Source organism: Heterocephalus glaber, unplaced genomic scaffold, assembly GCF_053883595.1.
Source record: "Heterocephalus glaber isolate CG9 unplaced genomic scaffold, H.glaber_assembly_v1.0 deba00001452, whole genome shotgun sequence".
In the NCBI taxonomy this organism is placed as follows: Eukaryota; Metazoa; Chordata; class Mammalia; order Rodentia; family Bathyergidae; genus Heterocephalus; species Heterocephalus glaber.
This window is the reverse complement of record NW_028258302.1, coordinates 19,533,512-19,665,121: the sequence shown is the minus strand read 5'-3', so window position 1 is coordinate 19,665,121 and position 131,610 is coordinate 19,533,512. Positions and strand designations below refer to the sequence as shown.

Genomic DNA, 131,610 nt, shown 5'->3' with positions numbered 1-131,610 from the left:
AAAAAAAAAAGGAAGAAAATGGCATTTTAGTTTAGTTTTGCTTCAGTGGAACTTTAGCATAGTAACTCCATTTTTATCTTTAGTCTGAGCTGTTGGGACCTAGTACAGAAAATTAGTTCCAAACAAGGGCCTCTTGTAATATTTTTAATGTTCTGCTATAATTTTAACACCACTCATATGAAGGTTGGCAGTGACCTCCACACTATCAGCAGCATCTGACCCAGTTATTCATTGTTACTTACTGTTCATTCCCTGCTCCTAGACACTTTTCCCCTCATGCTGGAGGTTGAACCCAGGTCCTTCAAACTGCTACATCCCCAGCCTTTTTAATTTTGTTTTTATTCTAAAACAGAATGTTGCTAAAGTGCTTCAGCTGGGCTGGAAATGATGATCCTCCTACCAGTCTCCTAGGAGGCTGGGATTGTAGGTGTGCACCACCGTGCTTGGCTACGGGGACATCGTGTCTCTGGAGACAGCGGCTCATCTGGCTCCCCCATTACTTGTTGGCATTCCTTCCCAGTGTCCTTGCTGTTTCTCCTCTGCTTGGCCTGCAAACATGAGTGATCTTTGGATTTCTCAGGGTGATCTCATCTCTTCTTATGGCTTTACATACCCACTGCACGAGGACTCCTAAATGTCTATCGCCTGATCCTGCTTTCCTCCTAAAATGCCACTCTCGTATGTCCTACTTCTTACTTGACATCTCTGATATGCAGCAGATAGCTCACACTCTTCTACTTCCAACTGTCCCCTTAAATATCCTTCTGCAATCTTTCCTATGTCAGTAGGTGGGAACTCTATCCTTCCAGAAATCTTAAAGGCACCCTTAGCACTGTTTCTCTTACATCTCCACCCAGTATTTCTACAAAACCTGTTGACTGTGTGTTCAAAATAAATATGGAATCCAGATGTGATGGCACAAACCTATGGTCCCATCTACTTCAAGGGCTGAGGCAAGAGGATCTCTTGAGTCCATGAGTTTGAGGCTAGCCTGGGCAACATAAGGACCTTGTCTCAAAAAAAAAAAGTATATTGAGGGCCGGGATTTAGCTCAGTGGTTTCGCCGCCTGCTGTGCAAGCGCGAGGACCGGAGTTCACTCCCCAGTACCAAAAAAAAAAAAAAAAAAAGGGGTGTGTGTGTATATTATTGTTGTTGTTGTTGGCAATTTTTCTTTTTTGGTATCAGGGATCAAACTTGGGACCTTGTGCTTGTAAGGCAGGTGGTGGTACCACTGAGCTAAATCTTTGGCCCTATTTTTTTTTCTATTATTATTGTATGTATACACACACACAGGACTGCAGATGTAGCTCCGTGGTACAGCACTTGCCTAGAACATGTGAGATCCTGGGTTTAATTCCCAGAACTGGAAAAAAAAATTAAACTCGGAATGGTGGCATACACTCAGGAGGCTTGAGGCTGTAAAATTGTGAGTTTGAGGCCAGACTAGGCTACATAACTTGACAGCCAACCTGGACTACATATTAAGGCACCATCTCAAAAACAAAGGACCTGGGGCTGGGGATTTAGCTCAGTGGCTCTGCTGCCTGTCTTGCAAGCACAAGGACCCGAGTTCGATCTCCAGTACCAAAAAACAAACAGAAAAACAAAGGACCAAAAAATATGTATGTATACATAAACACACACACAGAATCCAATTATAGTGCTGTACCGCTACTGTTACTACCTGTGTCTTTGCAGGAATTTCCCAACTGATGCCCCTGTTTTGGCTGTTGCCTTTTTATGTTGTGTCATTGAGAACCTCCAGAGATTTCCCACCCCATTCAGAAAAAATGGTGAAGGCCCTTCCCATTCACCATTCTGCTCAGACACCATTTCCTACTCCTCTTCCTCCACCTTGGCTCCAATAACACTGCCTTCCACCCCTTTCCACAACTAACCAAGTAGCCTCCTCCCTCAGGGCTTTTGCATGTGCTGTTTGCTTTGCCTGGAATGTGGTTAACCCTCTCCAAAACTTGCTCTTTCACCTAATAAGTGGCAGGCACAGGAGGAAGACCCTAGGAAGAAGCTCCAGAAGGAAATTTAATTAGCTGAAAGAAGAAATAGAATAATTGGATGCCTTGGAATCTTAGAGAGGAAAGCAGATGGCTGGGGATTTTAGCTCAGTGGTGCTGCACCTGCCTGGCAAGTGCAAGGTCCTGATGATTCCCAGTACCTGCCCCGCAAAAAAGAAAGAGAGGAAAGCATAAAGAAGGTGGGAATAGTCAGTTGTGGTGGTGTGTGCCTGTAATCCCAGCACTTGGAAGGCTGAGATAGGAGGATTGTTGCAAATTCCAAGCTAGCCTGGGCTACATAGTGAGTTCAAGGCCAACCTGAAGTTACACAGCAAGACTGTCTCAAAAAAGAAAAGGGTGGAAATAACCAACAAAGTAAAATCCTTCTATGTGGTCTTTCCTTGTTTATCCTAGAAAGAAAAAAAAAAGCTGGGTGTGGTGGTGCAGGCCTATAATCTCAGCACTTGGGAGGCTGAGGTAGGAGGATTGCTTGAGGCCAGCCTGGGCTGCACAGTGAGTTCAAGGCCAGCCTGAACTAGGTAGCAAGACTCTGTCTCAAAATACAAAGACAAAGACAAAAATATCCTAGCCAGAAGTGATGGCACACCTCTGTAATACCAACACTTTGGGAGACTGAGGCAGGAAGATCTTAGCAAATTGGAGGACAGCCTGAGGTACATAGTGAGTTCAAGGCCAGCCTGGAACAGTGTGGCCCTATCTCAAAACAAATCTTTATCTACCTTCCTTGACTCCCTTTATGGTAAATTTACTGAAAGAATTATTTGCCTTAATACTATTTGCCATAACTGGGAAAGGGAAAGGGATAGGGATTTAGCTCAGTGGTTTCGCTGCCTGCTGCACAAGCGTTTGATCCCCGGTACCAAAAACAAAAAACAAAACAAACAAACAAAAAAACTATTTGCCATGGCCCCTGTGGCTTAAGGGTCAACGGAGTGAGAAATGACAGTGGGAGATTAAGAAAAGACAAAGAAAGGGCTGGGAATTTAGCTCAGTGGTGCAGCTGCCTGCCTAGCAAGCACAAGGTGCTGAGTTCGATCCCAGTACCAAAAAAAACCCATGAAAAGACAAAATAAGGTGGGGCTCTATCTCCTGATGGGAGAAAAGACCACCAGGCAAATGTAGCACATTTATAGTGGTAGAGATAAGAGAAGTCCAGGGGGAGGTAAAAGGGGCTGGTCTGTAACCAGAGCCAGGAGAGTAGCTAAAGTCTAGGTCTGCAGGACATGCTTGATGGTTTTCTGGTGAGTGGGCGGGGAGGAAAACAGTCCTCAGGCCTTGTTCCACCAAGCCCTCTCTCCCCTGTTCTCCCTTGGGGCCCTGCCTGGTCCTTGGGAGGAAGCAAATAAGATGTGTGTTCCTCATTCCACTGGAGGGAGGAAGCGAGTTAGGCCTGGCCATGGTGATCTACAGTGCAGTGCTCCCAGCAACTATTCAATAGAAATAATGAGCTGCATATGGGTTTGTTTGATTTTTGTTTTGTTTTGCTTGACAGGGTCTCACTGTGTAGCCCAGGCTGGCCTCCAACTTGCTGAGATCCTCCTGCCTCAGCCTCCCTAGTGCTGGGATTATAGGCATTTGCCACCATGCTGAACCATACATGTAATTTTAAATTTTCTAGTAGCTACTTTTAAACTGGGTGTGGTGACACACCTGTAATCCCAGCACTCAACTGGAATACACAGTGAAACTCTGTCTCAAAAAAAAAAAAAAAAGCAAGGAGCAGAGGCAAGGAGTTAATAAAACTGGGAAAAGATCACTGCACATGATCAGGTATTCTGTTGATAACCAAGGAACCCAATAAAGCTATCAGAGCCGTGCGCTGGGTTTTGGCTTAGTGAACCCCATTGCAAACCTCAGACCTCCAGAATTGTGTTTTCTGGTAGTGCTATTGTTTTGTTTTGGTTTTTTTGGGGGGGGGTTGGTACCAGAGATTGAACTCAGGACCTTTTGCTTGCAAGGCAGGCATGGTGCCACTGAGCTAAATCCCCGGCCCCTGGTAGTGCTGTTGTTTGAACCCAGGGTCTTGTGCACACTAGACAACCGCTGCACCACTGAGATATTTCCCTAACCCCCACACTGCCCTATTTTTCTTGATTTTTTTTGTCCCCCCCCACCAATATCAGGAATTGAACCCAAGGCCTTTGCAGTGAGCTACATCCCCAGCCATTTTTTCAATTTCAAGACAGGATCATATCATGAAGTTCTGTAAAGTGCCCAGGCTGGGTTTGAACTTGTAATCCTCCTGTCTCAGCTTCCCAGAGTGCTGAGTCACCATACCCAGCTGTTTTCTTGTTTAATTGGTACAATAATTGTACATACTTATGAGATACAGTGTGATATTTCAATATAGTAATTAGCATTTCTTATCACCACAGACATCTTTCAGTTCTTTGTACTGGGACCATTCAAAATCCTCTCTGCTAGGTATTTTGAAATATGCAGTAAATCATTGGGGTTTTTTATGCTGATTTTTGTTTGGTTTTGGTTTTGGTTTTTTTGAGACAAGTTCTTACTATGTAGTTTAGGCTGGCCTTGAACTCACTGTGAAGTTTAGGCTGGCCTCAAACTCATAGCAATCCTCCTGCCTCAGCCTGAGTGCTGGGATTATAGGGATGTGTCACCACTTCCAGCTAAGCCCTTATTTATTGTTTTTTTGTTCATTTTGTTTTTTGGTTTTTTGAAACAAGGTTTCACTGTGTAGTCAAGCTGGCCTTGAAATCACTATGTAGCTCAGGCTGGCCTCAAACTCACAGCAATCCTCCTGCCTCAGCCTCCCAAGTGCTGAAATCACATGTGTGTGCCACCACAACCGGCTTCATTGTTTATTTTGAGATAGGGTCTTGCTAAATTGCCAAAGCTAAGTGTGAACTTGCCATCCTCCTGCCTCATCCACCCAGAATGCTCCAACTACAGGCATGCTGCACCACAGCAGGCTAGTAGCCAGTTTTTAAAAATTAATTAGTGTATTTATTTTGAGGTTAAGAGTAGGAATTTTTTTTAAAAAAAAAGAGTAGGAATTTTATTGAGGGAGAGACAGCTCCTGAGAGACGTAAGAGGGGACCAGAAAAGTGAGTTGCCTTAGTAGCCAGTTTTAATGTCCTTAACTAAACTATTCTGCCTATGGGATACCCTGCTGTACTTCTTTTCTGTATTAAGCTTTTATTTTTACCTTAGAACCAGTCTGATTTCTGTCTTACATGAGGCAACTACCTACTGTAGCCAGTGACACTTCTATGAAGTCAACCACAGTGAAATATCTCAGTTAGATATGAGATATTAGAACGGCTGTTCTCAAAAAGACAGTAACAAAGACTATCAAAGATACAGAGAATGGGGAAGTCTGCAGGGTTAGTGGGCATGTAAATTTACTATAGCCATTATTGGAAATAGTATGAAGGTTCCTCAGAAAACAAAAAATAGAAATATCATGTGCTCTAGCACTCCTACTAATGCAAATATATCCAATATATACTAATGTGGAAAGGAAAACGGTATAGTGAAGAGATAGCAGTACTTACTGTTTGTTGTAGGACTGTTTTACAATAGCCAAGATAAGAGAATCAACCTAGGTCCCCATTAGTAGATGAATGGATAAAGAAAGTATGGCCTACATACCCAGTGGTGAGTCCTTCAGCTACAAAGAGGAATGAGGGCCGGGGATATAACTCAGCAGCACAGTGCCCGCCTGGCAAGCTTGAGGCCCTGAGTTCGATTCTTGGTACCAAAAAAAGGAATGAAATCCTGTCACTTGCAGCAACATGGATAAACCTAGAGGACATTATGTAAAGTAAAATAAACCAAACACAGACAAATACCACATGTTCTCAGTCGTGCATCCAAGCTAAAATGGGTTATTCTGAGCCACTAGATATGTAGCAATTTGTTAGAGCCTCCAATAGGAGGGGCCTGCATAAGCTGGCCCCACCTAACATTTCATCACACTAATATAACTATGGTTCCCTTTCTCACTGCATTTTAGCCACAGTCGCCAAGTAGTTTTCCTGCCCTAGACCCTTTGTAACTGTTATTCTTTCTACTAGGAATACTCTTCCCCAGCACCTAACAGTGTACTCTTTCAAATCTCAGCTCAAATGTCACCTCCACAGAAAAGCCCTCCCTAACCAGCTTGGCAATTGCAGATACCTTCCTAGTACTAGTAGTCTATGACACCCTTGCTTAGTTCTCTACTAAGGTGTATCACTGTATGAGAGAGAGAGAGGGAGACCATTCTGGGAAGGCATTGGGTGAGCAACGAAGCTTGTTTATTTAATGCTTGGGCACCCAACAAGTGAGCTCAGTCCAAAGGGGAATCGAGGTAGAGCAGGCAGAGAACAAAGAATTTAAATAGAAGGGCTGGGGATTTAGCTCAGTGACATCATGCCTGCCTGGCAAGTGCAAGGTCCTGAGTTTGATTCCTGATACCAAAAAAATAATCAGAAAATAAAGGGAAGGGGAGGGGTTATTACTTTGAGAAATTTGGGGGGCAGACAGAGTGAGGTCACTCTTGGGATATGGGGTGCCTTCTCTTTGCTCTTCAGACTTCCTGCATGTGTGCTGCTGAGGCTTGATGGTGCCCAGGCTGTGCACAGCACTGCACAGTTGCCTTGGAGATGGCCCACGCTCCGGTCTATGCAGTTGCCTCACCCGCTGGGGGTGACAATCCCATATGAAATGACTGTGTCCGTTTTGGTCTTACTGCTTGCTTATTGCTTATTGTTCATAGTATATTTTCCCTCTCTAAATTGTTACCTCCTCAACAGTGTGACCCTCACAGCTGTTTGTTGCTGTGTCCCTGGCATGTAAAAGGTGCTTTGGAAATGTTTGCTAGATGAATGACTAGCTGGGCATGGTGGCACATGTCTGTAATCCCAGGATTTGGGGACTGAGGCAGGAGGATTGCCATGAGTTTAAGGCCAGCCTGGGCTACATAGTGAGCCTGAATTATGTGGTGAGACCCTATCTCAAAAAAACAAAAACAACAAAAAAAGAGTTTTTAAATATCATTAGTTGTTCTTCCAAGACCCACTGGTGAAGGACAGGAAGGTCCCAAACCAAAATCCAAGTAAGAGGGCCGGGGATTTAGCTCAGTGGTTCTGGTGCCTGCCTTGCAAGCGCAAGGTCCCGAGTTCGATCCCCGGTTCCAAAAAAACAAAAAACAAAATCCAAGTAAGAGGTTGAACCTGGGTATGGTGTTGCATGCCTGTAATCACAGCACTTGGGATGGCAAAACCACTGAGCTAAATCCCCGGCCCAGAGGCAGGGAGATTTCAAAGCCAGCCTGAGCAACATAGTGAATTCAAGACAAGCCTAAACTACATAGCAAGACCTTGTCTCAAATGCACACACATACAGCCGAGAAGTTGAAATGTCAGCACCTGTGTTACTGAGTTCTGAGGTCTCCTCTCCTAGAGGTGTCTTCTGAATTCTTTCTGTTGTGAATAAAGAATTGGTCAAAATGAGTACAAAAGGAAGTGAGGGGGCCGGGGATTTAGCTCAGTGATTTTGCAGCCTGCTGTGCAAGCGGAAGGACCGGAGTTCAATCCCCGGTACCAAAAACCAAAAACCAAAAAAAAAAAAGGAAGTGAGGTTTTACATTTATTAAAGGTAGGAAAAGAAACATGCTCTGCAGAGCAAATGTAGGTCAATTAAAAGCAGGAAAAGAAGTATACTCCACAGGATCAGAAGTATACTTCACAGTGGATCTCTGTGAAAGAGAGAGTTCAGTGGCCAAGAGCATAATGGTGGCTATCTTTTGTATCCTCCACTCCTCAGGCTGTATCAAATCTAGGCAATCCTATCATAAACCTGCTTGAGTTCTTTCAAGAAGAATTGAAGATCTTGAAGATCGCATTATCTGGATGGTCCCAAGTACAGGGCTTGGGTGTGTGTCCTGGATCTCTGTGATTGAAAGGTCACACCCACTTGCACAGTCATTTTACTATGCCCTAAGAAGGACTTTATATATGATATAGCATTCATTCAGACACTCTCAATGGAATTGTGACACTTCTGTGACCATTGTGAATCAGGATGTATATGATCACATTCTGGAGTTTCCCTCTGAAATCACAATGTGAATCGGTACACTTGGGGGTTATTCATTGACAACAGTAGTGTTAGAAGGGGCCAGGACTTGTATACAAACATTTTTGTTTTGTTTTGTTGAGACAGGGTCTCACTGTGTAGTTCAGGCTGGTGTTAAACTCATTACATAGCCCAGGCCAGGTTTGAACTTGCAGTGATCCTCCTGTCTCAGCCTCCAAGTGCTGGGATTACAGGCAGGTGCCACCACACTCACCTGCTCCCCCTCTTAGGTGCTTTTTTATTCTAAAAGAGGTAATAAAAGCCAGGTGTGGTGGAGCAGGCTTGTTGTAATACAGCACTTTAGGAAAATGAGGCAGGAGGATCACAAGGTCAAGCCCAGTCTGGGCAGTTTAGTGATTTAGTGAGACCCTGTCTCAAAATAAAAAAGTAAAATAAAAGAAAAAACAAAGTAAAAAATTTAAAAGGGGGCTGGGGTATAGCTCATTGTAAGGCACAATACTACAAAAGAGAAAGGAGGGAATATAGTGCCATGAGGAGGAGAAAAAAGGTAAGTGCATCGCTGGGCTCCAGGAAAGATCTGAAGTGAGAACTGAAGCCCACAGGGAGAGCAAAGAGAGAGACTTCAACAAAGAGGGATGGGCAGGCAATGATTTCTCCCTGTGCCTGAACTCAGAGCGTGGGAAGGGTAGTTTAAACCTGCAGATGCACAGTGACTACTGGCGACTCCAAAGGCCTCCACAGAGAAATGCACCAGTGGAATGGAGCAGTGGACACAATGGACTGCAGTGGCTGGTGAGTTATTCCAGTTCAGATGTCCCCCAGGAGAGGGTGATTGGCCAGTAGTCATCTTGGAGAGGGGCCAACTGAGTTCAGAACTCAGAACAGCTGTGGGCTGGCTCCGTCTAGTGGGTCCTGGTGTCATGGTGAAGATGCCAAGTTCCAGTCAGAGTTCACAGCAGCAGAAGGCACATAGACTGTTACAGGCTTAACAAGTCCAGTTCCAGCCTCACAGGCAGAAACCAGCTTGAACTTCAGTGGAACTAGAAGTGCAGGCTTGCTGAGATTATCCACCACCCCATTGTAAAGCTATGGCTGGCTTGTTAGGATTAATCAACTCAGATCTGGACTCTGTCTCCCCATGTTGTCTACTAGTGACAACAAAGACGTGCCTTGAACTAGACATCTTTTTTCTTTTTCCTCTTTTTTTCTTTCCTCTTCTTTTCTGGTTTTCGTTTTTGTTTTGATTTGTCATTTCTTGGTTATTTTTTTTTCCTTGTTTTTGGTACTGGGGATTGAACTCAGGACCTTGTGCTTCTGAGGCAGGCATGGTGCCACTAAGTTAAATCCCAAGCCCTGTTCTTGTTTTTATATGAGTATGAACATGGTGTCTAGTTTTTTGTTGTTGTTCTATTCTGTTCTTGTTTTTATTTCTTCCTTCTCCTTTTCCCTCCTGTCCTCTTCACCAGTTTCCCAAAGTTTTTGTGATCTTCCTTTGTCCTCCAGCCATGTTTCTAATCTCTTCCTCTTCTTCTATTTCCCTTTTTTTCTTCTTCTATTTTTTATTTCTTCAATTTTTCCCCCCAACCCTTTTTTAAATCCTCTCATGTAAGGGTACAGTCACCATATGGAGGGCTTATTTAAGGCATACAATTTTCTGGGTGGTTTTAGATTTTGTTATATAACCACAAATCTAGTTCAGATGGTTAAAAGTGGCAAATCAACAGTTACTACATTGTCAATTTTTTAGCCTGTTTGATTTTTTTTTAAGTTTGATTCTATTGTTATTACTTACTGTACTACTTTAGCCAAGGTGACATAATTGTGCTGTGCAGTTGTTCTTCCTGGTATACCAAGACTGAGATTACCTAAGGGTCTTAAAAAATAGTATGGGCCAGGGCCGGGGATTTAGCTCAGTGGTTTCGCCGCCTGCTGCGCAAGCGCAAGGACCTGAGCTCGGTCTCCGGTACCCAAAAAAAAAAAAAAAAAAAAAAAAAAAATAGTATGGGCCAGTGCCAAAGAACCTGGAGCTGGGTCAAGTAGGCAGAAATATCTCATCCTCAATAAACTGAAGAGGTAGAATCTTGCAACAAACTCAAATCTCAAAAGCCAGCTACACCTGGGAGACACCTCTGAGAAGTAATCATTTCCTAAGGGTTCTAAATATAAGCAATAAAACTACTCACCATGAGCAATTTACAAGCATCAACCCAAGAATTCAACTTTAAAAAAAAAAGAAGATATTTAAACAAGATCCAACCCCAACCCCCCGCCCCCAAGACTTTCAGCTCATCAAAGGCAAAACCAAGGGGCAATGAGGTGGAACAATTCAAAAGCCACCCACCTGGACTCTCTGAAGTGGTAACAGCAGAAGTAACAAAGCAGATGAACAAAGCTCTAGAACAAAATCAAAGCAGAATTAATTTCTCAGATAACAACAAAGATGGTGACCATAATGAAAGACATGCTTAGTGACTCTAGAGCAGATACAGATAAAAAAAATAGAGGAGCTCAGGAAAATGAAGAACACCATGAACACCCAGCCCAGGAAAGAAATGGAATCCATGAAACAGATTGAAACAGATATCCAGGAGATTAAAAATTCCATTGAAGCTGGGCGTGGTAGCCCAACCCTATAGTCCCAGCATTCAGTAGGCTGAAGCAGGAGAATTACTGTGAGTTTGAGGCTAGCCTGGGCTCCATAGTGGGTTCAAGTCCGGCCTGAACTGCATAGTGAGACCCTGTCTCACAAACAAACACACAGACACACAAATCCATTGAAGGTATATGTGGCAGAATGAGCCAATATGAGGACAGAATATCAGATATAGAATATAAGATTGTGGTTAGTGATCATGAAAAGATATATATATTTTTTTCTTTTCTTTTTTCAGGTACTAGGGATTGAACTCAGGACCTTGTGCTTGCGAGGCAGGTGGTGGCACCACTGAGCTAAATCCCTGACCCAATATTTTTTAAAAATAGCAAAGGACCATGAGAAATCAATTCAGCAGCTGCTAGATATTGCAAAGAATTGCATAAGATTGATCGGAATCAATGAAAAAGCAGGATAGTGCAAATGACATGAAAATCCTCTCCACAGAAGTAATGGCAGAAAACTTCCCAAACAGGGAAAAAGAATGGAACATAAATAAGTGAGGCAGATAGAACTCCAATTAGCCATGATCAAAAGAGGAGTGGGAGGGGCTGGGGATTTAGCTCAGTGCTTCGTTTCCTGCCTTGCAAGCACAAGGTCCCAGGTTCAATCCCTGGTAGCAAACAAAAAAAAAGAGGAGTGGGAGAGAGAAAGAAGAGAGAAAAAGACTAACAACACTCTTGTATTTGTATTTTTTTATATTACTTATAAAATTTTATTTTTATTAGTGTATTTTTTAAGCAAAACATTTATTGATACATTTTATTATTTATTTATTTTTTGTTTTTTTGAGGCAGTGTCTCTCTTTGTAGTTTAGGTTGGCCCTGAACTCACTATGGAGCCCACTTTGTAGGTTGGCCTCAAACTCGAAGTGATCCTCCTGCCTCAGCCTCCTGAGTGCTGAGATCACAGGCCTGTGCCACCACACCTGGCTGTGGTACATTTTCGATATGCTTAATGATAACATTCATCATAGGGAATTTGTATCTGTACATGATATATCGTCTTTTTTCCCCCATTTTCCCTCTCCCTTTAACCCCTCTTCCTCTCTTTATATACAAAAGCTTTGTTTCCATTTTTCCTACTTTTTTTTTTTTTTTGGTACTGGGGATCAAACTCAGGAACTTGTACTTGCTAGGCAAATGTGGCGTTGCTGACCTACATCCCCAGCCTCCATTTTTCCTTTTGTCTTCTCTTTTTTTTTCTTGTCTCTTCTTTTCTACCCTCCTCCCTTGTTCCCCTTCTCATTTTGTATTTGTATTTTCATTCTTCATAATCTTTAGGTTTAAAATATTTAAACTTAATTATTCATTTTTCCATCAGCTGTAATCATGCCTCAGATAAATCTCATCGGCTATGATACTGCAACTGTGCAAAGTTGATTATCCACTTTTATTTGGGCTGTGAGCATAGTTCTAAAATGATTTTTTTATATAATTTAGACAATTTATTCTGTTAGAATACTATTCCATTTCCCATTTATTTTGACACTAGCTTGGCCCATTGTACCTTTTTGCCATCTCTGCAGCTGTGGAATTATGAAACAGAGAAATTCTGTTATTTCTTCCTCAATAGCCTAAGCCTATTTTCTTATTGCATATTGTATTTCTTCACTTGATTGGGGGGGCAGTTATCATAGCAATATAGGAGAAATATAATTCCCAACCTGCTAGATGTCAGATATACTGAGTTTGTTTGGGTTTTTTTGAGACAGGGTCTTGCTTTGTAATTCAGGCCAGCCTCAAACTCACTATGTAGCCAGGCTGGCCTTCAATTCAAGGTGATCCTACTGCCTCAGCCTCCCAAGTGATGGGATTACAGGAGTCCACTACTCTACCTGGCAAATGTGCAGAGTTTGTGATAACTTAAAATGGAAGAATGAATTCCAAAGGACAAAGGTTAAGAGTAGGAAAGGTTTACTATAGAACAGGAATAGGTCCTGAAAGACAGGAGATCCCAGAAGTAGGTTGCCTCCGAGGTTATTTTTCCAAGAATGTTTTATAGGGCAAAATCACAAGGTGGTTCAAGGTGGATCAAACTATAATCAACCAATATGATTACGAGGTTAGCTGCTTAGCTAATATTGATCCAATAGGGAAGTGACCCTAGTAGCAAGGGTACAGGGTTTACATCATTAACCTTGGTTTATAACATCTAAAGCAGGAATGTTTTGGGGAAGGGATGGGCTCAGATGCCCTGGTCACCCATCAGGGTGTCTGATGTGTATCTGGACTTAATGGACTGGGTGGTACCAATTACAGTATAATCTCAAGTTTCAGTTCATCCTTTAAGGAAGTATGTAAATCTGGCCATTGTGTCTTTATTTTGAGGCCTTGCCTTATTCAAATGCACCTCCAGCCACAATTCTGAGGTCTCCACCTGTCACTGACCTCCTTTCAAGGGATTGGGGTGGGGTGGGGTGGTGGTACAGGGGATTGAACTCAGGTCCTTTTGCCTCTCAAGGGATTTTTATCTAACTCAGCTGCCTGTAATAATAGCACTAAGTGTCTGGGGTCCTGTCCCACACTGTGGGATGGAGGAGGTAGGGTGCAAGCAAATTTTTTTAAAGGATATAAAGTCAAGGGGGCTGGGGATTTAGCTCAGTGGTTCCACTGCCTGCCTTGAAAGTGCAAGGTTCCGAGTTCGATCCGTGGTACAAAAAAAAAAAGAAAAGAAAGTCAAGGAAATAAAACACTCACTAGCTTCGAGGGGGCTGAGTAGGTTATCCTTTAGGGCTCTTTGTCTAGATTTTGTTGTTGTTTTTGATTTTTTGAGACAGGGTCTCCCTGTGTAGTTCAGGCTTGACTTGAACTCACTATGTAACCCAGGCTGGCCTCAAACTTGCAGCAATCCTCCTGCCTCAGCCTCCTGAGTCCTAGGATTACAGGACTGCGCCACCATGCCCAGCCCCAGCCTTTTCTTTAAACTTTGAGATGGAGTCTTGCTAAGTTTTCCATGTTGGACTTGTGGGAACTTACTTCTGCCTAATTACATCTTATTTTTCTAGTTTTTAATGACATCTCATTTCAATCTTCAATATTTTATAGTCAAGTATTAACAACTCTGCTAATATATGGATAACAGAAAGGGAAGGAGCTGACTCCCCACATAGCTTGATATGGAGAAAACTTGCTTATCACTGTTGTGGAGAGAACATGAGTTCAGACTACAGACCCACTCATGGTGATACTCCTGCCACACCCAGCCCGTACCTCCTTTAAAAAAAAATGTTGGGCTGGGGATTTGGCTTAGTGCCACAACACTTGCCTGGCAAGCAAGAGGTCCTGAGTTTCATCCCAAATAAAAAAAAAAATGTTTATGAGACAGGATCTCACTAAGTCCCTGAAGTACCCAGGCTTGGCTTGGATTTATGATTATCTTGCCTCAGCCTCCCAGAGTGCTGGGATTACAGGTGTGTGGTACATACCTGGCTAATGGAACTGCCACTCTCCTGGGCTTCTAAACCACTATCTCTGGGATGCACACCTCATTCTTTACCCCTTAAGGGACATTTTTCCCTCCAGAATCACGTGATGCCAGTCAAATTCAGCAGAGAAGTGTTAAAATTAGCAGAGAGGAGCAAGTCCCTTCTCTCCCTATATTCAGTCCTATGCCAGCGTACCCAGTGTCAGTATTTTGCCTGCCATCCATATGTGAAACACTCACAAAACTATATCCCTAGCCTATTTTACCACTTGGAGTGTGAAGGCCCTCTTTTCAATCTCTAGTACCACAGGGTGGGGCAGAGGGGTCTGTAGAGTACTGAGATGACAAATACAGGGAGATGTGATTGAGTGACAGGATTGAAGGATGGTCAGGAGATGGTCATATGTGAGCTGTGACCCAGTGGCCTGAAACAACCAGCCATGGACAGCCATGGGATAAGCTCACTCCAGGCAAAGGGCACTGTAAGTTCAAAGGCCCTGCAGCAGAAGCTCTGTGTTAGTAATGGAGCAGACTCTTGGTCTGATGCTTCTTCAGCAACAACTGTTTCTCCAAGAAATGGAGAAACTACTCTGACACTGAGGTCTCCTCAAGCTCACCCTCTAAGGTGCCAGCTTATCTAGGAAGGTAGGAGGTTTCCAGGCTTCCAGTCCCCCTGCAAGAAGCCCCAGGGCTAAGCGAGAACTGAGTGTCCTGGTTCCTGTCTGGCAGGTGAGCAGACATCCTCCCCGCCTTCTCTCCCCAGGCTCAGGGTCTGGCTCCAAATCTCCATGGCAACCCCTAGACACAATCCTGGCCCAAAGAGGGAGCACAAAGATCATAGTGAAGACACCAGAGGAGCTGGCAGACTTGCCTCCCTTGCTCCTTGTGTCCTGCCAGTGTCCCAGCTAGCTGCCCAGACCCCAAACTGAAGATTCCACAGGTCTGCCCCCCCCCACCCCTGCACAGAACCTCCATGGAGCTGCATCTCCTGTGGCTGCCCCAAAGGCTGCTGCTGGGGACAGCTGCCCTGACCTTGTCTCACCTGGAGACAGGTGAGTACCTAGCAGGGCACCAGGAGACTCTGGCCCCCACCCTTGGTGACCCACATGGCCTAGGTCCCCTTAGTGGGGAGGCTGGAACCCCTGTGCCTGGTCTTGCTTGGTGCCCCAAGTCCACCCCGAACCCTTGTAGGAGGCTGGAGCTCCAAGGTACACAGAAGTAGGGCCTGAGGGTGGGTTGGCCCTCAGATCTGGAGACAAAACTTGTGGGCTCCAGAAGTATTATTCTGTATTATTTCCAGAATACATTTCCACCCTCACTCTGCCACTTGCTACATCCTTGCCCTTGAGATCACAGCCTCATTCACCTAAGCCTCATTTTTTCTGTAGTAAAATAATAATAATAATAATAATAGAAACTTGCCCCTCTGCCTTTTTTATTTGTTTTGTTTTTTTGAGACAGGGTCTCCCTATGTAGCCCAGACTGGCCTCAGACTCCAAGCAATCCTCCTACCTAGGCCTCCTGAGTGCTGGGATCACAGGTGTGCACCACCATGCTCAGCAATTTGGGGGGGGGGGGAGGTTCATGGACTGAACCTACGACCTTTGCATTGAGCTACAACCCAACCTTTTTTATTTTGAGATAAGGTCTCACACTATGTGGCTAAATTGCCCAGGCTAGGCTGGAACTTTCAATACTTCTGCCTCAGCCTCTGGAGTGCCAGGATTCTAGGTATGAGCCAGCATGCCGGGCTAGGACCTTTCCCTTTAAGGTATTATTATTGTATGTAATAAGGTGAGATAAATTATACAAGATATTTTGAGAGGGGCCCAATTTGATTTACTCTAAACTGCTACCCTGCTAGGTGTCTGTAATCCCAGCACTTTAGGAAGAGGAGGATTGAAAGTCTGAGGCCAGCCTGGGCAATTTAGCAAGACCCTGTCTCAAAAGAGGAGAGGGTGCTAGGGATGTAGCTAAGTGGTAGAGCATCCCTGAATTCAGGTCCTAATAACTTATGTACATGCACACACCGGAAAAAAAAAACCAAACCCACAGATCTCCTCCCCTGTGGGCCTCTGGTGGGCACAAATACAGGAATGTGTCTACATCCTCAGCCCCAAGGCAAGATTTCTCCCCTGAAGACCGGAACTCTGGCAGATCCTAAATCATACACTTGTGCCTCTTCCCAAACCAGGAAATCTCCCTTCTCTGCCCTTAAAAAATCAGAGCTAGTTTGGGCGCTTACACAAGTGTACTAGTGAAGATGTTTTGGGTTGTAAGAAACAGATACCAAATTAATAAGAAAGTATAATGATAAGTGTTGTTTCAGTATTCATTATATCATGTAAGAAAGCTGTCAATAGGTGATTCCAGAGATGGCTGATCCAGCAGCTCAATGATCTCAGCATTGGTAATCTCATGACCTCCTAATTGTAAGATGGTTGCTGCAGCTCCAGACCTCACATTCTAACAGCTTTCAGAAGCAGGAAGAAAAGCTGACTCCTCATCACACAGCACACTGTTTTTTTTCAAGGAGGAAAACTTCTCCTCTGGAACTAGCAGCAGACATATCCTTAAGACTCATTGGCCAAAACAGATCACATACCAATTCTTAAACCTGGCAAATAAGGATTGCAAAACTCGGTTCTTTTATTTTATTTTATTTTTTTTTGGTACCGGGGATCGAACTCTGGACCTTGCGCTTGTGAGGCAGGCGCCAGAACCACTGAGCTAAATCCCCGGCCCAACTCGGTTCTTTTAGCAAGAGGAAACAGAATAGCTGTTGGGTGGCCAGACACCCAAAAGTGTTTCCTCACCCTTCAATAAGGTAGCTGACATTTCTGTAACACTCATTAAAGGCCAGGTGCTGTCTTAGTCCTGCACCGATCATGCCCACCACCATTTGGTAGAAATTCTAACAACCAGAGTGCTTTGAAAAGCATTTGGTTTATTGGCAACAGGACCCAGAGTCACAGAAGATTACCTGTTATTTCTTTCTGCCCCCTTTGGCTAAAGGCTCATACAGTTTTGCTAGAGAGCCCATTTGGGGCTGCAACTTAATACAATGTATATACATCATATTTACAAAATCTGGAAAATATGAAACGTATGCCCTCTGCCCAAGATTGAACCCAGAAACCTCACACTGAACTCTTGCTAACTGCTAAATTGCTCAGGTGGATCTTGAATTTGAGATTTTCCTGCCTGACTTCCAGAGTGCTCAGATTACAGACCAGCGCCACCACCTGGGACAGGGAGGGCTTTGGAGTAAGGGATCGTGGTCTGAATTAAATCATTTAATCCTCACAAAAATTCTGAAATTGCTCAACTACCCCCATTTATCCATGACTAAATGGAGCGGTCACACAGGGAGCAGGGGGCAGAGGTCGTCGGGAACCGGCTGGTGACCCAAGGCCTGCTTTTCCCGCGGCCGACCTGCTGGAGCTGTGCGGGCAGATGTGGCAGGGCAACGGGCTGCTGCTGCGCTCGTACTCCGCCTCGCGCAGGTTCTACTTCGTGGCTCTCTACATCGACTGCGGGCTCTGGGTGAGGGCGGCGGCCGCTGGCGACAAGATCCGCTTCCAGTTCCGCTTCTTGTCTATAGCCTGACCCAGGCGGCACCGGACCCCCCGCCCAACGTCTCGGCCTCGGACCCCACAGACCCGTGTGCCCCCCGGCTCCTACTTGCAGCTCTATGAGGGGCCGCTGGGGACGTCACGGGCCCTAGGGGCCCCTCTCTGCGGCCTGATCACCCCCGCCCCGGTGGCCTCCTTCGGACGCTTCCTGGGCCTGTGCCTGGTCACCAGAGGCCGCCAGCCCCGCGTGGACTTCGTGGGAGAAGAGACTTCTTTCCGCTTGGGTGGGTGGGAATGGGGGAGGCCGGGATGGGCCACAGCGGGGCCCGAGAGGGTGGAGGAGGAGGTGGTGGCAGGCACAGGGTTGGGGTTCAGGGTGAAGGGCGTTCAGACCCAAAGAGCCAACCCCATAAATCCTGCCTCCACGGATGTGTGTACCAGACTGCAGCGCCCCAGCCAGGCACACACACTCATCCACACTCCCACATTGTTAATGCAACTTTCCATGCCTTATCACACTAGTTTGTATTCTGCCCATCGCATTCACTCGTACTCTTGCATGCTTTCTATATATTGTTCACTTTCATCTGCAAATGAGAAAAATGAGCCCAAGTTGGCATAGCCAAAGGAGAATTCTGGGGGACTCTGATAACGGGGCTATTACAGTGCTGATTCAGGTATAGATGGAGCTCAAGCAATGTAACCTGGGCTCTGTTGCTTTGTTCTTTGTTCTCTGTCTTTGAGCTGCATAGGTCTGCTTGGCTTCCATCTCAGCCAGCGATTCTTTTTACTTTGCAGTAAGGGTCTTGCTAAGTTGCCTATGTTGGACTCAAACTTAGGGTTTTCCTGCCTCAGCCTCACAGAGTGCTGGAACTACAGGCATATACCCCCAGGCCTGATTCAGGCATCTTTTGGGGTGGGGTAGGGGGGTGGGGACCAAGGATCGAACTCAGGACCTTGCACTTGCTAGGCAGGCTTTGGAACCACTGAGCTAAATCCCCAGCCCTAGGCATTTCTCTTATGGCTCTAGCAAAAGTCTGGGAGCTGAATCTGTCTTACTTTTCTCTCATTGCTGAGACAAAATATCTGACACCCAAAGTTAAAATAGGAAAGGTTTATTTAGCTCACAGTTTGCAGAGGTTTTAGTCCATAATTGGCTGGCTCTAAGGCAGGGTGGCATGGCAGACAGATTTCGCAGAGGAGAAACAGTTCATGGCAGGCAGATGGTAGCAAAGCAAGGGACGACCTCAGCTCTTTCTATCCCTAATATCCAGGCTACTTAGGGCAGGTAGCACTCACACCCTTAATCCTAGTGCCTTTGATCCTAGCACTGCATCATGAATAGATCCCAGCATATCACACACTCTAGATCCAGCCACCACTGAAAAACCCCACCATGACTGCATGAGGCTTTGTGGGGACATCTAGACACAGCCATAACAGAATCTAATTAGGTACTAATGTGGGTCAGGTGTCCATTCCTGTGGCCAGGAATTGGAATGGTGTGATTGGCCTGACCTGAGCCATGGCATTGGTCAGTCCCACTTGAACTAGATTTTGCCCACAGCATGGGACTCTGGGTAAGCCAAGCTGTCTGCCAGCCCCTAGGCGTTGGATTGTGTGATGCTTTCACTTTGCTAACAAGTGTTAGTTGAGCACCTGCACTGGGTGAGGTGCTGTTCTAGGTTGTAGGGACACAGCTATGAATGGGAGGGAATCCCTTTTGGGGGAGAAAGGCCATGAGCAAACACTCAAGCCATTGCTGTTCTGCCGGTGGCCATCAGCACTGAGAGGGCCGGGGAGATGGAGGGCTGGGGCTACACTGCACTGAGGACTCTAGGAAGTTGGAGGAGTGTTCTCCAGCAGTGCTGAAGGGAGCAGTGGGCCCTGGGCAGGAGCATTCCAGGCTCGCTCGAACTCTTTCATTGCTCCACCACTGAGCTTCAACCCTAGCCCAGAACTTGTACTGTCATCATCCATATCACCCTAATGAGCCACCCTCGAAAGCCCTCAGCTACTCTTCTGTCCCCATAGTCCCTGGCCGGCAGCCCTCTCCTGCTCACACCTTCCCATGCCCTCTTCCCATGGGCCCACACATCCAGTTGTGTCATGGGCTCCTGGCACAGGCTCAGCCAGGAGCCTTACCCCAGGCTTCCCTTTTCTACCCCAGGACCTTGTGGTGCCTACTTCCGCTGCCAGAACGGTCCGCTGGGGCTTGGACAACTGTGGAGGAGATGGCAGCAACCAGGGCTCCTGGCTACCAGCCAGCTGCAGAGGTCAGTGATGGCTGTGGCCTGGGCCCTACTGAACAGCCAAGGGGAGTCATCCCTGCCTGCCCTTCCCTGAGACAGGAGGCAGGGGCCCAGCTCAGGGAGTGAGGGAACGCACAGGGCAGGTGGTTTAGACTGAGAGCCAGGGGTCAGAGTGCTCAGGGCTGGAACAATGCATGTGGGTCTAGTCAGCTGGGGCAGAAACTTGCCTTAAACCAAACCTGGCACAGGAGCCAAGGATGTGGAAAGCAGAGGTGCTCTGCTGAACTGGGTGTGGACCTCGGCCCTCTCCCTGCCTGCCTGATGTTGGTCTCAGGGGCCTGAGTCTCACCCTGAATACCTGCTTTGAAAGCTGTTAATCCAGTCTGGAGACACTGAGGTCTAGAAAGAGCAATGACTTGCTCAGGGTCAAAAAGCCAATGAAGAACATGAGTAGGAATAGACTATAAAATCAGAAGAGATCACATGGGAATAACCTTCTGGGGATCTGGAGATCTCCCACCTTCCTCAGTCCCCAATGAGGAGTGGAATGGAAGTGAGCATGATGAGGCACACCTGTAATGCCAGTACTTGATGGCTGAGGCAGGAGGATCACTTCAAGTACAAGGCCAGCTTGGGCTACAAAATGAGTTCAAGGCCATCCTGGAATACATTGTGAGACCCTGTCTCAAAAAACAAAAACAAACAAACCCCCCCAAAACCCTAGAAAAAAAACAAAATTAACCCCCCAAAAAGGAGTGAGGTGGAGGCAGGGATGCTAGGTATGGTTGTACAGTGTTCACTGCAGAAAAGCAGCAAGCTGTGGTAAAACCCACCTTCCCAGAATGCCAGTTGCCTCCCCAAGGCACTTTTCCTATTCTCTTTTAGTTTTCTGGTTATTTCCCTCAAATTCTGTCCTTTGTGCCCCCAGGCTCAGTTCCTGCTTATTCTCTTAGAGGTCTCATTTCCTTTGTCTGGCTAGCTGGACAGCTCTGGTCCCATCTGCATGTGGCTGTTGGTGGCTTCTCAGACTTCACTTGCCCCAAATTGATCTCTCCACCCCACCCCTCAGCCATCTTCCTGTCTGGATAAGCAGCCTTGGCCCCGCCTGTTGAGTCACCCCCTATTCCTCTGACCCCATTTGACATATTAAGGTTTTGTGTTTCCCGACGCTAAACTTTGAGTTACACAGGCATTTTCGTATACTTTGCTCCTGGCTGATCCCCAGCCCTTCGAGTTGTCTGATGTATGCCAGATGCCAGAGAAATACTATCAAATGAGTGGCACAATGAACTTCTCTATGCCAGTTTCCTCACCTGTGAAATTCAACGACACACACCTCAACTTTCAGTGTGGTAAACTGTACGTGAAATACTGTAGGCAGAGGGCTTAGTGCACAGAAAGCACTCAATATGTGTATATATGTCCCCCTTCTTGAAAAATAGCTGCATTAAAGACCCCAGGACCTGAATCTGGACTGGGTGGGTGTTGTAGTCAGAAGGATTCGGCAAGGGAATACATTAAATACAGGACGTATAACTTATGAGGTTATTATTGTTGTTTTTTTGGTTCCGGATATCGAACTCGGGCCCTTTCGCTTGTGAGGCAGGCAATAGAACCACTGAGCTAAATCCCTGGCCCTTTATGAGGTTATTTTATGATAATTACCCAAAGAGTCAAATGCAAAGGAGTGCAAGAGATCAACTGCACACTTGAAGCTCAAAGGATTCAGCTGAGGGCCTAGATCCCAGCAGTTTCCCACACAAGTCCAGCTGAAGGCTTGGAGTCCAGCCAGTGGCAATGTCGCATGCTTGTCCGTATGGAGGATCTGCACCTGGAAGGCCCAAAGGCCAGTGGTAGAAGCCAGAAAATCTATGCTGGTGAGATGAAGGATTTGTGCCACCAAGGTGAGGGATCCACACTGGAGCCAGGAAGTGATGCTCATGGTGAAGATCAGAGCTCCCCTGATGAAAACAACAGCCATTCCCAGCAACAGCGAGTTCCCAAGCTCCTCCTCTGATGAGAACATCCTAGTTTGCATAGGAAAAACCATCCGCAGCAAACTTCTCCTAGCAAATCAACAGGCCAAGACCTTCCCCTTCAGTTCTCTTTTTACAGCTATTGGTAACAATCTTCAGGTGGATCCTCCACACCCAGACCGTGCTGATTCAGTTCAGCTGGGCGTTACAAGTTGACCATTAGTCAATCCACCACAGTGGGTTCAAATCCTCTTGTCACTTCCAGCTGTGTGACCTTGGCAAGAGACTTAACCTCTGTGTTGCACTTCCCTTATGTGTAAAATGGAAATACTGACAGAGAGGTCTTGAGGGATAAATCACAGAAGTGGTGGGCCAGGGATTTAGCTCAGTGGTTCCACTACCTGCCTCACAAGCAAAAGGTCACGAGTTCAATCCCTAGTACAAAAAAAAAAGAAAATAGTGCCTAGGAGTGGGAGTTCCCAGTGTGCTGGTCCTATTACTGCCCACTGCAAGTCCCTCTCTGCCACCGAGCCAGCCAGGGAGCACGGATGATGACTCCTCTGAGCCGACTCTCTCCGTGGCTCTGGGTTCTGCAGGCCCCCGTGGGAGTGCACCAGAGAGAAGTCCCCCAGAAGACCGGAACCCTGCCCAACAGGATGCAGCTCTGGAAGGTAGATGGCTCTCGGTGACTACCCACTGAAACCACACCTATCCCTGCTGGGTGACAGGAGCAGGAGGCTTGGCCAGGCTGAAGCTGAGTGGACTCTTGATTCTTCCACAGGCCCCCTGCTGCACAGTGTGGCGCTGGCCTCCTCGACCCACTGCTGGCTGCCTGGCCACTTCCTCTGGGAAACTGGCTAGTTTCGCCTGCATGTTGTGGTGAGGGTTGCAGGAGGCAGAGTGCGCACAGTGGCCAGTCCTGTGGCTGGTGGGGGCATCACTTGGTTGGATCAGGGGAGAGTGTGGCCTCCATGGCCAGGGCGGGGCATGGGAGGGTCGATTCCCACCCAGACCCCAGCAGCCAGCTGTGTCCCATGCCAGCCTGCTCTCCATATGCCACTGAGTCGAGACCCAAAGACACAGCAGACTACTGGCGGGGATAGCACCGTTTATTAAGAAAAATCAAGACAAAGACCCTTCTAGGACCTGAGGTCAGGTGTCCCAAAGCCACAATATGGGGACTGCTGACCACCAGGTCGGTCGTTGGGTTCCCAGGGGTGGGGCTGTCATCTCCCTTCCACTCCCCCCAGTCAGGGGTCTTGGCCTCCCCACTCTAAGGCACTGGCTCTTCCTGACCACCAGTTCCCCCAAGTCCCTGGGCCTTCACCTCCAGAAGAGTGGGGGATGTGGTCTGGTGTGGTGAGACCTCAGTGCTGGGTGTTCCAGGGAGGAGCTGGGGGGGTTTCCCTTGCAGCCCTGAGGGGGGACCCTGGACTGTGTGTGGGTGGTGGGAATGCAGAGGGAGGGAGTGGAGGTGGGAGGAGGCTGTGCCGCTGGGCAGAGGTGGGGGATTGGGATGGAGCTGGTGGGGGGAAGAGCAAGCTGCCTTCTGCTCCACAGGGGGCGCTATGGAGTTTTCCAGCCCAGGGTTGGGGGGGTAAGGGCAGGTGATACCTCCTGTTCACTTAGCTGGTGGGCACCAGGTGGTGAGCTGAGATGGTCCTCAGGAAGGAGGGCTGCCCAAGGGCTCCCAAAGTGGGTGGCCCAGTTCTTTGGGGGGTTCCGTCAGGGCATGAGGGGTTGGGATAGATCTGGGTCTACCCAGCCACCATGCCTAACCTCAGTTCTTGGTGGCTTTCTGAGGCAACAGACCCTCCCACCTGCCCTGCCCACAGGCCTTGGTGCTTTTCCCATGTGTGTGGGAAGCTGGTGTGCCCACCCTCCAGTCCAGCCCAGGGCAGTAGCAGCAAAGCATGGCATCGCTTCAGTTTCTTACAAAAAACTCATAATAATAATATTAATAATAATATACTCGACATTGTCAGGCTGGGCGTGGCCTGGGAGTCCATGGGAAGCTGGCAAGTGCCTATGAGGGGCAGGGGCGTGTGTTGGCTCCAGCCTGGGCACGGTGCTGCAGGTCTAGGGGTTGGGGCGGTGGTGCGCCAGGCCCAGCCGAGTGCAGCACTAGGTTCTTGATACAGCCTGTGATGCCTGAGGAGAACCTGCCTCTGGTCAGTGTGGCCACATCTGGGGCGCCACCTGTGGGCAGGGGAGTGAGAGCGCTGGAGGGTTCCAGAAGCCCAGGAGGCCAGCATTGCAGGACCACCGTGCCCTCCTTGCCCTTGGTGGGCTCCTCCCACCCCAGGCCAGCCCAAGACTTACCAATGTACACCCTGCCTTTGGTGTTGACTGCCACATTGGGGCCCGGGGACTGTCCGCTCACCAGCTCCTCGCCGTCAACCTGGATGGAGCCTCTCCGGCCCTCTCTGCAGTGTGGCTGGGTCAGGCCCCCTGCCTGGCCTGGATTCCCATCCTTCCAGCCCACCCATAAAACCCATCCCCTTGGCATGGAGACTCTGGACAGATGAGCCAGGCCCAGCCCCTTGCACACCCCCCAATCATGGGCCTCACCCTGCAAACCCAGCTCTGGTTTGACCAGGGAGCTCCCCAACTCCAGTTTCCTGTTCTCTCACAGAGCTCAGTGGCCACTTCCCTGCCTGTGATGGGGGCATCCTATCCCTCTGCAGGACTCTAGTCCTTTTTCCTAACGCCTGGCTGGGCTTGCTTACCGCAGCACTGCCACCCGGTGCCACTCGCCGTCATTGATAGGGTCCTCAGAGACAAGGTGGGCCTCCCCACTGCCCAACTGGTAGCTGGAGTAACAGAGGCCCATGAGTGCGAGCTGGTGCAGGACTGGTGGTATGGAGCGGCGAGGGGGCGAGGTGATATGTGACTGGGGGACTGGCAGGGGCAGCTTCCCATGGGAGGAGCCAGGGAGGGGGGAGGAGGGGCAGGGTGCCAGGACCCACCTGAAGACAAGGAGGCCATCCTGCAGTCCTAGGCTGATGAAGTCCTTTCCTCGGTTGGCCTCTCCCACCTCCTGCCAAGGAAGCACAGGGTCTTAGAGTCCCCAGCCTGCAGAGCTGAGGTCCCTGATGCTGTAGTACTGAGAGACCTTCCTCCCGCCCCATGGCCCTGGCCACCAGTGGGCCAGCCTCCTGCTGCAGGATCCCAAGACTCCACACCTGGTGCCCACTCACCACGCCCTGCCAGAGCAGCAAGCCGTTGGCCGTGCTGGTCCGAACCTCCAGCTCGATAGTCTCGGGCACTTCAGGCAGGCTGTGGGGGGTGGGGAGGGGGTGAGTGAGTGGACAGAGCTCTTGGACTCCTGTCCTCCCCCACCTGGACCTGTCTTACCTCCTGGAGAAGACTCGGCTGGGAAGGGCTAGGAAGCCATCATTGTGGAAATAGGCTCCGTACTGCCCGGGGGCATCTGTGGGCGGGGGTGGGTGAGGGTGAGACATTGTCTCGGCAGGTAGGTGCGGTCCCCAATGGGTTCCCTGGCCCCCACCTCCACTCCATTACAGGGGCCCTCAACCTGTGGTCCCTCAGTACTATCCCAAAGGGGCCACCAACAAACTCAAGGGGCCTTGAACTTGATGGGAAAACGTCACATCTATTTTCATTCACTCACTTCTCACTGACATTTAGCAGCTCCCTCACTTATGGCTGTTGGCAACCAGCCACAGCAGTAGCATCAGAGCCTGGAACTTTTCCCCTAATATTTGCCTAGCACACTGGAGTAGTTGCAAATATTTCAAAACACTGCTCATGCTTAATGACTTATTTACTGTGCTGATAAAGAAGCACATATATTAGGAGTCTACAAATACTTTGGTAACTTGTTATTCAGTCTAACTGGTTTCCTTTGAAATCCTCTGTATCTTATTTTATGGAGTTGCTTGGATCCATGTCCCTGTCTGCCATGTTTCGTTAGCTTTAGCTCTGAGAATCCCCAGCAAACTGGGCCAGCTGGTCACCTTGGTCCTTGGCAATCAGGTTCAGAGCTTCATGTGTTCCCTCTGCTTCATGGGACAGGAGGGGGAGACAGGCTCAACATAAGTTGCCCAAAACTGGGAAGCTGGGATCTCAACCTGGGCCTTTCAGCTCCAGTGTCCACACTGTGGCTGTACCATCCCCACTACCACCTGCTCACGACCCAGCCCACAGGCCAGCATGGCCACAGGAGGACTGGCAGCTGCAAGGGACACTCAACAACTTCCCACCAAACAATTCGAGTAACTGCTGACATTTACCCATTTACCATGTACCTGCTATGTGCCTATGCAGGGAGCTTCCAATTTAAGCTACATAACCCTATGAGTTAATTTTATTCAAAGTCTTAGGGATTAAAAAACGTTATACTTGGGCCGGGGATTTAGCTCAGTGGTTCCGCTGCCTGTCTTGCAAGCACAAGGTCCCGAGTTCAATCCCCGGCACCAAAAAAAAAAAAAAAAAGTTATACTTTTCTCCATTTAATGCATTGGAAAACTGAAGCACAGAGAGGTTAAGTGACTCACCCAGAGTCACAGTTAGTAGCAAGGCCCAGATTTGAATCCAGGCAGACTGGCTTCAGAGTCTATGCTCTTAACCACTATATCACAGCCTCTCCTATTAGTGACGAGAAGGATGATCTATAAAGGACTTTACACAGTAACTGTAAATGTTCAACAAACACTATTTTATTTACTTATTTTTTTGTGGTACTGGGGACTGAATCCCCAAGCCCTCACACATGCTAGACACTCTACAACTGGGCCCATCCTCAGTCCTTTTTGTGTATGTGTATGGTACTGGGAAGTGAACACAGAGCCTTTGCACTAAGCTACATCCCCAAGCTCTTAAAATAAATTTTTTTGGGGAGGGTTATGTGTCTGTATTTTTTTTTTTTTTTTTTTTGGTACCAGGGATCAAACTTGGGACCTTGCGAGGCAGGTAGCGGAACCACTGAGCTAAATCCCTGGCTCAACTTTCTCGTTTTATCTTTTTAATTTTTCCATTACTGGGGATTGAACCCAGAGCCATCACATTGAGGTAGATTTCCCAGTCATTAAATTTTTTTTTTTTTTAATTTTGAGACAGGGTCTAGCTAAGTTGGCCACATGGGGCTTGAACTTGTGAGCCTCCTGGTTCAGCCTTCCAGAGTGCTGGGATTATAGGACTATACCACCAAGCCCCATTTCACTTTTTGTTTTGTTTTGTTTTGAGACAAGGTCTCACTATGTAGTCCAGGCTGGCCTCAAACTTGTGGTGATACTCCTGCCTCAGCCTTCCGAGAGCTGGGATTACAAGGATATGCCGCCATACCAGCTTCACTTTATTTATTTATTTTTTGGTACCAGGAATTGAACTTGGGTTCTTGTGCTTGGGAGGCAGGCAGCAGCACCACTGAGCTAAATCCCCAGTCCTGTGTGTGTTTTTGTTTGGTACCGGGGGATCAAACTCGGGTCCTTGCACTTGCGCAGAAGGTGGTGAAACCACTGAGCTAAATCCCTGGCCCACCTGTGTGTGTGTTTTTGAGACAGGGTCTCACTATGCAGTTCAGGTTGGCCTTGAACTATGTTGCCCAGCCTAGCCTTGAACTCATGGCAATCCTCCTGCCTCAGCCTCCTGAGAGCTGGGATTACAGGCATGCGCCACCATGCCTGGCATCTTTATTTTTACAAAGACAGCAGAATCCTTGAGAGTGAGGGTCCTGCTTATTCATGTTATATTTTCTGCTCCCAGGCAAAACTGAGCACACAATAGGTGTTTGTTAATTGTATAATTACAGAAGAGGAGAGTGAGGTCAGGGTGGTTCAAAGAGCTGCTCAAGGTCACCTTGCCAGTAAACCTGAGGCAGGTCCCAGCTTTGTACGTGGCTTTTCTTTCTTCTGTATCCAGCAAGCCCCTCACCTAGGCCTTTTTGCTTAGAGGCTGGAGTGGAAGTGTGAGTAATCAGAAGAGAAGGCTGACAGGCTAAGGCCAAGGAGGAGATAAGCCCACAGGGCTGCCCTGGCTGGCCACAGGGCCACAGCAGGTACATACCGTTGCCCCCACTGCCTTCAAGATGCCAACTGGACTCCACTGTGTCATGTCCAGACCCTGTGGGGGAGGGTGGGTCCAGTTGGTTGATGAAGATCCCCAGGGGAACTTGTCCAGCCCCAGGGACCCCCTGGGAGGTGAAAGGAAAGCAGGCCTGGATACCTTGTTGGCAGTGTGAGCCAGAGAAGCCAGGCGGGCAGAGGCACTGGGTGCCTTGGCAGGTGCCCCCATGCAGGCAGGGCTCACGGAGCTGGCAGGGGTTTTCCTCATGCTCACAGAGGTCTCCTATAGGCCAGGGCAGAGATGAGTGGGTGGGCAGGGGCTGGAGGTACCACCAACCACTGTGCCCTCCTGGAGTACCAGGCCAGCTCGAACCTTTGAAGCCATCTCGACATAGGCACTGGAACTCATACTCGCCAGCGGGCATGCATGTGGCACCATTGTGGCATGGCTGGCGCTCGCAGGGGGAGTTGTCATAGCACTGCCCAATTCCCTGGCTGCCCAGGAAGCTGTAGGTGAGGTCCAGTCGCTTGCCATTCACAGACACCTGTGGGCACAGGGACACCAAGGAGCTAAAGGAATGCCAGAGGTAGAGGCACAGTGTGCCAGCAGAGAAGAATGTGGTGGGGTTGGGGTGCCTGGGTGGTGAGAGAGATCCTCAGTGTGGGAGGGGGATGCAGAAGTTGAGTGCCTACTGTGTGCCAGCCCTCAGTACACCCTGCCCAGGAGTGGCTAACATTTGCACTTTACAGAGAGGAAACAGGCTCGGTCAGGAGGTGGGGATCCCAGGCCAGGTGAGTGTCAGGCAGCGTTGGTTTGACCACAGCCCCCTCTGGTCCCCTGGAGGCTGCTTCTCACCTCACCCACGCAGCCACGGAAGTGAGCGCTCACGTTGGTGGCCGGGGACAGTGGCACGGAGGGCTCCACGCCTCCCAGGTAGAGGAGGGTGTGCAGGTTGAGGCCCTGGCTCTTGCCTGGCGAGGAGCGCAGCACTGGGCGGCCCCCATTTACCCGCAAGCTGCCGTCCTTATTCAGGCGCTCTGCAGACACACGGTGCCAGCGGCCCAGAGCCAGAGGCTCGGGGCTCCGCAGGACAGCCAGCCCTGAGGGGATACCAGGCAGGGTTAGGTACCAAGGGGAACCTGGCCCTGAACCCTCCCCTAGGTATGTGAGCACACAGGGAACTTCCCCAGTGAGGGACCCATGGCCAAGGGTTTGCTCAGTCACACAGGGACGGTGTGGGAACAAGGGCTTCAGGTGTGTGGCTGCTGGATTTGTCCCTTTGAGCCTCCTTGGGCGTGGAGAGCCAAAGGGGGCACAGCTGGGCACCCAGAGAACCATGTGCCCCTGGTGCCCAGTGCCTACCTGACCCCAGCTCATAGCGGAACTCCAGGTGGCCACTGAGCATCGCCAAGGACACGAAATCCTCCACAGGCCCGATCCTCCCCCCGCTGAACAGCAGGATCCCATCTGGCGCCAGGGGCTTGAACTCCATGTCCAGCCGTAGCTCGTGGTGTGTGTTGGTGAGGGCAGGGAGTGCCAGGTAAGAGCCAGCGCCCGACATGGATGGGGCAGTCACTGTCACACCTGCAGCAGCCACAGCTCAGCCAGGGGCAGTGGGGCCAAGGGGTTCTGGGCAGGACCCAGCTACTCGGTTTTCCCTGAGACCCTTGCCCACCTCACTCCCCATTTCAGAGGCTTGGTACCAGCTGGGTGCCAGCTGTTGCTGGCCAGGAGCCCCAGGCCTGGCTCTGCAGATCAGGCTGTGAGCACCTCTAGCCTGGGGGGCCTCCCTGGGGGCCCTCACATAAGGGATTCAGGCTGGCAGCAGACAGGTGTTTTTGAGATTTTAGGGCTTCAAGATAAATTTATCACCTGCAGGGTCCAACATGGCCTCTGAGTGCCCTGGCCACCATCCCCAACTGTCACTGAGACCCTAGGGGTCATACCTGACTCTACTTACCTTCCTCACACCTCACCCCTGAGCGGCCCAGGTGGCAGCGGCAGGTGTAGCCTCGACCATCGGGCCGGTTCACACAGGTGGCGTCGGGCCCGCAGGCCTCTGGGGGCACAGGGGCCAGTGAGAAGGACACTGATGTGACTTGGGAGGAGGTGAATGTGGATGCCTACGCCCTGCCCATTGCAGATGGCCATTAGGGCCAGGCCAGCCTAGGAGGGCTACTGGGAGGAGCAGAGAGCCAGGCATGGGACAGCCAGGGGCATGAAGAGTGACCATATGTCTGCTATTGCTTACGATGCACCTGGGCAGAGTATGGGCTGAGGGGCACCTGGGTAGAAGATGGGAAGGTGGCAGGGACCCAAGGGGCAGTGCCTGGGCTGGGGTGAGAGCCTGGCTGGCCATGGTGGGGGAGCTTCCAGTCCTTGGGTAAGAGTGACGGAGTGTGGAAGGACCCCAGCCACTGCAGGGGGTGACACACGAGAGAGCAACACCTAGGGAGAGTGACTGGGGGGAGGGTCACACCTGGGTGGCAGTGCAGGGCCTGCGAGTGCTCACAGCGGCTCCCAGTGAAGCCAGATGGACAGACGCACACATAGCTGCTGCTCTCTGAGTCATGGCACTGGCCTCCATTCTGCAAAGCAGCCACCAGAGGTCAGGCCAAGGACACCCAGCCCAGCCCCTCCTCCAAGGCCAGCCACGGCTCAGGTGGCTGGGTGTGTGGGCTGGGGGCCACCTGGCATGGCAGGTCCCGGCAGGTGGGGCAGTGGGAGATGCCATGTGCCGTGAGGTTGAGGTCATGGAAGATGATCTCCTCGCCCTGGATGCGCAGCTCCCGGACACAGCCTGGAGAGCAGGTGGGCAGGATGAGCAGGGGCCAGAGGTGTGAGGAGCTTGTCAGCCCAGCCCACACCCGTGCCCCGCAGTGTCTGCCCAGCTTGGCCTGGGGGAGGTGGGGACAGGCTCACCTATGAAGCCACTGCTCAGCCCTGCCTTGGGGATAGTGCCATAGTCGGGGTAGCCACCCAGGTATAGCTCCTCATTCAGGTCCAGGCCCTGGAACTTGCCCTGGGGAGGTTGGAGGGAGGTCAGGAATGGCAGACAGGTGGGGCAGGGCCGGGCTGGGGGTAGGAATAAGGGACAGGGTCGAGTCTCACCTGGGAGGTCCCATTCACTGGGGCCAGGTTACCCACGATCAGGGAGCCCTGGGTGAGGTTGCGCAGCAGGGTTATGGTGTGGAACTGGCCTAGGGCCAGTGGTGTGGGGTGGCGGATGGTGGCCATGCCAGAGCCTGCATCAAACCTGCTCCATGGGGCAGCACAGGGGTAGAAGAGGGTGAATAGAAGTTGTAATATGGCCATGGAGTGGCCCAGCCTGGGTGATGGGGTGCCAGAGGAAGGATGTCACGATGTCCAGTTCCTGTTCCTGCCCTGTTCTGCCCCATCACACACCCAAGTGCAGCCCATCCCCGCCTCTTCCCTAGGTCTTCCCTCCCTGCCCCTCTCCCTGGGAGCTGTTCCACACTAGCCCATGGGGCTGAAAGATCCTGGGCTCTAGGGTGGTGCCACCTGGCACCTGGCTCTACTGCTCCTCAGTTCCCCTCTCTCTGAGATGACCTTGCTTTCCTTTGTTTATGGGTTGAAGCTCCACCTGCAGTGCACAATTCCACAAGGCCAGAAGTTGACCCATTTTGTTTATGTCTATGTCAGTGCCCAGCATATGGTAGCCATGTGTTGAATGAACGAATGAATGAATCCTCGCCTGCAGCAGCCCCAGGCCTTTGGTACCTCCCTCCTCTGCCTGGCCTACCGTACCATGTCTACTCTAGCAGGCTGGATAGTCAGGGTGACCTCCTTCCTCTATAATCGCCTTTGTACAACTCAGCCCAGGGTAATGTATCCTGGCTAATGTCTTGGGTCCAGTCCCCCACCTGTCCTTCTCCTGCAGATAGAGAAGTTGAGGGGCTCACCGGAACTCGGGCCTCCCGCCCACGAGACCAAAGGAGATGAAGTCAGGCTGCCTGTTGGCCAGGTTGGTGCGGCTCCCTGGGCCCCGCTTCTGCCCATTGTACAGCAGCATCCCTGGGTGGGCACAGCTCAGTGAGAGCCCCCTCCAGCCACAGGCTCCCTGTTACCCCCACCCTTTGAATGAGTCAGGCTCTTGAGTCTTTCTGTTTCAACTCTGGTCCCTCCCTGGGGCGCACCTTAGGTGGCCAGGGACTTCTCCTGATCTCAGGGACCTTGCTGAGAGCCCTGAGACAGAGACAGAAGCGGCTTCATGCACACGCTGGGGTCTACCTGAAGGAGGCCAGGCAGGTGGAGACTCACCCGAGTAGAGAAGGAGGCCTGGACAGTGAAAGCCAGAGAGCCGTAAGAGATCAGAGAGAGAAAGAGAAGAGGAAAGGGTGAGAGGTGGCAGAAGGAGGAGGGAGGGAGCAGCCAAGACCAGGAGAGGAAGATGGGACAGAGGTACCACAGCAGAGGCAGCAGGGAAGGCAGGCTGTCACCCAGGTGGGATGAGAACAGGCAGGAGAGAGGAAGTGGGAGGCCCCAGATCTGTATGCTCCTGGACAAGGAGGGCGAGGGTGCTGGGCAGGACAGGGGCTGCTGGGCTCTTACACAGTGGCAGGTCCTCCACAAGTCCTCCCTCCCCAGCCCCTGCTCACCGTCAGCTGAGTCTGGCCGGAAGGTGATCTTGATTTCAAATTTCCTGTAGGCATCCTTGATGGTGGGCAGTGGCAGGAAGGAATGTGGGGTCTGGGTGAAGTAGGGCACCACTCGCTCTGCCAGCAGAGAGTACCGTTAGGGAGGGTGCCCAGTGAAGAGTGGTGGGCACTGCCAATTCAAGGCTGGGCGTAGTCCTACCTGGCACTTGCAGATGGGCAAAGGCCTTGACCTTGCCCTGCCGGTTGGTGGCAGTGCAGACGTAGGTGCCTGCATCCTGTGGCCGGACCGAGGGCAGCATCAGCATGTTGTTCTCCAGGCGGCTTTCAGGGGGCAGGTCGCCATCCAGCTGCAAACACCAGTACTGAGGCCCTGGCCTCGGCCCCACTTCCCACAGGGCCTGCCGCCCATCCCTGCCTTGGCCAGATTTCAAACACTGCATTTGCTGTGCCAGGTCCTGGTTCCCTTTGAAGCACTTACCTTGCTCCAGGTGATGTCAGGAGTTGGGTAGCCCGAGGCCATGCAGGGGAAGACAGCTGCAGATCCAGCAGGCACTCGGACCTCTGGGGGTGTTGAGATCTGGGGCAAGGCTGAGAAGGGAGGAGACACAGGCCATCAGCGTGATCACAGCTGCCGCCACCTAGCCTGTGCCCTGACTCCAATCCTCACATCCTCACGCTGCCCCTGTGGCCCGAGTTACAGACAAGGGACCTGTAGCTGCTTACTCCTGATTACAGAGAAGGGACAGGCCAGAGTCAGGGCTTAGGGACAGGGCCACCCACAGCCCCAAACCTCTGCAATATGCCTGGCCATGAAACTGTACAGCCCTCTGGGGACCAGAGAAGACAGAACTAAGGTAGTGTAGGAGTGTAGGTGGGTAGGTTTGGGGCCAGTCACAGGGTTTGGGGCAAAAAAGAACTGTCTTCAAAGGAGTGTTCATGCCCGCCCTGTGCCTGCTGTCCTTGCTTTTTTTTTTTTTGTCCTTGTTTTATGTTGTGGTTTTTTTTTGGGGGGGGGGGTTGGTACCAGAGATTGAACACAGGCCCCTGTGGCTGCAAGGCAGGTGGTGGAATCAGTGAGCCAAACCCCTGGCCCTCAGGCTCTTTTAATTTTGAGAGAGTCTTGCTAATTTGCCCAGGCTGGCTTTAAACTTGCAATCTTGCCTCAGCCTCCCCAGTGGCTGGGATTGAAAGCAGAGGACTCACTTTTACCCCTCGATGCCACCATCTGCTATAAAACCTGGCCTTTAAGTACACATAACTCAGGGCCCCCAACATAGCAGAAAGGAAGAAAAAAGCAGCCCATGGAAGAGAAGGCAGCATGAGAAGCCCCTGCCTGGGTCCATGTCCCCTACAAGGTCCTTGGTGGCCTTCACCTTGCACGAGCAGCAGCACGTGGGACTGGGTGGTGCCAGCAGTGTTGGTGGCTGTGCAGCGGTACTGTCCTGCATCGGCCAGCTCCACATGAGCAATCCTGATAACACTTCCACTCTGCACAATGCCAGGCCGAAGGCGCCCTCCAACTTTGCTCCACGTCACCTGAGGCTTGGGGTCACCCAGCGCCAGGCACTCAAACTCGATGGAATGGCCGACCACCACGGTCTGCACGGAGGTGCGGATGTTGATGAGCACGGAGGGCAGCGCTGGGGAGGAGGTGGCAGGAAGTCAGCCTGGCCGGGAGGCCAATGATGCCCGAAAAGGGAGCCCTGGGCTTTCATCTGTTTTAGGCTTTTTATTTTTTGGTACCAGGGATTTTTGGTGATACTGGGGAATGAACCCAGGGCCTTTACCCTGAGCTACATCCCCAGCCCTCTTTTCACTTTTTGAAATAGGATCTTGCTGAATTGCTAAATTGCCCAGGCTGGATTCTCCTGCCTCAGCCTACCAATAATTACAGACATGTGACAACACACCTGGTCACTTGGGGGGTTTTCTGGGGAAATATGGTTGGAGCCCTGCACCCTTTTCCCTTCTCATCTCTGCCCCGTCTCTTAGCAGAGGCCTAAGCCACACCCCTACCTTGGACAATCAGCCGGGCACTGGCCTGGGCCTGTCCCCAAGGTCCATGTGCCCGGCAAACATACATCCCTTGACAGCTCTGGTCTAAATTCTGGAGTCTGTAAAGAAAAATGAATGAGATCAGGGAGTGAGACTGATTGAGAATGCTTTGCAATTACGAGGGAGTTACCAGCAACACAGGTCAGTACCCAGGGCCAGCTTCAGGCCTCCTGTAGTGACCGCTGAGGCAGGCAGGTGGGTGGGGTGGGTGCTACACCCATTTCAGACAAAGAGACCCACTGCTCTAGAGCTCAAGGTCACAGTTCCCAAGTCACAGAGCTACTGTCTTTCTTCCCCTTTTACAGGCTCAAGAAAGAACTAAGTGTGTGTGAGAACCAGGCCTGTATTACACGTGGAGGCTCAGGGAGGTCAAGTGACCTACCCAAGGACTTCACTTCAGGCCCAGCCCCATGTGAGCCATGGGCTGTGGTGCCCAGGGCAGTCCTGCCCACCCCTACCCCCCCATCACTCACCGGAGCACCCCGTCCTGCACGCTGTGGCCAGGAGGCAGCTGACCCCCTTCCTTGAACCAACGGAGCTGGGTGCCCCGGTCACTGGGCACGGCACAGTGGAACTCGGCGTTGGCCCCGATGCTCTTGGTCTCCAGCTGTGGAGTGACCTGCACGGTGGGCGTGGCTTCTGCTGGGCCATGGGTATCAGGGAGAGAGCTGAAGGGGCCTGCGGAGACATGTGTGAGGTTCTGGGGATGTTCTCTTTTGTTCTCTCTTTGAGGCAGGGTCTTTGCCTATGTTGCCCACGCTAGTCTGGAACTCCTAGCCTCAAGTGAGCCTCCTGTCTCTGTCTCCTGAGCAGCTTGGACATGCGTGTGACACTGCACCTGGCTTCTAAGCTTCCGCGTCATGTCCCTGACAGCCCCGCCATCCCAGGACCTAGGAAAGCATCATCCAGTATTCAAAGGGTGTACTCTCGGTGGCCTCTTATTTGCTCCTTGTGTGGTCACTCAACCAACACACATGAGGGCCTGTGTGGCACGGAGCTCCTTCCGCAGCTCCCAGCCTTGGGAGTCGAGGCATGAGAAGTGGCCAAGACAGGAGCAGAAACAAGTAGGATAGCAAAGGGGATTCTGGCTGTGGTCCAAAATGAGAGAATGCAGGGCTGGGGATTTTAGCCCAGTGATTCTGCCGCCTGCCTCGCAATTGCAAGGTCCCAACTTCGATCCCCCATACCAAAAACAAAACAAAACAAAACAAAACAAAAGAGAATGCAGAGACTTGGTCATGGTGGCCCGCCCCTCCGTGCTGGGATGGCAAGAGGGTTGAACCAACGCCCCCATGAGCTGCAGGCTTTACCCATGTATCTTTGTTTTTTTGCAGTACTAGGGACTCAACTCAGAGGCTCAGCATTGAGCTACATCTCCAGTCCTTTTTAATTTTTAAATTTTGAGACAGGGTCACTAAGTCGCTGAGCTGTTCAAGCTGGGCTTGAATTTGCAATCCCCTTGCCTCAGCCTGTCACAGCGCTGGAATTATAGCCTTGGGCCACCACCTCTAGCTCATGTGTTTTTCTAAGCAAACTATGAGGAGGCATTTTCTCTCTACAGAAGAAGAAACTGAGGCTCAAGGTTAAAGGACTCGGCCAAAGTTGTATAACTAGGCCAGAGTCCAGGATGTTGACCAGTGGGTTTCATGTTTTGCTCCTTCTAGGAATTTCAGGAATTCTTTGCAGGCAGCCATGGAGATGCTGGATCCTTTAGCAACCCACTTAAGACATGGGCATGGTAGGGGTGGGCCTGTCGCTCATTCATTAGTATGTTCCTGTCAAGCATGTACTCTGCCTGTCCTGGCCCCGATGCAGGACAAGCCCAGGGCTGCTGGGATGACTGAGTGCAGGTCCTGCCTGGGTGTCCTTGCTGACTGCCTTGTGAGGCAGCCCAGGTGTTTATGTGAACACAGTAGTTTCCTCTGGCAGCACAAGATCAGTGTCAATGGCAGGAAACAGTAATGAGAGCTGGAGAGGCTGGGAACAGCAATCAAGGATCTTCTGAGAGGAGGCCAGCCCACCTCAGGCCTTGGAGAGTAGGGAGAAGATGGCATTTCGGGTGGGACAGTGCAGGGGAGGCCTTTACCCTGCAAGTGTGGGTCCCTCAGTGCCTATGGTGAGGTCACTGAAGGGCCCGGAAGAAAGTTGACCCCTCTGCCCACGCTGAGCCCAGCTGCTTACCTTGGACAAGCACCTGGGCGAAGGCCTCAGCTGATCCCACCTTGTTGGTGACCTGGCAGAGGTAGCGGCCAGAGTCCTCAGGGCTGGCGGGCTCCAGGTGCAGCAGCTGGTTTCTGGTGGTCACCCTTCCAGGAAGGCTGCCGCCCACCCGACTCCACTGGAAGGTGAGCGGGGGTGTGCCGTGAGCCAGGCACTGCAGCTGCACCAGCTCCCCAGCCTGCACTGACACGTGCTCCGGAACTACGGTGGCGTACGGTGGGCCTGGGGTGGGGGGGAGACACAGATGTTAGGGTGGGGGAGGACAGAGGTCAGGATGGCAGTGGGTAGCTGGACCTCCATGCAGAGCAGAGACGGAAGCCCAAGGAGAGGGGATGAGTGCCTTACTCTCCACGTGCAGGATGATGGTGGCCTCAGCATGCCCAGTGGGGCTGGTGGCATTGCAGATGTACTGGCCTGAGTCCTGCTGGGCTACTCGGGGGATGATGAGTGTGTTCCCTTCCTGCCGGTGCTGCCAGGGCAGTGGGGAGCGCAGCTTGGACCAGTGAATGGTGGGCAGGGGACTGCCTGTGAGGTAGAGCAGATGACAGCACTGGGCACAAGGCTGCCTCAGAGGGTAGGGAGGCAGGGAGGACCCTGGGTGATCTGTCCCTCCGTGAGGGCTACTAAGTGGGTGGTTCCCAGACACGACATCTCCAGACACTGTGTCTACAATCCAAGCCCCATGGCACCACAGCTCTGCCAGCCTGTTGCCCGCCCCTGTTCACACCTGTGGCTGAGCAGCTCAGCGTGGCCGTTTGTCCAGCCTCCACAGTCAGCTCGACTTCTTCAACTTGGACCTGGGGGGCACCTGGGACTGCAGTGCCAGTGTCCACAGTCACTTCCACCCGCTTCTGTGCTGTGCCCAGGGCATTCTGGGCTAGGCACGCATAGATGCCCGTGTCAGATGGTTTAGCTGATGAAATCTAGGAGCAAGTGAGGAGAGACTGCTTACGTGGGTGCTGGGCCAGGGCCTCTGACACTGGCCTTCCCTTTGTTTTTGGCTTTCTTGTGTGGATGCTGTGGGACCCACCTTCATGCCACCCCAGTAGTCATCCATCTACTTGGCCATCAAGCCACCCCCATTCCTCTTCCTACCCACCCATCTTTGTGTCCATTCTTCTTTTTCTTCTTTTTTGCTCTCTCCTATTTTCTTTTTTTTTTTCGTACTGGGGATCGAACTCAGGACTTTGCATTTGCGAGGCAGGCAGCAAAACCACTGAGCTAAATCCCCAGCTCCTATCTTCTGATTTACTCATCACCCACCTATCCCATCCCTCCTGTCCACTCTCCACCCACTCATCTTCCACCTCCCGCCCCCTCCTCCAAGTGCCTGCTCAGGGCGAGGTCCTGGACAGGTGGACATGGAGGAGAAAAGGCCTGACCTCACCTTCAGCACCGCATGGCTGTTCACGTGCCCATATGTCCGAGGCTCCATCCTTGCAGGGCTGCCCATCCGGGTCCAGTGGACAGAGGAGCGGGGCTCCCCACGACTAATACATTCCAGGGTGATGTCCTTTCCTGCTTTCACCCGCACGGGTCCCTCAGGGAGCACGGACACTGTTGGAGGCCCTGCCCAGAACAGCCACAGGTTGACTCACTGGAAGGTCTTGCCAGTCATGCGCACATCACAGGCCCCAGCTGAGCCACAGGAAACTAAGGCTCAGAGAGGAGAATATCCAAGATGGAAGTAGTGGCAGAGGCAGTAGCTAAACAGAGCTGGGAATCAGGGCTGGAAATGGAAATGCAGAGCTACAAGTCCACACTTCCTCACCTTGCACGCTGAGGTTCACAACACTCTGGGCCACACCATAGGCGTTGGAGGCCACGCAGCGGTAGGCCCCATGGTTGCTTGGCCGGGTGCCCACGATGGTGATGATGGAGCCGTTGGGGCTGATGCGGACGTTGTCTGGGGGTTTCATGGGGAAGAGGAGGTCAGTAGGGTCAACCTTGCCCTACTCTTGCCTTGGTGCTGCTAGCTGGCAGCTGCTGCCCCATGGCCTTGACTCTTTGGGCCTGGGTATGTGACACGGAGTCAGAGATGGCAGAAGAGCCTCAGGGACTCCTGGACCCAGCCCTTCACCAGGTAGATGGATTTGTGCCTTGCCCAGGGCCATGAGTGAATCCAACAGGAGTTCCTCATGCTCAGTGCCTCTTGCCTGTCCACCTGTTATCACCACCCCACCACTCACCCTCCAGTTCCTGGTTCCGGGTCTTCCACTCTAGGCTAATGGGCAGTGCCCCCTCATGGATGAGGCACTTGAAGCTGGCGTCCTGGCCCTGGTGCACTGTGCTGCTGGGTGGGTCAATGGAGATGACAGGGGTGCGGAGGCCTGGAGCCAGAGGGGAGGGCCCACTCAGTAGGGGCAGTTGGCCTCCTGGGGAGGCCCTGCATGTGCTCCAGGGTCCTCCTCTCTGCTCCCCACCACTGGTGCCCCCCCACTCACGGTAGGAAGACCCAGAGCTGGGGGTGACTGTGACCGTGAAGAAGGCCTCCTGCTCTGAGCCTGAGCCACCAGCCACGCGGCAGACGTATTCTCCGGAGTCAGCAGGGGACATGTGGTGGAGCCGCAGCCGGGAGCCATGGGTCTGTCAGGGAGAGGGAAGCATGAGGCCAGGGCACCCATGACAGGGCAAGTCCCATTTTTTCAGGGGTCCTAGCATAGGAGTGGGAAGAAGCTTCATTCGAAGATCCCAGAAGTTCAATGGGCTAACTTTACAGAGGGGGAAACTGAGGCTCAAGAGATGACTGCAGCAGGGCTGGGAGAAAAGCCCGACAGGTGTCTTGTCCTCACAGTCCCCACGCAGGCTGGAATCTCTTGAGGTTTGGGGGCAGAAAGCAAATACAGGTTGGACCTTGCCTGCCCTGGTGCCCCTACCTGGTGCTGGGCAGGCAGGCTGCCCCCGCGCTTGTGCCATGTGACCTGGGCATGGGCCTGCCCAGATACCACGCAGTTCAGGTCCACAGTCTGCCCTTCGGCCACATGGGAGGAGGTGGCCTCGATGTAGATGGGCTGAGCCAGTCCTGGGGCTGTAGACAAGGGCTAGGTGAGAGGCAGGCTCCTAGGGACCCCAGCCATGTCACCAGGCAGGCTGGTCCTCCTGGAGGTACTGAGGCCTGAGTGACTGACCTAAGGTACAGGACCTAAGAGGATCTCCCTTCCCTGGGAACCAAGATGGGCTGAGACCCTGGTCTCCCACTGGCTGCAGGGAAGGGCTGGAGGACTGCCAGAGCCCAGGGATCCAGAAACCACAGATCAGAGCTCTGCCACAGTCATATCTGGGAAGACCTGGGTGGACTCAATGCTCAACCATAGGATCCCCCTGCCAAAGAAGGGCAGGGAAGAGCACGGCCAGCAGGGCCCCAGCCTGTGCCTAACATCATCCGCAGCTCTTTGCCACTCACCAGGAATGGGGCCTGGGGTAGAGGCCTCAATTGTGACCAGGACAGAAGCTTCCAGGGTGCCTGAGCTGCCAGTCACTTGGCAGGAGTACTCGCCAGAGTCGGCTGGGGACACGTGGTTCAGCCTCAGCAGGGGCCCGTGGACCTGGCCAAGGTGGGTAAGGGTTGAGAGGGGGCTCTAGCTCAGGCCTCCTGATGCCCACACTCCCTGGTACCCGTACCCTGGCTGCCGTGCAGTTTAGCAGGCTGCATCCTGTTCAAGGTGATCCCCTTTGACATTAGACAGCATGAAGTATATGGTTAATATGACATTCTTGCCCACAGGAGAAAGTCAAAGGTCTTGAGTAAGTGGTGTTCTTTTCTCCTTTGCACCAAGGTGCTGCGGAGCTGGTGGTGGCCTTGCTGTGCCCAGCCTGTTCTCAACCTCTGACCCCAGTGACGAGCTACAATGTTTCCCAAACCATCTGAGACCACCTTCCCTCGGTCTGGATTTGGGCAGGATGGCTGGGAAGGAGGGGTGCATCTTGCTTCTTCCCCGGCCCATACCTGGTGCCGGGCAGGCAGGCTGCCCCTGCGCTTGTGCCATGTGACCTGGGCGTGGGCCTGCCCAGGCACCACACAGTTCAGATCGAGGGTCTGCCCTTCGGCCACTTGAGAGGAGGACATCTCTATGCGGATAGGTGGGGCTCCACCTGTGGCTGGGGCACAGCAAGGGGTCAGTGAGCGGGGATGCCCCACACCCCTGGGTGCCCAGCCCTTCCTCCAGGTGCCCTTATGTGCAGACCAGAGGCCACCAGTGAGTGGCATCTATCCATTCCCCACTCAGTACTCAGGCCTGGGGCAGCTAGGCTAGCCTGGAGGTGGAAGCCCCTCCATACATTCACTAACATTTCCTAAGCTCCAAGAGTGCACGGCTAAGAATCCAGATTGTGGAGTCAGAGTGCCTGGATCAGCCATTTATTAGCTATCTGACTTTTGGAAAACATCACCTCTTTGTGCCTCGGTTTCCTCACCTGTAAAACAACTGTAAGAACCTCAAAGGGCAACTGTGAGGATGAAATGAGTTCTGCGTGAATGTGTTCTAACATGGCTGCTGCCACAGCATAGCTCCCACATCATTAATTACTTGTACATTTTCCTTTCAACTGATTCACATTAAAAAATATGAGATATTGAGCCCCATTATAGGATATGATTTCCATGAAATTGTGGCAGGTTTGATGTTATATCTTTTTCCTTAATCCACCTCTAGGACCAATAAAGATGTTTCCCAAGGCACCACCTAGTCACTTGGTAATACCCTTGGGGACACAGGTCCAGGCTTCAGGGAACTTGCTACTGACTCCATAGATAGTAGGGGCAAGAGCTATACTGTACCCCTTTACAGTTAAAGACAGTGAGATGTGGAAAGAGGAAGTCCTTGTGCAACATCTCTGAGGGGACACGGAGCTGGAGCTCAAGCCAGCAGATGCCAGACTCTAAGCCTTGTACTTGGGCCCTTGAGTGGACAGGAACCACCCTCCCAGCTGGGCCCTTCCTCTTGGGATGGTGAGGGTGGGCAGGGGTCTGGGATTAGAGGGGCAGATGACTCCAGGTGCCAAACAGCATTTCCTTTGCCAAACAGCTCTGTCTGCCACTACCTGTTCTCCCTCTCCAGCCTCCCAGCCCCACGCAGGACTCTCACCTGGGACGTGGACAGTGTTAGAGCCAGAGGCCTCGATGGTGACCAAGACTGAGGCCTCCTGGGGACCAGAGCTGCCCAGCACGCGGCACACGTACTCGCCCGAGTCAGCTGGGGATACCTGGTACAGCCGCAGCCTGGAGCCATGGGCCTGAGTAGGGCAGGACAGGAAGACAGAGGGCAGTGTCAGGGGCCAATCTCACTCCTTGCAGGCTTGGGGCCTGCAAGAGACTCCGACCTCTGACCTAGGTGGGCATAGCAGGCCAGGGCCCAGCCACAGCAGCCCTCCCACCATCTCCTGCCACCCATACCTGATGATGAGTGGGCAGGCTGCCCCTGCGCCTGTGCCACGTGACCTGGGCATGGGCCTGCCCAGGCACCACACAGTTCAGATCCAGGGTCTGCCCTTCAGCTACATGTGAAGATGATGATTCAATTCGGATGGGCCCAGCACTGCTGGGAGCTACGGACACAGAGGAGCAGGTCAGGGCTTGGACATATTAAGATTTGGGAGTAGGGTCGGGGATTTAGCTTAGTGGTTCCACCACCTGCTGTGCAAACGCAAGGACCCGAGTTTGATCCCTGGTACCAAAAAGAAAAAGATTTGGGAGCAGAGGGCCGGGGATTTAGCTCAGTGGTTCCGCTACCTGCCTTGCAAGCGCAAGGGCCTGAGTTCGATCCCCGGTACCAAAAAAAAAGATTTGGGAGCAGAGTTGTGGGATGTTCAGTCACAGAAAACCCCAGGCCCCAGGAACAGTCACAGTTAACACTTATTAAGCATGCACAGTGCGACTTGCAGTGTTTTAACTACCTTATGCGTGTTAACTCATCTAACTCTCACAAATTCACACATTTCCTGTGATAACAGAAATGCCCTTTTATGTGCATTTTCAAGACAATGGCAGCAGCCACATGGCAATAGAGCACTTGACAGGTTGGAAATGGAAATTTTTATTTTATTATTATTATTTTTTGAGACAAAGTCTTTTTTTTTTTTTTGGTACCGGGGATCGAGCTCAGGACCTTGAGCTTTCAAGGCAGGCACCGGAACCACTGAGCTAAATCCCCGGCCTGAGACAAAGCCTTGCTATGTAGTTTAGGCTGGTCTTAAATTCACTATGTAGCCCAGGCTGGCCTAGAACTTGTGGAGATCCTCCTGCCTCAGCCTCCCTAGTGCTGGAATTACAAGCATGTGCCACCACACCTGGCAGAAATAGAATTTTAAATCTTATTTAATTTTAACTCCTACACCTGGCTAATGACACCATGCGACTGTGCAGATCTACGAGATCAGAATAATCAACATCCCCATTTTATTGATTGGGAGACCGAGGCCAAGAGGTAAAAGTAACTGGCCCAGTCTCTTGGTGCAGAGCCCCTGCCCTGATCACCACCCCTGTCTGAAGACTAACTCAAAAGCTCCTTCTCGGACCTGGGATTGAGCTCAGTGGTTCCGCTGTCTGCCTTGCAAGAGGAAGGACCAGAGTTTGATCCCTGGTACCAAAAAACCCAAAAAACAAACACAGGCCCCTTCTCCTCGGGAACACTAGTTATCTGGGTCTCCTTGGCCCTTTCCTGGGAGAAGAGTCTTTGTCAAACTCACCGGAGGGGCTGCTGGTGCTGGGAGAGACGGAGACCACGATGGAGGCCTCCTGGGCGTCGATGTTGTTGTTGGCCCGACACACATACTCGCCGGAGTCAGCCACGGACAGCTGGTGCAGCCGCAGGTGGGAGCCGTGGGCCTGGGGGGCAGGGAGGAGAGGAAGCTGGGCCACTGGGGCCACTGGGTCCCCACAGCTGGGGTGTGCTGAATGTCCTGGGTGTGACAAGGAGCCCTGGCCAGTCCCTGTGTGCTCACCCCAGGACAGCAGGTTCCCTGCGCCCGAGGCGCCAGTCAGTACCTGGTGTCTGACGGGCAGGCTGCCCCCACGCTTGTACCATGTAATGGTAGCCTGGGCCTGCCCGGCAAGCATGCAGTTCAGATCCAGGGTCTGCCCTTCCACCACTGTGGGGGACGAGGACTCGATCCTGATTGGTGGGGAGACGCTGGGCACTGGGGACAGGCGGTAGACAATGCAGGCAAAGTCAGGACAATGATGGTACTGGCACCTCCCAGCCCTACAAGCACCCACCTGTTGGAATGCCTGTCCTCCCCCTCTCACCATGGGAGGAGCCACTGCCCTGGATGGTGACAATAAGAGAGGTCTCCTTCGAACCAGCACCGTTACTGACGTGACACACATATTCGCCGGAGTCTGCTGGGGTCACCTGGGGGATCCGTAGCCGGGAGCCAACGATCTGGAGGGAGGAGGTGGCAGTGGGCAGGGGAGACACCACCATGTCTGAGGAATGGCTGTCGCTGACACCTGACTCTGGAAGCCACCCCCTCACCCACTGCTGGGCATCCTAGCCTCCCCAGTAGTCTTTCCGAGGATCCGGGCAGGGCAGGTGGCAGGCTCTGTTCTGTACGGTTCTTACCTGTCACCCTCCAGAAAGCCTGGGAGGCCCTTCCCAGGGGTGACCTGGCGGTCACCCATGATGTCACTCAGCATGTCTGTCCCTTTTTTGTAGTGGTACTGGGAAATGAATCCAGGGCCTTTGCACTGAGCTACATCCCAAGCCCTTTTAAAATGTTTTATTTTGAGACAGGGTCTCACTAGGTTGCTAAACTGCTGAGACTAGGGTTAAACTTGTGATCATCCTGCCTCAGTATGCGTGGCTGGGATTGTATCTGTGTGCCACCATGCCTGGCCAGGCCCCTGTCTTATTACACTGGGAATGAGTACTGGGTACAGGACGCGACCTGCTGCGGCATCTCGGGGATATTTAGTGAGTTAGTGGATCCAACTGAGGTCAGTAGTACATAGCTCTGTAGCATCAGCATCAGACCAGGCTTATCTACGAGGATGCTCAGTGTTTACTGAGTGACTGAATGAGCACAGAGGTCCCCAGAGCCTCTGTAACTTCTGAAAGTGCCAGTCTCCTTGCTGTCCTGTGACTCCGCACCTGGTGACGACTGGGTAAGCGGCCTCCTCGCTTGTACCAGGTGATGGTATGGGGGGCGTGGGTGGCCACCAGGCAGTTGAGGTCCAGGGTGTGCCCATTGGCCAGCGAGGCTGAGGAGGACTCGATGTGGATGGGGTACAACACACTCTGGGCTGGGAGGGTGAGAGAAGGCAGGGTGTCGCTGTGGCCTGGGGGAGCTGAGCCCCAAACAGCCCCCACTGTCTGCCCCAACCTCTGAGACACTCACACTGGGAGGGGCCGAGGCGCTGCTGGATGGTGACCAGAACAGAGGCCTCGTGGGTATCTGAGCCTCTGGCCACTCGGCACACATACTCCCCGGAGTCAGCAGGGGTCACCTGGGGTAGCCGCAGCCTGGAGCCGCGCACCTGCACAGGTGCGACAGAGATGCAAGCTCAGAGCCGGGCCAGGCTCCTGTCCCCTTCTCTGGTTCCCTCCTGGCCCTGCCAGTCAGAGCTTAATGGGAGCTCTTCCAAGAAGAAGCACCCTTCATGATGACCCTTCAAAGTTCTTGCCCCAGAGTTAGGACAGGGCCCAGCCTGCCACTTCATCCATGCCAGGGACTCCTGAGACTTCACATCAGGGAAAAGTTGGGGGACAGCATTTGCTGACATGCTAAGGGTAGGGGAAGTAGGCAGTGTGAGCCCATTTGACAAATGAAGACATTAAAGATCAGAGAAGTGAAGCAACTGGCTTAAGGTCACACAGGAGGCAAGTGGCAAAGCAGTGTCTAAACTCAAATATGCCTTGACTCAAAGCCTGGGCTTGCCTTTTCCCTCCTTCCTTCTTTCTTTTTCATGGTGTGGGAGATTAAACCCAGGTTTTTTTGGATTTTTGAGACAGGGTCTCACTATGTAGCTCAGCCTGGCCTTGAACTCACTATGAAGCCCAGGCTGGCCTTGAACTTCTAACAACCCTCCTGCCTCAGCCTCCCGAATGCTGGGATTACAGGCCTCTGCCACCATGCCCGGCTGAACACAGGGCTTTGCACATGCTAACCAAGCACTAACCATGGAGCTACCCCAAGCTCAAGCCCGTGTTGCTTATTCTGCAGTTATGAGGGTCTTCAAGGTTCCTCTTTCACTCTCCATGTCCTACCTGGTGCCGGGCAGGCAGGCTGCCCCCACGCTTGTGCCAGGTGATCTGGGCATGGGGCTGCCCTTGCACAATGCAGTTTAGGTCCAGGGTCTGCCCTTCGGCCACATGGGAGGAGGAGGACTCGATCCGGACTCGGGGGGTAACCCCAAGTGCTGGTGACAGAAGGCAGAGGGTCAATTGGCAGGAGGTGAGAAGAGACGGATGTGAGGGGTCGGGGCTATTGGCCTTGTGGGAGGTGCAGACTGAGGCCTGGCCTCCTGATCCTGTCATGGCCGGAGTGGGGACCCCTGGGTGGCCCAGCCCTCCCAGTTCTACTCACCAGGCACAGAGCCCTCGGGCTCAATGGAAACCAGGACAGAGGTCTCCAACGGCACAGGGCTGCCCACCACCTGGCACACATACTCGCCAGAGTCGGCAGGGGACACCTGGTGCAGCCTCAGCAGGGAGCCGTGGGTCTGCAGATGGGGGGTGAGGTCAGAGAGCGCCATGCCCCAATCTGTGACCTGCAGCAATCTCTGAGTCCGGGGCAGTTTCTCTGTCTGACTGGTGGGGGGAGGGGACTGCATCCCAGGAGCAGGGGATGCACAGGAGGAGCCCCTGAGCACTGGGCACCCACTAATGCCACACAGCACCAGTGCTAGGCACACATTCTTGAGTCAACTGCACCTTGTACAGTGGCCACTCTGACAGTTCTAAGTGGATGCCCCTCCCACTTACTACATGAAATAATGGTGCCTCCTGCGATCAGTGCCATCCTACAAGATACAGTATAATCATAGCTAAAGGTACTGTGATAATCATAATAGAAGCCAAGCTCTGAGCACTCTGTAAATATACTATTTAACTTGATCCCTAAGACAATTCTATTTTGTAGCTGAAGCTACGGCACAGAGAAGTTAATAACTTGAATGCAGTCACAGCTGATGAGGTGGGGTCTGGCCTCACATCAGGCTGGCTGGGCCTAGACCCCAGGCTCTAACCACTGCATTATGTGCCTGTGTGAAGGGGCCCAAGGCCTCCCTTGTCTCAGAGGAGCCCCCTGCTCACCACGCAGGGACCTCCTCTTCTCAGTCTCTCTATTCCCTGTCCCCTTTACCTGGTGCCGGGTGGGCAGGCTGCCCCCACGCTTGTGCCATGTGACCTGGACATGTGTCTGCCCAGGCACCACACAGTTCAGATCCAGGGTCTGCCCTTCAGCCACGTGGGAGGAGGACGACTCGATGTGGATGGGCTGGGTGCTTCCCGGAGCTAGGAGAGAAGTCGTCCCTGGTTACCCTGGTTCTTTAAAGCAGCCCAGCCTCTCCTTCTGCACCCCGTCCTGCCTGCCGGCCCCACTCACGGTAGGCAAAGCTGGCCCCCTGGTTCCTGGTCACCGTGACTGTGATGGAGGTCTCCACCCCATCACTGGCCCGGCAGACGTACTCTCCGGCATCTGCTGGGGAGGCCTGGAAGATGTACAGGTGGGAGCCACGGACCTGGGCAGTGGGGGCAGAGGTGTGAGAGGACTTCCTGGATCCCTGTCCCCTGGTCAGGGAACTGCCAGCCCCCCAGTTGGGGAGCCCATTGTTCCAGGTATGAGTACCTGGTGCCGGGCAGGCAGGCTGCCCCCACGCTTGTACCATGTGACCTGGGCATGAGCCTGCCCTGCCACCGTGCAGCTGAGATCCAGGGTCTGCCCCTCGGTCACCGTGGGGGATGAGGACTCTATCCTGACAGGTGGGACAGGTGCTGGGGCTGTGGGGACAAGGGTGAGGGTAGCAAATGCTGTTGGAAGAGCTGGTAGGGACCCCCCCCCACCGCCACCCGAAGCTGACTTGGTCTTGAGATCTGACCAGCAACTCAACAGAGGATCAGGGCATGGGCTGAGTGGAGGTAAGGCCACAAGACAGGAGGAGGAGGCAGGGCAGAAGTAGAAACCAGGGCAGTGAGGCGGCCAAGGAAAGCGTGGGGGGGGAGATAGCAGAGCACTCAGACAGGGCCCTGCATCAGCGCTGGGGAGGGCCTCCTGCCCCCAGATGTCAACAGGAGTCACCTGGACAACCCTCTCCAAAGGCACTCAGCATCCACCAGCTTTCCACGTCATCAGTCACTCACCAGGGATGGAGCCAGAGGGCTCGATGGAGACCAGGACAGAGGTTTCCAGGTGCTCAGAGCCAAGGACCACATGGCACACATACTCGCCAGAGTCAGCAGGGGACACTTGGTGCAGCCGCAAGAGCGAGCCGTGGGTCTGTGTGCAAACAGGCAGCGTTGGGAGGGGCAGGAACAGCCCCCTTCCGCCTCTGCAGTGGGCTGGCCTGAGGGCCAAGGTACCTGGTGCCGGGCGGGGAGGCTGCCCCCGCGCTTGTGCCATGTCACTTGCGCCTGCCCGGGCACCACGCACTTCAGATCCAGGGTCTGCCCCTCAGCCACGTGGGAGGAGGAGGACTCGATGTGGATGGGCTGGTTGCTGCCGGGCACTGGGCACAGAGGGTTCGGTCAGAAGCTGTGGGAGGTGGCCCAGCCCTAGCTTGGGAGGGAACCATTTTTTTGCCCTGCCAGCGGAGCCATTCTTCCAACCCCACATCCAATGCAGGCTCTGGGCCCCTCTGCCAAGAGTGATCTCCTGACAATCAGATTGTGGGAAGCCGGAGACCTTCACTGCCAGGCTGCCCCAGAGGACAGACACTACGGACCCCACTTCCTCTTCGGTGTTCACCATGTGTCCCAGCACTCTCCCTGGACCCCAGCTCGTCCACACTACACCCTCAGCCAGCAGTACTGATAGCACCATTCCAGATGAGAACACTGAAGTCCTCAAAGGCAAAGAACTAGATCAAGTCTGACAAAGGGCAGGGTCAGGATTTGCTTCCAGGGCAGCCCAGCTCCCAACTCAGGGAGGGACCTCAACACTGCTGTTTGCTGACACCTGAAACCACACCCTTGCATGTGGCGCCAGGGAACCTGGACCAGCCCTCATCCCGGCCCCAGCCTCTCACTCCCCAAGCAGGCAGCAGAGGGTCAGAGCCTGCCTGGAATGTGCCCCTGTCCAGATGTCCCAGCACAAAGGACAGCCCATGAGTCTCCTCACCTGGGCTGTGGCTGAGGCCTGGGTGGGTGCTGTGGAGCACCGAGACCACGATGGAGGCCTCCTTGGGTCCTGCCTCACTCTCCACTCGGCACACATACTCTCCAGAGTCTGCTGGTGAGACCTGTGGGAGCCGCAGCCGGGAGCCGTGGACCTGGGCCAGGTGGGGGAATGGTATGGGGCTGAAGCCACCGCTCCCTCTGGGCTTTCATGGTTCAGCCATCAAACTCTCCTGGGCATGCAGCTGGCCCTGGCTGCTGGGGCCTGCTGGGTAGGGGGCCTTCCATCTGTGCAGTGGCCACCCAGCCAGAGCCCCCAACCTACCCCAGGGCCCTGCTTGGGCTAGGGCGCCTCCTACCTGGGTGCGGGGAGGCAGGCTGCCCCCTCGCTTGTACCACGTGATCTGGGAGTGGGCCAACCCTGCCACCACACAGCTGAGGTCAAGTGTCTGCCCTTCGGTCACAGATGGCGATGAGGACTCAATCTTGACCGGCAGTGAGCTGGCACCTGAGGCTGGGGTCAGCAGAGGGTAAGCTGACCTCAGGGGAGCCTGGCCTGCCCTCCTACTCCCTCATCCCCCAGAGGCTCCACACCTGACATGACGGCCACCTGGATACGGGCCTGTGCTGTGCCCGTGGGGCTGGTGGCCATGCAGAGGTAGAAGCCGGCGTCGGCAGATGTGATGGCTGGGATGAGCAGTGTGGCGATATCTGTGTGCTCAGACCGGGCCTGCCACACAGAGAGAGGCTTAGCCACCCGAGAGGCAGTGGGCAAGGGTAAGCCAAGGAGGGTGGGCAGAGGGGCAGACAGGGTCAGGACAGGCACCAAGCCAGAATCGGATGCTGGACCAGGAAGGGTAGAGGCAGCTGGGGCTCCCTGTGGGGTACAGGAGGGAAAGGGAGCCAGGGAGGAGGTGGGCAGGGTGTAGAAGGGCAGATGGGCTGGTGCCACTGAGCCTGTGGGTCTGGCAGGGGCAGGCCCTTACCTGTGGGGGCAGACTGCCACCCTCCTTCCTCCAGGTGATGGTGGCGGTGGGCACCCCTGTGGCCCTGCAGTACAGCCTGACAGTGTGGCCTTCGTGCACCTGGATGCGCTCTGGGCTCACCTGAACCCTGGGCCCGTTGCCCCCTGCAGACAGCTCATTGTAAGAACCTCCCGGCTGCCCCAGCTCCCGGCCTGGGTCCCAGCCCCTTGCCCAGCCCAGCCTGCTCACCGTGCACTTGGAGAACAGCCCTGCCCATGTGCTGCCCGATGCCATTGAGGGCGCGGCACAGGTACTGGCCCTGATCTGAGGGCTCAGCAGCTGGCAGGCGCAGGATGCCCTCATGGATCTGTGCCTTCAGAGGGAGCTGGCCCCCGGGGCCCCCTGGCATAGAGACATGGGGTCAGCAACCCCTGGGACTAACCTTGCTCCAGCCCTCTGGGGTGCTTGGCCCCTACCCTGGTCCTGGCCATGGCTGGCCACACCCACGCCCAGGGCAGTGCTCAACATCACTGTGTCATGGTCTCACCTATCCACTCAAGGGTGGGCGTGGGGTTCCCCCTGGCACTGCACCGAAACTCTGCCATCTGTCCGGGCTGCACAGTGAGCTGCGGTGGGTGGATGGAGACCACAGGAGCAGATGAGGTGCTGGAGGCTGACGGGGATCAGGAAAGATGTGTTCAGGACAGGCAACGTCAGCTGGCCCACAGCAATGGCCTCCTCACCACTCTCTGCTCCCACTCTAGCCCTCCATGGGCATCCAGCCTCATGGTAGCCACAGGAGCTCTTTTTTCTTTTTTCTTTTGGTGGTACTGGGGATTGAACCCACTAAACTATATCCCCAGACCTTTTTAAAGTTTTTGAGACGGTATCACTGGGCTCGAACTTGCAATCCTCCTGCCTCAGCCTCCCTAGTGCTGGGATTACAGGAATCTGCCACCAAACCATGCTTTTCAGCAGAAACTTTAAAAACATCAATGGAGGGCCAGGGATTTAGCTCAGTGGTTCCGGAACCTGCATCGCAAGCGCAAGGTCCCCAGTTCGATCCCCGGTACCAAAAAAAAACCACCAATGGGAAGCCAGGTTTGGTGTTGCATGCCTATAATCCAAGCACTGAGCTGAGGGAGGAGGATCACAAATTTGATACCAGCCTGGGCAGCTGAGCTAGGGCTAAGGATATAGTTCAGGGCAAAGGCCTGGGGGTTCAATGCCCAGCAACAGAATAAAACAAAACAAAAAACAAATATCAAAGAGATCTTGTTACTTCCATATTTAAGAAGTATCCTTGGTTCCTATTGCCTTAATAACCTCCTCACCCGAACCACATGCCATGTGCTCTCACCTTTGCCTGTACCTTCAGACTCCTTACCTATTCTCCCTCCCACAGATCCAGCCAGGTTGGCCTTTCTGAGCCTCAAACACATGGACATGCTTCTGCCTCAGGGCCTTTGCACAAGCTGCTCTCTCTGCTGGGAACACTCTGCTAGTTCTGTAACTGGCTCAATGCCTTCTTTTCCTTCCAGTCTCAGCTTTGCTATCACAGCAGCCCATCCTCCTCCCACCTCACTTGTTGCTTTCTCATCCCTCCACTCTTTCCCACCCTGACACTGCAATTCTCACTTGTTCATCTGTTGTCTTACTGTGTCGCCTCAACCAGGACAGACACCCCAGGAGGGCTGAGACCCTGTTTGTCTTTCTGTCCTGTGCTCTGACTTCAGAGCCTAGTCCAGAACCTGGTCCCACAGGTGCTGGGAAATGCCTGTGGCATGCATGGTGTGCAGTCCTGGTGGGAATGGGAGGAGCGCTGGCTGAGGTCAGCCGTGGTGACGAGGTGTACCTTGCACATGCAGCAGGGCTGTGCCCTGGTCCATGGCAAACATGTTGGAGCCGGTGCACACATAGGTGCCCGCATCACTCGGCTGCACGTTTCGGATGGTCAGGATGCCGTTGAAGTCCATGGCTCGCAAGGGCAGCTTCCCATTGTGCAGGCGGGTCCATACCAGGGTGTAGGCAGGAGACTTCGGGGACAAAAGAAGGTGAGGTTGAGATGGGGCCTGGGGCCCAGGGCCCAGGCCCCTGTGCCCCACACTCTCACCTTGCTCTTGGCAGTGCAGATGAAAGTGACATCGGCTCCGGGATGCACGCTCTGGCTCCGCTGCTCCTCCACCGTCACTGTGATGGGCTTGCTTGGCGCCTCTGTGGGCACGGGAAGACCCCTGGTGAGCTGAGAGCTGGCCAAGCCTCTGTCCCCACCTCCGGGTGTCCCTTCCTGGTCTACCCCCTGGCACCCCCCTCCCCCCATCTTGGCTCAGCCCAACCACCCAGGCCCTCCCTGCTGGCACTGAGCACAGTGCAGCATGGCTGGAGAATGGCACCCTGGGTCCACCAGCTCCAGGACATGACCACAGGCCACAAATGAGCTCTTAACGTTTCACACTTCATGGCAACTGGGTCTCTCCATCTGGGTCAAATTTCCCTCCTCCACACAATAATTTCACACCTCCTCCCTTCCCCACGGACCCTTCCACTCTCACTCTCATGGCCTCAACTCACATTTGCTGAGAAAACACAAACTACTAGTCAGCAATGTTTCCATCTCTTCAAACCCCCAATCTACCCCGCTCCCTCCTTCCTGGCCCCTAAGGGATGGGACCCTTCTCCTGCCACCCTTGGGCTACCATGCACCACCCCCGCCCAGGGACTTCCTTTCTCCCTGTCACGCCATGTCAGTATCTCTTCTCCCTCACTGTGCGACCCTTCCGGTGTACAGACCAGTATGTTCTGGAATTTTCCATTTCTGGAAACACTTCCTTGACCCCTTGTTCTCCCAGTCATTTCATGGCTTCCCTTCAGAGCCGAGACCCAAGAGAGCGGCTTCTCCACCTGCCACCTTCCTGCCCTCATTCTGCTCTTTCCTTTTCCTCCCCACTGATGATCACTGCAGTCACACGCTGATCTCCACAGTCATTTCCTCACTTTATCTTACTCCCCCGGCAGCAGTGAGCAGTGGTGCTCTTGGCAGCCCTTTTCCCTCCTCCGACCTCCAGCTTCCATTGTGGCTTCCTCCCACCTCCAGGGCTGCTCACTCCAGCTTTTCCTACCCTTCCCTCTTTAGCTGTACATCTTACCCCTACCCTGGGCCTTGTCCTGTATCCGCTTTCCTGGGGTGACTTCCCCTGCCTTGCAGCCTGAAATGCCATCCTTGCCTCAACAGCTCTCTGATGAATTTCTCCAGTAAAAGACTCTTTTCTAAGTTCAGACTCAAAAGTCCAAATGCCCGGCGATCAAGCCACCTAGGTGTCTCCCCAAACACCTCCAACTTTCACAAGTCCAAGGCAAACTTGTGATTCTTCTGACTTGCTGGCAGCAGGGGCTGCTAGTGTCCCACTCATGTCCCTCCGCCTGGTTACCCCAGCACCCTCCTGCCTGACTCCCGCAAGCTGCTGTGTTTCTGTGCATAAGGACTTTCTGGAGCTCCCGGATCCCACTGTGCATTCTTAGAGGGGAGGTGAGACAGAGGTGCAGGGGGCTTGACCCTCCTGGAACTGGCCTCAGTCAGTGACCGAGAGGACCTGGCACACACAGACCTGGATGCAGTGGATGACTATGAGGTGCATGTTTTACACCGGCTCCCAGGGTTTCCTTATCCACAATAAGCAAAACCTGCTCCTGGCCATAATTTTCTTGATAACATACCCTTCTCTTCCCTGTCTCACTTCCTCTCCCTGAAGTACTGGCACAAAAATCTTGTCTCAGACTTTGCTTCAGGGGAGCCATAATGAAGACACCTCCAACTGGAGCCTTCTGGGTCTCACTAAACCGCACCCCATTACACAGGCACTAGAATCCAGGACTGGGCAGCATCGTTTCCACTCGCCCTCATGCACCACAGTCAAGTCTGGGGATTCTGCCTCCCAAACAGGTCTTGGATCCATCCATGGTCCCCATCCATGGCTACTGTCCTCATCTGGGCATCCATCACCCCCTCCCAGCAGATGAATGCACCTCTGCTGGAGGGTGCAATCTTGGAGAGAGGGGAGAAGGGACCCACCAGTGACCAGCAGCTCTGCCCGGCTTGCGTTGACATGGTGGAGGTTTCGGCAGGTGCAGATGTAGACCCCAGCATCAGAGGGCTGCACGCTGGGGAAGTGGAGCTCAGCACCTGGGGAGGGGCTCATCAGTGCAGATTTTCCTTCTCCATCCACCCCCACAGGCAGGCACTGGACAGCCCATGCCTCCCCTCTCCCTGGGGGACTCATGGGGACTCGGGTACCTTGATGTCGCTGCTGGGTGCTGCTGGGTACAGGCTGCCCATCCTCACGGGACCAATAGAAGTAGTGGGGTGGGTTCCCACTGACCTGACACCGCAGGGAGTGGGGGCCTCCTTGGGGCACTACACTCTGAGCAGGATGGACCTGGACCACCAATGGGGCTTGGTCTGCTGGGATGGGAGTGAGCAGAAGCCATTCAGGCAGGGGCCCCAACAGGCAGCACTGTCTCAGGTATTTCTACCCTGCTCCCCTCAGCTGCACATCCCTCCAACTCCCCAGGTTCCTTGCCTTGCCCATCACCCCCACCCCAGGCTATGGCCCCACTTACTCTGTGGTAGGCACCGGCCCCCTTGTACATTAGGATTACCCACGTAACCAGGGGCACACCTGTTGGGAGGAACAAGAACCAGTTCTGTCAAGTTTCCAGGAACCCAGAGCCTCACAGTGAACTTGGGAGCAAGAAGCTCAGCCAGTGGCCTACTGTGCAAGGAGGCTTGGGGTCCTAGAAGGACTTTGGGGATGAGAGAGGCCTCAGTGAGCTGGCAAGGAGAGGGGCAGAGAGTATTAGCAGGTTGGGTAAAGAGGGAGGTAAGGCCTTTATTCTTCGGGGAAAGATTAACTCAACAAATATTTATTAGGGTGGGGGATTTAGCTCAGTGGTTCCACCGCCTGCCTCACAAGCACAAGGTCCTGAGTTCAATCCCCAGTACTAAAAAAATGAACACAGAGTGAACACAGCCGCTGGTCCTCAGGGTCCTAAAATCTAATAAAGAGGTCTTTCTACTTTAAAAAACAAAACAAAACATTTATTAGGCAACTACTAAGTGCCAGGCACCATCTAGCAGCTAGAGATGGAACAGTGAACATGATGAAGATCATGGTCTGGTGGAACTTTCTAGTTGGAAAACCAACATGGAAACCCTATGTTAAACAAGAGTGAGGGGAGTGTATCAGGGCTATGAGGACACAGAGCAGGGCACTGACCCAGCCCTGAGATCAGGAGGCATTCCAGAGGACGGGACCTCTGCACTGTTACAGCCTCCTGGAGCAGGCTGTGCTCTTCTCGGAAAACTGATCACAGCTTGTAAGTATGTATCTGCATCAGTGTCTCCCCCAAGGTCCCATTTGTAAACTTACTGCTCACAGTACTGGCCGTTGTAGCCGGGCTCGCAGGCTGTGCAGCGGTACCCGCCAGCCCCCAGGCTCTCACAGGTACGGGAGAACCTGAAGCAGGAAGGCAAGGGTCAGGCCACCGGAGGCCCCCTCCCGCCCTGCTCCCTTCACCCCTCAGTGGGAGGTGGTCCTTGAGCAAAGGCACTCACATGTTCTCTGGGTTGGTCAGTGGGCAGGCGCAGGGCTGGCAGTCCTCAGGTGTCCCGGCTGTGGCATCTCCGTAGTAGCCAGGAGCACACAGCTCGCAGAACTCCCCGGCAGCATTGTGCTGGCATTGCTGTGGGGCACAAGGACATCAGACTCTGGCCACTGGGCCATACTTACCAAAAGCCTTTCAATTTTGCAATCCCTTGATCTAGAAACTCCAAGCTTATGAACTGTCTTCAATAATCAAGGACACAGAAATTTCATTACAAAGATACTTTTGTTGGTGGTGTTGAAATAAACCTAAAGGCCTGTAAGTAGGAAGCTGAGATTACAAAATACCTGCACCCAAACAGCTATCAAAAGGATAATGTTTAAAAAAAAGGATGATAGGCCAGGGATTTAGCTCAGTGGTTCCACCTGCCTCATAAGCGCAAGGTTCTGAGTTCGATCCCCCATACCAAAAAAAAAGGATGTTGGCTGTATTTATTATAATTTTTATATAAGACCTCTAATATCAAAGGCAAGGTGCACACCTGGGTACCAGGGACAAAGCTTTGAAGCATGTGCTTTGCCGCAGAAACTTGGGGATCACAGGCTTCTCAAAGAGACCCAGTTTGCTCTATTAACAGGGCAGGTGCCTTTGTCCATGTTTAAGCTGTGGCTCTGTCAACCTCCTGGCCCTGGTTTTTACCTAAGAGTTTCTATCCACACCACTCTGAAAAGCGAAGGTCTAAAAAAATATGGAATGGAGTCTGAGGCCAGCCTGGGCTACAGAGTGAGTTCACAGCTGTCCTGGATTAACTACATCAGGAGACCCTGGCTAAAAAAAGAAAAGAGATAAGGAAGGATGTTCAGGAAGTAGTAGATGAAAAAAGATGGTCACCAAACATGAGCCTGTGTTAATTTGTAAAATGAAAAGTGTATTTAAAAAGTGTCAACAGTCCAGGGTGGTGGTGCACACCTGTAACCCCAGGTCCTCCAAAGGCTGAATCAGTAAGATTGCAAGTTTGAAGCGGGCCTGGGTAACTTAACCAGACCCTGTCTCAAAATAAAATAAAAAAGGGCAGAAGTGTAGCTCAGAGGCCTTGGGTTCAACCCCCAGTACCTCACAAAAAAGCATGTATGAGACTAGAAAAGAGGCAGGCGTGCTGTTCACTTCGATATGTAGAGTGATTCCTCCCGGTGCCAGGATGACAGGGGATTTTAATTTTCCTTTTTGCTCATCTCAGTAGCCTGACTCTTCTACAGAGAACATGTATCAGCTTGGATGAGAACGATGAGAACCAAAGCTCCCCCTACACGGGATGGTAGCCTGCAGCTCTGGCCGCCCATACACCCACGGCCCCCAGCTGACCTTGCCTGCTGACCCATCACCCCGCCCCTCCAAGTCCCCTCCCCAGACCCCACTCCCACCCTACCCAGGTCCCGTGCACCTCACCGAGCAGGCCCCAGTCTCCGGGTGGCACAGGTCAGAGTGGCCGTTGCACTCACACAGCTCGCAGTGGCCGAGGTAGAGCCCACTCCCAGTGCGTGTGTAGCCTGGAGCACAGTCCTGGGGGACACAGGATATTCAGCCTCCAGCCAGCAAACCCAGCTCTCCCTCACGCCCCTCCAGCGTCTAGACCTCCACTGACTAGACAGCGGGGGCTCATCTTTCACCCTTGTCCCCCGCCTGGTCTCCCCAGCCAGCAGGAAGCCGTAGTTTTCCTTTCCCTCTTGGACTTTGTCCTGGAAGTTACTGGAAAACTTCATCCTACACCAGGGAAGCAGGCTGGGAGACCCAGATGAGGAGCGGGAGATTGACAGTCCTTGTAGCTGGGTTTACACTAGTGAGAGGCAGTGCAGGCCGCTGCACCATGGATGTTTTCTCACATGGGAGACGAGTAACCACGGTTAGGGAGTGATTCTCCTTGTTGCCCCTTCTGTGAAGCCTCGTGGGCCCTCCCTCCCTATGCTTCTGAGGGATGCTTATGTCTCGTCTGCCTGGCTACAGACAGCGTATACCTCCTTCCAGACTTGTCAAACTTGGTCACTTCGAGGGACATGAAATTCTCTGCATTTGAAGATTATTGGGGTCCCAGAAAAGGTACAGAGAGAGAAAAGTGCAGAGATGCAGCTTTTCCACTGCAGAAGCCTCCAAGTGAGGGTCCCTGATGTGCTGACGCCTGACCCTCCTGATGCCCACTTGGCACTGGAGTCCTCCTCCTTCAGGTAGCTCAATATTCATTCATCAAGCATTAACTGGGCACCTACCAGGCAGACTCCAGGTCTCCTAGAGCTTCTGCAGGGGCTCTTGGGTGTCATCCAAGTGACAGCCCTCTGCCCCTCACAGCCTCTCCCTCCGCTCAGGCCTCCTTACCTCCATCTCTCCCAGCCAGTCCCATCCTGGGTCCAGCTCTGACCACAGCACTCCCTTTGCTCCTCAGCCTTCCCTCAGCAGGAGGGGCTCGTGCTGGCTTTTGGGGGTGACCTTGCTCCAGTTCAGGCTGGTTCCCCACATGTTCCTAGGCTTCTGCTCCCCACTCCTGTCTACAGTGCTCCCCTCTCTGACATGTCCTTGCTCGGCTTTGCCTAGAGTCCCCTCTGCTTCTGTGTGGGCCTCCCTGTCCCTGCAGCACGCCCTGAGAGTGCAGCAGGGCTTGTGGCAATGCTGCTCAGTGATTGGAACACTGGAACACCAAGGCTCTGAAGTCCATCAGACCTGAGTTCAAACAAGTTTCTGCTACATGTTAGCTTCGTGTCCTTGGGTAAGTCACTCATTCCTCTGTGCCTCTCTTTTGACCGTAAAGGGGATAATTCATGTATCTCAGGGATACTGGGAAAGATAACTCATGATGTGAAGGGCAGGGTGTCATCTGGTCATGGCAGCAACCACGGGCCATGATAAGAACCACTGGTCACCACACAGAGCAGAGGTGGCCAGGCTGGGCACCATACTCACCTGGCAGGACAAGCCCACGTAGCCCGGGGGGCAGCGACACTCCTCCACCTCCAGGGCCCGGGGTCCATCTGTGGGTCCTGGCTGGGCCACCTCCAGACTCACGGCACTGATGCTGGCTGCCAGTGCAACTGAGGAGAATGTGGCCCGGATCAGGAGCTCATCTAGGTCAGCCAGTGCCATTAGCAGGTGCTCTCGGGTGGCCGGCTGCCCATCTGGCCGCCGCCAGAATTCCTGGGAAGGCAACAGAGAATGTGGGTGAAGGCTAGGGCTTTGCATGCTGCTCCTGCAGTCCCCATCTCTGGCCTTTAAGACCCTGACCCAGTGTGGGGGGAGGATGCACAGGGAGGGGCAGGACAGCTGTATCACAGCAGGGCTCTGTCAGGGAAGGCAGTGGGCAGGGTCACACACCATGTGGCCACAGAACTCCCCTACCTCTCGGAAGATGATCTCGTAACTCCTCCTCTCAGGGCCCTGTGGTGCCGGCTGGGAGGCCACCAGCATGATGTTGTTGCCCTGGAGAGACACGGGTGGGTTCGGAAGGGGAACTGAGGGGCTCTTCGAGAGAAAGGCGCCCCCCACCAGTCCCAGACTCTCCATACCCCTAGGCCCCCCATCTCTGTTTTCCCAGGCTCATGTGCCCAGAGGAGTCAGGCACCTGCCCACTGCCCCTGTGCCCAGTGTGCCTCGCTGAGGTGCCATGGCCTTGACACTGCAGGCTGTCGGGCCAGCTCAGAGACTGACTCTGAAAGTGCATGGCTTCTCTCCTCCCCTTCCACCTGCCTGCCAGGCGCCCAAGTACTCACCATGATCTGGATGTCAGGGTCAGAGAGCGGGCTGCCCTGAGGCCCTGCAGTGTAGGAGAGGGTGTACCGCAGCTTCCCACCATATGCTGCCACCTGCAGGAGACAGCCTCTGTCACACAGGCTGCCCTGCGCCTCTCTGCCTGTGGGCCACACCTGTGCCCCAGGAGGCCTGTGGTCGCCTGGGAAACAAGCTACCTCTCAGTCCCTGCCAGCATCATACACAGATTTATGGGGTTCTCCATTCCCCACTGCCTGATGGTCTCACCTACAAGCTTCAAGTCCCTTTTCATTTACAGAAATTTCCCACACAGTGACAGAAGTAATGATAGTGACAGCCAAAGGCAAATGTTCTCAGCCACAGGCAAGGGCTGGGGTGTCCCGACGATTTGCTGGAGTAGATGTGTTTGGTCTGCCCAGAATCCATTTCCCTTTTTCTGCAAACTACACCGGGTGCTCCTTAAAGAACAGCTCTTCTTCTACATGCAGCCCAGAACGAGCCAGGCCTGGCCAGTTGGCACAGCCCACCACTCCCCTCCCCCTGTCAGGGACAGACAAGGGAACCCAGCTCTTCTGTCTCCTGGGTCAGAGAAACTCCCTGCTCCACTCAGATGAGAAGTGCAGAGGATGCCAACTGAGATAAAGCCCAAGGGAGTCCCTGGATCCAGCCACACCTGATAGCAGATGTCCTTGGACCTGCAGTTGCATGAGCCAATGGATTCTTTGTTCAAGACAAACCAGTTGGGCTTGAGTCTTCTGTTGGTGGGATTGGAAGAGTTTTTCGGGGTTTATCAGGAGCTTTCATGTGGGCAGCTGAGGCCCCAGCTTTGCTCCACTGGACTTTCCTTTCTTTTTCTTTTCTTTCTTTCTTTCTTTCTTTCTTTCTTTCTTTCTTTCTTTCTTTCTTTCTTTCTTTCTTTCTTTCTTTTTTTGAGGCAGGGTCTCCCTTTGTAATTCAAGCTGGCCCTGAACTCATTATGTAGCCCAGGCTGGCCTCGAACTCATAGCAATCCTCTGCCTCCTGAGAGTTGGGATTACAGGCATGCACCATCATGCCCGGCTTTGGACTTTCCTTTTCTCCTTAGCCACCAGGGCAGATGGTCATCTCAGTACCACACTGCATCAGCCCCTTGCACCTACTAGTTTATCTGTGTGGCTGCTCAGTTGGGGAGCATTTTTTTGGTACCAGGGATCGAACTCAGGACCTTGAGCTTTTGAGGCAGGCTTGTCACCACTGAGCTAAAGCTCCAGCCCCCAATTGGGGAGCATTTCTCAAACACCTGCTGGCTACATGCCAGGTCCTGGGCAACAAGGGACCTGGAGCCTTCCTCCACAAGCTCAGGGTGAGGTAAGGAACTAGGGGCATAACCAAGCAAGAACCAAACAAATGGTTTCCTGTTTGTTTATCCAAGTTCAAAGCCATATCTGGGACCAACTTTCTAGCAAGTTGCAGGTGTGTTTGGCACAGTAATCAGGGGGAGGACTCTGTAGTTTGGGAGAGACCTGGTCTCAAATTCCAGCTATACTGAGTGGACATCTTGGATGAGTCACTTAACTTTCTGAGCCCTACTTTCCTCATATGGAAATGGGAGTAAAAATGATACTGTTAAGGGCACCATGAGGACTGTGCAACTCAGAACACATATATGACACCCTCAAGCACAGTGCTGAGAACACAGGTCAAAGCGGACAACACCCCACTACTGCTGACCCCTCCTGCCCTCCCGTGCCCCAAATCTCATTATCTCGTTGCATATTAGACACACTCTAAAGAGGCGCTCTGTGTCATTTGAGGAACAAGACGGAAGCAGTATCGACACAGTATTAATGCTAAGGCCAATGCTGAACGTAAGAACGTCAACAATGACTGTGAGAACAGGACCCACAGTGAGCTCCGGGACACTGCTCTTCTGCCTGTACACAGCACAGCACACAGTGACTACTTAGTACTTGGTTGCAGGAGGACCTGTACATGAGGCCTCAAGGAAGTTCCTTCCCTGCTATGGGCCTCAGTCTACTGATTTGTCATAATCCCAACTCCTCATTACCTTGTTCCCCAGGAAGGCTTGGGGCAGCTGCCAATAATAGAGGCTTCCAGGAAGCAGAGAGAAGCCTTCATAGGAGAGAGAGAACTAGGATAGAAGGGCAGGTGGTAAGAGCAGGGGTAGGACAGAGGACACAGGTGCTACAGGGAGGCCCTGCACTGGGGCAGCAGCATAGGCCCCAGCCCTGCCCACAGCTCAGGCCCTCACCCTGCTCTCTGGGCAGCTGGCTTCACCTCCAGACCCAGGACCTAGCTGCAATCTCTGGGCATGGTATGGGTGGCATCTTCCCATGTCTGCTGTGTAGCTCTCATGGACCCCAAGAGAGGTGTGCACATTGGGAAATGTTTTAAAATCTAGTAGCTCTTTGCACATGTATTAAAAATGCAGGACTACCATAACTAAATTGGTACAGGATCGATGTAAAGGGAAATCTTAAGTGAAGAATAGACTAGAAATTGTACAGCTGAGTGAGAAATGCCTGTGGTCTATAAAGCATGGTGGGTGGGGGTCCTTCGGTGGGGCTGGGGGTCCCTGGGCAGGTACCTTGGCACATACCTTAGAGCCTGCAGGGGAAGACAGAGGACTAGAGGAAGAAGAGGATGAGGAGGAAGAGGGAGGGGCCACTCGAAGAGCAGCTGCAGGCTGGGAGTAGGGAGGAAGCCCCTGGGAATGGGGTTGGGGGTGGGCAGCAAAGCTGGCAAGGAGCTGCCAGATCTCAGCATCCATCCGCCTCTGGGCCTCATCCACCTGGGGGACCGGGAGAGGAAGGACAGAGGAAAAGAGCAGAAAGGGACAGAAAGGACACCCGTGAGGCTCTGTCTGCCTTCCTTCAGCCTACACCAGACCCACAGCCTCCCACTTCTGCACCAGCCACACACCAGTGCCAATGCCCACTGCTCTGCCCTGTGCCCTCTTGATCACTTGCTCTTTAGGAGCCCAGTGGGTATCCTGGGATGGGCCAGCTGTCTATGGGCCAGGCCTGCCAGGGAGAGGCCTCCAAAGGGTGCCCAGCCCGAGAGGGGCAGACAGCTGTCCAACAGAGGCCAGAGGTTCTTGGGGTGGCCCACTGCTTCTGAGGTGCTGGAGGCTGCTCCTTGGGGCTTCCTTTCCATGAGGGCCCTTGGCAGGAGCCCAAGCCACTTGTGGAACTATAAGGTGGACTGGGAATTGGGCTGGGCCTCTAGCAGCATAGAGAAAACGGTCCAGAAGGGCCAGGCCTTGGTTCAAGTTTATTCCCTGGTTCCCAGACACAGTCTGTCTTGGCCAAGCTCCTTGTTACCTGTGATGCCCACTGTGCATGACCCCTGCCCTCTGGGGGCCCCAGGATTCTCCCAGCTGTCACAGCTGCCCGCCACTGCTCCTCTGAGAGGGACGTGCGGTTCTGACGGGGTGGAGGTCACAAGCCAGCTCAGTCCTCCCGAGGACACAGAGCTGGACACAGAGCTCTCTCCCTGTGGACACGGTGGCCAGAAAGGGCCACACTGCCTGGGGAGAAAGATGCATGCTCCCCTCTGGGGGCTGACACACAGGGTTACCTCAGGCCACAAGTGCACATGGGGGTTGATGGAGGTTTCCTGGGGAGCAGTGCCAGGGGAAACTGGGGGCCAGGTGCAGTCATGCAGATTAGCATCTGGTTAGTTTCCCTGCCACCTTGGTCACCATCCTGACCACTGACAGTTGGCTCAGGACCAGACCACAGGCAGGGAGGTGAGCAAAGACACACAGCCTCTCCTGATGGCAGCACAGGGCTTGGGCACACTAGTGCCCTAAGCCTGGGACAAGGCACTCCCTGAGCTAATGTAGACCCATGCTGCCCTGGGCACTGCACATCTCCCCATGCAGGACAAGGCATCGAAGAACACACCATGCCTGCAGCGCACCAAAGCCTACCTGGTGAGCCCGGCGCATCCGCGCTAAGTATGCCTCTGCCTGTGGGGTGCAAGGAAAGGCCAGAGGAGGAGAGGAGAGAAAGGCTTAAGAGTGGAGGGAGAATGTGACAGGGAGGCAGAAGGGAGGGAACTCAAGAAAGGCCCACAAGGTAGCCAACTCTCAACAAGCTGAGGTATTCCAAGGAATGGGGACTGGGCAGCCTCAGAGACCCTCCTCCCAAGTGTCTGTGGGCACTGGCCTGCCAGCCGCACATTCCTGTGCCAATCCCTGGTACTGCAGGGTGGCTGTGACTTGAGGAGTACACGTGGGCAGGCTGCCTGTGTCCACCCCTTAGACTTCGCCCCCACAGTACCATCCCCAGCATCACCACCCCAGAGCACGTGTCAGCGCAGAAGAGATAGGCTCCACAGCCTCTGATCTGGGTTTGAATCCAGCCTTTGCCATCTGCTAGCTGTGCACTTTAGGTAAGGTCCCCTCAGCCTGTCTTGCCTTGTTTTCCTCAGTTATGAAGTAGGAGAGTGGAGTATCTGGCCCAGACAGTTGTGGCTTCTGACACACAAAAGTGCTCAGAACAATGCCTGGCACATGGTAAGAGCTCAGGAGAAGCGACCTGTAAGAATGACTATGCCTAATCCCCAGCTCAGAGCCTGCAGTGTAGACCAGTGGATTTTAAGTGAATGAAAGTGACTGGGTCTCATTTGTCCTTGTATTTGGAGGGCCTGGCACAAGACTCATCTGTTGGAAACTGCACAAAAGCTCAGAATCATTACCAACTGAACTTTGATCATGTGCCCAGAGCCCCCTCCAACCTCCCAGCTCCCTGAAGCTGAGGATTATCAGAGGGTCCAGAGATTCAGATCCACATCTACTGGACCCCAAAGGGACATGCTGAACCATAACACAGCCGCTACGGGAAGACCGCTGCCTGCTGAGACTACTCCAAGGTGAAGTTTTGTCTGTATCCACCATGGTGCCCAGAGGGACCCAGCTCAGAGCTAGTGCTCTGGGCGGTCTGAGCCCTCCCACCTTGTCTCCTTGGTACGTCTCCGGGAGCTGCCAGTAGAAAGACTCATGGCCCAGGTGGGCAAAGTTCCCGAAAGACAACTGGGCGCCATTGGGCACAGGTTCGATGGTAAAGTCTCCTGCCAGGCGGCTGTTGCGCTGTGGGTTCACCAGGGCAAAGCCTTGGAAATCCCCAGGGGTGAAGTGGGTGTAGATCTAGCAACAGAAGGAGGACAAGTGTCAGTCTAGAACTGGGGCACCTTAGGGAGCCTGGGAATGGGAAGGCATCAGGGCAGGAAATGGGTGCTTGCTGAGATGGGGGAGGGCATCAGGGTGAGGATGGGGCGGTGCTGGGCTCACTCCGAGACAAGCAATAATGGGGACATGGGAGTTTTGGACAGGGCTCAGTGCTGAGATGGGAACAAAGGAGACAAGGGGATGGTATTCCCAGAGGGAACTGGGACATGATTGGAACTAGGCCCCAGACTTCCCTGGCTCTTACCAGGTGGCGAGTGTAGGAGGAGCTGGTGCACTGCTGGGTGACACCCATGCAGAAGCAGGGCAGGCAGCCCTCAGGGTTGCTGGCGCTCAGGTAGAAGTGGTGGGGCTGGCAGTGGCTGCAGGTGGGGCCTTCTACCTGGGCCTGCAGGGGGCAGATAGCAGGTGTGTGCAGGGAGCTGCAGGTCTCCTGCTCCCCCCAGACCCTGAGGCCAGCAGCTGGAGCAGCCCTGCCCCACCCCAATTCCAAGGCAGAGCCAGGCCTCGAAGATCACAGGGCTTTGGACTGACCTTACACTGGCAATGGCCAGCGGTGTCACATTGGCTGCTAATGCTGCCCTGGGGGTCACAGTTACAGCCTGTCCCACCTGGCACCTGGCTGTCTCCTGAAGTAGAGAGAATCTATAACTAAGAGCCCCAAAACATCCCTGGGCACCCTATTCCCACCGCTGTCCCAGCATGCAACTCGGCAAGGAGAAAAGGGACGGGCCAGGGACACATGCAGAAGCAGACAGAGGTCAGAAAGGTAAAGCCACCTGCTCCAGGTCATGGGGGAACAGAGGCCCTGTCCTGGCTCTACCCCAGAAGACTGGGGAGCCTGACCCTGGTGACCTCCCTGCTCCTGTAACGCTACTCACTTTGGCAAGGCCGGCCCAGGCTGGGGTTGCCATAGTAACCAGGGTCACACCTGCAAAGAGAAAAAGCCAAATCTTGGGGAGCCTGGGCAGAGCCCAGGCCTATGATAGGGATGCATGGAGGACAGCAGAGGTGTGCCCGAGGCCACGCAGCAGGCAAGATGGCTTGATCAGGTCTCGAGCTGAGGACCTTCGACAAGTGCAAGGGACCTGTGGGAGACTCAGCCCGAGTCGGTCAGAGGGTTTCCAATGTCAGGCTTTGGGGGCCTGGTTCCTCCTAGACAGGAGGGCTGGCCTGCCTGAGGGCTCCAGGTACTGCATGCCCCCTGTCTGCCTCACCTCTCACAGTGACGCCCGCTGTGGCCTGGAGAGCACGAGTCACAGGTGGGGTGGCCATCTGTGTCCAGAAAGCAGGTGTGGGCAGCCCTGGGGGAGGGGGTGTATAGTCAGGAAGGCAGCAGGCCCTCCCTCAGGACCATAGTAAGAGAGGAGCTGGGCCAAGTTCCCTGTGTATCGCCTTGCTCTCTGGTGCACAGGGGCTGAGGTGAGGGCTCTACCTCCACAGGTGGGGAGGCCCAGGTATTGAGGGCAAGTGTGTCCTCTTCCAAGTGCTACACTGAGGAAGCCACATGTGGGATTTAATCACTGCCTCTCAACAGGGCCAGAGAGGGGGAACACGGAAGGGGGTGGTGGACCCCTCAAGGAAGGGCAGGGCCCAGACACACTGGCCAGTAGCAGGGGCTCCATGGCATGGGCACGGCTGGCAGTCCTGGGGTGTCCCACGCTGGGCATCCCCGAAGTATCCTGGCTGGCACTGCTCACACCGAGGGCCCTCCGTATGGTGCTGGCAACCCTGGGGGGACAGAGTGTGGTCAGAGCTGGGCCCTTAGAGGCCACAGATCCCTCAGGTAGGGAAGAAGAGGGTAAGACTCACCTGGCAAGCACCTGTCTCAGGCTCACAGGCCTCCGAGTGGCCATGGCAGCTGCAGCGTTCACAGGTGCCCAGGTAGAGGCCACTGGGCATGCGTGTAAAGCCTGCGTCACAGTCCTAGGAAAGGAGATGAAGGGATGCTGGACTGGGAGGTGCAGGGAGATAGGGAGCTAAAGGGAACAGCCAGGGAGCATAGTGGAGGGGCTGGCTGCTGGCGGAGCCTGGGCTCACCTGGCAGGATGGGCCCCGATACCCGGGTGGGCAGGTGCACTGTTCCACTTCCAGTGCAGGGTCCTGGCCGGTGACCTCAGGCACAGCCACGTCCATGCTGATGTCAGAGATCCTTCGCATGTGAGACACACTCCGAATAAGCGTGTGCTCACTGTGTGCCAGCCATGCCTGGAGTCCCAGATGAATTACCCTGGGTGTCCCTCCAATGGCCCTGTCACAATGCCGTGGGACCCTGTCTAGAGGCCCGGCCCAGGCCATCATGGCAGCCACATGGGGTGGGGCTAAGGGCTCACACCTCAGACTCTCTCCAGAGCCCAGCCAGGTGAAGTAGCACAGGACAATAGCCCTCTGCTTCCCCATAAGAGGATTCCACAAGGCCATTTACTCTCCAGAACACCCCGTGGGATGAGGCTGAGGTCCTATCCCTACTTGGCCTGTCTTGTGTCCCCTTCTTCATGAGCTTCCCATGGAATCACACACACACCAACCCTAGTCTCAGGCTCTACTTCTAGGGGCCCTGGCCTGAGCTCAAGGGGAGAGACATCAGTCAGCACAGCCTCCTTTAAACCAATGGGGAAAATGAGCCACGAAAAAGCCACAAAGCCTGTACGGTGCACGGCTGGCAGCCTGGTTGCACCTCAGTTCAGCGTAGACTGGAGCCTCCTCCCTGTACTCCCTTTTGTCCTGCCCAGGCCCAGACCTGCTCTCCATGGGCCGCTGGGTGTGGGATGCTTGGATCAGGAGGGCATCAATGCCTGCCAGTGCCATCAGTAGGTGCTCCCTCGTGGCCGGCTGCCCATCAGGCCGCTGCCATGCTTGCTGCCAGGGAGAGGACATGCAAGCATAAGCCCTGGCATCCTGGGTGCTGACGAGTGTGAAAGGAGCAGGGCCGAGGCTACCCACACCCTGAAGGGCTCACCTCCCGGAAGGGCACAGTGAAGGTGCTGGGCTGCCCGGGGCTCGGCTCCCGGGAGGTGTGATGCTCTAGGATGATGCCATTGCCTTGCAGCACCACCAGCGGCTGCCTGTGTAGGGGTGCAGAGCTGGGCTGGGGCCTCTGGGTCACTGTGAAGCGCAATTCTCCGCCATAGGAGGTCACCTGGGGCATGGGGCGGACAGGTGCTCAGTCCCTGCCCCGGCCATCTTTTCCTCCCAGGGGTCCTACCATTCTCCATGACGCCCCACACTCTGCTTCCCATCCTCTGCCTATGCTGTTCCCAGTGCCCAAAGTTGCTTGTCCCTGCCCACCTTGTCCCCCCGGAAAGGTGCAGGGAGGCTCCAGAAGTAGGGTCCAGACAGGAGGCTGTGGAAAGACGAGAAGACCAGCTCCCCAGACGAGGGTGAGGAGATTCCCTCGCTGGTGGTGTGGGTGCCTGCAGCATTGGTCAGGCTGAACTGCGTGGGCTCCTTGGAGGCCCCGAGCACCTGGAAAGGGAGCAGAGGCTGGGTTGGGGGGCCGTGGCCTGAGACTGATCCTTGCCTCATCCAGTCCTGGGCTGGGCCACCCCACCTGCCCCCTGGCCCCACAAGGGTACCTGGTCGCGGCTCCAGGACGAGCTGGTGCACCGGCGACTGACACCCATGCAGAAGCACTTGAGGCAGCCATCGGGGTTGCGAGTGCTCAGGTGGAAGGAGCCTTCAGCACACTCATTGCACAAGCGTCCCACCACATTGTTCTGCAGGCACAGACCTGGAAGCTACAGGACAGCCCACCAGAGGGGCTCCCTGGAGCTGCCCCCTGAACCACCCACTATCTCAATGGGACCCAGAAGAGCCACTAGAAGTATGCATGCATGGGCACTGCCACCATCTGAGCAATGATTTCCAGTTCATGCGTGCTTGTGCAGCTATTTTCCCTTTGCTCTCTGATTGCCGGGGAGCTCACAAATGAGTTTAGATTTGAAATAAAGCAACTTGGTTGAAGTAGTTTCTACTGCTTAGAGGGTTGCACGTTTCTCTGCAATCACCACCTCAGTCCACTGGCTAAGCACCTTGACAGGTAGATACAGGTATCTCCATTCTTCTCAGAGGTACTGAGCTCAGGGGTGTGAAGTGACTTGCACAAGGTCACTCAGCTTGCTCATCCAGTCAGGAGTGCCTGACTCCAAAATTGGTCAGTCTTTTCTCCACTCACACTGATTTCCTCACTCTGAATGCAAGCAGTACTCCCTCTCTGAGCCTGTTTGTGGGGACACCGATATTGTGTTCATCTGAGGGCTGGTGAGGCGAGGCGAGGAGAGGCGAGGCGAGGCAAAGGCAAAGGCACAGTGCAGACAGCAGCTGTGCACACACTGAGGTCTTAACTCAGGTCACCTGGCTTCCTAACAGGGGCTCCTGCCCAAGGTCAGGCCACCACCACTTCTTCTTTGTTTCCAGTACTGGAGACTACACCTAGGGCCTTCACACCGAGATACATTCCCAGCTTTTTAATTTTTAATTTTGAGACAAGTTCTCACTAAGTTGCCTAGGCAGAACTCAAACTCATGATCCTCCTGCCTTGGCCTCCCAGTGCTGGGATTACAGGTGTGCACTACCGTGCCAGTTCCTTGCCCCCTCACCCAGTGGCCTACCTTACAGAGGCAGGCCTCTCCAGCACTGCTCGAACTGCCTCGCTCATCGCAGCGTACGATCGCCTGGTCTGGGGGCACAGGTGGGTGTCGGCAGGGCAGGTGAGAGTGGCACAGACACAGACAGACAGACAGTCAGGACAGACAGGCAGAGGGAGGTGGCTCTCAAGGATCCTGGGTTCAGGCTGGGCTCCAGGATGGAGCTGGGGCAGCTGCAGGGGAGAGTGCAGGAGGGGCCTGGATACTCACTGGTAGGCCTGCACTTCCCACCCGGCTGGATGGGGTTGCCCTCATATCCGGGAGCACAGCTGGGGGAGACAGAGGCATCAGCAGCCCTTCCTTGACCCCACAGGACAGCCCCCCACCCAGTCCTCTGGCTCTCACCTCTCACAGCGGCGGCCCGTGTAGCCAGGGGCACATGCATCACACGTGGCTTGGCCATCCGTGTCCAGAAAGCAAGTGTCTGAGAACCTGTGAGTACGAAGAGGGCAGGGCATGGGACGAGGCTGGGGGCCAGGCCTGACATACCCACCCCAGAAAATGACTGTGTCCATTGGGACACAACATGCTAGAAGGCACGACCCTGCCTCCCTGCCCACCCATTCCTGATCTCCAGCCTCGTGGCAACTGCAGCCCATAGTAACCGGGCGCTTTGCCTGAAACAGGAAACTGAGGCTGGAGAGCACATGGCACACAGGACAAGTCAGTGATGAGGTCAGAACATGAATTCATGTCTCCGCCTCCCTGCTGCAGCCTGAGCTGGGTCTGACCTTCGGGAGGCATCGATGTAGGGGCAAGGGCAGGGTCGGCAGGCAGTGGCCGTGGGCTTCGTGGCATCTCCAAAGAAGCCAGCTTTGCACTTATTACACTGTGGTCCTTCTGTGTTGTGCTGGCAATTCTAGGAGGGGAGTAGAGGGAGCTGTTCAGTTTTGCAGAGCACTTTGGCCAGACAGGCTGGGGGGTGTTCTCTCCGAGGTGTCTGCGCAGGTCCCCACCAGACCAGAATTGGTCCCCAGCTCTGCAGACAGAGATTCTAGCTGCACCCTGGACTGAAGACAGGGAGCTCATCACCTCGTACGGCAGCTGGCCCCAGAGATGACTCCACAGGCCTCCTTTACCCAGTCCTAAGCTTGACGCCCTCTTCCAACCCGCACCCGCTAGCCAGTTCTGACCTGGGAGTACATTCCTTTACCACTGGCAGCTGTTCGGGGATTTGGAGATAATAGTTCTGCCCTGCTGAGCTCCACGATTCCCATTCTCCACTATTCATAAGAAATTATGTCTGGGCCCCTTCCCCTTGAGGATGTCTGTCCCCTGTGGACTGTGCTTCACACAGCTCTCCAGCATTAAAAGCAGAGAGGGTGCAAGACAGTAAGACTTTCACCTCCCCTGTCTGGATACTGTGTCTTTGCTAGTCCATCCCAAGGTCATGGCATGACAAGCATTCTAGAGGCTTGTGCTAATCTTATGGGCATAAAGGCATCTCATACCATGTCCCTATCTGGTGTCTGACTGCCAGCTGGCACTACTCACCAGGCAGTGGCCATACACAGGGTCACAGAAGCTGGCGTGGCCATTACAGCTGCAGCCAGAGCAGGTGCCCAGGTAGGGTCCACTGGGCACCCGGGTGAAGTGGGTATCACAGCTCTCACAGGACAGGCCGGAATAGCCAATGGGGCACCTGCAGGGACAGCACTGAGAGAGTGGCTGCAGGAACCGGTGGCCCTGCTGTTTCTCTGCTACCCTTGTCAGGATCCCTGTGGTCTGCAGCCATGTGGGCCAGGTACCTGCACTCCTCCACACTGTGGGCGCGGCCGTGGCTGGTGGCATGGGTGACTGTGGTGTCCATGGTGATGTTGCTCAGCCCCACACTGGCCATCTTGGCATTGTACACCGTCTGGATGAGCACCGCCTCCAGGCTCTGAAGCACCTGTAGCATCTCGGCCCGCTGCACCGGCTGGCCAGACTCGTGCACCCAGTGCTCCTGGGGTAGGTGAGGAGGGGTCACTCACCAGTGCCTCCCTGGCTGTGCTCCTGCCCCGCGGGCAGGCCCTCAGAGTTCAAGCACACCCACCTCGGAGAGCTGGACCTGGCGCTGGTTCAGAGACCCAGGGTGGGTGGGCGTGTGGCCTCGAGAGAGCAGGCGACGTCCAGCTCCCACCAGGACCACATCTGGCCGCTCCACAGGCTCCAGTGGGCCGCGAGCTAGCTCGTAGCGCACCTTGTAGCGCAGGGAGCCACCATATGAGTCCAGCTGGGCAAGAAGGGCAGGTTAGGGCAGGGAGGCCGCAGGGATGAGTGATGCCCCACTCCACTCGCCCTCCATGAGCAGCTGTGCCTGGTCCTCCAGCTCCTCCCTCATTCGGCCTCCCCCATGCTCACTCTTCACCACCAGCATCAGGGGAAGCAGCGCCTAGGGGCCTTCTGGGCACAGAGGAGGCCTCAGTCCAGATGGAACTGGCCCTCACCTTATTGCCCAGAAACTGCTTGGGCAGAGCCCAGAAAGAGTCATGGGTGAGAAAGCGACGGGAGAGGTCAACCAGCTGGAACTCCTGCAGGGCGCTGTCCACCTGCAGCTGGGTGGAGGCGAGGGGCGGCATGCCGGGCTGTGAGGGTGACGTTACATTCACACCTGTGGGGCAGAGGGGCTGTGAGGGCAGAGCAATCACCTGGGGCAGGAACCCAGAAAGGTGGGACAGTTCTGCGGGGAATCTGACTCAGAGAAAACTGTGGTCTTTCGCCCAAAGTAAAGCCTAGTGTTTTCCTCCTCTTAGTCTTTGCTTTTTTCTTTTTAGTACTGAGGAACAAACCTAGTGTGTGCTGGCAGGTGCTCAGTGCTGTACCACTGACCTACGTCTCCAGGCCTCTTTAATTCTGAGACAGGGTTTCATTAAAGTGCAGAGGCTGACCCCTAGCTGGTGATCCTCCTGTTTCAGCCTCCCAAGAAGCTGATCCTGAGTAGTGTGGATCAGTTCTCCCAGTCTTTCTCTCCTCCTGATATTTTGGAGCAGCACTTCCTGAAGCAGCGCTGGGGAAGCCAATGCTGTAGAGTGACACCTGGGAGCCATTTTGGGAACCGAAAGGTCAAAGAAAGGTCAGCAAGATTCTCTGCAGCAGGACTTCTCAGGGCCTTTGGCTCACTGAGATTCCTTTACTGTCGGGCTCTAGAGAGCCCAGTGGGGGCAGTAGAGAGCTTTAGAGGGCTGAAAGCCCACAGCCCAGAGCCCCAGTCCTGGCTCTATACCCTGCTACAGAGGCACGAACCTCAGTTTCCCTATCTATAAAATGGTATCAGTAGTGGCCTGCCTTATAGTTGTTGGGGAGATAAAATGAGCAAATGGATTTAAAATGATTAAAATAGAGGACAACACCAAAAAAGTGCTCAAAAGGTGGCTAGCCTTTCTCATTGTTGTTATGACAGGTCCTCTGGTCCAGCCCTCTCCTACACACACATGCATGTGCACACAGTCACCTGACATGGGGACTCCCTTGACAGCAGCCCCCGTCTCTGGCAGCATCAGACCCTGGAACTCTCTGTGGTGACAGAAATCTCCGCATTTGTGTTCTCCCACATGGTACACTGTGGCTAGTGACTCCACACCAGACAGGTAGCTCACTACCACCAAAGCATGGGACAATTCTGATTCTTTTTTTGGTACCGGGGATGGAACTTGGGATCTTGTGTTTTTGAGGCTGGTGGCAGAACCACTGAGCTAAATGCCTGGCCCTGGACAGTTCTGATTCTTAAAAAGTTCTTCCTTAGGGCTGGGGATTTAGCTCAGAAGTGCCTCGCCTGCCTCACAAGCACAAGGTCCTGAGTTCCATCCCCGGAACAACAAACAATTCTTTCTTATGCTGAGCCCACATCTTCAGGCCTGAAGTCTCCCCTTGATCCTTTATCTGAGAATGACCACCCATAGCCCCAAGGCTGGGCCCCAGCCTGCTTGCTTCCTCCTTTCTGGAGCCTCCAGGACCTCCCTCCTGCTCACCATCCACACAGCCTGCCATCATCCAGATTCCAACTAAACAGGCCCGGATCCTGTTTTGCCTGTGATCTGTGCGCCACCCCACATGTACCACCCCCAGTGGTGCCCAGAGCCTCCCAGAGCCTCCGGGGTTTCCATGTGGAAGCTGAAACAGCCCTGAGCTTGAAGGGGTCACTGGCCACCCACTGCTGTCGACATCAGGCCTCAGTCCCAGCTTCCTCCTCAGCTAATGGTGGTCATTAATATTCCAGTGTTCTGGGAGACACTGAAAGGCAACTAAATTTTGTATCATCTCTCTCTCTCTCTTTTTCTTTCTTTCCTTCCTTCCTCCCTCCCTCCCTCCCTCCCTTCCTGTAGCCCAGGCTGGTCTCAACCTCACAGCAATCCACCTGCCTCACCCTCCTGAGTGCCGGGATTACAGCCTTGACACGCATCTTGTACAAGACCTTGAGGCTCCTAAATCCCGAAAGGGCATAACAGGCAGGCACTGTTGAGGACTGCTTCGTAAGAGCCAACCCATCAGCCTGCATTGATCTTCGGTGATCCAGGAAGGAAAAGAGGTCCTCACCAAGGGAAAGGGCTACCTGATGTCAGCTGGCACACGACTGTACTGAGACTTGAACCCAGGTCCATATGACTTCTGGCTTCTCTTAGTCACCCTGCCATTCTTCCTGTCAGAGCTAGACAGGCCCAAGGGACAAAGTCCATCTGATGTTTTTTTTCCTTGTGGTGGAACCCAGGGCCTTTGCACTGAGCTACACCTCTAGCCTTTTTATTCTTCATTTAGACATAGGGTATCACTAAGTCACTAAGTTGCCCAGGTTAGTCTCTAACTTGAAATCCTTCTGCCTCAGGCTCCCAGAATGCTGGGATTACAGGTGTGTGCCACTATGCCTGGCGACCCACTTGGTCATCTTTATATTTGGGAAAAGAGGCCCAGAGAAGCCAAAGCCTGGACCCTTGCACTCTGGGGACACTGGCTCATCTCAGTCCATCAGGATGGGGAGGCAAGGAAGCAGATGACATTAGCAAATACTGCACCCTTCCTGTGGCCCAAAGACTCTGTTGATTGGCTCACACACCTTCATTCATTAGGCCTTTCCAAAAATCTGGGAGTGTGCATCATTGCACTGCTATTTCATTTCATTTATTTGAGACAGGGACTCCCTAAATTGCCTGGCTGTCCTTAAACTTGAGATCTTCCTGCTCAGCCACCTGAACAGCTGGGATTATAGGCATGGGCTACCATACTAGGCTTGCACTTTGATTTTACAGACCACCTGAGCCACAAGGCAGTAGTGTGACAAGGGAATCCTGGCAGTAAGAGTCAGAGTCAGGCTGTGAGCCAGGAGTCTGGCCCAAGAGCCACTCCTCTTCACAGGCCAAAGCAGGGAAGTGTGAAGGTGGATCTGGCTTTTCCTAAGTTTTGGTTCCCCCTGAAATGCTCTTCTGGGGCTCAATGTTTCTCTAGCAACCCTGTGTCCCTTCCACCTTGGTCTTGGTCTGGGTGGCACATGGTGTCCTCTCTCTCAGTTGGCCAGAGACTGGTGTCTCCCGACCTCCCATGGGCCCCAACCCCCAACGCACCCTTGAAGTCACCGGGCTGATCAAAGTGCAGCCGGATCTGGTCCCGGAAGCGGTGGCTGCTCTGACACACGTTGGTGACGCCAAAGCAGAAGCAGGGCAGGCAAGAGGCACTGTGCTCCAGGTAGAAGTGCCCATCGGGGCAGGGGCCTGCAGGGTGGCAGAGAAGGGCTGTGGTAGGCCACAGGCAGGAAGCCTGCTCCACCCCAGCCTGGTACCCACAGGCTGGCACCATACCTCTCTGCGGGATGAGCTCCAGGACACCGTCAGGGATGCCAAACACCATGCCTCGGGCGTTCATGGCCTCGCACGTGTAGGCACCCTGGTCTGCCTCTTTCACATCGCGAATGGTCAGCGTGCCACGGCCACCCTCACTGGTCATGGTAACCCTGGTGGGCCCAGAGACAGAGGTGGGTCATGCCTAGGCCATTGGCCTAGGCTCTGGCAGCCTCGAAGCACCCCACACAGGGCCCAAAGCATACCTGGGGTGAGAAGGGATGTGGCCCCAGTTGAGTCTCCAGTTGATGATGGGGGTGGGGACACCAATGGCCTCACAGGTGAAGGTCACTGTCTGGCCTCGGGAGGCCTGGATGATCTCCTGGGGAGGGGTCACCACCTGGGGAGGCACTGGGGAGACAGAAGCAGGAGTGAGAGGTCTGAAGGACCAGGTAGGGAGGAAGGGTCCCCAGGGGCCGGGCCCATCTGCCACCAACTCCCTCCTCACTGCAGCCAAACTCGTCACTGCGGTCGGGACAGTCGCTCTCCTCGTCACAGTGGAAGCTGGCCGGGATGCACGTGTTGGTGGAGACACACCGGAACTGCGTGGGTGCGCACACCTCATCAGGGTACTTGGCAGCTGGGGGACAGAGCCAAGTGGTGTGGGCATGGGGGCGCTGCCTGCACGAAGGGCTACCCCATCCCCTACCGGCCCCGTCACTTTCCCCGGGAGCCCCAGGGCCACCATGGTCTCATCCACCTCACCCTCAGCTGGCCCTGCCACAGCTGCCACACTGTCCCACCCAGCAGAACACAGCCACCAGTCTACCCTAAAACAGCTCCTCACATTAGCTCACCCCGAAGACTTACTCCCATCCCCCTAAAATATGACATCCCTTCGTGGTTGTGGCCTGGAGGTTGCTTGTGCCCAAAGGCTCATGTGGTAGAAGTCTGGCCCCACTGTAGTGATGTGGAAGGGGTAGGAACTTTAAGAGGTGAGGCTTAGTAGGGGGTCCTTAGGTCACAGGGGTTCATCCTTAGGAAGGACTGTGGGACAGTTCCCCCTGACTTCCTGTTTAAGATGTGACCTCTTCCTCCTGCTCTTGTTCCCATCACTGCCATCTGCCATGAGGTGGTACAACCAAGAACCTGCTCTGTTTCATCAGAGCCTGCTCTATGCTGTTTGGGCTTTCAGCCCCCAAATTGTGAGGTAAATAAACCCCCTTCGTCATACAGTTAGCCTGCTTTGGGTATTTCAGCATAGTAATGAAAAACAGACGAAAACACAGTCGCTCACATCATCAGCCACTTTCAGAGTCAGAGAAGTGAAATCTTGAACGGACAAAATCCCTGTTAAGGCATAGCCAGAGGAGCTGGTGTCTGTGGCCACTAGGTAACCCGTACTGTCCTCCATACTGGACAGGCCTTGCAAGGGACCTGTTATGGGGAGGATCTCCTATGGGCTCCATGCTCTGTACCCCTGTTCACTGGCCCAGGGATGGCACCTGAGCTGGAGCAGGCACCCATCGACAGGCTGGCCTGCCACAGGCCTGGGCCCCTGCTAGGCATCTCTAGTAGGTGGTGACCCACGTTCTTCCTCAGGGGGACTGAGCATGGGAGACAGAGAGGGTGAGGAAGGCACAGTGCAGGAGTGGAAGCCATGCATCCAGACAGGAGCCAAGCAGGCCACCATCTATGACACACTCTGACCAACCTTCTGAAGGGCCCCCAAGGCCACTCAGCTTTACTTCCTCTTCATTTTGTGCTGTCAACAAGTACTCAGCCTTCCTTGGCTCTTCCCCAGCAGAAGCCTCACAGAGGGGCTTTTCAGCCAAAACCCTCCATTACATCCTCCTCCCAAGGGGCTGGTGTTCCCAGGCAAGCTTAGAGCCCCAGGAGGTGTCATGAGACTGCCAGTGTATGACACAGTGCTGCCTCTACCCAGAGACTGCTGCAGGGCAGGGAAGGTGGTAGAAGGCAAGAAAAGCCAGGCAGGCTGACAGCAGCAATGTCGACGCATACCAGATACATGACCCAGGGCCAGATGGGAGTGACTTGAAGATTATCTTCAACCTTAGACTGACAAGCACAGGCTCACATCCCAGGAGAGGACACACAAGGTGCCATCTGATGTGTTTCTGATGCTCCAGCCTCCCTCATCTATTTAACTGTCATGAAGTCAATACTGTCTGAGACAGTGAAAAGATGGATGGGTGTGCAATGAACAGAGGGCTGGGTAGACAGATGTATGACAGGAATAATGTTGGGTAGGTGGATGGATAGAGAGGTGGGACACAGGTAGTGGGTGGATGGATTGATGGTAGAATGGATGGGAAGAAGGATGTTGGATTGATGGGTGGATGAAGAGTTAGGTAGAAAAGGATGGATGAGTGGATGGATGAACAGATGGATGGATGGACGGGTGGATGGTTGAAAGGATGATTAGATGGATTGACAGATGGATGAAGATCTGGGTAAATGAAGGAACAAATGACTCAGAACCAGCTTTAGATGAAAAACGTAGGCCCATAGTATGTTTAAAATGGCCATGTTAGAAATGATCCCCAACACAACACCATTGAGAGGTGGCACTCTGTCCTGGTGCCTGGGTTAATGTAGCCATCAGAGGAGTGGATTCCTGATAAAGGAGATGTTTTGGCCCTCTCCCTCATTCTCTCTTGCCAACGTGATGCCTTTGCCATGGTAGGACAAAGCAAGAAGACCCTCACCAGATACAGTCCCTGGATCTTGGACTGCCCAGCCTCCAGAACTGTTGGCCAAATAAACCTCTATTGCTTATCAAGTGCTCAGCCTTGGGTATTCTTCACAGCAGCACAAAATGGACTCATACAGCCCACAGGGTAGGGATTCAACTCACATGTACACGAGGACCCCAGCACCAAGGGGCCACAGTGTATCACACTCTCAGCCATCCACTTGATGCCCTGCTTTCCCACAGTAACAAAAAAATACCAGTGCTCACAAAAATGCAGCCGAGCAAGAGAGCACAAACCAGGGGCAGTCTAGCCATCTGCAGCTCGGGGCCTGAGGCTTCATAGCTCTAGTCACAGATGAACTTTAAAATTTTATTATTTTGCAGTGCTAGGTATAGAACCCAGGGACTTACACATCTTAGGCAAGCACTCTACCACGGAGCTATGTCCCCAGCCCTTTTTAAAATTTTGGGGCAGGGTCCCATTATGTAACCCACGCTGGGCTTGAATTTGCAATCCTCCTGTCTCAGCTTCCCAAGCAGCTGGGATTACAGGTGTGTACCACCTGCCCAGATTAGAGACAAACCTTGACTTTTATCTCCAGAGGAGGCCAACAGCTGTCTGGGGGGATGGGGAGCAAATGACCTGGGCCAGGCAGGCCAGGGCGCTGAGGGACACTCACGGCAGTTGGCCTCGTCGGTGCGGTCCTCGCAGTCGAAGTCACCATCACAGCGCCACAGTTTGAGTGCACAGTGCCCGTTCCCACAGGGGAACTCGTTGGGCTCACAGGGTGGGGGTGGCCCTGTGGGATGAAGCAGTCTCAGCAGTGGCCTCCTGGGCCAGCGCTCCAACCTGGCTCCCACAACCCCTGCCTGTGGCTCACCGCAGTCCAGCTCATCACTGCCATCCCTGCAGTCTTCCTGCCCATCACAGAGGTAGTCTTTAGGGATGCAGTGCCCACTGTGGCATGCAGCCTCATGGAATGCACAGGGCACGGGTCTGGCTAGATCGGGAAGCAGAGGCTGGGGACGGAGGGTGTCTGATGGCCGCCATGTGCTGGTTGCCTCTGGTGGCCGGGGTGTTAAAGGTGACATCTCTACTACCACCAATGGCGTGGAGCTGACCTCTGGGACCAGCTCCTCTGTGGACAAAGTGCCCGGATGCTTAGCAGAGGACTCCTTACCCCTTGGCCCCACAGTCCCCAGACCCTTCCAATACCCCTCAAGCACACTTGCTGCTGCACACAGCTCCCCCAGCCCTGGACTCTGTCACCCCCTTCCCATGCCCACTCCCACCCTCAGACCCCTGGGCCTGCACAGGCTGACTGTGAGACCCAGGCATAGGTCCCTGGCACCCACAGGCCACCCATGCTCCCGGACAGCCCCTCACCACAGTTGAGCTCATCAGACATGTCCCTGCAGTCAGGCCGCCGGTCACAGCGGTACTCCAGAGCCACACACTCATTGTGGCTGTGGCAGGCAAACTCGGCCTCGGTGCAGACCCTTGGGAACTGGGGCACTGTGGGAGTGGGGGGAGTCAGAGGCGTAGGTTTGGGGTTGCTGGAAGGTGTGACACAGCACAGGGACCACACAGCGGTGAGGGGACCTTGGGGCCTGTATCAGGCCACTGCAGGAGATGGTGAGGGTAAGGAGCACTGGGTGGACACAACCACAGCACACACCAGGGATGGGATGCGTGGCAGTGGCCTCACCATCCCCTTTCAGAGCACTGTGTACAGCTGACATGCCGCATGCATGCAGCCACCACACCACACACATACAAGCCACAGCCTCGGTCAGTGAGGGCACAGGAGGAAGGCAGAAGGCAGCCCAGCTATCTCGCTTTTGTCCTTCTTGCTCTCCAGCCACTAAATTTGCACAGCTCCCCACTGGGCCTGGCTGGGCTTCCATTCTCACCTGGTGTCACTGTGACCCCCACAGCAGCTGGTGGGGGTGGGGGGGTCTGTGCTGGAAAGGAAGGTGTGGTCAGCAGCCATCTACCTGGGGCCTGGGAGCTGAGGGCTGAGCCGACCACCCCACCACCCCAGTCAGGACAACTCCTTGGAAAGGGGGAGAAGAGGTCTGGGAACCTGGCAATCTCTTTTTTTTTGATCCTGGAGATCAAACTTGGGACCTTGTGCTTGTGAAGCAGGCACCGGAACGACTGAGCTAAATCCCCAGCCCAGACCTGGCAATCTTGAGACCTGGGTCTGGGGATGCCAACAGAGCAAGCTGGACCTCTGCATGAATTAACTGAGGTTCTATGTGCAGAGCAAGGGAGGTGATGATCCATTATTTTTTTCCTGATTGAGTTAAACCAAGGCAGGGATGCACTTTGTTCTGTTCTGGGGTCCCCTGAGTGACAGGTATATGGGTGACATGGTGGAACCTTTCCACAGAGGGAACTGAGATAGGACAGGGTGCGAACCACAGGCTGCAAGAGCGAATCAGAACCATCCTAGAGACTCAGGGGTTGAAACAGGACATGGTCCAGTGACAAGCAACCTGGGCTGAGCCTGAGTACAAAGGCCTGGCATGCACTTGGTGTTCAGGAAACCAGGGTTGCTTATTATTGAATGCAAACGTCCTTTGCACTTACACATAACTATCTGAAGAAGGGAATCCTATAGGCAATGTATGTAAGTCCACAGGGTGTGAGCAAAATCTGGGCCTGGTGGATACTTAGAGGAAGCACTCTATGCACTGCCCAAGGCAATACAGACCGATGTGGAGACAAGAGGTCGTGAGCTCCCTGAACCTAGCAGTGTGCAAGCCCAAGCTAGGAGGACCTGAGGTGGAGACACTGAAGGGGGATGCACGCAAGTCTAGAAAGGGAGCAGGTGGCCCCCAGCCCCAGGATAGGCTCACCTGTGCCCAGGCGTCGGAACTGGAACCCCTGGGGGGAGGTGATGTAGGGGCCGATGGAGCCCCCAGAGATGACCGAGTACAGCACCTCCTGAATCTGAGCCCCATCTGCATTCCCTTCTGAGCCCACATCCAGCTCCACAAAGACCCAGCCATCCAGCTCCCTGGGTGGGGATGGGCAGAGGGTGGGGGAGAAAGATGTCTGTGTTCTCGGCTCCTCCATGAGGCCTGGCCCCAGTGCTCAGGCCTTGCTCCTACACAGCCTGTGCCCAGAGCAGGGCCATTTAAGGCCCAAATGATGGGGATCGTTCATCAGGCCTTTCCTGCTTCCTTCTGGGGACCCAGGCTTCCTCCCTAACCTCACCAGCCTCTCCAGGACAGCCCAAGCCCCTCACCAGTCCCCAGGGACCCTTCTCACTTGATGAACACCACACTGACGACCTGGTCTCCGGAAATCTTCAAGTACTCTGACTCCAGCTGGGGAGGGACACAGCATATCAACTCCCAGATACCTCCCCGATCTGTGGTCCTGATCCCCTCCCCACCAGGGTGCTCCTCAAGCCACTCCAGTGTACCCTGTCCACCACAGCCTCTGACACAGCTCGGAACTCCCTGGAGCCTGCGTCCTCCAGCCGAGGGCTGTACTCGATGGAGTGTGTGAAATTGACCAGCGCCCGGAAGTACACTGTAGAAAAGAGGGGAAGGGTGTCAGCAGCCTGGCATGGGGTGGCCTCGGGCAGCTGGACCAGTGGGTGGAAATGGGAGGATGCCCTACAAAGCCTCCCACATAGGCTGAGACCTAAGTATCTGTAGCTGGGCTGCGCCACCTACAGGGGCACACGTGTGTGACAGCCTGGCAGGCCTGCCCAGGGCTCCACACTGAGGCCCATCTGGAGTGAGGGGCCTTAACACACAAGGAAACGGGCCTGATCCAGAAACCAAGTGACAGTGCAGAAGAGGAGGCCCCAACACTCAGAGGAAGGCTGGACAGGAAGGGTGGCTTGCAGAGGAGGCTGGCTTGCCACAGGGACTTAGGTCATGCCTCCCCAACCTTCCTTGGCCATTGCTGCCACATTCCCCAGGATGCAGTTCCTCCCATCACCTCCTCCATGGACACCCGAGCTGCGCTGGCTGGGCCTGAGACCCTCCTCTGGGATGTGGGACACACAGACCCTGCCAATTACACATAGACATGGACAGGCCATAGAGTGGCAGAGGCACAATCATGTGCTGAGTCAGCCATGCCCCAGGCACTGACCTCACCTCTCTGAACCTGTTTCCTCCTCAGTGAAGTAGGAGTGTTAACTCCATTTACCACCCTGGGTGGTGGTAAGGAGAAAAGACATCATGGTCACAAGCACTACTGTTCCCAGGCACTGCGTAAGCCCCATGAATCAGGAGCTGTGCTTTATCTTCCTCACTCCACCCCAAGACTGCGAGCTCCACCCGGGGAACCTTGGGTCTCAGCCACCCTGAGCCCCAGGGCTCACTCTGAGCCAGGGCACAAAGCATACACTATGGAGTGATGGCTGACCATGTTCCCATAACCCTGTGTGTGCATACCCAGACAACTACTGTGTCGTGGGCACCTGCTCTGCTCTACATGACGCTTTACAGCCATGGCATTTCCTGATGTTTGCTGTAGTGAGGATCATGAATGTCCACCAAACAGCCGTTTGTTGAAGGCTTGGTCCCCGTTAGGAGGGGGGTATCTAGTAGGAGAAATTAGGTCACTGGGGACATGGCCTCAAAGTGGATATTGGGACCCCGTTCCTTCCTGGCTGCCATGTGGTGAACAGGTCTCTGCCATGTGCTCCCGCCATGATGGGCTGGGCTGCCACAGGCCCAAAGCAACAAGGCCAAGTGACCATGGATGGAAACCTCTGAAACAGTGAGCCCAAAGAAACCTTTCCTCCTTTTAAGTTGATTATCTTGGGTGTTTTTGTCATAGTGATGAAAAGCTGACTAGCACAATGTTCATAAGTTCCTATGTGTTGTAAATATGAATTAAACTGTGTGGCAGATGTGTCATATATATGTATGTACATGAGTCATATATATGTACGTACACATATATACGCACACACACATTCACACAGACACAGCCTGGCACATAGTAGGTGTCAGGAAAATGATAGCTGAATGAATCCACACCACAGATCCACAGACTGTGAAGGAGGAGACCGTGGTACACATATACAATCACACTCACTCCCAAGCATTTCTTGAACACCTATTAGGTACAAGGTATTTACCACATTAAAACCCACAATGTTTATGAATTAAAGTATAAATTATAAATGCCAAGTTACTATGAGTTGCAAAAGATCCTCTAACAGGTACAAAGTGCTGGAACCAAGCCTGCCACGGAACAGGGAGGCAGCGCCAGCCAGTGATTAAAAGCCCAGCCACTAGGGTGACAGTGCCACTGATAGCTGTGATCTTGGGTGAGTGTTTGACCTCTCTGAACCTACGTCCTCATCTGTGACACATGGACAACGGGAGTGCCATTATTAACTCTGATTGTGCAGGGAAAGCCTGGGAATGAACCTGGCTGTACTTCTCGTCACCTGAGGCAAGCATTCACTCCCTTCACACGTCTACACTGAGGGCCTTGAACCCCACAAATGATCATTTCTGTCCTCACTTGCTAGTGCGAGGAGACAAAAATAAAATAAAGGATCCAGGTATATATGGACTACAAGAAACAAACAAGGAGGGCTGGGGTGAGGGCCTACTGAGGGGTGGTGACCAGGAAGTCCTCTCTTCAAAGGAATGTTTGTAGAAAGGGGCTGAGCCACAAGAGGTGTTAAGAGAAGAAGAGTCCTGGCAGAGGAATGGCAAGTGCAAAGGCCCTGAGGCAGAAGGGTGCTCTGACAAGTGACAGATGGCCAATATAGGTGGCCGAGTAGGGAATGTTTTTCACTTTACTCTCTCTCCACCAGGCCCCTGAGCCAGGACTCTCTCTCCCTCTTTGATTAAGAGAGCCCCAGGGTTGGGTCCGCGTCCAGGAGTGAAGCCCTGCACCAAGAGAGGGTGCTTGTGAAGGCCTGCTCTAAACCACAGGGACAGGGCTGGGCTCTCGGGTGCTGGGCGGTGGGGATTCTGTGGGCCAGAGCATGTGTAGGGGCCGTGAGCTCAGCCACAGAGGCGCCTTGTGAGCCAGCACAGAGGCCCATTGAGAGTCCCCCCACCCCAGACCCTGGCCTCAGCCCACGGCTCAGGGCGGGTGAGGAGGCCAGGCCTCTACCCAAGAATGTGCCTGCTCCCAAGGGAGGGGGTTGAAGCACCACAAAGCCCTTTTCTATAGGGCCTGGGAAGGGCACAGATCTAGCCTGAGCCTCTCCACCTCTCCCAGGGCAAGGGCAGGTCAGGGCAAGTGCCTGGTCTCTAACCTGCGCTGTTGCCCTTTGAGGGTCTGAGGGCCAGGGCAGAAGGTGGGGCTTGCGGCTTTCAGAAAGGACTGTGGAGCTGGGGAGACTCCCAATGTCTGACCTGGCCGGCTCTCTCCCACCTGGCCCCTGACTCTACCTGGAGAGCTCACTTGAGGCCAGAGGCTGGAGGACAGAGGCTAGGGCCACTCTCTAGTGGAGAGGGCACAGGGAATATGCCCATACCTGTTCTAGCCCTGCCACCCCAACTCCGGATGCCTGTCCCTGTTCAGCAGAACTCACCACACACCCCACTGTGTCTCTAGCTCAGGATCTCTGAGTCCTGGGGTGGGCCCAGAATCAGCCTTTCCTCAGGTGGAGACTCCAAGGACTTGTTCCCTCAGGATTCCACCAGAAACCCCTGGGGAGGGACAGCAGGATCCCAGCCACAGGGTTCTTTGTTTGTTTCTTTGTTTCAGTACTGGGGATCGAACTCAGGACCTTGTGTTTGCCAGGCAGACGCTGTGCCACTGAACTACATCCCCAGCCACAGGGTTTTGATCTATAAGGTCAAATAGGGCAGGAGCTGGTCTGGCCCAGATGCCAGGGAGGTGCCTCAGAGCCTCCTAGGTGACTCACAGCCAAGCGCAGCTGGGAAGAGGTTGACAGGGAGAAAGAACAGCACAGGACAAGCTGGAGAAAGGCAGAAGGGACCGTGCTCCCATCTGGCCTGGGCCTGGGCACTAGCCAAGGGGAGACTCCTTGTCACCCAGGGGTGAGCCTGAGCCTGCAGAGGTGACAGGAGGAGGTGAAGAGAGACAGAGACAGCCAGGGGGATGGAGAGAAGCACAGACACTGAGACAGACAGAGGTGAGGAGCAGAGAGAAATGATGAGACAAAGGCAGGCAGAGGGAAGAGAAGGAAAAAGAGACAGAGAGGTACAACCAGAGCAACAAGAATGGGCCAGGCAGAAAGAGACAGGTCTGCGGGAGAGGTGGCAAGGAAGGGAGCAGATTACACTGTTAGGGAGGCTGCTGACCCGCAGAGCCAAGGAGCAGAGCCCTGCCTGGGAGAGGAGGGCCAGGGCCACAGCTCAGAATGGCCCATGAGGGCCAGAGAGCCCTTCTTGCCCAGTGCACAGAGGGTACCATTCTTGGGCCTGTAGTGGGCACAGGACCCTGGGGATCAGGGAGACATACCCGCAGCCTCCCAGTTGAGATTTAGCCCAGCTTTGCGGATGTGTCTCCAGGGCATGTGGCCAGGCCAGGCTTTAGGCCTGGAGGTCTAGACCTGCCTCTTCTCACAGATCAGCCCACTCACAAGGCAAGCAGGGGCTCTGGCCTTGGGGGCCCCAGCTGCTGTCCCTATCCCCCTTCCTTCCTCACCTCTAGCCTCCCAGCTGCTTACCAAGAGAAAAGGGCTGACCAGGACCACTCAGAGAGGGCAGAGGGCAGAGCGGCCCAGCTGCCCACAGGAGGGGGGCTCAACATTTCTGAATAAACAGGGAGGACCTGAGCAGGGTCTCAGAAGCAAGGCTGGGACTGGCAGGAGGAGCACAGGTCACTCTAGGAGGTGACAAGTATCCTAGGACCCACCTGACACTCCCACTTGCAGGCCCCACCTGGCTCCTAGGCTCCCTGTACCCTGCACAGACTGCCCCAAGGGAAAGCCTAGGCAGAGGCCAAGTCCCAGTGCTGGGAGGTCATAGCCAGGACCAGACTACACCAGGACCAACCCTCCTGCCAGCACTGGCCAAGTCAGGATGCACCTGGCTCACTAGCTTGGGGCAAGTGACCCCAGCTCTGGAGAAGCCTGGGCTACACTGACTGCCAGGTGGATGGTAGCTCAAATCCCCATCAGAATTCAGCTATTTATGGGCCGGGGATTTAGCTCAGTGGTTTCGCTGCCTGCTGCACAAGCGCAAGGACCCGAGTTTGATCCCCGGTACCAAAAAAAAAAAAAAAAAAAAAGAATTCAGCTATTTATGTCCACTGCCCCTGGCCTTGTGCTTATGATAAAGGCAGGCACAGATCCTGGCCATCCTCAATGTCCACACAACTTGGCAGGTAAGAGACCACTCCTGCTTCTTGCAATGCAGCCCCAGGGCAGACCCAAAGAGTCCTCAAGGCCCTCAGCCCAGGAGATCGGGCCTCTGTGGCTCAGAGTCTTGTTGTGGGGCAGAACAGGACCTGCAGGATGCCCACAGCAACTTACCCATCTGGAAATCCCCGCTGCCCAGGTCCCCACTGCCCAGGCCATCTGCAAACAAGAGAGAGGCTTATTCAGCAATGGTACTTGTTGAGCACCCACTGGGTATCAGGCATTGTGGGGGCCCTGGCAGAGAGGGGCAGGGTCACACAGATGCAGAATGATTATGGTCCTCGACCATACCTCAGAAGGGTGGCCTATCAATGCCCACTGGGGAAACATCTGTCAGAGAGGGTGTGGACTGAGTCCAAGACACCAGGGGCTCAAAGATCTGTCCGATGGCTGGGACAGAGGGGTCAGGTCAGACTGGCAACCAAGTGAGGAAAGGAGGAGGTGGAGCAGCAGGAGGGGTGACCAGCCTGTACCACGCACTGCCAGCCACCTTCCCTGTTGGTCCCCACTGTCCTGGGCAGCAGAGAGAAGCTGTGGCCACCCCAAGATCACACAAGTTTTCAGTGGTGGATGCTAGTCACCAGGACCAGGGCTGAGGACACAGTGGCCCACTTCTTTGTTTTTATTTTTTTCCCCAATACAGAGGACTGAACCCAGGGAGGGGTGAGCTAGAATTACAGGAATTATGGTTCAGATCTAAAATGTTTCCCAAAGTCTCAGGTGCACAGGGGTGGGGCTTTCAGAAGGTGATGGGATCATGAGGGTTCTAATTTCATCAGTGGATCACAATCTGATGGCATTGTTGGAAGGTGAAGGAAATGTAGGAGGTGGGGCCTAATTGGATGAAGCAGGTCACTGGGGGTATGACTTCGAAGGGACTATCTTGTCCCTGGCCCTTTCCTCTCTGTCTGCCTTGCTCGCTCTCTGCTTCCTAGTTGCCATGGAGTGAGCTGCTTCCCTCCACCACATCCTTTTGCCAAGAGCTGACCACTTTGCTCCAGCACATACTTCCTGCCTTGATGTTCTGCTTCACCGTGGGCCTGGAAGCAATGGAGCCTCTGAAATCGCTGACAGTGTGAGCCAAAATGACTCCTTCCTCCTTTAAGCGGACGAGTGATGAAAGACCAACATGACAGTCACACACCACCATACCCCAAACAGCCCACTCTTGTGGCACCACCTGGGGTGAACTTCACAGGCCTCCTGAGGGACCAGTGGGAAGAGCCATGACCCCACCCCACCTCCATGGACCCTACGACTCACCCCCAGAAGCATCGTCAGCCAGCAAGTCCTCATCGTCTGAAAGGTACGAGTAGTTCCAACCAGCCTGGCCCGCTGTGATAGTCTCTGTGTCCTCGGGCAGGGACAGGCCATCGTATGCTCTCAGCCCATGGGTCACCTGTGGGAAACAACAGAGCCAATCAAGCCACATGTCCAGCTCCCATCAAGCCCCAGGGCCCTTCCCCTCATTGGAGGGAAGAGGACTCAAGAATTTAACCCTAAAAACCTGGTGGTTAAATTAGCCTTAGTTTGGCTAAGAGAGCCAGACTGTTTGGGACTGTTTCTGACTCAGCTCCCCCAAATCCCATGAGCCCCTGGAGGCCTCAGGCCCCAAACCTGCAAATTCTGAATGAATCTTCAAAAAAAAGCAGAAAAGCAAATAAAAATCACTCGGTAATGATGACTCCTTTTTCTCTGGAGAAGGAAAAGCACAGCTAGAACAGGATGAGTGAATAGACAGAGGGACAAGGCAGTTAAGGGATAAGCTGGGCTAGTAAACTCGGGGGCCATGGACAGGTGGAAGGGTGGCAAGTGGCAGCAGGGAAGGGACAAGAGTGGAAACTGAGGTAAGGCAGTCTCAGATGCTGCCTCCAACAGCAGCCCCTCCCCAGCTCACACCGGCTGCCTTCTGCCTCAGTCTGGCCACCACACCTCCAGACCAGAGGGGACACATTTCCCTGGGCTGGGGGGTGAGCCTCGGCACTCTCGGCCACAGTGACAGGGCACTCGGCTTGGAGCCCAGCAGCTGGGCTGAATGGGGTAGCAGAGGTGCGGTCTCAGCTCTGCATGACCCCAGGCTAACGCTGAGCCCAGCACAAGCTCTGGCAGGGTGCCTGTCCTTGGAGGGGCTGGGGGTCCCCCTATGTGGGCTGGTGCCCATACATGCCTTTCTCAGGTGTGGGGTGGGGACCTTGGACAAGATGGATATGTTTCCAAAGGAGTTTCCCAGAGAACTCAGAGGAAAACTAATGCAAGGAAGCCCAAAGGCGCACAAGGCCACAAGTACCAGCAGACAGGAATTCACTGGCCCATAGTAACGTCCAGATGTCCAGGGACAGGGGCCTCAGGCCTGCCCCAGCCTTCTCCAAGCAGCCCAGCCAGGCCTAAGGGAAACTGGCTGGCTTTTGAAAACCAAACCCAGGGGCTAGACAAAGTGGCCAGGCCCCAGGAGGAGCAACACGGAAGAGCCAACAGCCCCGCTAACCGCCCCCCCCACTCAGCACCGGTCACGTCCCCTCGAACCTCTGTCTTCTCCAATTGTCCCCACCCTGGTCCCTCTGTGGGAGCATCCTTCCTCCACTTGTCTGAGGGGCCAATTGCTGCTCACCCTCCAAGACTCAGCTTAAAATCACCCTCTAAGTGCTCAGGAGTGAAAAGGTACAGGTGACAGTGGATGAGCCTCAGAGCACGCACTCCATGAGTCTGTTTTTGGGACACTAGGGGAAAATGTCTCACATGCTGAGGAAAACATCAGCAGTCTCCTGGGTGCAGGGCTAGGCCGGGCTGCCTGGGAAACCTTTGGGTGCTGATTCTAGGTATATCCCTCTTGTTCTCACTACTGACCCTCACACTTCCTTCAGCACATTGTACTGTGGGTAAACTGCACCTCAATGAAGGAGAGGAGCGATTCTCTGCCCAGGCTGGGTCTGGTTACTGCCTGTACCTGGCCTAGGATGGAAGCACCCAAAGGCAGGGACTGACATGGATGCTTCTCTACCTTCAGTACCTGCGCTCAGTCGGTACTTGGATAAAGGGACAATACTGTCATTGCTGTCAATTCTGCTGCTTCCTGAAGAGGACTTGCTTCGGAGGAGCCCTTACCCTGCGCAGTCCATGCACATCCCCTCCCTGCCTTGGGAGCACTCTAGGGGAGGGGGTTCTGTGCCATTTAGTCACGAGTCCTCTCTGCTGTGATTTGACACCCGCTCCCACAGTTCATGGGCAGCACCACCTGCTCCTTCTCTTCTCCCCATCACTCAAACGTCCGTCCCTGTCCTGAGTGGTGGTCATGTCTACCTGTCTGCATCCAGGGTGTGGCTTAAGGACCTCCAAGGCTGGAGAAAAACACTGTTTCTTGAGCCTCTTCTCAGAGCTCCTGAAGCAGGTTCTCATCTCAGGTCAGATGGTCATAGCTGTGCAGGCCCAGGGCACTCTGACAGCCACAAGGCAAGACCTAGACCCGGGCCTCTGCCGCCTTCCTTGGCTAGGAATAGAGGGCAAAGTTCCCACTGGCTGGAGGGTGGGTGAGTCTTGAGCAGGCCTTGATTGACTTAAGGGGACCATGAGACAAGGGCTGGTGCAGGGGCCTGACTTTGAGCTGAGGTAGTCTAAGGGGACTGGCTCTGTGTCACTGCCATCCCTTCATCCTTTCCATCCAAGCAAGGCCTTAGAGGCCAAGCACAGAGTACGAGTATGGAGATTCTTGGCACCCCCTAGACACTGCTGTCTGGAAAGGAAAACCCTGGTGGTGTAAGGTCCAGAACTTTTCCCAGGGAAGAGGGGGGAGGTTGGAACCGGACAGGAAATAGCAAAGTGAGATCCAACATGGAAAAAATGCCAGGAACATTCATCTGGAGTGAGAGGGGAAAGAGAATCTGGAGCACACTGGGGCCTGGTCAGAAGTATCCCCTCAATTCCAGGGACCCCAGGCTGGACCCTTCCAGATGCCAGCCTACCCTTGCTTGTAGCGCCCCCACCCGGGGTCCCAGGATCCAGGGTCAGTTCAGGGTCTACAAGTCAGAGTTAACCCCAGCAGAGAGACTTCATGTGTTAAAAGCTGAAGATCAAAAGGTCCCAACAGCTGTATTTCAAATCTAAGAGGGCAGAAGGAGCCAGATGGGAGGGAAATGGCTCCCGGAAAGAGCATCGAGGAGCTTGAGACTTGACCATAGAAGGGAACTTGGATCAGACCAGGAAAGTCCAGAATCAAATCAGGGAATAAGAGCTGGTGTTCCCTGAGCACCTGTGTCCTGGGGACTCCTGCCCCAGGCAGCAGGTATTAAACCATAAGGAAGGAGAGAAAGTCTGTCACGTGCTTAAAGCTGGGCCTCAATTCTCACTCAGCACTTGTCTGGCCTTATCACACTGAGGTTTAAGGAGCACTTCCTCTGAGCCAACAAAGACCCTCTGAGGTGGATGCTGAGCAGCTGTGAAAGTCCTTGTGTACAGAGGTGGGAACTGAGGCCTAAGGGGTCACCATGGGGAGGGCCCCCCACTTCCAGCCCTCTGCTCACCAGGAAAGGAAGTAGGGCTGGGCCAGACCTCCAGGATGGCCAGGAGGGCTGAGCAGAGGGCAGTACCAGGAAGCCGAGGGCTGGCCAGCCCCTATTCCCAACCTGACCAAGGATGGCCCCAGGGGATGCCCAAGATGGCAGTAGCCTGGGCCCATGTGGCACGTGCCTCAGGTCACAAGGAGGGCCATTGGTGGCTCCAAGGTCACAGGCAGAAATAGAACCCAGGCTTCCTGCCCTCCAGCCCGTCTCCGGCTGTGAGGGAGCCAGGTTTCCTCTCAGAGGAACCCAGTACTTTTAGGCAGGCATTGGAGCCGGATGGCCAGGTCCAAGAGGAGGGGGCTGGAAGGAGACTTGGCCCAGAGAGGAAGGAGCCAAGCTGAGAGGGGATTTTCCAGACCCTGTAGGTTCCTGGGGAGTGTGGGGGTGGCTGACTCACACACGGCAAGGCAGAGGTCTGTTCTAACATGCTGGAAACAATCGCTCGAGGCAGGGATTGGGCAGGGTGGCCCCTCATGAAGGTGGGGCCAGACAGGCAAGGGTACCAGACAGGGCCTTCTGGGAGGCACCCACTTCCTGAGGCTGGGGGTGTCCAGGCCCTCCTGGAGAGGACAAGGTGCATAGGGAGGGAGCTCCAGGTCCTAGTCCTATAGAGGCCTAAGGGATTCAGTTCAGGGACTGTGAGCTTGTGGTGTTATTTCCATTTTATGAGTGAGGAAACTGAGGGTCAGCGAAAGTCATCTTTATAAATGGGATGGAGCAGGCTAGGAGCTTAGTGTGGTGCCTTGTACACAGTAGGTGCTCAATAAGGGTTAAAATTAGTACACTGCAGGAAGTGCAGGTTAGAGAGAGGGGTGGGCGTGGATGAGGGGTGATACACGGGGACTATGGGATGTGGGCTGGAGTGAAAGGAGGGGTCTTAGCCCTGCTGCCCAGGCCCGAGGCTGGTGGAACAGATGCAGCCTGGCTGGGGTGCACAGGGGAGCTGGGTTCCAGCTCTGAGGCAGACTCTGGGACCCCCACCTCCAGGGCTCTGTGCTTCTCCAGAGACATTCTTTTTTTTTCCTCTCTTTTTTGGTACTGGGGATTGAACTCCGGTCCTTGCATTTTCGAGGCAGGCAGCAGAACCACTGAGCTAAATCCCCAGCCCTCCAGAGACATTCTTCACATCCCTTGGGCAGCTGGCCCATGCCTGCCGGCTCTCCTTCCCCATGGCTTGGGCCTCAGGCTCAGCCCACCCCCACCCCCACAATGGGCAGGAAGGTCTGAGCACCACATGGTCCCCTGGGCGGCTGCAGCTGCCCAGGCAAGGCTCCAGGCAACTGGGGCCGGAGTGGAGTGAGCTCACCTCTTTGAAATCCAGAGACCGTGTGGGGGCGGGGACGATGAGCCCCAGCCTACCCACCTGCCTGCTTCCCCTACTGGTCACGACCCCTGGCCCCCAGTCTCTAGGGAGGGACGTGCACCCAGACAAGTCCCCTCTCTCTGTGAGGTGATGTGGTCTCACAGGTGGCCCCCAAAACAAGTGCTACCTCTGCTCTGCTCCACCCCAGGCCCCAGATTTGGGGTCAAGGTGCCCGGCCCTGCCCCTAGCCGCTCAGTGCCCATCCACAGGCAGCAGATGGCAAAGGGCAAGGAATCTGTCAGGGCAGCACTTTGCTGTGCAAACTGCCAGGGGCTGTGAGCCCGACACAAAGGCCAGAAGCCCTTTAATCTCCTGGCAGTCTGAGAGGGGCACTGGGCTGGAAAGGAGGTGGCTGTGGCCTCCTCTGGCATGCCTATGTGCCCGTGCCACTTGGGAGGCCTGCCAGCTTCTCACACTGGGGGCCCAAGGCGGGAGGACCTTTGCCAGCCAGTCAGCCAGGAAGAATACCGATCCTCAAAATAAGGAGAGGGGCTGGCATTCAAGTGCCACTGTGTGCCAGGTGATGAGTTAAGGTCTTTACAAGGCTTATGTTACTCAAATCCACACCAACATCATGAGGTAGACAGCAGTGGCAGCCTATCTTACAGAGAAGGAAACAATGATCAGAGGGGTAAAGTTATCTGCCCAAGGTCACACAGCTAAGGCAACAGGAATTGTGACTGAAACTATGACTCTGGCTCAGATTCCTGCATGCTGCCAGCTCAGTGGCACAGCTGTCAGCAGGTCCCTGCTTCTGACCTTTGACATCTGCTTTCTGAAAGCTGGGACCAAGATGAGACCCAGAAAGTTGTGACCAGCCAGGGCCTGGAGGGAACACAAAGGAGCCTGAGGAGGCCCAGAGCCTGTAGCAGAGCCTGGGGTGCAAGAAGCTGGGTGAGAACTTCCTAGACCCAGCCCTGCCCTGAACTCACCATGTGGCCTTGGATGGGCCCCTGGCTCCCTTCCCTTTCAACAAACTTTGTCGAGTCTCCACTATGTCCTGGGTGTCCACACTGGCCACCTCCATGCATGTACACTCAGCCACCAGGAAGGCAGTGGCTTCTGTTTTGGTCACTTCAGTGTCTCCACAACAGAAAGCACACAGCAAGTACTCAGTATTCCACAGGTGCGGGAATGAACTTGCCCAGCCACCCTAAGGCAGCCACGAGCCAATCTGACCAAGTTTAGAAAGAGAAAGTAAAGACTTGTTTACATCACACCAGTAAGAAGGACAGAAGGACCTCAGGGCCTCAGTCTCCCATTAACAAAATCAATGCCACAGTTTTCCTGAGACCCAGCTCCCTACTCTAGCCTAGGGAAGGAGGAGATTGTCACATGATCCCTGAAAGAGACATGTCCTCAAAGCCCGCCCTCAGGCCTTGGTCCTCTCAGCTGTGAAGTGAGAGTGAAGCACTTCATCTTACACGCTCCTTCCAGGCTGTTGGAGAGACGGGAGGATGAGGTCCCTTGGAGAAGCATGGCCAGTGAACTTTGAAGCCATCTAGCCTGTTCCCAAGTGGCCTGCGGGTGGTCGCTGCCCTGGTGCCCCTCTAGTGTAGCTGGGATGGGCACCCAAACCAGATTGCTTCTGACCAGGCAGAAGACCAGCTGAGTCTCGGGAGAGTGGGCCGATGGAACAGGAAAGGCAGGACCCATGATCAGTCACACACCCGATTCCAGGCTACCTCTGCCACCTTCTAACTGGACAGTCTCAGCTTCCTCACCGCTAAGAGAAATCAGCAGTCAGACCTGCCCTGTAAGGTACAATTCAGGTTGCTTTGATCTCTGTGCCCTGAACACCTACCACGTGCTGGGACAGGGATACAGCAGTGAGGCAGACAGACAGACAGGGAACTCTGAGTTCCTGGGGAAGGTCACAGACAACGGAGCACACGACAGGGGTGCAGAGTGGGAGGATGCTGAAGAGGAAGGATGGGCCTGGAGAGCTTGGGGAGGGGGAACCCTCACTCAGCAAGGAAGACTTCACAGGGGAGACAGTACCCAGCTGGTCCTGTACGACAGTTCTGGCCAGTGAGATGGAAGAAGGGGAAATGGTGTGTACTAGGCAGAAGGGAGGGTGCTCAGGGGGGCCAGAGGCAGGAGAGCCCTGGCACCTGCAAGGGGCAGGGGGAAGTGCAGCAGTGGGACACATAGGAGTGCCAGGAGATGAAGGTGGCAACCCCCACTACAAGTGCTATGTCCTCAGTTGTGCCAGGCACAGAGGCCAAGTTGCTCCAGTGCCCGCAAGTCAGTCCCTATACTCTCCCTACAGCCCCCATGAATACCCCAAGAATGGGCCTCCCCTGGCGGGTGAACACGAGGACACAGAAAGCCACTAGGAAATGGCACTGCCTCAGCCAGGGGCCGGGAGGGGCCAAGGCCATGGGGTACCCCGGCAGGAACAGTTTCCAGGCTGGGCCAGGAGCAGCACAAGGGCCCTTAGGGGTTGAACATTATCTGCCCAGCACTGCCTGTGGCATTCTCATGCCACCTCCTGCCCTCAGGCCTGGCCAGCTTCTCTGGCTCCGGTGGCCTTCCTGCTGCGGGGCCCTACCATGTCTGTGGGGCTTCAAGGCCTCTCTGACCTGGCCAGGCTGCCCACACTCACTCATTTCACCAGTGAAGCCCCCAGTGCAGGGCAAGGCCTATGGGTAAGGCTGGGGGGATGTTCCACAAGTTTTTATTGAAATGAGACACCACTAACATCAAAGACCACTCCCTAAAACAATCAAGTTAGGCCTAGTTGCTCCCAATTCATGAAAGGATGGGAAGAAAAGTCCTTGTGCTCAACCAAGTTCTGTGATCTGCTATGCACACACAGTCTTTCTCCAACATCTTTTGTTGTGCTCTCTCTACATTCAACTCAGAATTGGAACAAGCCAGGCACCTTCCCACCTCAGGGCCTTTGCACTTGCTGTCTCCCTTGCCTGGGACACTGCCTCAGATATTCTATTAGTCACTTCTTCCCTTCTCCAGTTTCTACTCACACATCACCTTTCAGAGAGCCATCTAGACCTCACACAAGGCCTGGAATCTGCTAAGTTCTCTCTCACTCCCTTCCCCCTGCTTCACTGCCCTCCACTGCATGCCACCAGCTGTTAGTTCACTGCATATTTATGTGTTTATCTGTTTGTCTCCTCTCCTAGAAGGCAAATTCCTCAAAGGCAGGGACTTTGTACATTTTGCTATTTCCCCAGTACCTGGTGACAGGCCTCCCAAGTCGGACGACCCACCCCACCCCCCCCACCCCCCCCCCCCCCCCCCCCGCCAAGCAGACCCACTATCCACATCCACAGGAGTACAGAGATAACAAGAAGCCAGCAGGCGCACTGCTGCTCTCACCAGGGCCCTGTTATCAGCCCTGTTATCAGCCAGCCCCAGGCCTATCACCCATGGGACTCTAAAATTTTCCACCCTCTTGACCAGCACCCCCTCCCCTACCTAAACTCCCCCATATCAACCATGAGCACCCTCCTCTCAGTGCCAATGGCCTTTTCCCCTTGGCCCATCTGCATGCAGACAGCAATAAATTCATCGCACGTTGCTTGAACTTTGCCTGCCTCGGTGGTCTCAATCGTGCCTAGGTCTGACTTATACCTGGCACATGCTAGATGCTTAAAACTACTTATTACATGAAAATAGAAGGAAAAAATGGAAACAAAGCTTTTGTACATAGGGTGGGGAGTGGGCTTGAGGGGGAGAATGGGATAAAATAAAATTTATTAAAAACATAAAACTACTTATTACATTAATGAATGAATGAATGAATGGTGTTTACAACTGAGAAGACAAGCCTTGCCCATAGTCACAGAGTGGCAAGACCCGGGACTTGAACCCAAGATCTGATTCCAACCCTGGAAGGAAGTTGGCACTGATCCCTCCTCCTGCCATCTCTCTGGCTACCAATCCAGGGATTTCTTGCAGGAGTTCATCCCAGGGTAGGAGTAGGGGACAAGAAACTACAACAGCCACTGAAGCGGGGGAGGGGGGGGGCGCCCTCCAAGGCCAGCAAGTCCAGAACTCAGCAGCCAGGTGGCAAGGCCTCTGTGACTTTCTCAGAAGTTGGCCCGTGGGCATCAGCAGCAGGAAAAAATAGGCTGGAGCTGGAGCCCAACAGCTGTGGCCCAGGAGACCAGGACAGCTGCCCCCAGGGATTCCCTCATCTGCTTTCTGGGACCAGTTAGAACTGGAAAGGAGAGGAAGGGCCAGTCCTTCGGAAGCGGCCCTGTCCCCTTTCATTGTGACTAATGTCCACAGGAAAGGCAGGGGGAGAGTCCTGCAGATGAACACATCTGGGAAGGCACTTAAACAAAGCTGAGTAAGTCCCCTAAGTCCTAAATGTCTCCACCCCTATGAAGAGAGAAAAAGGTAACTATTAATGTTTCCTAAACTTGCTTAACTCAGAACCTTTCCTTCACACAAAGCTCAAAGGACTAGGGTTCCACAGAATGCACTTTGAGAACACTCACCCCTAACATACCGCCTTTCCCTCAGTTAGCTATATATTAAGGTTTTGAATGTTTGATGTGCTGCTCCTGCCCAGCACACCCAAGGGGCTTTCAAAAGGGGTTCATGAAGCAGAAAAGCAAAGGCCTTGAAGATGGAGGAAAGCAAGCCAGGTGACAGGCTGCTGTGTCTCTCCTCCAGGTGACTCCTCATCACCTGAACCCCAGACCAGGCCTGCCCTTCCTCCCATCATCAGCTTGCCCTCTCAGTGAGGAGTCCTGTCAGAGGGGACAAAGAAGGTGGCCCCAAACCTGTTATCCTCAGTCCTCTAGGAAGGTTCAGAAGTGAAGAGGAGGATGCTGAGGTCATCCCTGAGTGCAGAGTGGGCAGCTAGGGTGGCTGGGGATACAGAGGGACACACACGGGGTAGCATTCTGCCAGATGGCTACAGGACCATCTCTGTCCTGGGCCGGTGTCTTCCCTGGGCCTCAGATCCCAGGTCTGTCAGACAACAGGGTGGGCCTAGGTGACAGGTCTGTCTGAGCTCAGCAGTCTCAAGACCACTGCAGAGGGAGGTGAGGGGGAAGTTGGGAACATGGGCAGAGTTTGGTCCCCTCCTCTAAACACTCTCTTCAATCAAAACAATAACATTTTCTATTTTCTATTCTGGCCTCTGCACAATGGGTCTGGTTTGGCCCCTGAGCTGTGAGGCCATGAGCCAGTCATTTCCCCTCTTTGTGTCTGTTTCCTATCTGTGAAATGGGCTCCATGATTCACAGTACCAGCATTCTTCTTTATCTGTGGTTGGAGATATTTGGGGGAAAAATTACATCTAAACTGAACATGTACAGACCTTTTCTTCTTGTCACTCCCTGAACAATACAGCACAGCAGCTGTTTATACTGCGTTAGATGTGATTCAGTATCCAGAAACGACTGAAAGTATACTGGAGGGCAGGTGTGGGTCACATGTACCAGTGCTATGCCACTTCAGATGAGGGACTTGGCCATCCTCGGGGTTTGGTATCCATGGAACTCCCAGAACTCATCCCCAATGGCACCAAGAGACTACTATAAAAAATATCTACCAGGGTCGGGGATTTAGCTCAATGGTTCCGCCGCCTGCTTTGCAAGCGCAAGGTCCTGAGTTCGATCCCTAGTCCAAAAAAAAAAAATCTACCTAGTAGGGTTGCTGTGAAGATTCAATAAAACATAAAACAACACTCCAGGAGGCTGAGGCAAGAGGATAGAAAATTTGAGTCCAGCCTTGGCAACTTAGCAAGACTCCACCTCAAAATAAAAAATAAAAGGGCTGGGGATGTAGCTCAGTGTGAAGGTGCTGGGTTCAAACCACAGTACCAAAAAAAAAAAGAAAAAAAAAACCCAAAAGACCATAAAATGATACCAATAGCACCAGCACATAGTGAGTGCTCCATTCGCTGCTGTCATTACTGTCATTTGCAATGGGCTGTTTCACTAATTAATAAATTTGAAAGCCATCAATTTTGAAGGCCTGGAAGGTTCCTTCTGCTTTGACATTTTAATTAGTTGAAAAGCTAGAACATTAAGATGCTACAATTCTAGGTTGTGACTTCCACCAGCAAAAGGAGGGAATCACAGCCAGAATGAGATGAAGCCACAGGAGCCAGACTTCAGGGAACAGCTAGCAAAGGGTCATTATGGTCACCATCGATATTCATGTATACCTTCCCTCCCAGCCACTCCTAGACAGACTTGGCAGCTCCCAAGATGCACGCATAACAGCATGAGCAAGGTAACAAATATATGTCAGAAACACCTGGGCAGGTCAGACAGACAAGCCTGCAGCGAGGAGACAGTTAAACAGCAGGTGCAAATCCCTGAGATCTGGGGAAGGGATGACTCACTAGGCTCCAAGCTTTCCAGTGGCCAGTGGGAAGAAGAAACCCGCCCTGGCCTCAGATTCCATGACCCATGAGGTAAAAGACAATCCTATTGCTTAGCAGAGGCACAACTATGCCTGACATCCAGAGCAGGGACCATCATGAGAGGCGAGGTCTGCCAGGCACCCTTCTTTAGCCGGTTAGCAGGTCTGACATCCTCTCAGAGCCCACTGGTCACGATCTTTTTTATGGTACCGGGACCCAACTCGGGACCTTGCACTCCTGAGGCTGGACCTGATCTTTAGGTCGTAGACAGCTAAGTTATTTAGGTATCTTGTAGGCAGTTAAACAGCTGGCCCTTAAGGAGTCAATATGAAAGACAATACAGACACATTCACTGAAGGTCAGCATTATAAAAAGAGAGGAACTACTACACTCACGTACTTCCCCTAGGGATGAATAGCAGTGATTGATATTCTAAATAGACATCAATCACCTTAAGTGGGGACTAGACTCTCCCTAGCCCTTTTCCTTTAAGGAAACTGCTTGTTCATTCTGTGTACCCTTGCTAGGTAACTTGTTTTCCCATTTGATCCCCCATTTAATCAATATTACCTGAGCGACTGTACTTACAATCTTATTGGTTGATTATGGTTTTGTCCCACCTCATAATTTCCCTTTGGATCAATATTACCTAAGGGACTATACTTATTAGTCCCTTAGTAATCTTATTAGTTGACTGTAGTTTTGTCTCTCCTTGAACCCACCTCACCTCGTGGCTTTGGTCAATGGAACACTTTTTTTTTTTGGTATCGGGGATCGAACTCGAATCTTTGCACTTGTGAGGCAGGTGGCGGAACCACTGAGCTAAATCCCTGGCCCTTTTGCGAAGTGGGGTGGGTGGGCAACCCACTTTCCAGTCCCCATTCTGTCTCTCTTAGGCAGAAGCTATCTTTCTCTCAATAAATTCTTCCTACTCTTGGGCCAGGGATTTAGCTCAGTGGTTCCAGCACCTGCCTTGCAAGTGCAAGGTCCCAAGTTCCATCCCCGGTACCAAAAAAAAAAAAAAAAAAAAAATTCTTCCTACTCTTAACCTGCGGTGTTCCTAGAATTCCTTCTTTGACTTTAGAGAAACTGAACTGGGCATTTCAGATACCTAGCAGGTTGGGAGTTATATTTCCCTTGCATTTTTGAATTGCTTGGTCCTGTATCACTTTAGAGGCTAAGGCCAGGGCAGACTGCAGTGACTGAAGATTCCAGAGAGGATGGAAGGGAGTTGAGGGAGCCCCGCCTTGCCCCAGCATCCTTGGTCTGGGCAGGATTACCTATTGGTCCCCAAGCCCCAGCACAGCCAGCCCCAAAATAGCCAGAGCAGGGGAGGGTGCCAGGAGGCCTCAGGCAGGGCCTGGCAAGGCCTGCCAAAGAAGGGCCCAGCGGGGCCAATGAGCACAAACCCCTGCACACAACAGGGCACCTTCACCCGGGAGCCACCATCCACCCGCTCCCCAACAGCTGCACGCTGTTCACGCAGTGCAGAATCCGGGCTGCCGTCCCAACCACCGCAGGCGGCCTTCCAGCAGCAGAGCCAGATGGAACAGTCCTCACGGAAACACCACCATACCTTATAGGGAAGTGCCCGGACCTCCTCCCGCTGCCGCTGCCACTGCCGCTCCCACCTCCAAGCCCAGCCTCACACAGCCTACTGTGGCTCCTTCACCCCAGACAAAGACAATGGGGGCTATTCTGGGCTGCCCTTAAAGCGAGAGACCTTGTCCCCTGTGAGACCTTCCAGAAATTGTTACAGCTTGAAATTGTTACTGGCAGCTACATCCCCTGACACTCCCAATCTCTCCAGACAGGCCCTGCCGGGATTCAGCCCTGAGGCTGCCTCCTCCAGGAAGCTCACCCACTGAGAGGAGATGCTGCTGTAAACCCTCCCCAAAGAGCTGTCTACACTGAACTGTATCTCTAGATCCTTTTTATTTTGAGACAGGGTCTCACTAAATCTCTAAATTGTCCAGGCTGGGCTTGAACTTGGGATGCTCCTTCCTGCCTCAGCCTCCTGGAGTGCCAGCATCACAGATGTGAGCCACCGCGCCCAGCTAGGGACAGGAATTTGGTCTGTTTTGTCATTGCTCTCTTTCCAGCACCTGGCTCACAGTAGGTGCCAAGTAAATATTTGCCGACTGGTACAAATACACATAGAATGTGTATGGAGCTCCCATGGAAACATGCAGAGCCCTGGTGCACAGAGGGCTAACACTGATAATCCACCTGCTCTCCTTGGGAGAATGCAGACCATGTCCCACCCTAGGCTAAGTACCTTATATTGCTTAGCTCATTTCTTTGACTAAACAACCCCAGGAGGTTAAGCACTGTTATAATCCTACTTTATAAGCAAGAAAATCAAAGTTCCATCCCATGGGTTAAGCAGCTTGCCAGGGGTCCTCAAACTACTCAATGGCCAAGCTGGGAATCAAACCCAGGAAGCCCTAAGCATCTATCACTGCATATAAGAAAAGACCTGGAAGAAAGGATCAGGGAGAACCCCTGCTGGGAGCTAGAAGCCACAGCCCAAGTTTAGCTACTACGCAGCTGTGTGACTTTATCTACTTACTTGCGGTACTAGGGGTTGAACCCTTTGCACTGAGCTACCCCACCCCAGGCCTTTAAATTTTTTTTTATTTTGAGACAGGGTCTCACTAAGTCACTAAGTTGCTCTGGCTAGGGTTGAACCTCAGATCCTTCTGCCTCAGCCTCCCAGAGTGCTGAGATCAGAGGTGTGCGTGCACCACCACTTCTAGCTCCTGTGACTTTGAACGAGTCACTTGGCCTCTTTGTTTTTTCTTCTATAAAAACAGGGCATTCATTCCTATTTCTTCAGATCTTCAGTAGGATCAAAGGAACTAAAGGATGTGATCATGTCCCCCGCTCAGCCCCGAGCCCTCCCCGGGTAGTGCTGGGAAGGACGGTGGGAAGACGTGCAGGGAGGAGGACCTGCCCAGTGTGGGCTCTGGATGAAGCTCTGCAGCTGCTGATCACAGCTAGGGAGTGTGGGTCAGGCTGAGCCAGGGGATAAGGGGCTGGGAAGTCACCTCTGGGCTCTTCTGTCACCCTTCCCTGCTGACCGCTGCTGGAGCTTCAGGGTCCAGGGCACCACACCAGGCAGGGATGGGGTATGAGGAGGAGGGAGCTGGCTGGCTGCGGTCCCATCCCCATCCCTTCACCCCGAGGGTTTTGTGCCCAACGTGCCATCACTGGGCTGGACTTTGGGAACCCCAGAGGGGTGGCAGGCAGGGCGGGGGTCCCAGGAGACCCTGGTGGCTTTCCTGTGCATGGCTCCCTTGCAGGCCCTGCAGGAGTTCCCCCAGAGACCATGAACTTGGCCCAGAACCCTCAGATCCCAGCCGGCTCCCGCCACAACATGCTCTCCCTCCTCTGAACCCCTGCACACCCGTATTTATAACTGACCATATTTTCTGAAGCAATGAAACCTTTGAACAAAGTATTTCTCAGTGACTTCTGAATGTCAGAGCGAGCCTGGGAGATGTAGTTTAGATGTAGCAGTATTCAAATCTCTGGGATACATTAATACTCTTTTGGGAAGACTAGTACATTTATTACATTTACTAATAAATCAAAGCCGTCCTAGGAAATGTGTGTTGGCACATGCCACACATACTCCTTGGAGCTGCCTCTCTGGGCAACTCCCCGGCTGTGTGGCCTGGGAAAGTCTCTTGACCTCTCTCAATCTCTGCTTTCCTCAACTGTAAAATGGGGAGCCAGGCATGGTGGTGCACACCTATAATCCCAGCAGGAGGCTGAGGCAGGATTTCTGTGAGTTCCAGGCCAGCCTAAACTACACAGCAAGATCTTGTCTCAAAAAACAATAATAATAATAATAAAATAAAATGGAAACTAAAATGACCACTACACTAGGCTGCTGTGACCATTCAATAGAACAATGTAAATGCTTGGGGCCTGGTACTTACTTAAGTCTAAGTGTCACCTCTTCCCCTTCCTCCTTTCCCACCCCACCCATCCCAACCTCACCACCCAAAGTGAGCGCTCCAAGGACAGGGATTTAGCTCAGTGATTTCCCCGCCTGCTGCGAAAGCAAAAGGACCCGAATTTGATCCCCAGTACTAAACAAAACAAAAAAAAGTGAGCGCTCCAGAACCCTAGGGAGAACAATCCCTTCTCCCAGACTCAGGAAGATGCAACTAACATGGCCACAGAAGGCACCAATGCATTCCTGGGCCACCCGGGGTGGAAATATCACCAAGCCAAATATCCTCACTTATCAGAAGGGGAATCCAAGACCCAAAGAGAAGTGAGATGTCAAAGGGACCAGCCAAGGTCAGAGGGCCTGGGTTCAAATCCTCCCTCTGTCACTCCTGATTGCTGAGCTATCCTCCACAAGAGCCTTAGCGTTGGGCCTCCCTCACCCTGTGGTGTCGTCATAGGGAGCTGCTGCACTGTGTATGTGGCGTTTAGAACACAGACCCTCAGCTCTCAGGAGAGGAAGAGGAGCACCTAAGCCAGGCAGGCAGGCTCCAGGTTGCCTGGCTACCAAAACACGAATCTTACATCTTCCACATCACCTCCTTCCCTCCTTGGGGACAGGGACTCCCCAAGACCAGGACAAGATGCCATGCAGATGAGGGCTGTGGGAGGGTGGCAACAGGCTAGGTGTTTGCTGGGGACCAATCAAAGCCTGAGACCCCAGTCTCGACCTCTGGGACCTGCAGGTGGTTCCCCTAGCCCAGTGATAGCCAACCTTTCAATGATACAAACAGACTGCTGTGGCACATGTGCCACAGGTGTGCCACCACTGCTCTAGCCTGTCCCCAAGCCCGAGACAGGCCCAGCCGAGGAGATGGTAGGAAGGGCTGGCAGGCGAGGGGTGCATGTCCTTGGCAGGGAGAGCTCCGCATCCCAGGGACTCGGGTTACAGGAAATGGTAAATCTCCCTGCTGCCTGTCACCTCTGACCAGGAATGTCTGCTGCTGAGGGAACATCCTGTCCACCTGGCCCTAGACAGCCTGGGGACAGCAGGGACCTGGGCCTACTCTCTGCTCCTTGCCCCACCCTTGGGGGCTGGTGGTGGCCTCTGGGTCGCCCCAGCAGAGAGGCTCCTGTCATTCAGGGGCAGTGAGTGCTGCTGTAAAGGACCAAAAACAGGAGAACGGGAGAGGGCTGGACGGGGGAGGCTAGTGCAGGTGCTGCTCCTGTGAACCAAACCCAGAGGAAGCACTTAGTCCTTCCTGGGTGGCCTAGCCAGGCTGGCAGCCTGCCTCTGCCACCTGTCAATGCCAGGTGGGTAGCACTAGGCAGGTCACTGCATCACCTCCCACCTCTCATCTCCAATAAAGAGGTGATGACACCCATGATGGGAACATATGAAATTCATGGCACGGAACTATGTCACTAAGTGCTGGGTGGGCCTACTAGGGGCCCAATACACAGTGGGATCAGGCATGGAGGAAAGGAGCTGCCACAGGGCTCTGCCCTCCTGGGGCTGACATTCTAGTTGGAGTCAGATGGACCATAAATTAAGACCTCAAATGGCGAGTGCGCTAGAAAGAAAACTATGGAGAGATGAGAGGGATGGGGGGACAGGGAATGGGTGCTCCTACGAAGGCAGGGAGGGAAGGTGATGCTATAGAGGTTTGAAGGAATGAGGGATAAGTCAGGTGTATGGATGGAGGAAGAGAACTAAGTCCAGTGTAAAGGATCCTCAGCATGTTCTAGAAGAGCCAGGAGGCCAGCTGGATATTTAACCATATTATTACCCCACTCCCTGGATGATGCAAGAGTGGCTCGGAAGGAATAAGTGGCAGGGCCAGGATCCAACACTCCTTTCTTGCCAAGCATCCGGGGACCACTGTCCAGGGACCCTTGGGGAAGGATAGGACGGAGAAAAGCACAGATGGCCTTCAAGTCTGAGTGCTGATTCTCTCCAGCCTGGCTGTGTGATCTCAGACAAGTCACCTCTCCTTGCTGGGCCTCCATGTCCCCACTCCACATGGGCCACCAATGCTTGCTCTGTACACCTCCCAGGGGATGGTGAGGGGGACTAGGGTGCTGGGTGGTACCTTGGGCTTCTCTGGCATCTTAGACTTGAAGCTCCTCCAAGACAGATGTGAACACAGGTGCAGACCCTACCCACCTGAACAGCCTCCTGCTGGCTCTCAAGGGTCTGCATCCTGCCTATGTCTGCCTGGGCCTCAGTCACACCTGTGTCCAGGAGGCAGACCTGGCCCCTCAGCCCCAGGAGCAGCTCCCTGTGCTCTCAAGCAGGTGGGGGCCCACGAGTGGCCTTTGTTACCAGGGTACCAGGGTAGGCCAGCCCTCAAGGGCACTGGGCCAGACCATGAGGCCCAGCCAAGTGCCAAGTGCAAACAGCATGCCCGGCGCCAGCTACAGGCGTGTTAGAGTGGGCAGGCTGCCACTGCCCCCGTCACAACAAACCATCCTCTCCGCCCTGCTGAGGGGCCCAGACAGCTGGCACCCCTGCTGGGAGCTGGGACAGAGATGCAAGGGGAGCCCTTTCTCCCTTCCCCGCTGGGAACAGGCAGTGGGAATCTCAGAGACTGGACACCGAGCGCCCAGATGACAGCAGCTGAGTGGCAGATGAGCAGAGCCAGGCTGGGGAGTGGGTGGGAAATTCAGGGTGACTGGCTGGAGCCAAGTCATGGATTCTTCAGCATTATGGGTGACAGCTGGTGAGGAGAGAAGATTTCTCCTCAGCTGCTGTGAAGAAAGCTCAGATTGGCCAGCACTGCAAGAAGGGCAAACTTACCTGCTACCATCGAGGCCTAGGGTGACTCCACACTGGTCAGGGAAAGTCGTGGTGACCACAGCAGCTTCGTACCCCTTGTGCAACCTCGCTGCCCTAGACAGCTTTCTGCCAAGGTAGAAATGGCCCATAGCTGCAGTATCCCCTAAAGGGGCCACATGTGACCACTCTGCACTTGTAATTGAAATTTACTTCATTAAATTTTATATTTGGGGCCAGGGATTTAGCTCAGTGGTCTCACTGCCTGCCTTGCAAGCACAAGGTCCAGAATTCGATCCCCAGTACCCCCTCCAAAAAATTTATATTTAAACAATCACACTGGACACTGGACAGTGCAAACTGCACCATAACCAGTCCTTAAGCTAAGCCTGGCCATGGGACTGTTTCCATTTTAGGAAGGGGGAAACTGAGGCTGGTCTGAGGCAACACAGCTGGTAAGCCACAGAGGCAATGTTGGAACCAGGCCTGGCCTCTTCGAGGTACTCCCCCACCCAGGGTCATTGTCCACACTGCAAAGGACTCAAGGAAATCATACAGGAGCAGGCGATAAGGCAGCCTCGTTAATCAAAGTGTCAAGTATCCTTGCTTCTGGCTCAAATTCTGCCTGCTACACCCGTTATCACACACTAACCAGAAGTTCTGATGGGCCATTAAGAAAGGCCTTTGAGGGCTGGGGGATTTAGCTCAGTGGTTCCAGTGCCTGCCTTGCAAGCGGAAGGTCCTGAGTTCTATCCCCAATACCAAAAAGAAAAAGAAAGGCCTTTGATTTTTCGGCGTGAAGAAAGGGCAGGAGGATGATGGAACATTCCAGCTGGCCTGGGAGCCACGCCTCCGTACACATGGGGCTTCTTCAAGGGTGAGGACTCCAGCTTGGTCTTCCCCACCCTATCACCCCTTGGCCCTTTGTGGGCCGCTGGAAACAGGAATCCGAGCCCATTCACCACCTCTGCTCCCTCCTCGAAGCACGCTGCTCTCTCGCCTCCACTCTCATCTGCTGCCCCCCTCCTTCAAAGCCCAGGTCAATCGCTGCTTCCACTGTGAGAACCTCCCAAAAGACTCCTTCTCCTTCGCACAATTGTAGGCCTTCTTTCCTACCTTAGATCGCCTGAGTCAGTGTCTCTACTCTCCTTTGGGACCAAAGCTCCTCGGGACAGACACCAGGTTGGTTTTTCTTTTATTAATTTTATATACACATATATGTATTATATATATATCGTTTAGATACTTCTCAATGCCCACCAGCTCGTGATCAAAAATAAGTGTTTACTATCCCCGGTACCAAAAAAAAAAAATGGATTTACTAAATTAAATGTTTGGGAACTCAACTTCTTATGGCTGTACCTCAATCTCCTATGATCTCAGTAGGCGAGACCTTTCTATACAGAGATCCCTACTGTGGATATCAATTTGTTCATCTGTAAAATGGGAATAGTATCTGCCTTCTTGGGAGATTATTGGTACTTACTATATTTATTTTAACAGATACTACATGCCAGACACTTGACAAATACTATATTCATAACCATCACACGAGATAGGAATTATTATTATGTTACTATCTTCCTTACACAGACGCCAGAAAAAAAAATAGAGACAAGAGATACTGTAATTCAAGTCAAGTGCTTAGTACATACAGCACGTGGCACATGCTAAGCGCTAAATAAATTAAAAATTTTTTGGCTTTTTTTTTTTTGAGACGGGGTCCAGCTCTGCAGGTCGGACTGGCCTTGAACTCACTATATACAAGATCCTTTGCCTCAGCCTCCCAAGTGCTGGGATTATCCATAAAATTGGGGAGAAACTTAAGCTACTTCCCCAGAGCTGGGTACACAGCAGATATTCCTCAAATATTTGCTGCCAGATGGACTCAGGCCTGGCATACCAGCGATAAGAAGGGGTAGGGAACACCTTAGCAAAGCCCAGCACAGTGCTTCTCTGACTCCCATGGGACAGGGTGCTGCCTTGCCAATCTCTGTCTGAGGACGAGCTGAATGAGGGGCCTGGGAGATGACTTCTGTCCAGCTACGCCAAGCACAGGGCACAGAGAGAAGGGTCTTAGAGGCAGCCGATACCTTGACTCTTTCCACTCCTCCCAGGGCCTTGGACAACAAATTGCTCTGAACCCATCCGAGATGGGAAGAGGGGAAGGAGAACAGTGGGAACATCACTGGAGTCCCAGTATCATCCTCCCAGGCCACCTCTCCAGGCCACGTCTGCACAGTGTCAGATACCTGTAATTTCTACAACACAGGGGTGATTTTTCAAGACAAAACAAGACAGTGTGTGTGAAGCAGTGACGTTCCTCCAACTCTAGAGCCCATAAGAATCTCCTGGGAATCTTCTAAGTGTGCAGACTAGGACTCAGAGGGCCTGGCCTGGGCAGGGCCTGGGATTCTGCATTTCTGAAGACCTTCCAGGCAAGCCCCAAGGTCCTGGTGTGCAAAGGTATTGGAACCATACCAGGCACACAGTACTCGATCCACAGAAGTTAGCTATGCCTTTTCATCCCATGATTTCCCTGAAGAAGCCATCCTAGGGGACAGGAACGTTTCTCACTGCTGCTGACAAGACCCAGCAGCCCACCCAAGCACAGGGTCAGAAAGAGGCAGAAGCAACACCTGAGGCCAAGTCTGCCCATCCATCTTCCCAGGCATCAGGCCATTCCAGGCCCCACCCACCTGGAGCAGTGGCCACGGCATGGAGCTGAGGACACACTGGCTCTGCCCCTCCACCAGCTCAGGCAAGGCCAGCCCAAAACAGGCCTTGGGCCAGCACCTCCACTCCCCAGCAGCAGCTTCCAGGGGCCTCCCCTTCATCACCTTATAAAGTGTCCACCCGCAGGGCTACTCTTCTCCATGCTGCAGGTTAATTTTAATTTTATGTGGAGTTAACTGCCTGTCCTCTCCCTGCTGCCTCAGTGAAAGCTTCACACATTCCTTCTGGAGCAACATTACCTAATTTAACCATCGCCCCTGCTCTCCAGAGCTCTCAAAATAGCAGCTGCCAGTAGAGGAAAATGCCCTAATGCTATCAAAATAAATTTTCTCCCTCCTCCCCCATGCTTGGCCTGCACCAGCCTCAGGACCCAACTTAAAGAAGAACCCAGGCTGGGAGAACTGGGGTGGGTCTGGGGGATGCCTCTGGCCCCAAGTTCTTCCTTTCAGTCCACTCTTACATAGCCTCTTCATCCACGTCCCTGGGATCTCCCTGTGCACCCCCCCCCACCCCGGTCCAATCCCCAAACCCTCTAGCTCATCCCCAATATGCCACTGCCACCCTGCTTACTGGAAACTAGGATTCAACTTCCACTTTCTCCATACAGCAAAAACTGTTCATTCCCCAGGTATTAACAACGGGCTAAATGCCTCCCACACTTTGGCTGACTGACACCTTCAAGCTAAGAATTAGTATCACCTTCCTTTAGATAAGGAAGCAGGTGCTCAGGAAGCTGAAGTGACTCACCCAAGGTCACACAGCCCAGAACAAGCAGCGTTGGGCCAGAAGCCAAGCTGCTTCCGTAAAATTCCTAACCATGCCACCTTCCACTTGGGGTTCCTCTGCAAGGGGGGGGGGCTCTGCTAGAAGTGTTACTGTTAAGGTCTGCTCCCACAAACCACAGAGGCTATGATTATATAGTGGTTCACAATTCACTTTGACTGTGTGGGCCCTAACTCAGTCCCCAGCATCCTGGGGGCATGGGTTGCAGGTCAATCTGCGACTCCAGGGCCCTGCTCCCCCAGCCATGTCTGAGCAGGGCTGCCACATTAAAGCTGGGAACACCCAGGCTGCCAACCGCCTTGTCTCCACACTACCAGTGGTTAAGGAGCTGGGAGGGCAGCTTTCCTGCGCCCAGGGCAATCATTAACCAGGGCAGGGCGGGTGCAGAGCAGGCAGGCACAGGGCCCAGCACCCCAGGGGTGGCTTCTCCCACCTGATGCACCCTGGGGCCACTCTGCAGCCACATAGTGGGCCAGTGAGGCCTCAGGCACTGGAGAGGAGGGGTTGGCACTGCCACTCAGGGGTCCAGAGGTGGTGTCAACCTGCCATCATTAGGGTGGGACCGCCCAGTGGCACCCAGAGGGCTTTACCAAGGGTCCTTCATTTGCTCAGAACCCTCCCTGCCTTGCTCCCCTCCCACACAAAGACAGCAGGAAGGAAGCCAAACAAATCAAGGCCCCTGGGTCTACCCAGGACTAGGTGCTGGGGCAAGCTTCAAGGGGGAACAAGAAAATCACAAAGTAACAGCTTCCGTTATTTATGAAATCCCTATTCCAGCTGTGGATGAGTTGTACAATCTCTAATCTTCAAAAACCCTGCAGAGCAGACATCACCATTCCCACCTGAGAGATAAGGCTCAGAGAGGTTAAGCCCCCAGACCAAGGTCACATAATGATAGGTGACAGAGCAAGGACAATACCCAGGGCTGTGCCTCCTTCCCTTCCAGAATTAAATAGAGCAGAAGGCAGTGATGGGAGCTCACAACCTCTGGGTCTGCTCTTCAGCTCTATGTCAGAGCTCAGGAACCCCAGTGTGAGAACCAGGGAAGAGGGCTGGAGAGGGCGTGCCCGTTAGTGACCCCAGCAGTCAGGTGGCTCTTCTGGCTTCTAGCACCCGCCAAGGCCAGAGGCGGCATTCTGGGAGACTGCAAGGGGAGAGGGGAGGGTTGCAGGGGTAAGGTGGGCTAACCCCTCCCCCAGGAGACCAGCTGCCTCTGCCTAGAGAATTCCCTTCAACTGCTCAGGTGAAACTGGGCAGGAGGAAAGCTTTGATCTTATCACACATTCCTGCCCCGTTGTCCCTGTCCCCTCTCCCCCACCCCTGCACGCCAGGGGGAGGTGGGAAGTCAGGCCCACTTAACCCTTTCCTCTCAATTCAAGCCAAATCCAGGCTGGAGCTGTCCTCTGCCGCCCAATACTCCCCCACCCAGGAAAGTGGGGAGAGAGAAAAGAGGAGGGAAAGTGGGAAAAAAACGGAGCACAGGCGGACCCCTCTCCTGGGCCATACCATCCTTTCTAAATTGAAGTGACCAGAGACTCAGGATCAGTGGTCTCTCCTCCTCTCCGATGTGGCCTCCTCTCCCTGCAGTGTTAAGACCCCTCACCAGACCTGGCACAGAGCAAGCATGGCTTGCTTGGAAGCATGGAATGTTTGCTGAATGAATGAACAACGATGGGAAGATTAAGCTCTGAGTGCCAATGATTTGCCCTGGGGAATCTTATGACTTCTGGCACAGAGCTCACTTGCTAGGCAAACACAGAAGATGTGCCTGGCTGTCAGCTTAGCACCAGGGACCCAGGGGCCTAGAGGTGACTCGCACAAGCAGATCACTGCAGGAGTGACACACAAAGGGACAGGACAGGATTCTGAGATCTAAGGGTGCAGCGAGGTCTCCATCTTCTATTTCAGGGTCTGCCACTTGTGAGCTGGGGGCATCAATGAAGAAGGTGGCACTGGTATGTAGGGTAAGCCCCACAGAACAGACCACCAACCTCTGGGGGAACTCAAGGTCTCCTTTCCTCAGACTTACTTGGTGGCCAAAGAGCAGGCAAACAGCCCATCCTATAAGTAGGAAAACAGAGACCCAAGGAAGAGAGTTGGTAGTTGGCTGGCAACTAAGTGCAGGCCCAGGCCTTGACCTCTGGCCTCCTGGTCTGGCCAGATACAGGCTGGAGGGGTTGTCATCTCACCTATCTTGGGGACTTCCTCTCATTCTTTCCCCAGCTCTAAGGACTCCAGCAGCAAGTGGGGACCTTCCTGCTCTTGCATACCCAACAACAATGCAGACAATGTGAATCCAGTGTCAAGGGGACAACTCCTGGACCCCTGCCCATGCTGTCTTCCTCCACTGGCAAATCCTCCAGGCTCCTGAAGCCCACTTGTTCAAGAAAGCCTTTTTGGATACCTTGTGCTAAACTGGTCTTTTCCTTCCCTGATAATCTGCAACTGTATGGACTCCGAGTCATGCTGGGACATAGGAATCCTGTCTCTCCAACAAGGCCCAAAGCTCTGGCAGAGTAGGAACCATGCCTCTGGGGGACTTTGATGCTGGCTCCAGGCCCACCTCTCTGGTACCTGGCTCTGGGGTCCTGGGGAAGTGACCACTCTCCGTGCTGTTTCTCATCTGGGAAATGGGCACAAAACCCCAACCACACAGAAGTGATGTCGCAGGCATTAGCAGGATGCCCACCCAGCACAAAGTAGGTCCTTAGGCAAGGGGAATTGAGTGAATAAAAATGAATGGATGGATGCAAGGATAGATGAGTGGATGGACAGATGGATCGACTCTTGAATCTCCACTGCACAAGGTTTCTCCAATGACAGTTTGGGGCTTGTATGTAGACCCCACCTCCTGGCTGGGCCACATGCTTCTGGGTCTTGTATGTCACCCAACTCCCCAGAACCAAGGTGCACAAGCTGGTCCAGAGCAGGCCTTGCTCAGCAAAAACTCACTGAGCTCCCAACAGCACAAAACTTTGGGTCCTATGGGGAGACTGGGACCTAACTAAGGAGGATCCAGGTTCTGGGGGCTCAGTTCCCAGGGAAGCCAAATCCATCTCCATCTCCCTGGGGAACATTATTGATGAGTTGAGATGGAAGCCAAGGGGCAAAAGGAACCCAAGTACAAGAAGCTGGGGCTGGCTAAACCTGTGCAGCAGACATGCAGCTTACTGTGACCCTTTGCCAAGGCTGGCCCGGATCCACCTCCTCCAGGCAGCCTTCCTGGATTGTTTTGACTCTAGTCCCCATAGGCTGGACCCAAACAGAATGACAAAGAAAGAATGACAGACCTGGAAAGAATGACAACTTTCTCCAGTGAAAGTTGAATAATCTGGGCTCCACTCAAAGATGTACCACATATTGGATGGGCAGTGGGCCAGACATTCCAGCCCCGTGCTTCGGTTTTCCCCTCTGCAAAATGGAAATCATAATGCCTCAGAAGACCATTGTGAGGACTAAGGAGATGATGCCCAGCAGGAAAGGGCCCTGTGCCAGGCTGGCACAAGACAGGTGGCACTTTAATCAAGAGAAGGTGTGGACCGGGGATTTAGCTCACTGGCACCATGCCTGCCTCACAAGTGCAAGGTCCTGAGTTCAATCCCTGGTACCAAAAAAAAAAAAAAAAAGCGCAAGCTCACCGACTGCTTGCTGGTAACCAGGGTGACTGGGGTCTCTAAGGAAGAGATCCTGCAGGTCCCAGAGCAGAGAAAGGTGCCTGTCCTCAGGAAACTCCTAGTTCTCTGTTCATCTGGCCCCAGGGTCACAGGAAGGCAAGAAGCAGAGGGAGAGCTGTTAAAATGACAAGGGCTGGGATTTATGAGGCCAAATCTCAATCCACTGGTCCAGCGAGGGATCCAAGAAGAGCTGTGATCCCAGTTCCCAACTATTTGGAGACGAACCGCCAAAGAGGGGAGGGATGAGTCAGCTGTGGCAAGGAGGGGGCTGGAGCTGACCCCTTGGGGGAGCTCCAGGGGAGGTGGGGAAGGGAGGAGCGGGGTGGGGTCTGGAGGTGGGCTGGGAAGGGGCCAGAGGCAGCTGGGAATTCCCAGCCCCACCTCAGGAGAGCATCTGTGAGGTCACCCAAGGCCACCTCTGAAGTCCTCCCCCTGCTCAGCCCCTGGATACTCCCCTTCCCTACCAACTGGCACCAGAAAGAAGACAGACAAAGGTGCCAAGTGTTAAAACATCAGACACTTGAAAGTGACTCAGCCTGGTGAGCAGGGGGCACATCCAACTCACAGCCCAAGCGCAAAGCACAGGGTGAGGCAAGATGCCCCAGCCTCCTGTGCCCTCTTCCCCCAGTCTTGTTCCTGAGGTGCCCCGGGGCCAGACTCAGCTGGGCAGCCCACCAGCCCCGGAGAAGGAAGATGGGCTGCAGGCTTGGCCAGAGCTCCCGGGGCAATGGGGTCCCAGGACACCCCCTCTGCTGCTCCCCTCAAGATGCACCAACATCCTTTCTGCACCCCTGGGAGCCACTTGGCCACTCCTCCCATTGCTCAGAGCCCACCAACTGCACACATCTGGGAAGGGGACAGTGCGTCCACAGGCTCCAGCCTTTCCCAGGCCACACCCTGGGGTGTGCCCCCCCTTCTCCCCTCCAGGAAGGAGCAATCAGGCTGGAAGGGTGGACTCTGTCCTACAGCTGTGGCCTCAGTGGGGGAAGGGGGTAATGACAAGATCAGCTGCAGTTGCATCTGGGGCTCTGAGCCTGAGAAAGAGAGGCAGAGGGAACAGACGGGACTGGAGGACCCTTTTACAAGCACATTCATTCAACAAGCCCAGGGGTCTGTGGAGAAGGTGTGCCCTGGGGCATGGGGAACCAGTCAAATACCATGCTGGAGGCGGGCCACGCCTATAGTCCCACCATTCAGGAGGCTGAGGCCAGAGGATTGCCATGAGTTGGAGGCTAGCCTGGGCTACTTAGTGAGACCCTGTCTCAAATAAACAAACAAACCACAACAAATATGTTGGCCCTGCCCTCAGCAGGAACAAGTCCAACAGAGCAGTCACCAACTCTGGAACCCCTACCACTTTCCAAGCCTTTCCACAGGTCATCTGTTAACCTCGATGAAACAGGCATCAAGACACCTACTTCACAACTGAGGCTCAGAAAGATGAAGCAGCTGCTCAGGTCACACAGCCAGGCGGGGCCCTCTGAGCCCATCTCTTTCCCTCCATGCCAGCCTGAAGGGGAAGGGACTAAAAGTCTAGGGAGGACACAGACAAGTGAAAGATGGTAGAGTGGGCATCCCGGCCTGTCCCACACCCTCTGGGGCACAGCAGAGAACAGCAGCTGTGGAGGCGCACCCCAAAGCCTAGGGCCAGACAAAGCACCTTCCCACACCTTGGAAGGAGCTGCTCAAGGCCATTACCTTATTCGTGGACAAAGGCTCACTGTCAGCCCTACCTTCAAAATATGTTCAGGGGCCGGGGATTTAGCTCAGTGGTTCCACCGCCTGCCTCGCAAGTGCAAGGTCCCGAGTTCAATCCCCAGTACCAAAAAAAAAAAAAGTAAAAACAAAATACATTCAGTATTTTGCTCTTTCCACCCCCGTTGCCCTGTTGCGAGATCCAGTCAGTCATCTCTGGCCTGGGTTAAGGTCTCCTTCCCCTTGCCCTTGGCCCTCCACGCAGCAACTAGAGCTATCCTGCTCAACACAAGGGCCCTTGAACAACTCTGGCTTCACTCATGCTGTCCTCCCACACAGGCCCCCCTCTTTTCCACCAACATGCAAGCACATTCTGTGCTCCGGGCCTTTGCATGTCCTGTTCCTCCTGCCTGGAGTGCCCCTCCCTAGATTCTGCAGAACTCCCACCTTCCCTTCCTTCAATTCTCCCTTTGATCAATGTCATCAGGCTTTTCCTGACCCCCTCATCCCACCTCATCATTCTCTACCCTCTTCCCTGTTTTATTATTCCTTCCCAGTGCTCACCAGCACCCTCACTGACATATTTTATTTCCTGTTTTCCTGCACTAGCTATAATGCAAGTTATATGAGGGGAGGGAAACTGATTTTTTTTTTTTTGGTACTGGGGATCGAACTCAGGACCATATCCTTGCAAGGCAGGCAGTGGAACCACTGAGCTAAATCCCCAGCCCTGGGAAACTGATTTTTTTTGCTCTCTGATGTAAACTCAAGTCTAGAACAGGGTCAGATACATACAAGATGCTCCATAAACATTTGTTAAATGAATTTTAAGTCTATACATACCTGCAGGACTCATTCATTCAATGTACACTGCAAGCCTGTATGCACCAGACACCCCTGAAACTCCAGAGTAGCAGGGCACCCTCCTCCATGCCACAGGGAGAAGATTCTGGTAGGGAGTTGGGAGCTGGTCCTAAGGACATCTCAGGATGCCCCCAGGGATGCTGTGAGGTCCTTGCAACTGGGCACAAATGGGCAATCATGGAAAGAAGGAAAGAGCTTTTCTGATGGCAGCTAAGACTGGAAGGCCCCACATCCCAGGCCTCAAAGAGCAACCTTGTTCTCAAGTCTTCCATGACGATTACCCCCGCCCCACCATCCCCAACAGCCACGAGCCACACCCCTCTCAAGGCTGCTATTGACACAGTCCCGAGCCACCAGGCCAAGCAATGAGGTTGGCGGCGAGGCTGGCGGCTCCCCGCGAATCAAGTTCCACACATACTTCTAGGTTTCAGTCAGCCTGCTCTGGGAGCTGAGGTGGCCAGTCCCGGGCAGCCCTGGGAGCAGGAGGGGGTGGCAGGGCCAAAGAGGCCAAGGCCCGGGTTGGGTGGGGGCAACATTCCAGTGGGCCTGGACCCCAGGCCAGCTTCCCCCCTGCTGGCAGGAGGAGGAGTGAGAGGGGAAGGCCAATGGGCTAGGCAGATCCCTGGGAGCTTCCTGCTTCTCTCCCAGTGTGAGCCTCACAGCTGAGACTGGAGCACGGAGGGGACCACAGGCCAGGGCTGGGAGCCAGTCCCTTGTCGCCCAGTGGTCTGAGGGTCCAGAGCGCATGTCTGGTCTCCAGTGAATCTCCTCTGACTCATCACCCAGATCTTTCCACATCCAGGGCAGCCCCTCTTCCCCTCCCCTCTGGGCCTCTCACCCTAAGATCGGCAGCCCTGAGGCCTCTGCAGACCCACCCTAGCCTCCAGCCCCTGGGACAGCCCGGGAACCCCAGGAGGGATCAGCAGAAAGGCTGTCGGGCAGCTCTTCTACCCCTGTCCACAGCAGGCAGGGCAGAGGCCCCACTCACCCCACTGAGCTGGCTCTCTGGAAGCCCCAGATTCATTCAACAACTGTACACATGCAGGGACCATCTAATGTGGAATTCAATAACCAACTGCAAATGACTGCCTTGGAATTCAGGTCCTCTGCTCATAGGTGTCCCCATGAGGTCCCTTGGACACCCAGGCACAGCCATCCAGATCCTCTGTTCCCAACAGTTCTTGCCTGTGTCACCCCTGGGCTACCTGGGGCCAGAGTTCTGACTTACATAATCAGTCATTAGTGACTTTTTTTCATTGTTTTTTGTGTTTTCCCTAGGGTGTGTGTGTGTGCGTGTGTGTGTTACTGGGGACTGAACCCTGAGCTATATCCCAGCCCTTCTCTTTCTTTTTTCCTTTCTTTCTTTCTTTCTGAGAAATTGCTAAGTTTTTACAAGCTGGGCTCAAACTTGGGATTTTCCTGCCTCAGCCTCCCAGAGTGCTGGGATTAAGATGTATACCACCACATTTGGCATCACCTACAAGTTTATCAACATCTCCTGACTGCAAGCAGTTATAACAGCAGGTAGAGTGGTCAGGAGAACTTCATCTGCTTTTACAATGGCTCGTCCTTCAATATGTGAGTGCCTAAGTCAGTGGGCAAGTTCCTTCACCTCTCTGTGCCTCAATTTCCTCTGCGTTGAGACTAGAACCACACTAGTAGCTACAGCTTGATACATTCCACAAATATATTCTGAGCACTCACTACCTCTCAGGTGCTAGAGGTGATGGTGAACAAAGACAGGTCTTGTTCTTACGGAGCTTAAGCAGGACAGAGGCCACAGACAAGTGAACAAAAACGTGTCAGAGGTGACAAGAAGCACAAACAGTGGAGCTGGGGGCTTAGCTTAGTGGTACAGCACATGATTAGCATGTGTTAGACCCTGGTTCAATCTCCAGTACTGGCCAACAAAAACAGTGTGTGGGGGTAAGAAACAGATGATAAGCTAGGACTTGAGGAAAGGGAGCCAGAGGGGCATGTGGATTTAGGGACAAGAATCCCAGGCAGAGGGCCGGGGATTTAGCTCAGTGGTTCCGGCACTGCCTTGCAAGCGCAAGGTCCCAAGTTCAATCCCCAGTACCAAAAAAAGAATCCCAGGCAGAGGAAACAGCAGGTCCAAGGCCCTGAGGTAGAAGCGTGTTCAGCATGTCCAAGAAACAAAGACTGGTGTAGCTAGCTGAGTGCAAGGGAAAGTGGATAGGAGGTGAGACAGAGAGGGTGTGGGGAGGCCTGATCTCTCTCACAGGCCTATAGGCTGCATGAAGCCAGGGGCCTAGACCTGATTCTCAGCAACAAGGGAAGGGGGGCAGGGAGCAACAGAGTAAGTTGCGGACTCATGGAGAAACTCAGGGCCCATGAACTATATGGAGCGTTCTGTCATCATCTGGCCTGGCACCCCAATACTTCCCACCACTAACTACTGTGCTCACCCATCTCCCAAACCCTGAACCCAGTTACCTTCTGCCACTTTCCTTCCACCATCTCCCTGGTAGGGCCTCCGGCCCACAGATCCTAACTTGCCTACATTCAGCCTGAGAACAGGCCTGGGCCAAGTCAGGTGGGGCCTCAAAGACTCCTCAGATGTGGGGCGCTCAGCTTAAAAGTGTGGGGGTCATCTCGCTCCTTCCCGCCTCTGCCTGTGGATGGACCCAGAGCTGCCTTCCCTGAGGAATCCCCAAGGCAGGCACTCAACCCTGTGTGTCTTTACAGCAGTTTGGAGCATGCAGGGTATCCTGGGGGGACAGGGCAGGCAGCTGTGCAGAGGGGAGGGCTGAGGTCATGCCAAGAAGGGGAGGCTCCTGGCTCCCTCCAGCACCCTCCCCTGCAAGGAAATCCAGCTGAGGCAGGAAACAGGTATCTCGGCCACTTCCCTCCTCAGCCTGAAAACACTGTAATCACCACCATGGGCCCCCCAAGACTCATCTCTGGCAGGGCTGGCCCCAAGAAAGGAAGGGCCAAGTGCCGAGCAGGAAGAAAAGGGTCAGCAGTCCAGGACAGATCCTGGACTGAGTCAGGCTGCCCCACTCCTCAGAACTGAAATTACTCCCACACATAATCACAGACCACTGTCCTGTCTTCCCATCTCCTGCCCCCAGTGAGGCTGCACGTCCCTAAGGCCTAGCTCACTCTGGTGTGTCCCACCCTCTCCCACCATTGCTGACTTATGGACACAAACTGAAGGGCAAAACAGGTCAAGGGCAAGGAGGACCCCAATGCTTACTGAAAAATCTGGCTAAAAACTCCATCTCATTTAAGACTCAGCAAACGTCTCATCCCCATTTTACAGATGTTCAAACTAAGGCTCAGAGAGACTTTTGCTGCAGATCATGGAGCTAGTGATTCAAATTTGGGTCTGTAAGACTCCACAGGCCAAGCTCTTTCCAGGTTCCACCATCAGCCTGGTAGGACAGTGAAGACCTCCACACACCTCCCTCAGAAGGCCCATAATCGCCCAATAGCACAGGATTGTGGCCTCCATGCTTGAGTTCTGGAAAGGGTCTGTCTTGGTTCATGACATAACCCCAGCCCTACCACATGCCAGTGCACTGGTGCACAGTAGGTGCCGGGCAAATATCTGTCCAGTGAAGGAATCCCTGGACTCCCAGTGGTGGCCACAGCACGATGCTCAATGAAGGTCTATTGAATGAACAAGTGAATGAGATGATCGGCACGATCTGGGAATTTCTGTGGAATTCCTCAGGCACACAGCAAACAGCTCCACCCACCGCTCCTGCCATGGTGCAGGCCAAGCACTGAGGAGCCCTTGATGGGGGGCATGGCGCTGAAGGTCAGGAGTCAGCTGGGCAGGGAAGACATTCCAGGTCTAGGTTAGTGCCTTGGGAAAGCAAGTCTGTGCCCCTGAGCTGCAAGTTCAGGTCGACCGGGGAGCAACTACAGGGCCTAGAGGCTGCCCAGATGGCGAGAGGGATAAGAGAGGTGCTGAGTGGGTGGAGCAAGAACAGTGAGGGGTCTGATCTGAGTGGGGAGGGGGGGTTAACGAGTGACTCAGAAGGGCAGAGGTGAGGGAGAGCCAGCAAGGCAAGGACAGGGAATCAGTCACTGGGTAAACACTGGCCCAGTTGGAAAAGTCACTCCAGTCTTGGCTCTGAGGACAAGAGGCAGGGATGGCGACTGTCTAGGAGCACCTCGGAGTGGGTGGGGTGGCTCTGTGGCTCACCACCATGGCTCAGATAGGTCCCATAGCCCCCCCCCACACAACTGGCACCAGCTCCTTCCCTACTGACCCTGCTCAGCCCTCCTTAAATTCACTCAGGTCCTCAGGGCCTCTCCTGGCCAAGTGCCTTCTAGGTCTGGGGATTCCTGACCCAGGAATTTTCTTCTCCTCCATCTAAGCCCAGAAAGACTAGACTAAAGGGGAGCTTCCCCTGCTCCTTGGGGACCTGGGATGAGGAAAGCTGGGGAAACTCGGATGCATAATGCCCACACAAAACAGGCCCTGCTTCTACCACCCTGGGGCTGCGCATTTTAAGACCAGGCATTTTTTTGAGCTCCCTTTACCCACGTGGGGCTGGGCTCAGAGAGGTTAACTACTTCCCTGAGGCCACACAGTTACTCAGTGAAGGGCAGGGATTGAGTCAACTCCTGGGATGCATGACTCCAGGGCCTGTGGGTGCTCACACAAGCCTCAAGTTTTGTTCCAAAAGTTCTTTCCGTAGGCCTGCCTGGCTACAAGGCTCCCCAAGGAGACAGACATCATGGTACAGTTCCAGCGAGGACTGTCAGGGTCCCCATTACAGCCGAATACCCTTCTGCCAAGTTGGCACAAAAAGGGGCTCTCTCATCCTGCCAAGTTCCCACCCCGCTCAAAGTTTCTCCACTTGGTCCAAGAACGGCAGGCCGGGCCATGCCCAGAGCGACTCAGAGCCTCCGCAACGTGGCCAGGGGACCCACGGTCGTCCACGAGGGCTGGCCTCGGCCCCGGCCCCACGCAGGGTCCCCTAGGGCAATTCCACTCCGCCAGGTGGCGCCCCCCGGTGCTGGTCCAGAGTCCCAGCCACTTGGTGGGCAACCCTAGCCCCCCGGCCCCTCCGCCCTACACACTCACCGCGAACAGCCGCCCGTACAACAGGAGCGCCAGCACCAGCGCGCCCGCCGCCGCCGCCGCCCGTCCCATGGCCTTCCTCTCTCTCTGGCCCGCTCGGCGCCGCCAGCAACCGCCCGCTCGCAGTACGGCGGAGTCCTCGGGACAGCCTGGCCCGTTCCCACCGCCGCTGCCCCTCCCGCGCCCGCCCCGGCCCCGCCCCTGGTGATCAGGGCACGCCCACATCCCCGCCCCCCGCTGCCCCAGGCCCCGCCCCCAGGCCGGCGCCGGAGCCGGCGGCTCACTCCACTGGGCCTTTGTCTGGGCCCTCAGCCCCCTCCCGCAGGCCGCGGCCCTGCCGGCTCCCCGCCAAACGTGGCCTGGAGTGTGGGACGGGCCCGAGCTGGGGGCCTGGGGGCCGGGGCCGCACACTCGGGACTCCCCGCTCATCGTGCACCGCCTTCTGGCCCTTGCACACTCCACACACGCGACTCCACTAGCCGGAGGCTTTCGAGGGCTTTGCCCTGCTCGCAAGCTTGAACGCAGCTCTCACACCCGCACCACAGGCTCACGCCAATGTGACTCACAAGGACGCTTTCACAGTGTATATGACAGCCCTCCCAGAACGCGTGGCACTTCGACACCTTCCCGCGCAGGTGCCAAGGGGAAACACACAGCCTTCACACATGCACAGCCCCTGGCTTCCCGTTTCCACAGACTCTTGGGTATACATCCAACAGGCCACGAAGCATTCAGACACACAGACTCCTCACAAACACGCTTCCCACACAGGCCCACCACCCAAGCCGTTGCTCCTACACTTAACAGCCTATGGCTTTTATGTCTTCTCGCTACTCAGTGCCTCAAAGTGGACACTGGATACTGCCCTGAGTCACCCTCCCAGCCCCGCACCATTTTCTACCTGAGTCACTCAGATCAACTTTGATTTACACAAGTCTCAGCCCCAGGGCCAGAGACCCACAGATGCTGCCACAGTAAATCACCCAGTGACCTGCCTGTGACACAGGCCACAGGCAGCCACACAGCCTGGGGACCTCTCCAGGGCCCTGCTCAGGTCCTCTCTTCTGCCTGAATATTTACAGACAGCCTCAGGCTGATGGGTGGAGAGAAAACTGGTGTGTTTGTGTGTGTGTGCTGCTTTGAGGATAACCTTTTGAGTAATGATGGAGGAAGGAGAATTAAAAACCCAAGTTTCCACTGTTTCCTGCCAGTTGCTAGGTTCCAGACTCCTGGTGGGGTTTGCAGCCAGGAGTGAGGTGTGCTGTGGACAGAAGGAAATGCCCGGCTAACTGGGTGGCACCAGGCCCGCCTTTGCTCCGGAAGGCATGTTCCCTGTGATAGGGCCTACAGGCGCCATCCAGGCCATCCAGAGACTCAGGTAGAAAAGGATGCAGGCTGGGGCCTCCCATCCAGCCCTCGAGGATTATAAAATGGCACATCTTGACCCCCATCCCACATAGATACCCTGCTCCAGAGTCTTGGATCCCTCTCTGCCCTGTGGACACATATCTAGGGGAGCAGCTGGGAGCTGGGAGGAGCAGAAACCACATCCAGAAAGGCCAGGCCAAGTTGCTGGCCCCACCCAGACTCCAGCAGAGCACCAAATAAGGTCTGTGTCTGCTGCAGACAGGGAGGGGCTGCCCACTTTGGGCCCCCAGGGGACCCAAATCTGATGGCAGGGCCTCTAGGGGAGGAGAGACCCTGACCCCACGTTGTTCCCACTCTGATGGACAGTCCTGCCTCACCATCTAGCTTTGGAGTTCTGCACCAATTATTCAATCTCTGCCTTAGTTTCCCCACATAGAAAATGAGACTAGTAGGCTGGGGATTTACCTCAGTGATTTCACCGCCTGCTGTGCAAGCCCAAGATCCCCGGTACCAAAAAAAAAAAAAAAAAGAAAAGAAAATGAGACTAGTGCTGATTTCCCTCAGTGTTGTTAAAAGGATTAACCTGAATTAATGTTTTTTGTTATGCGCTGAATAGGTGATAGCCATTCTCTCTTTAGGATTTCTGGGTGTGGCTCCACTCTGACGGGAGAGAAACAGGTCTGTCTGCCCTCCAGGAGCTCCCATCTAATGGGAATTGGCCACTGCCCAGGATCTGTGGCTCCCAATCTGATGGTGGGGCCCTGCCCCCACCCCAGGACCTCCAGTCCTTTCCGGAGCAGTTTAGGGCTGCTCTGGAGCTCCTCTGTCTGCCCAGGAAGGCTTCCAGGCTCAGCTGGGTTCAGAGCTAGCAGAGGGCCAGGCCAGTGCCAGGGTCTTTCCAAGGCTCTGCCTATGCAGGGGGGGTCAGCATCTGGGACAATTCCCATTTCATGCGTTGCCTCCGGGTCTGTTCCCCACCTCAGGTCCTTTAAGTTCCAGAGATTTGGATTTTCGTGGTTTGCCTATGAACAAAGGCAAGAGGGGAACAAGCAGCTCTTTGTAGATGTTTGGTCGTGACTATCCTAGAGCTGAAAGTCTTGCTTCCTAAGAGAGTTTGGGGAAAGAGATGGTAACGCTGGCTGAGGGGTGGAGAGAGCTGGGCTGTCACAGCCCACCAGCCTGGGGACAGTCACCCCATAGCACTGACAGAAGGCTCTTAGAGCTTAGAAGGAGAGCAGGGCAAGAGCCCTCTGGGTCTTGCTGAGCCTTGAAGGCACCTGTAACCTTGAGGTAGTATTCATCCTTCAGGCTACTGTCACATTCTTGGGGACAGAAATAACTCTCATCTTTCACAGGATTCCTCAGTAAGGAGGGACTAGGAGGGTTTGAATCTGTAGGAATGACCACCAAACCTGGCTTCTGAGAAACAAGAATTGGAGCATTTTGAACCAGCAGGCAGAGCTTCTGATTCACCTGTCTATCACTCCAAAATTGACAGAACCCAGTTTTTCCTGGCTTCCACTCCCATATTTTTTTCTGTCTTGGCGTTTCTTCCTTATTTTACATTCCTTTGGTCATTCATTCACTTTGGACTGCGGTGGACAGTTGAGTTGTTCACTGGACAAGAATGTGCAGCTAAATGGGTAAATAAATGCTGTAATGTGTCCTGTTTGGGGGCAACATCTGCCTGGAGAGGTTTCCTTTTCATCATATCAGCAAAGGCACTGTATGGGCACCTTGTGCCCCCACATTCTTTTTTTTTTTCTTTTTTCTTTTTTGGTACAGGGGGTCGAACTCATGACCTTGCACTTATGAGGCAGATGCAGTGCCACTGCCCACCCCCATTCTTTCAATAATGAAAGTAAACAGCCCCTTAACAGCTGTAATCTCAGCACTGATGGGAGGCCGAGGCAGAAAGAGCACAAGTTCAAGCCTAGCCTGGGTGACTTAGGGACTTAGTGAGAGTCTATCTCAAAAGTTAAAAAATAGATAAATAAACAAAAGGACTGGGGATATAGCTCAGAGCAAAGACCCTGGGTTTAATCTCCAGTACCAAGGGGAAAAAAACTTTATCATCCAATCAACACCGAATCTCATTTGATCACCACCACTGTCCTGGGTGATAGATGAGTAGATAAGTGTGTATATTTTATTGTCCTCCTTTTCCAGATGAGGAAATGGAACCCTAGAGGCTGAGAGAATAGAGTGACTTGCCAAGGTCGTATAGGTCAAACAATCAGTAGGAGGTGGAACAGAATCAGGTCCACACCGATCTGAGAGCCCACGTTCTCAGCCACATCAGATGCTGTCTTCCCTGGGTGGTTCTTGACGCTACCCAGGCCAAGGCGCCTCCTCCTTACTCAGGCAGCAGCAAGCCCTCTACAAATGGCCTTAGATTTGGCCCCTCTGCCCCTTCCCAATGTCTTCCTATGACCCATCACTTTCTTTTTTCTTTTGAGATAAGGTCTCGATAAATTGCCCAGGTTGGCCTCAGACTTGCTGTCCTCCTGCTTCAGCCTCCCAGAGTGCTAGAATTATAAGCCCCCACCACCACACTGAGCTCCCACCTCGAGTCCCAGGACCAGGGCAAGATTATTGCACTGTGCCCTGTGTGTCTCCTGCCTTCTAAGATGCTCCTTGGAAAGGGGTTCTCTGCTCAAAGAAGTTTGGGAACCCTACAGTCCTTCCCACATTTTGACCATCTCCAGGGGCAGGGACACAGGCCTCCAGTGAGGCTGCCTCTTCAACTCTTCCTCAGTCGACTGAAGGATGCACTCCACATCTCACAGGACTGGGGTTTCTGGGGGTTTTTTGTTTTTTGTTTTGGTACTGGGGATCAAACCCAGGACCTTGTGGTTGTGAGGCAGGTGCGGTGCCGCTGCGCTAAATCCCTGGCCCACAGCTGGGGTTTCTGCAGCACACTTTTTGGGTGCTGCCCCAGAGCCTGGCTCCCAACCTGACCATAAGTGGTCTTCAGAATATGCATGTGTCACGTGTGGCCCTGCACACCCAACTCCCCTGCAGCCAGGCGGGAATTGTGGCCTCCACACACCCCCTCAAGTGCCTGCCCACCGGGCCCTGCTTTTAAAGACTTTTAAAGGGAGTCAGCACTCATAAATGCTCATTTCTCTTCCTTCCTCCTCGCAGACACACATTTTACTTCATTGTGTTCGCAGCCTCAGACATGTCTGATTTCACGTCTTGCTTTTCTCACTTGACACCTCTATGTTTCTATAAGATCAGGGCTACTTAAAAATGAATCTGTGGGCCGGTGCCAGTCCCCAAACTATTTATGAGCACTTGGTGATAAGGAGCTTGCTCTGGAGTGCAAATCAGCTCAGTCATTGAGTGCGCTGTCGGGTCCCGCTGACATTTCTTCCCCTAGAATCCTTCTGCCATGTTGGAAGCAGGACATAGATTTACACGCTGGCGTAAACTCTTTATTGTGGGTGGCAACTGTTAGAATTTGTGGACCAGCAACTCTGAACAGCACTGACACTGTGCACCTCATATTTCTAGTGAGTATTTGGTGTAACGTCTCATCGACACCCCACAGTTTGTTAACCCAAGCCCGATGTTGGATGTTTGGACTGTTTCCAGGTCTTTCTTATTAACACAGCATTGCTGGACACAGCTCTTCATGGATCTGTGTGTTTACTTTGCTCGCTCCCTCAGTTTTTAAGGTCCTCAAATCTGAGGCCAGGGAAGTGGCGAGGCCTCTGCAGGGACACAAGAGGGAGGGAGAGGGCTCTTGACCCCCAGCCTCCTTGTTCCTTCCTTTGGTTGATGCTGCCTTTCCTATAGGGCACATTTTCCACCTCTTTCATGATTTTCTTTACCAGGCCATGAGCTTTCTGCTGTTGTCTCTTGGAGCTTGAGAGAAATCCTTTTGGAATGTCCTGTGCCTTCTCCCTCCAAGTTCCTGGCTTTGTTCAATTGTTCACCAGAAATTCCTGCCCTGCTGGGAGGGGCTCAAGAGACAGTTGAAAAGTTTGCCCAAAATAGCAGGACCCACTTGGGCACAGCGCGTGGCCTCCGTACATCTCAGCTCCGAAAAGGCATTGTGGGGGCAGTCTGAGGGGAGTGGGCTCACGCTTCCTGTGTGGGACCCGTGGGAGCATGGGTGGAAAGGCAGTAAGGGGTGACGCAGGCTGGGGAATGGGATGGAAGGTGGGTGGGCAGAGGCTCTGGGGGTCAGGTTCAGAGAGAAGGGAAGACTGGGGATGAGGCAAGGGTCAGGCACAGGATGTGTCTCCTACACATGCACCTTGGTGACTTAAAAAGCTGCATTTAGGGGCCCAGGATTTAGTTCAGTGGCACCACTCCTGCCTTGCAAGCACAAGGTTCTGAGTTTGATCCCCAGTATGGCAAAAAAAAAAAAAAAAAAAAAAAAAGAGCTGCATTTAGGAGCTAGGGATGTAGCTCAATAGTAGAGCACTTGCCTAGCATCTGTGAGGTCATGGGTTTGATCCCCACCACTTCCAACAAACAAAACTGCTATTTTGGGGCTGGGGATTTAGCTCAGTGGTGCTGTCGCCTGCCTGACAAGTGCAAGGTCAAGTTCGATACCTGATACCAAAAAAAAAATTTGAAAAATTGAAAAATTGTAAAACTGCTATTTTCTAGAATCCTAGGATGGTGATATTAAATTGCCTGCCTGAAAAGGACCACAATGAGGCCGGGAATTTAGCCCAGTGGTTCTGCCGCCTGCCTTGCAATCACAAGGACCCCAGTTTGATCCCCAGTACCCAAAAAAAAAAAGAAAACCACCACAATGAATTTCTTTAATGCATAAAACAATGTCAGTGTCATGCCGCTATACCAAATGGTGAGGGACCATTGGAGTGAGCAGAAGAGACCATGGGTGGCTTTTGAGGAAATCTCTATTTATTACTTGCCGGAAAGCACCTATTCCAAATTTACCTTCCCTGCTTAGGCACTGGTATTGAGGGGCAGCCTAACCCTCCGGGTCAAACAGTATCCTTGCTTTGTCAAATTTACTGTATATGTTGGAGGCCAAGATTTATCCCTCTTTCTCTTGGAATTGATTCAATAAATATTAAGAAAGACATTGCACTTTAGATGGTTGAGAAAGTGCACGGAACACAGTGGCTCTTCAACTATTCTGGGTATTGGCTGAGAGAGCCTAGCTCTACTACTTTTCAACTGCAAAAATTTGGGCAAGTCACTCTCTCTGTCTCTCAGAGACTCAGTTTCCCTCTGTGAAAAGTGGGCTACTAAAACCTAGCCTTTGGCCAGAGATTTAGCTCAGTGGCACCGTGCTTGCCTTGCAAGCACAAGGTCCTGAGTTCAATACCCAGTACCAAAAAACGAACAAAAAAAAATAGCCTGGCAGGGTGAAAAGGGTTGATTGCCTGTGTTTCCACCTTGGCAGCAAGCCTGGCATACTGTGTGAGTGCTTGATGATCTATGATGTACTTCTGCAGGTGTGAAGGACTTTCCTTCACCCCCAAACATAGGGACACTTAGGCCACTTCTGTACACAAAGGAGACAGCTGAGCAGACTGTGGCATTGTTCTGCAGCTAGCTTGCTGCTTCCTGTTTACATGGGCCCTGCAGATGCATGGCTGGAACTGTGGCTTGGGGACTTCTGATGGCTTCTTCATGGCTGCCTGAAACAGAGGACCTTCTCTAACTACCAGGCTTATTTTCCTCTGGACTCAGACTCAGTAATTTGAGAATGGATTTGTGAGCAGTGATTATCCATCCCTGGCAGGAGTTTGGGTCAAGGGCAGAGATCTTGTCCCTATAGATTGCAATCCAATCCCCTACCAAAATGGGCAAACCTTGCTGAGCACCTACTAGGCACTGGGCCTTATAATGTCATCTGTCACACACTGAGTCCCCACTGTGTGTAATTGTGAAGTACCTACTATTATCATGATGTCACAATTGTGGAGGTTATCATTATTGGCACCCATTCCCAGGTAGTACTCTATAATGACATGCCAAACATTTTTGAAGAGCCACTGTATTCTGTGCACTTGCTTTATCATAATCATTTGTATCAGACTTCTCTGTCTCAATTTCCTCATCTGTAAAATAGGGACAGTAGTACTTTCCTTAAAGAGTTGATTGAGCGCAAGGACCTGAGTTCGATCCCCAGTACCAAAAAAAAGAGTTGATTGGAGGATTGAATGAATCCAAAGAACGTAAAACAATACTTGGCATGTAGTTAAGAGCTTAATAAATGTTGGCTAGCACCTTTCATATTATTAGTTATTGAAAATCTTTCATATGAAGCAGGTAATCATCCTTAGAGTAACAGCATGCTACTGTTACACTACTACTATGTGCATGGTGGGCATGAGGCCCTATAACCACTGTCAACGTAAAGATTGAGTCCCTGTTGTAAAGAGGACTGAGTTAGCTGCTGACAACCTCAAGAGTAGAGCCCTTGGGCTGGGGATTTAGCTCAGTGGTTTCACCACCTGCTTTGCCAAGCACAAGTCCTGAGTTCAATCCCCAGTACCAAAAAAAAAAAAAGAGTAGAGCCCTGGCCAAGGGGTTTACACTGTATTTTGGGAAAGTGGACCGTTTTGAGGTGAGCATCCCCAGCAGAGCGAGCGACATTCAGCTCTCATGCCTCAGCCAGGTACCTACAGACCTGGAGCAGGAAGTGGAGGCTTGAGTGGCTGGACAGAGGGGTTGGGGATTCTAAAGAGCTATGTTCCTGTGAGTGTTCACCTGGGGAACAGGAGCAGGTGAGGACCCATCAGACTAAGTCACAGGCTTCTCCCTGGGGAGGAGAGGGAGGCCAGGGGCTGAGGAAGGAGTGTGCTGTGTACTCAGCTTTGGCCTATGGAGGATCTCCCTTATCCTCCAGGGATGGAATACAAACAAGTTGGGGAGAATTAAGTGACGAGGGGTTTGGTGCCCCCTTCTATCTGCCTACCCTGTTTATCCCCACTGTGGTGATCCCATGGGGGGATACTCAAGCCTGTTACCTTCTCTCCTTGGCCACAAGGGCCAGGCCATTAACAGGTCACTGCCTCCACGTTCCAGAGACTCTTGTAGGTCCTCAGGTTCTGCATTATCTCAAGGTCAGCCCCATTCCACATGCTGAGCTGCCGTTGGCCTTTTTTTTTTTTGGTACTGGGGATCCAACTCAGATTCTTCCGATTATGAGGCAGGCGGTGGAACCACTGAGCTAAATCCCCAGGCCTGCCATTGGCCTTCACATTGTCAAGGAAACAGAAGGGCTCCAGCAACAAAAATCAGGTCTGAAGTTTGCAACCACACAGAAATGGCCCTGAGCTGCCTGGAAAGGTGGCTGGGGATATAGGAGCTGGGGTTCTTGGGTAGGGACAAGATCCATCCTCAAATTGGGATGCTCTAAGCCTAGCTGGTGACCAAGAGGAGATGCTCAGAAACATCAGAGTTGAGGAGTCCCAAGAAAGCATCACAGATGGGGAAATAGAGGCCTAGAGCTGAGAGAGCTAGGCTGCTCCAGGTCTCCAGAGTCCTTCGGCCAACAGGGTCATGGGCAGCTGGGTGCCCTGTGGGCTTGGTCTCTTAGCACCTGAATCAGTGGGGTCACAGAGTCCTCAGTGGTCCAGGGAACATTCTCCCTGACATTTGTGGCAAGAAACTCAAGGGAAAAGGGCGCAGATCATCCTACCCTCCAGTCTCACCTGACCCAGACAGAAGCCCTCTGTGCAGAGAGCTCCCAGGAAGGGCTGTCCCCCATCCTGCAGCCACTGTGGTTGGTTGTCTGTTCAATGCCTCTCACACTAGCTAGGGCTTCTTGTGCCTACTTTAGGCCATGGTCATTAAAATCACATCTTTAAAAGAATAAATACAAGTCAGGCTCAGTGATACATACCTGTATTCCGAGCTACCTTGGAGACTGAGGCAGAAGAATCACAAGTTTGAAGGCAGCCTGAGTAACTTAGCAAGACCCTGTCTCTTAAAAAAAAAGTTTTTCAAAAAAGGCTGGGGGTGGCCAGGGATTTAGCTCAGTGGTGCTGCTGCCTGCCTCACAAGCGCAAGGTCCCGAGTTCAATCCCCAGTACCAAAAAAAAATGTCTTTCAAAAAAGGCTGAGATGGGCTGGGGATTTAGCTCAGTGGTTCCGGTGCCTGCCTCACAAGTGAAAGGTCCCGAGTTCGATCCCCGGTACCAAAAAAAGAACAAAGGCTGGGAGTGTAGCTCACTGATAGAGCACCACCTAGCATGAGATTCAACTGGGTTCAATCCCCAGTATTAAATTTAAAAAAGAATAAATATGTGTAAAGTACTTAGAAGTTGCTGCTATATATGTGGTTTTTTGATTCCTCCTTTTATTTTTATTTTTTATTTTTTTATTTTTTATTTTTTATTTTTTATTTTTTTGGTACTGGGGATCGAACTCAGGTCCTTGAGCTTGCGCAGCAGGCAGCGAAACCACTGAGCTAAATCCCCAGCCCCATATGTGGTTTTTTGTTTGTTTGGTTTTTGGTGCCTGGGATTGAACTTGGGTCCTTCGGCAGAAAGCACAAGAGAAGGGCAAGAGATGAAGAAGAAGTCCCAGAAATACTGAGGCCAGAGGACTGCCTAGAAAGGAGGAGACAGTCTCTTTTCTTTGCTTCTTTCCCTTTCTGTCTTTCCTTTTTTTTTTGGTACCAGGGATTGAACTCAGGACCTTGTGCTTTTGAGGCTGGTGGCAGAACCACTGAGCTAAATCTCCGGACTCCTTTTTTTTTTTTGGTTTTAGTTTTTTGAGGCAGGGTCTTGCTATGTAGTCCAGGCTAGCCTTGAACTCACCATGTAGTCCAGGCTGGCATCAAACTCACAGTGATCCTCCTGTCTCAGCCTCCAGGGTAGCTGGGATTATAGGCATGCACCATTACACCCAGATTTTTTTTTTTTTTTCAGTTCCAGCCCACATTCTGAAATTCCCAATCACTTTTTTTTGGTACTGGGGATCAAACTCTGGACCTTGGACTTGGGAGGCAGGCGCCAGAACCACTGAGCTAAATCTCTGGCCCCCCAATCCATTTTTGTTACATCATCTTTACTTTTTTTTGGTACCGAGGATTGAACTCAGGACCTTACACTTGCAAGGCAGGTGCCAGAACCACTGAGCTAAATCCCCGGCCCTCCCCCAATCACTTTTGATAAAAGGACTCCAGGAAACCACAAAAGCCAAGATTGGAATCTCTATTGGAGAAATTCCAAGCAGACAGGCTTTAGGTGATATGGAACAGCTAACCAGCTGTGCAGTGTACCCCAATACTGAAAATGTGTCTTGGCCCCAAAGCGACACCACACACATGCTTGCTGTGTGCACAGCCCCTCACGGGTCTTTCGAGAGTTAACTCATTTAATTCCTACCAAATCAAAGAGGTAGTGAGTGTTGCATTCGCAGTTGGCAGATGAAGGAAACTGATGCTCAGAGAAATGATCACACAGCTTGTAAGTCACAAGGTAAAGGCCAGGGTAGCATCTTGGAGGTGTCTAATGACCCCCAAAAGACAGTGTTGTAATGGCAGAGTGACTTTGGCTTTCTCCACACTCCTGCTAAGTGTGAATTCTCACCACACCTGCCCTGACTGCCTGGATGAGAGCACTGGTGGGGAAATGCCCAATGGAGGACAACCCCCAAACTAGGTTGACCCTGACTTTAGGTAACCCGGAGCGGGGTGTGGTGCACCAAGTCTACTTGTGGGGCTGGATTTGTGACCTCTGAACATGCCACATTGTTCACTTTGATCCTCTTACGTAGTACCTGACTTTCTCACCCACTCTTCCTGGGCCCAGAGTGGGGACTTCACAGAGACAAAGACCTGGCCAAGCCAAAGAAATTCCATGCAATCCATCTCCTCTTCCCAGCCTGCCTGGGCCCAGGCAAGGACACTGCTGTCTCATTATCCTTTGGTTCCCTGATACTAAAGCCCACCCCTACCCCGAATGGAAGAAAGGCTATGACTTCTCCCCCACCACAGCAGCTCAGGCTGGTTTGCTATGATTGCCTTGTGCCAAAAGGGAAGTATTTGAGCCCACCCCACCCAGAAAACAGCTGCCTGCCCTCTCCCAGCCCATGACCCCTCTCAGCTGCCCTTGTCTTTTGGGTCTGAAATGGACAGAATGTCCAGACCCTGTCCTCTTCCCTTCCTGGGCCCCCCTCCCCCTGCATGGGCCCCACCCTTCTCTTTCTGGTAGGCCCGACCCCATCCACCCCAAGGGCCTGCTGTCTCACTGGGTCTCTTTGGAGGTAAATGACATAGACCTCCTCTGGTTCTCCGCTGGGGATTCCTGCATGCTGCCACTCCAGACTGCTGGCCATGTCATAGAATCATGGAATCCTAGAGCTGGGAGGGGCC

At 53.5% G+C, this 131,610-nt stretch overlaps 2 protein-coding genes across 10 annotated transcripts; one reads left to right on the top strand and one right to left on the bottom strand.

Moving 5' to 3' along the window:
• The first annotated feature begins 15,131 nt into the window (after nucleotides 1-15,131).
• On the top strand, nucleotides 15,132-22,661 carry Ldlrad2 (low density lipoprotein receptor class A domain containing 2). The gene is given in 7 exon segments (XM_021263018.2): nucleotides 15,132-15,193; nucleotides 17,572-17,750; nucleotides 17,753-17,829; nucleotides 17,831-18,017; nucleotides 19,904-19,937; nucleotides 19,939-20,013; nucleotides 22,475-22,661. Coding segments are annotated over 7 exon segments (801 nt in total).
• Nucleotides 22,662-23,052: 391 nt separating this feature from the next.
• Hspg2 (heparan sulfate proteoglycan 2) lies at nucleotides 23,053-120,088 on the bottom strand. Of its 9 annotated transcripts, none has more exons than XM_087215619.1 (103): nucleotides 119,922-120,088; nucleotides 87,364-87,499; nucleotides 86,215-86,259; nucleotides 81,205-81,314; nucleotides 81,048-81,106; nucleotides 80,633-80,793; nucleotides 79,682-79,732; nucleotides 79,155-79,283; nucleotides 78,649-78,906; nucleotides 78,448-78,567; nucleotides 75,560-75,691; nucleotides 75,318-75,462; nucleotides 75,073-75,224; nucleotides 74,839-74,985; nucleotides 71,734-71,897; nucleotides 71,340-71,519; nucleotides 71,053-71,249; nucleotides 70,799-70,946; nucleotides 70,036-70,163; nucleotides 69,650-69,736; nucleotides 69,515-69,573; nucleotides 69,269-69,336; nucleotides 68,234-68,374; nucleotides 67,947-68,123; nucleotides 67,618-67,797; nucleotides 67,399-67,517; nucleotides 66,699-66,810; nucleotides 66,471-66,584; nucleotides 66,262-66,389; nucleotides 65,876-65,962; nucleotides 65,540-65,589; nucleotides 65,193-65,287; nucleotides 64,906-65,046; nucleotides 64,428-64,619; nucleotides 63,402-63,440; nucleotides 62,791-62,892; nucleotides 62,067-62,258; nucleotides 61,515-61,598; nucleotides 59,470-59,562; nucleotides 59,099-59,179; nucleotides 58,667-58,897; nucleotides 57,164-57,277; nucleotides 55,728-55,855; nucleotides 55,543-55,629; nucleotides 54,734-54,792; nucleotides 54,408-54,572; nucleotides 54,186-54,296; nucleotides 52,230-52,330; nucleotides 51,972-52,152; nucleotides 50,664-50,789; nucleotides 50,366-50,518; nucleotides 50,138-50,280; nucleotides 49,746-49,881; nucleotides 49,511-49,665; nucleotides 49,156-49,306; nucleotides 48,399-48,544; nucleotides 48,180-48,315; nucleotides 47,668-47,819; nucleotides 47,425-47,560; nucleotides 47,182-47,333; nucleotides 46,405-46,540; nucleotides 46,086-46,237; nucleotides 45,217-45,355; nucleotides 44,970-45,121; nucleotides 44,096-44,261; nucleotides 43,865-44,016; nucleotides 43,567-43,705; nucleotides 42,275-42,426; nucleotides 41,967-42,114; nucleotides 40,829-40,980; nucleotides 40,286-40,427; nucleotides 39,759-39,910; nucleotides 39,327-39,468; nucleotides 39,072-39,212; nucleotides 38,654-38,788; nucleotides 38,270-38,451; nucleotides 37,610-37,805; nucleotides 37,228-37,407; nucleotides 36,844-37,104; nucleotides 35,136-35,340; nucleotides 34,624-34,721; nucleotides 33,981-34,247; nucleotides 33,086-33,195; nucleotides 32,807-32,954; nucleotides 32,608-32,724; nucleotides 32,270-32,287; nucleotides 31,912-32,023; nucleotides 31,100-31,244; nucleotides 30,911-31,010; nucleotides 30,679-30,788; nucleotides 30,468-30,576; nucleotides 29,949-30,047; nucleotides 29,351-29,572; nucleotides 28,844-29,088; nucleotides 28,361-28,532; nucleotides 28,148-28,270; nucleotides 27,989-28,045; nucleotides 25,319-25,394; nucleotides 25,162-25,240; nucleotides 24,931-25,001; nucleotides 24,691-24,774; nucleotides 24,284-24,387; nucleotides 23,053-24,160 (listed from the first exon to the last, which is right to left on the bottom strand). In XM_087215619.1, exons 1-103 carry the CDS (start codon nucleotides 119,988-119,990, stop codon nucleotides 23,988-23,990), a joined length of 13,698 nt encoding a protein of 4,565 aa, XP_087071745.1. In that variant the 5' UTR covers nucleotides 119,991-120,088; the 3' UTR covers nucleotides 23,053-23,987. The 9 variants fall into 9 exon arrangements, with proteins under 9 accessions (XP_087071745.1, XP_087071752.1, XP_087071747.1 ...); XM_087215626.1 differs by having other exon boundaries at nucleotides 44,126-44,261; nucleotides 119,922-120,087; XM_087215621.1 differs by lacking the exon at nucleotides 32,270-32,287 and having other exon boundaries at nucleotides 40,829-40,974; nucleotides 44,126-44,261; nucleotides 119,922-120,087.
• Nucleotides 120,089-131,610: the final 11,522 nt, after the last annotated feature.

Coding starts and splice junctions, on each gene's coding strand:
- Hspg2 (XM_087215619.1), bottom strand. CDS start 119,990: ATGGGACGGGCGGCGGCGGCGGCGGGCGCGCTGGTGCTGGCGCTCCTG. Junction 69,737..70,035: donor TACATCGATGCCTCCCGAAG/GTCAGACCCAGC, acceptor TCGTACTCACAG/GTTCTCAGACACTTGCTTTC. Junction 31,245..31,911: donor GGCGGGAGGCCCGAGTTCCG/GTGAGCCCCTCA, acceptor CCCATGGAGCAG/GTTTGATGCAGGCTCTGGCA.